At 41.4% G+C, this 118,045-nt stretch overlaps 1 protein-coding gene across 1 annotated transcript; it reads left to right on the forward strand.

The window, feature by feature from the left end:
- Positions 1 to 6,735: 6,735 nt before the first annotated feature.
- KCNC1 (potassium voltage-gated channel subfamily C member 1) lies at positions 6,736 to 115,391 on the forward strand (the record flags this gene model as incomplete). The annotated part of the gene is made up of 4 exons (XM_082284052.1): positions 6,736 to 7,570; positions 94,786 to 95,719; positions 112,340 to 112,528; positions 115,327 to 115,391. The coding sequence occupies exons 1-4, from the start codon at positions 7,001 to 7,003 to the stop codon at positions 115,389 to 115,391; spliced, it is 1,758 nt and encodes a 585-aa protein (XP_082140178.1). The 5' UTR covers positions 6,736 to 7,000.
- Between the last annotated feature and the right edge of the window lie 2,654 nt (positions 115,392 to 118,045).

The following is a 118,045-nucleotide window of genomic DNA, read 5'->3' on the forward strand; positions in this document are numbered from 1 at the left end:
AGATAAGAAATGTTCTAATTGTTTTGATGTATTAGAGAAATAGTCAGCTGATGGGCAAGCACATACATTTTATAAAATGGAGCATATTCCATTCTCCTTGGTCAGAAACAGACCCTATGGTTTTTTCATTTTTTTGATGGTTAAATGAAAAAGATACACTTGCAGCACTGAGAGCTGCATGCCTTTTTCAAGAAAAGACTAGCACCTCCTGTTCTGTATTCTGTATATAGTAGTTGTGAAATACATATGTCTGTATCTATGTGTTTGTGTCTGTTGCTATGTTCATGCACCTGCAAATCGGCTGAGATCTTAAAAACATAAAGACAGCATTAGTAGAGTTTTGTTTTCAGAAAAGGCTGACTAGGCCAGTCTGAGAAAATCAAGGACCTTTTAGGACTCCCTGAAACAAACCAACTAATAAAATAAAGCCAAGTCCCTGGCCCTTTCTGAGACTCTAGCTATAGTACATGGTAGGAGTTAAATAGTTCTGACCTATGTGTGCTCTTTTGGCAATGCAGATTGGGAGCCCTCAGGATGACTGAGCTCAGCTGATAGTAACAGAAGTTTAGATAAGGGTGTTTTTGTTATGTGCTGACAGGAAACTTCCAATTGTGTAAGCTCAATTTTCCTCGTCACCAGCTGTTTTTTTGCTGGATCACACCTAGATCAGCAGGAAGAAGACAGGACATCTATATCCTTCCATAGCTCCGCATTGTAACAAAGTGGCGCATTAGCTGGATGCCTAATTTCAGATGCACAAAGTAGATTTTGCTGTGATTTAGCGCCATGATTTCTTGAGGAACAATTATTTCTGTTTTGCTGGAATGTCTCATCAAAGACAAATCCTGAGACTTTTACTACAGCCTTGAGTCGAGGATGTTCTCCAAAAGCACAGTGTCTCACCCAATCCAGCTACATGGTGGATTTAGGAAGCTGGGGGTGAGGCAGACAACTCAGCAGTTGTTTGCAGTGCTTATTGCCCTTTTTGCCAGGAAGGAGAAGGAAAGACAGTTTTCCTAGAGGAAAGACAGTTTGGAAATCTCCCTAGTCCTTCAGCAAGCAGCATAACACCACTTCCACCACCTCGCCATACTTGTGTGCACCATCTCCATCATTGTATCTGCTCAGTTCCATCTCCCATAAACTTTCAGCAAAACCAAATGGATTCAGGTGGGAGTTTCTCTTAGTTAATGGAGTGAATAAAGACCAAAGATTATCTCTAACATGTCACAATATTACTTCCATTTTTTTCCAGAGCAGATTCCATTTATCTCACAGTTTGATGTGCACTTTCTGAAGGATCCCAAAGGAATTTGCAAATCAAAAAGAACCTTCACTCACAAATGTCAGCCCAGTAGAAATGGATGAAGAACAAGTGCAACTCATCAGGCAGAGCACAGCAAATGCTTCTCAGCTGAAAGCAAAGCCATGCAACGGTTGAAAAACATGGATGGAAATGAAGTACATATTCAAGGAAAATTGAAGTAATTAAGAATAAAAAATCCAGCTATAAAAGTGCAGAAACTAGCATTTAGCCCTAAGTTCTGCTTCTCTGCTCACTCTCATTAAAAGCATCATGACAGCTTTGGGCTACACAGCTCTTCAGATATGCAGCATCTCCATGACTGCCTCAGTCAACATCAAGCACCAACCTACAATTTTTTTCTCCATTCTCATTCTTTCTATGAAAGGCTTTAATCCAATTAATGACAATTCAGAGGGGTAAATCTAGCCTTTCAGAAAAGTAATAACATCTATGCAATTGCAGCTGCTTTATTTTTAAATTATTTTCTAGGACAAAATGAGTACATTGCATGCTGAGGTGCATCACAGCTTTCCATTTGAAGACCTCAAACCAAATGATTTACAAGGATCAATGCTAACAGATAGAGCAATTCACAGCATGATGTAATCTAAAACTGATAAAGAACTGCACTGAAATACTGTTGAGTTGTCATGAATTTAATACAAGAGAGCATAGGCTGAATTATAGCATTCAAGCATTGCAAAACTGGCCTTCCAAACCTGGCTGCCTTTTCTTTTGAGATTATAACTCTTACAAATAATTCTCTCAGCCTCCTCCAGCTTTCAAACATTTTGAATGTACTCTCCAGTTATATTCATAGTTGTGCACAAAGTCACAGGTTCTCTCAACATCTCCTTTTCCTCTTCATATTGTTACAATGGGTCAATCTTTTTCTTTGAAGATAAACTGACTGATGAACTCAGAGCTGGGCTTACATTTCAGGAGTGGGAGCTTCTTCAGCTGTCACCATTGTTGGTCTCCTCACTAGAAACCCTGGTGAAGGAAGAGGCTACAGAGGTGTGCAGAATCAGGTACTCTTGATACACTAGTGAAGCTCCAAAGAATACAGCAAAGCTTCTGAATGTGCATTTCTTATTTCTGTGCCTGTACAGCACTGGGATTTGGATCTGTCAATCCAGCATCTTTGGTAAGTGGCAAAATATCTTCATACCATAATGAAAAATAAAATAAAATAAAATAAAATAAAATAAAATAAAATAAAATAAAATAAAATAAAATAAAATTTCCACTTCAAATTAATGAGTTACTAAGTTTAGGAGTATTAGGGAATATATGCTCAGTCATCTCCCACATTGGGAATAAAGCTCCTTTAGAATTAGACAGAAATCACTGCAGTTCTCAGCTAAAGAAGTAAATAGGGAGCAGGGGGATTAACAAAAGAGGAGAATGTGAACCCATAAGGGTTTTTTTTAGTTTGTAGACAGAATTTAGACTTCTGTCTGAAAGACAACCTACCTTTCACTGTATGTGATTGCCCTGGGGGAGCTGTAGGGCAACAAGGTGATCCCAGTACACCAGCCACAGAGGGGAAAGAAGGACTTACTCTTCCTGTGTCATCAGAACAGTGAGGTGACCTAACACCAGTGATAAAATTAGTAAGGGGACTCACTCTCTAACTCAGCTACACAGCAGTTTAGAAACTAAAATGTATCTACAGCTTAAAGTTGTTCTTTCACTATCACCATTAAAAATTTTGAATTGGAAGAACAGCTAAAATTATAGGTAGACCAACAGGATTGCTCAAAGTGCACATATACTTTCCTGAGTAGTAGGTGTGCCACAAGAGAGGCCTTCAGAGAGACCTTTCTAAACTCTACAGCTTTTTTTCCGCACTTATGCCAGATTTTGGTCAGCCCCAGCTCAACATAGATGATCATCAAAATCTCTCACCAGTTATTAGAATCAGTTAGGAAACAAAATGTATTTCCAAGGTGAATAGCTTTTAATGCATTTAAAAATTTTCTGATAACAACACCTGCTGCTGCTATTCCATAATCCTTTTCCAAACACACTGTGAACTATTTGGATAACCTCCCAACTCCATGCTTCCTACACAGGTCTCCCAGCATTATTAAAGCTGGTTTAGTTCTTTTTAGCATGTAAAACTTAGTAAGATTAATTAATAATTTAACTTAAAATGACAAGCAGTATCACAGAAAAACTAGATAACTCCTGGACTTACACATCCACCTTCACATTAAATCTTCCTTAAAGATATCAAATATAAACCAGATGTTTAAAGACTTAAAGATGTCAAACAAACCAGAATAAAGCCCAGTTATAATATTGTTATTTTTCATGGGACTAGGAGGACAGAAGTACCACTGTCAAGTTTGGGATTAGTCAAAATTCCATAGGAAGTTTTTGCCTGCAAATTAGAACTTGAAAAATTAGTTGATTTGTTTTGTCTATCATAATCCAAACATTTCTAATTATGGAAAATTATGTCTTAAAATTAAACTAGAATTTTATATTGCTATATGGCAAGCTTAAACAAAACTTTCCTCAGACACAGCAGCTGCTAGACTGTATTAAAACTTTCATTCCATGAAAACCAACAATCTATCCAGTGTTATCAACTATGGCTAATTGAACAAATGCAAATCATGCTATAATCTACCATGCAAAGCAAACTCTTTGTGCCTTAATATGCAGTTATTTTGTGCCATGATCCTTGTTAAAGAAAGATATTAGTTTTGAACACTTTCCCTCTCAAGCTTCAATATAAACTTCAAACACTTTGTTATCTTTCATTTTCTACATGAAAATAATATCTAAACTTAGGTTCCAATTTATATGTCTAAAAGACCTTCTATTTCAGCAGCTATCTTGCTCCAGATCTCACAAACTCCCACTTGCCTACCAGTCTCTGATTTGGGGCCCTCTTGCATGTCTTTTGAAATATCCAACTTTTCTGTTTCTACCAATTCTTCATTACAGCTTTAGTATCTTCAAAGAAACCTTGCAGGTCACTTAAGCGTGGCCTCCCCACCTGAGTCCATGAAAACCGTCTTTAAACAAGCTTTCTAGCTTTTAACATGTACTCCCAGATGACTTCTAAGGTCCTGCACCACCCTCCCTCAGTTCCCCAAACAAGAAGGGAAATCCAAGTGAGAGAAGCTGCACAATATCCTTTTCATCCCCACAGTCACCTTAGATCCCAACATGGAAATTCCTATAGAGGAATCACTCACTGCAGGTAAGGTAACATGGAAGGCAGGAGCTAATGAGCTGGGAAAGAGTCTTTGCAGTTGTGGATGTGACCAGAAGACCCACAAGCCTAGGATTCAGAGGCCCTTAACATATTACCTGGGTCACCTGCCCTCCTCAGCATTCATTAACTCTCAGAACCTACCCTACAGTTCTTTCCCATTGATCCCCAGATCTATTATTAGCAAAACTAGGCACTTACTATGATTAAAAAGAATTTTCACATATATTATTTCTGTCAGTGAATCAACATTCTCTTTTCCTTTCTTAATGCCAGGCTTAGGTTCACAGCCCTCTTTTCCCTCTGTGTCCTCTGGCTGGCAGTTCTCAAGGATTTTAGATAGTGTTTCTGTACTCGTGATTCTCAGATTCTCCCTCTGTCATCAACCTTTCTGCCTCTGTTCAGTCCCAGTGCTCAAGTTGCTGTCTGGCATCTCTTCCTGGAGATTTTTTCATCAGTTTATGCTAGCTGAAGTGCAGAGTTGCCTTGATTTAGCCTCACTTTCCATTTCTCATTCATAGCTGATATGAGTAACATAGTCCCATTCCTAGTGTCTTCCCTCCCTTTTCCCAAGAGTCGCACACAAGTAGCACCAGGTCCCAGGCCTTCCTTCTACATCACCAGCTTCAAGACCAGTCTGTTACCATTTTCACAGACAAATCTGCTGGTTAGACCTCTTTGGAATATCTTACCACAGCTATTACAAAGTTTTCTTTTCTGCATCCCAACCATACAACGCTCTTTGCAAGGAAGCTGCGGGTGACCAAGCACTTCCTCTCACAAACCTGAGCACACTGAGTGCTCCTTGACAGCCGTCCACGTGTTCTTCACCTGCTGTTCCCGCACATCTGAATTTCTGTCATACTTTGAAGTTCAACCTGACTGCATTCCCCTGGTCTGCCCTCTTCTATAGAGCATCATGTTGTCCCTACTACTTGTACACTCCATCAGCATTCCCTAACCATGTACCCTTCAGTTGTATGTCTCACCACCCTAATCCATTCATCATGACATGACATCCCATGGTCAATCCACAAAGGCTCAGCTCTCCAGACTCTCCCATAAGCCTATTCCTCCTGAGACACTGGTAGCAAATAAAATACAGAACACGTCTACATACCTCTCTTACTTTCCTTCCACACAACCATCTTCCTGCTGTTCTTCACGCTCCTCACAAGACAGGAACCGGGGGTTTTTGAAATGTCCCTTGTCATTATTTGTGAATTAATGAGAATAAAACAGAACAAAAACACAAACCAAAATTGCAACTTTCTACCAACACAGGTGTTAGGAAAAAAACCAAATGAACACTAGGAAAAGCAGAGAAAAGATGGAGAAGTGGTGTAGGTGGGACCAAGTAAAAGCACGACATGATAGGAAGTGACAACCCTGGGTACCCCTGCTCGTGAGACAAGAAATTTACGCCTGGGGAGAGCTTGAATTTTGCCCTTCAGCGAGTCCGGTTCACGCAGGACGAGCACAGCCGTGACTCACGTCAGGGATGCTCGAGAGGGTTGCTGAGAGCCGAGCGAGGGGCAGCACCGGGACACCCACCGCTCCCGAAGGGGACCCCTGCTGTGACCACCGCGCGGCCGCGGGAAGGTGAGCGGGGCGGCAGGGCGCTCTCCCGCAGCCCCGGAGCGGGCACCCCTGTCCCGGCAGCTGCGGGGGAGCGGCGGACGCGGCGGCGGGAGCCGGGGGCGCGGCCCGCGCTAGGACCCGGGCGGCAGCGGCGCCTGCGCGGCGGTGCCGGCGGCGGGCGGGCTGCACCGAGAGGCTCGGCAGCGGCGGCGGCAGCGGGAGGAGCAGCGGGAGGAGCAGCGGCAGCGCCGCGGGTCCCGCCGCCCGCACCGGCAGCGCTCGACCCGGGCCGGCCGGGCGCAGGCAGGGGCGGAGGCGGCGGGAGCGCGGCGCTGTCCCTTCAGCACCGGCGGCGCCCCCCGCCCCGCACCGCCGGGAGGGGCGCGGGCACAGCCCCGCGTTCCCCGCGGGGGCTGCAACCAGCACCGGCGCCCCGCAGCTCCGCGCACCTGTGGGCAGCGCCGGTGCCGTGATTTTTCTTCCACCCCCCCCCCCCCTTTTTTTTTTTTTTTCCCCTTTTTTTTTTCCTTGTGCTTTTGGCCACGTCCAACCAGGGAAAGGCCCTCCCCCTCCGGCACCGCAGCGCCCGCGCTCGCGGAGCATGGCCCCCCCTGCCCCTGCCCCTCCGCCGCGGCTGCAGCTGCCGCGGACCCCGAGCGTCTGACTCCAGACGGAGGCGGCGCAGCGCCGGGAGCCACCGCCACCGGCATCGCCTCGGAGCGGCCCCGGGGGAGCGGGGCTGGCCGGGGCCCCTCGCCCCCGCGGGCCCGGAGCGGGGCTCGGCTTAGGCACCGACTGCCGCCGAGCAGCCGTCCCCTGACGGGCTTGCTGCCTGCCGTGCTTGCTTGGATGAGTCTGCGACATGCCTAATAAGAGACGAGATGGGCCAGGGCGACGAGAGCGACCGCATTGTGATCAACGTGGGAGGGACTAGGCACCAGACTTACCGCAGCACCCTGCGCACCCTGCCCGGCACGCGGCTGGCCTGGATCGCTGAGCCCGATGCCCACAGCCACTTTGACTATGACCCCCGCACGGATGAGTTTTTCTTTGACCGGCACCCGGGCGTCTTTGCCCACATCCTGAATTACTACCGCACTGGCAAGCTGCACTGCCCCGCGGACGTGTGCGGGCCCCTGTATGAGGAGGAGCTGGCCTTCTGGGGCATCGATGAGACCGATGTGGAGCCCTGCTGTTGGATGACCTACCGGCAGCACCGCGACGCTGAAGAGGCTCTGGACAGCTTTGGTGGGGCGCCCCTGGATAGCAGTGCTGAGGACGGAGACATAGATGGCACCGGAGACTCTGGTGATGGTGAAGATGAGCTGGAGATGACAAAACGCCTAGCACTTAGTGACTCCCCAGATGGCAGGTCTGGGGGCTTCTGGAGACGGTGGCAGCCCCGCATCTGGGCACTCTTTGAGGATCCCTACTCCTCCAGATATGCAAGGGTAAGCTATGCAATCAGCACCCTCATCAAAACACTCAAACCTTCCTGCAGTCCCACTTCCACCCAGCATCACCAGGGTTCTCTCCACTGTCAGAGCAGAGCAGCCATCCATGTGTGTGGCTATACAAGAATCATGCAGGGTCTGTGGCAATGTAACCCAACTCAAGAAGGCCCTGTGCATTGGGAACAAGTAGACACCAAGACCTGATGCCCTCATATGTGGGCCTCCAGAGACCCTTCTTTTCTAACAGGCTCCTAAAACTCCTAAAACAGCCTGGGGCAGGGTCCCATTCATGGGCCAGAGAGGCCTCCATTACACCAGGTAGTTTCCCTCTATGCACAGATCTTTACAGTCAGACATCCCCCAGTGAAGAGAGACACCTTGTCCAGCCCTCTTACAAGCTAATGGCTCTCTCCCCTTTACAAGATGGAGAAAGGATTATGGGAGCAGGCAGTCCCAGGGGTACCAGGGGATTTGGAGAGTTTCAGCCTGGACTGGAGTCAGTGCCTTTCTCTTTTCTCATACATACCAAGTTAAATATTTATGAACATGCTTCTCTGAAAATGGGTAATTCAGCTGCTCACTCTGTGTCTTCTTCCCTTGTGGGAAATGCAAAGTATTAATCATAGGAAAAGGTTTCATTCATGTAAAGGGACACTGTGTTTGACAGGTTTCTTGCCTGCTACTGAAGGACAACTCCTCCCCTCCTGGTGCCTGCGGTTGTTTTGGAAAGGGAATGCACACTGGTGCAGTTCACAGCATAGGTGTGGATAAAAATGGTCTGTAACAGTCATCCGACTCCTTTAAGTAGGCATCTCCTCATGCAATGAGGGTAATTACATTAATTAGGGCCCAGTTCTGCTCCTGAAATCAAAAGTACTGAAAAGATTTACTTCAGGAACAGCAGCAGGATTAACTCCCAAGGCAGTCAATTTGATAACTAGGGAAACAGATGGAGCATAGTGCCTTCATAAAGAAATTGGTTGGCATAGGCTTTACTCTTAAATGTAGCTTTGTTACAGCTTAATTGCTGCCAGCCCTCAGTAGGGATGAGCGGCGCTTTGCTGGGGGAGGGTGGTCAGTGTTCCTGAGAAGGATCAAAGGAGTGAGATCAGATTAGGGAGAAAATTGGATGGATGGAGGAAAGAGAAGTGGAAATGCAGGGAGCATGGAGAGGGGAGCTGGCCATGTATGAATGGGTGGTGGAATAGCAGCTGCCAGAGACTTTGGGTCTGAGCGGAGACCTCCAGCAGGGAGACACCAGGTCTGCAAACAATGAATGGGGAAAGCTGGAGCAGAGCCTGGAGTTATAGCTTTCTGCATTTCTAAAGCTTCTTGTTTGAATACTGTTTGGAGACTTCCTCCCTGAACAAAGGAGTTCATATTTTAAATGATTTCCTTTAAACAGCATGGGGGATAAAGAAATAATAAAATATTTACCACAAGATGAGAAGATGATGCTGTTGTATTGTTGCTTTCAAATCCCTGATTTCTTCCAAGGGAACGTGGAAAGGGAAAGGCAAGGCTGGAGGGTATCCTGCAAAATGCTTGGTTTCCATTAATCAAGCTCAGTGTTAGCCGGCGATCTGAATAGCAGATCTCTCTGGTACCCAGGAATCTGTTGGTAAAACACATTTCAAGTGAAAGTAATGTGCTTGTTCAAGATTTTGGGAAATGGTTCAAAAGCCAAATGGATAATGTTGTCTCAGTGAAAAGGATACAGAGGTTAAAACACCCTTTTGCTTGAAGGCATTATGATATTTTAGGTGAAGGACAAAAATTTATAACCAGTATTAAGAGTCTTTGTGATGCACAGGCAGGAATTCTGTGAGAATGTAAATTCTCTAAGGGTATTTTCATTTAGGAATAGGTGTTTTATAAAGTGATTTGGGTTTGTTGGTGGGTTTTTTTTTTTTTTTGGAGTGGATGATGTACCATTTATTCACAATCACTTGTGCATACCTGTTAGAATTCAACTCCTGATTTACCTCTAACTTGTTCTTTCCTTAAAAGATTGTTAAAACTAGATAAATATGAGTACACTGAATATTTTGTGGGTTAAATATGATTCTTTAACTTGTATCTATGGAGACATAGGCCACATGCATTAATATTTTGCATGAAGGAAGATGGCTTTCCTCATCAGCACATGCACACACTGTCCATTAAAAAGACATTATAAGACACTTAACATTTCCTAATAAAAGCCATATGTTATGGTTATGGATGTAAAAAGAAATGGGAGTTCGGTTTATTCTCTTGTAACCTAACACAGACATTGCAAAAAGACCTCAAGCTCACAATAGCCAATTTATAGTAAAATAACTGATAACATGATGAAGCAGTGAATGGTATATTAAGGCAATCATTGGTAGAGTAAGGCAATAAATCCACTGTTACCCCACTTGTAATTACGTATGCTACTTTCAGTTACAAACTGCAATTCAGTTGTGCAAAAATCTAAATTCACATTGCCATTTTGTCAAAAAAATCACAAAATTTTCTCTTTCTAAATGGAGCTGGGACCCGTACTAAGGGCGGTTATTATACATGTTTGATGTTTACATATGGCACTAAAATGCATGTCAAAATAACATGTCAATGTAAGCATCAGTTTACATAACCATCATAGTGTTACACTTGGGCAAGTAAACGGAATACAGTCTCTGAATATTAAGATTAAATGAAAATCTGCATATCTGTATAAAGCGAGATTCTCTGGACTGTGTCTGGTACGCTAGATCAGTGAATGTTTAGGAACTGTCTATGAAAAGCTCAGCATTTACTCAAATCCAGCCATTCTTGGAGGATTTTGATGGACACTGCTTGCAAATACAAGTACATTTGACTGTTTTGCTTCACCTGCACCTGACTCATACTAAATTACTTCTGATCTCACTGTAGACAGCCAGGGAAGACTGGAAGTGCACTTGTGTATGTCAGGCAAAATCAGCTAACTCTGCAAATTTTGTTTATTTCTTAACTTACTTGGATTAAGCAAAGCTCCCAGTCACTAATCATTTGTCTTTAGGTGCAACATAGTCAACAGTTGCTTGTTAAAACAATAGTGGCTGATTTTAATTAATTTCTACTTTTCTGCGCTCTAATTTCTTAAATAATGTAGCTAAAAAGAGGAAACACTTCAAAAGTTGCATCATCTTCTATATTTGTAATAAGAAAAGATAGCTTGTTTCAAATGACTGATTGCCATAGACACCTCTCCTAGTAAGATAAACAGGTTATTACACTTCTCCTTAACTTAAAAAATCCACATTTGCATATAGAGGCAAAGTCTGGTAACTGGAGGTCTGAACAGAGTAACAGACAAGGTGGTGGAAAAGATCCAGGGATTCAGGAGGATTGTCAAAAGCATCTGTCCAGACAGCTAAATGTCACTGCACACACCTGAACTGGTGAGGTGTTTCTTTGAAGCTCATTGGAACTGTCTTTTCTGCATCATCAGACAACTTTGTAGATTTATTTTTCGTAAGTAGGCACAAAGGGGGAAATAGAGTCACCCAGAAAGCTACAGAGGTACACTAAAGCAGAAGAGAGTTACACTGTAGTAGAGATCCTGCCCTCTGTACTTCCTAGACTTCATAGGGCCCTCAGTACACAAACGTGTGAAAAATATTTTCTTGGCATCCTTTCTCCTTTATATTTATGTCTGGTCATGCTGTTCTTCCACTAGTAAAGCTCCCACTGACTTCCTGAGGAGTTTGGCCTGCAGGTATCTAGCATATTTATTCCCCTTCCTCCTCCTCCTCCTCCACAGCAGGATAAGGTTGTGTTTGTGTTAATTCACATTCCTTGGGTTACTCAGTGTTTGGGGACGAGGAGCTTTCAGCTGAGATTCTGCGCTACTGCTCACATTCAAATTGGACAGTTAAGCTTTATTAATGAACCCTCAGGACCCTTTTGTAGTCCTTCCAAATAAACATTCTTAGTGTTTTTAAATAAAAGCCTGGTTGGGGTCCTATGGAAAGTCCTCAACAGCTTGACTTGTAATCCTGGAATATGCTGTACCACTTTGATCTTTAAGAGGAAAAGCAAAACTCTCACTCACCCTTCCCTCATGTTTTCCCTTCACATCCTGCAGAAGAATCTGGTTTCCTCAGTGGGTGACTTTTGAAGGACGAGTTTCTGACACTAAGAACGAGACAGGGAAAAGGATAGTGGTAAAGATAAGAAAAAGGTATTCCCCCAGGGATTTCTTCCATCTTTCTTTTATATGTTCAAGAGCATTTCAGCCTTGCTGTGTTCATTTAAACTGATTTTTCCCTATATAAAGTACAACTCACAAGTATAAAAAGGCTTACGGGATCCTAGTTCCTGAATAACCATACTGTCTTGAGGATTAGAGGCTGGGGCGATTCTGCTCGTTCCTTACCCCTGACCAGCATGGCTTAGCTCAGGAATTGAGGCAGGTATCAGGGAGTGGGAACAGATGCTCCTCATCCTTAACAAGGGGAGCTTATTCCACAGATGTGTGATGCAGGACACGCTTGGCACAGGAGCACTTCACGGAGAGTGGTCTGGGGACTGCCACCAAGCATGAGCAGACAGGGAGAGAGGGGACAAGACCTGCCCCACTCACTTTCTTCCACCCTCCTCAGGGATAGCTTCAAAGCACCCTGGTGGAGCTGCTCTCCCACCTTGAGCCTTTCTGGAAGGTCTCTCCTGCAGAGGCATATCTAATCCTGCACTGAAGCTGGCTGCAGGAATTCTCACCATATACTTTGACAATTAACGAGACAGCCTAATTTTAACTGTACGCTGCATTATAGCTCTGGAAAAATGAGAATCTTTCCACATCAAATGAGGTTTCCCTTGCACTTGTAGTATAATGGAATTACAGACATCTATTAACTACCATTCTATCATCCATTATTAATACAGTTCCTAAAATTCCATTTTATTCCTATTTTCTCCCATCAAGGAACATGTTACTGCAAATCCTTATATAACCCATTAGTGAACATGGTAGTCTTCTCTGCATCCTGACCAAAGAAACCTTGGCAATGCCAGTTAGAAAGTGCTCACTGCTCACACCAAGTCCCACATGCAGTCCCTATCAGATTGGTTAGGGTGGGAGCAGGTACGCAAGTAACTCCTGGGAATTGTCTGTCCAACTTCAGAAGTAATACGTTTTTAAACTACTACACACACACACAAAAAAAGAATTAAAAATATCAGAACAGCCGTGCAGAATCATGACTTCACCAGTTTGAGCTGTTCAGAAACACACAGGAAGATATGATGCTGCCCAGAAAATCTTACAATCTCTTTGAAGTCACGATCTCACAGGGAGATGAGAGAGATGATGTTACCCACCTGACAAATCCATGGCTGCCTAGTACAGACTTAACAGTTTTGATTCAAGGACATTTTTTTTAAATCTATTTGCCTATTTCCAATTTTATTTCTATTATTCCAAAACCTTAAAAAAAGAACAGCATCTGTTGCCATTTTAATTTAATTTTTTTTAAATCTCACTTAATTTTAATGTTTCTAGGTTACAAAATTTACTTGATTTAGCCAAGGCTGTGATTGTATGGATCATACCATCATATGCATACACATATATATGCCTTCCTATTGCTGCCACCTCCTACGATGCTGAGTGGGATTTCCATATGAGGAAGGACTTCAAAATTAAACCACCCCAAAATATTTCTGCAAAAGTAACCGTGGTGCCACTGAAATCAATGTGAATTTAGTGGCTGGGTTCAGAAAAAATATTTGGTCCCTTCTCTCTTTAATCCATCCCTATGTGCCTTCAGTTATTTTCTTTGCCCTTCTCTTGACATTTGCTATTTTGGTTTTGGTTAGGGCAAAAAAAAGGCAACAAAATCCTGGTATTATCTGTTGGTCTATCAAGAGACAAAGGATAAAAAGATCTGTGGATCAATTATAATGTTTCTATTTTAGAACTGCTCACAAAAGTGGGATATATTAGACTATACCTAGGAAAACCATTTTTCCATCTTCTTCTTCCCTTCTGCTGTGCGGTCTAGTGTTTGACGGTATTTGTCTTTCTTATTTGTAAAAATACGTGACTGATCTGTGTATATTTATGGTAGTACTTTAGTAAAGTCTATACATACTGCCTTTCTCTTAACATAAGGAGAGATGTTAACAAATCAGCAACAGAGGGCCCAGCCTTACTGTTATGGAAGCTCAGTGCCAAAATTACCACCAACTTCAAGGATAGAAATGAATTTTCCTGCAGTATGGTTCAGGATAACAAATTAATTGCTGTGTACTGCTTTTTTTAATAGACACGGTGCATATTTCCATTCCCAAGCACTGAAGTGCAATAGATCTTAGCAATTTATTAGGAGCATACATACTCAAATACATGTTTTCATAATCCTTTAAAGACATGAGCATCTCCAGCACACTGCATCAAAACATAGAGCTCTAATACTGACAAAGCTCATCATGATCTTATTGGCATTTTTTACTGCAAAGGACTGTAGAATACATCCCCCTTTAAACCACATGACTTCAATTAATGTTCAACTAAATCATATCCAAGTGCTGTGTTTCGTAATAAAAAGGGCAAGCAGAGGTATTCAGATTGGAAAATTGGGCCCTAATTGATAATCAAGTGAGTGATTCTTTCTCATGCAAATATAGATGGCAAAACTGAGTTTTCATTTTGTATAAGCTTGATTTTATGAAATTTCAGTGCATTCTTGGAGTATAAGACTAATAGAAAAGCCATTTTGAGTTCTTTGCAATTGTCTTACAATTAGCTTCTCAGTTACTATATGCTGAATTTGATCTGAGGAAAGAACAATTTAGAAGGCTGGCTTGGCTTTCTCTGCTGAATATTGAATTACATAAATATGTGATTCACTCCAAATGGTACACAGAAGCGGTAGGATCGGATGAAATCAGAGAAATATATGAATCCATGGAGAGCCACCTCCTCCCCCTGGAATATAAACCAAATGCTGTCATTTCTAGAATAATTTTTACATCTCTCTCCTGTGCTCACTAAGTAACCAGATTTTGCTATCTTCACTCCTACTCCTGTAGTGATAGCTTACTCCAGGAATATCCCTTCTTCCCTCAGGCTGAGAACAAGGTACCACCCAACACGGGTAAGGGTGAAAGGACCAGGCCCTAACTGATTTTAATTTCTTTCTGATAAGATTTATAAAATGTAACAGAAGTGCTAATAAATCATGCAGTAAAAATTATGAATAAATCGCGGGCCAAGGCTTTTTGCAGTGATTGCTTATGATGTAAGACCCTTTAATGACAGTAAGTTAAAATTGCATTGTAATGGCCTTTTGTAAATGCAATAAATCTCAGGTTTCAGTGCACTCAGACAGCCAGTGATGTGTGTGCTGCACATGAGCTACCAACACAGGCACACACTGCTGGCACACACTTACGTAATTATGTTGATACTTCAGGAGCAGCAGTAAATCTCAGCACTGCTAGATTTACTTCGAAAAATCTTGGGTCAGGACCACTGAGGTGTTGTGACTACAAGAAATAGGTTAAAATATCATACTGGCTTTTTACTTGAAAACCTGGAAGAGAATGTCCCTTTTAAGAAGCAATAAAATGGATTATTTGGCTTTAAATAGCAAAGGCAAAACCTATTGCTACCAAGTCTTACAATTTTTAGGGGCAAATCCAAGTTAAAACATACATTTTCATCTGCACAACCAAACCAAATTGATAATCTTTTCTGAATTTCCTTGATCGTCTACCCATTCACAGAAAAATTAAATGTACACAGAGATACATCAACAGTTACTTAACAACTACTTGTTTCAACTGCAGCAGAGTTCCTATTGCTGCCCAGTTTGCCCTCAAAAAAACATATTCTTAAACACAGAAAGATCTGGTCAGCTCGGGTTGCTTATCATTTAACATACGTAAGAAATTTAGCTGCAGATTTCCCTTGAAAATTCATTCCAATACCTCTGTTCTGTTTTTCAGTTTGGGCTTCTTGCAGTCTTCATTACACCGGATCAATTGACACGTACAGATGGGGGGGACCAGTTTTGTGATTTATCCAGTTATTAATTAAATTAAAACTTTCGGGCAGAATGCTTCAGGCTTGATAACAGGCTTCAAAACACAACGAACAGGAAGAAATCTCTAAAATGCTGAGCACCTACAACCTCAAGCAGAAGGGAGGTCACGTCCTGGAGCAAAAAAGGACACAGGCAAGAAGCTAACAGACCTTCATTAAAATCCCACCCCACCTTGTAGAGCCACAATCCCAACTATTGCTGATTTTAGTGGGATCCAACCAGAGACCCATGCAGACCTATTTCAGGTAAAATTTTTCAGGACAAGGACAATTGTGTAATTGCCACAACACGCAATGCAAAAGGGCTTGCCTTCACAGCAGCCTTTGATCTCTACTCTAAAAACACCACAACATGATCTCAGCCACATTGTGCTATTCCCATTTCCCTTTTTAGCATGGATCTCCCCTTCGCTTTTAGTGTGGAGTTCTGCAAGAAATCTAGTGACAGTACGTCTTAGCACTTCTCGGGAATGTGTCCCGCATAATGCAGAGCTGATTTTAACTCAGGGTTTTTCAGTAAAGCACTTGTAAGGACAAACCAGGAACAACCTGACTGTGCTGTGATAGCTCAACCAGTACCTGGACTGAGGCAATTCCTGTGGGGTGGTGTTTAGTTTTCTGGTTTTGGGGCAGTAGCAGATCAGTTTAGGTCAGAATTTTGCTTAAGCGATATTGAAATTTAGTGTTCTGTTGTTTAGTATTCAGTTGATGGGAGTTCACTGTCTATCTTACCAAGAAGTCCCTGAGGTGCTAGTGATTTTATTAAAACACCTAATGTAAATTTCAAAACTGTATAGATTACTTAAAATGTTAGTTATGTCTAAACAGCAGGAAATCAATAGTGCAAAAGTGCATTCACTGTTCTAAAGAAAGCATCTTTTGGAGAACCTGCTCTGCTAAGCAAAGCTCAGTTTTCACTGTGTCAGTGGCATGGACTACAGGCAAATAAAAAGTGTGAACTTCAGTAAAAATTCTATAGCATCTTCAACTCCAAATCACGAATTTATCTTCATGCACATAGTACCAGCAGCTGTAGGAACTCCTAAAACTGTGCATTTACTGTTTTCGAAGGATATCTTGGTTAAGACAGCAGGGTAAGCCTTGGTTCTTACTAGGTGTTTTTGAACATTCATTCAGAAAATTCCCACGTCCTCAGATGTGTACACAGACCTACATGGTGGAAATTGACTAGAAAGCAAAAAAAAAAAAAAAACAAAACACCCTAAAAAAGCCCTCAAACCTGAGATTTGGACAAATGATTGCAAGCAACTGAATTAATGCAGTTTATGGAGTGAGCATTTGTTAGAAGATTTGACCTAACTCCTACTCGCTTCCCTATGTTAGCTTTGAAGATTCTTCTCAGGAGGAGCATCTGCAGCATGCCAATAGTGCAAAGGCAGGTCACACACCTATAGCTCAGCAAATGATCATTTGCAGTGTCACAAGCACACAAACACCATGTTTTATTAGCTCAGTACAACACATCATTTGGGTATGCTTCAGCCCCTTTCATTTTCTATGAATTTTGCTGTGTGTGAAATCATACAAGATGTTTAATCTTAGTATGTCATCTTCAAAATAGAAAAACAAAATTTCTCAGGTTACTTGTTTTGCATTTTCTCCTCTCTCCCTTACTATATGTTTATTACAGTAGCTAGCACAATAGAGTTATCATTTCTGTGACACCTCTAAATGCTTGTACTATAAAAACAGCAAGTTGACAGCATCTAAGGGCAGGCTTTACGCTATACTCAGATGTAGTGTTTTCCAAACCAACCTGGACTGCAGCAGAAGGTCACCCAAGGCTGTGATCCTTCCAAAGGTGCAGTAAGTGCTTGAGCTGTGGTGGCCAGGGCAAGGACAGCAGGGCTTCTCCATCACCACCTTCTCCATCACTCCTGCCTCAAGGAAATCTAGCAGTCACTTCCTACATCTTCACTTCTGAGGGCAGACGCATGAAAGGGTGTCACCATGTGAGCTCAAATTTAGAATTCCCAAAACACTAACCCTGCAGTTGTAATTTTTTAAAATGCATATTAAAATTTCCCAGTGCCTACAGTGTTGTTTCTGCCTGTACCCAAAACTGCCTTAGTACTGTTGGCAACTACCTTATATCAAAGCCTTCTTGATGCCCATAATTTTCTAACAGGAAAAGTCCTTTAAATGTTCTTGCCAAATACATACTGAATATAAGCTGTTTTCAGAAACATTCTCGGATAAAACCAGGAAATATTTGTAGTGTCAAAACAGTTCCCTGGATGCAATAATCTAGTGGTTACTGGTTTTTGCTTAGAATGTGAAATTTCAAACTTAATATTCTCCTCCAATTGCACAATTTCAAATTTTCATCTGTCTCTGGTCAGGAGCCCTCCCCACTTCACAAAGCTGCATAATCCAGGCAGTTAGTGAAGTTGATCCAATTTACACTGCATGAAGAGTTCACAAACCAATATCCTGGGATGATGGCAAAGCAGCATTTCCCAATAATGTGGAAGTAAGAGGCTGTTCCTCTGTGGTAATTCTGGGCTACTGAATTCAGCAAGACCAATAGCAGAAAACAGATATATGTAGTGGCATTATCAGAGGTGGTCTAACATTGGCATATGACAAGACTGGTCTTTTATTTTCAGTCACCTGTTGGAAGCCAGTTCCTGTTAGGAAATAACCATATGCTGTCCTCATGCGTTGGACTCCAGGGTGAGCCATGCACAATAATTTAGGGATCTCTATGCAGCCCCTGTGGAGAAGAAACGGGCAAAATGCACAGAAAAGTAGGAGATGACATGCAGAGTAGATGATATGCAGAATTAGAGAGGACTTTTTCACCCCAGAGTCTGAGCAGTTCTGCCATGCTGCAAAGAGAGCTCCAAAGTCAGTGTGAAGACACATCACATAATTTGTTTTGAAAAGACCTACATTTCCCAGGGCTATCAATCTGTCACCTTTCAGTCGTGCCATGGAAATACAAGCATTCTTAAAATCTCTGAAGGCTGCCTTTTCATCAATATTTTAACATAAACATTATTTTATTTTAAATGGAGATTGATCACTTACACTTTATTACTTTTTAATAAAACACGTTATCACCATTAAAGGAAAGTGATCTCAATTAAACTATTGCCAGGATAAATTTAACTTGGAAAAGCACTTGAACAGGTCTTTGCTAGATCAGAGCCTTTTACAGCACATATGCTTTAGTTCTGGTTTTAATAACCAACACGAAGCGATCAATGGACATTCTGGCTACTACATTCACTGCCTTCATGATACACTTAAAACTAGTCTAAAATCTTACTGGAAACTGTGAAGGGTATATTGTTAAATATCTCTCTCTGCTGTAACTTACCTTATATAGGAAGACTTGCCAGGGGCGCTAATGAAGCGGAGACAGTTTTGCAGTTTTACCATCTGTTATCAAATCTACTCCTGCTGTAACAGAAACACAATTGCATTAGAACTTAGAAGTGACAAACATTGAAAAAAAATATTTTCTTTAATTGTTTAAATAGCTTTGCTGCATAGTCAAAAGAACAAAATGTTTGGACAATTAATAAAACATCTCAGGACTGCTTTAATTAAAATACAGGAGACAGCAAAAGAATAGTGATAGAGTTGAACATAACCACAACACAACAGAGAGGTGTAAATAAGAAATCACGTTATTCAACAGCCTTCAGGTTTAGACTTTAATTCAGGATAACACACCTTATTTTTATATCCTACAGAAAAAAAAAAAAGTCAACAAAAAAGCCCATTTGAAATGTGAATGTCATTGAAAAATTTTAAAATGCTCCATCTACACTAGCTAATATGTGCTTAAGAGCTGCATCCTCCTAACCCTTTTTCCATCCTAAGTAAGGACCTTCGGGGTAAAAACTCCAAAGAACTCTACAGTTTAGCTTCACTTATGTGCACTGGACTAAAAATGAAAACTTAATATTTATGTGAATCGTTGTCAGTGTCAAGTGAGATGAAGCTTATAAAAATAGATCCAAATCAGGGGATGAGTTTTAAGACTCAGTGGGTAAATGCCTCTTTACGTACGGTATTATTTATAGATATTTTTTAATCTGTTCTGTCATCTTGTCTCTTAAATTATTAGAAAGTAAGAAAGAAGGAACTACGGCAAATGTAGATGAAAGAGAAATCTTACTGGGAACTGTGGCAGGAATATGAGCAAAACCCAGGAAGTTTAAAGCTGTGCTCCTAGGCCCCTTGCTTTCTATAGGTTCTGAATGAAAACAATTCCAGCCTATTTTGCAATTAAATACATACTTTTTTTAACTTACTATGCTGTTCAAATAGGAGGAATGATGTTTTCAAGACTCCCTGTTTGGCATCCAAAAGACTTGCTATCACATCTGAAAACAAGCTAATCACAAGCCGATTTCAGGCATTGGGCTGAGTCTTGTGTCCGTGGTCTCGCGAAGCCTTTGGCATCCTACGTTAATCAAAGTCCCCTCTAGATATAAATGTCGAGCTCACCATGGCCACAGCAGAAATTTCAGCATTGGATCCCAGTTTTCATAGCTTCTCAGAAGTCAGTGACAACTGCAGATGGTCCCTAAGTTGATCCCTAAAGGTTCTAAGCATTAAAAACTAAAAATGTCGTTGTGGTAGCTTTATGCATCTATTTATCATCATCTGATAAGGAGACTGCCAGTACTAATATTGCCCTGCATCAACAAGGTTCTGTGAGTCTCAACCATTTATGAAGATGCTTCTACATACATAAAATGCTTCTACAAAAAGGACAAACTATAAGGAAAATATGATTAGAATTTGAAGCAAGTATTCAATATTGAAGGGCAAAATCCCCAAGACAATTAGGATGAAGGTCACCTTGTACGAAAATGCAAAGGAAGGGGGCACATCCACAAGGCTTCTGCTGAGTTCTTGCAAACAGGGGAATGTTATGTTTCACATGTAGGAATCTGGGGAGGTCATACTTACCTTCATTCTGCTAGCAGGTGGAGAACTCTCCTTTGAAGCAATTGGAGCTATTTCTTCCTTTATACAGACACATTACACAACCTCTATCAGACAGGAAATAAAACTGGGTAAAGCAGGGAGCTACTCTCTCCCCTGGCTCTGCATGGTTATTGAATACTGCACAGGGGGAATATGTATCCATAGGCTTTTGCTTTGACCATTCAGGTCTCATTTTTTTTTAAGCAGCAAGGTGAAGAGGTTTTTGTACTCTCTTCATCCAGGTAGAGTTTCAACATAGCTGTTTGTCTGCTGAGAACAACACACAGAGCTGCTCTTTGATTTGAAGGCATTTCTTGCAAATATCAGCTTTTCCTGCTCTTGACTTCAATAGCGAGATCTAATTCAGACCAGTGAGAAATTACATCTAATATTTTTGTTCTAATTGTCCTAAATCTATTTTAGAAGTGAGATGTACGTGTTTACAGGCACAAGAATTGCAGTAAATTTAAGCAGAGGTCATAGATGTGAATGTTATGAATAATTGCCTTTTTTTAATTGCCACAAGGATATCTGAGGATATTGTTCATCCTAGTAGTCAACCAGGTTTTATTTAGCAATATCAGTCTAACAGATGCAATTTCCACTTATGATAACTGTGGGCACTTCATTAATTTTAGTAACTGCAAAACTTATAGTAGAAATACTTTTCTGTGACATCCCTTGTTCCTCACTTTGACAACTGCAGAAAATAAAAAATAAAAAATAAAAGAAAAGAGAGATTTCTGATATGAGCTTGTATGTCTGTCCAGATACAGCAGTAGTTTAGTCTAAAGAGCTGCAATGTACACAGATGGCAAAAGGCTCACAAATACATCCAGAAATTATGTGTGAAAACTACATTCACAAGTCTTGCAGTGTGTTTATTGAGAGACCAGAAACTGTATTTCGACAGGAATATCAATAATGACTTGGATTCAAATGAAAAAAAATATTTTCCATTTACTACCTACACTGCATAGGGTACTAACTGTAATCAAGAAAAATTTCAGGATGGCATGAAGCTCTCAAGCTGCATAATTCCCAATAACACTCGGTGGAGTCCTGTTCTTAAAATGCCCACAAGCCACAAAAGTGCTTTTAAGCCAACTCAGTAGCCCAAATTACAAATTCTAGTTAACAAAATTGACCACAGGCTTGCAGCTTAGGGTAAAATACATTCTTTTTTTTTAAATACATCTGCCTTCATCAAAATGCTTAGGGGTCACTCATGGTTTTCAATCCCCCATTGTGCTGTAGCAATGACTTTCTTTTTTTCCAAACACGCAGAAAGACATGAGCCACAGGTCACCGTGCTTGTCACCAGCCCCTCTAACATTCATTGCACGAGGTTTTTTGTGTTTCCAGTTCAGCTATTCGTGAGTTGCAAGGATGGGAAAACATCCATGACTTGATCTTTTTGGAGGTTTGCATTTTTGGAAGTTTTGCAGATGCCATTTAGGAAACCCTCTCACAATACACAGACTTTTTGGCTAAGAAAGAATATTGTATGTATTCCAGTTTCAGATCTAGGGCTGGACAAATAAATGTACATACACTTTGGCAACGAAGTATTTTTCCTCCCATTTCTCCCTCTCCTCTCAAATAACATTTATTCAAAGCTTTTCCCTTTTCTTCATGAAAAAAATCCCAAAGTTTCCCCTCTCTCCTCAGTATGAGTTTCTTTTTCTCCCCTCACACTGACTTAATAAAAAAGTAAAAATGAAAAAAAGAACAAAGCAGCAAAATTTAAGAGGGAATGACCAGGAGATAAAAAGGAAATAACTTTCTGCACAATATTTTGCTAAAGTCTTTAGGTAAGAAAAAAGCCTTGATTGTTTGAAGGACAAATAACAAACCTTGTTGAATGTTTTCAAGGAAAAAAAGGATCTCCTTTTCTTTCCAAATTGTTTTTATAATTTCTGTTGAGTTATTTACAAGTACACATCCATCTTCTTGCAGTCCTTTAGCTCGATTGAGGTGAGGAGTTTTTGTTTGGGTAGTTTTAAATTAGTTGGGAATATAAACAGCTTTCCATGTAGGTCAGACAAAAATATCTTCAAATAATTCTCAACCTGGCACTGTGTTTTTTTAGCCTTTTCTGGACATAAAAAATACTCTCCCTTTTAGAAGCATCAACATCTTCTTGTCCTTATGATAGTTCCTCTTTCACCCAGAGGCTGTGGCACCAGTTCTGGATTTTAAACAGCATTTTAATTGTTGCTGAATAGCTGCTCTCCTGCTCACAGAGCATGGATGCCATGCAGTGGAGGAACTGCAGTCACCATCAGACGTGAGAAGGACACTTCTGAAGTGGAACTGCAGAAAACAGTGGTTGCAATGTAAGCAGTGAGAAGGAAAATGCCTGAAGGAGGATATATCTCCTAGAAATAGGAGATGGAAGGAGTCTTCAGAACTAGAAAAACAAATCACTGTAGGGAGAGGGAAGTCTCACCCCTCAATGCTCACTGGACACTGAGGGACAAATAGAGTTAGGATCCTGAAAAGGGAACACAAGATGACAAGGCAGCAGCTTGCTAGTAGAGAAAGACAGTCAAGAGTTTGAAATCTCAGACTGTGGCTGCTTACAGCAAATCCTTTTTCAGCAAGGTGAGAACACCCTAGTCAGAATAATTAAAATGAGTTAGCAATATGCAGTACCTTCTGCACGTGCTGCAAGCAAGAAAGCAGCCCTCACAAGAGCCCAGGAGGAAGGAGGTTTGCAGTGAGAGATTTTGTGGTCAAAAGAGCAGATTTTGCTATTGCAAGTTTGCCAAAGAATAAAAAAAAGGATTAGGCTCCACGTGAAAAGCTTCATGTATTGTCACCAGTGCTAATTCTGGAGAAGCCTTTGCTGTAAGGACACGTGAGGATTTTGGACAGCGTGTTCTGATGCACTCATTTTCTTCTGTGAAGGTCGGACACCTTGATGGCTGGCACAAGAGCTGGGCAGGACAAAAAAAAGAGAGAGAAAGAGGCCAACTTCATCTCCTTAAGAGCTCTAGAGTGGATATTTCAGCATTCCAATCTAGTCAAACTAACTTCTCCAATCAGGTGTCCTGCACAAGAATTATGTCCTTCACCACACACACAGACTCTTTTCAGCTGTGATCCAAGACTAAATGGGGTTTCAGGAGAAAACAACTAGCTTAAATATATAGGGCACTTGTGGAAGTGAGAGCACACCACAGGCACTTGCTCTGTCAGACTAAAAGATGCTGTGCTGGTTTCAGCAGTGGTCCTCATATAGGAATTATTCTGGGGGTAATCCTCATTCACTTCTTTGCCCTTGTTTGATCACATTAATTTAAAAGGAAAAAGGTCTAGAACAAATGAACAATCTTTAATTGAGAGTATTTGCTGTCTAATGAAATGCTGTGGCTTGTTAATGTATTCTGTTTACTGAGGACTCCAGTATGAAAATATGTGTAAGATTCAGTGACAGATACAGTGATGGAGCTGAGGCAACAAGGAGATAAGGTAGCAAACAAAAGTGTTACAATCTTATGTGGGAAGCCCAGAAATGCACCAGCTCTTGATACAACTTCAAATGAGGCTTCTGGCAAGCCACAACTTCTAGGTAATGATTTACATCTATAATCAGGATAATAGAACATTATTTATCTACCTCTTCTGGGTATTGTGGAGACTAACAGTTGCACTGTAATTTGGAGATAAATTGGAGACACTAGATGAATTTTCACTGTTATGTTTGCTCTAGGCAGGTGAAGTGAGGACACCTTGACACAGAAGGAACTAAAGTTTTCTCAAAATAAATCAGAGAGATCAGAAGGCAATTTTATCTTTGCTTCATTCTGATTATTCAACATTTCTCAATAAGATTGACAGGAAATGAGAAAACAAAGCTTTCATGGACCAGGGAGGTGTAATCTAGTAACATTTAACACTGCATCTATAAAACAACAGTTTAAAATCCACAAAATCATTTCTGCTGTTTCAGATGAAAAGTTAAAGCAAGATGCACCCAGCAGATTGTACCTAACAGACTATTGACAGATCTAATAATAACTTTTAATTATATAATGACAAAATTTAAACGTATATCTCCTCATATAGGCATTTTAAAACAAAACCATATAAAGTTAAACACTAACATGCTTAACCAGACCCCACATTTTAACTGGCCCTGGTTTGTAGCAATCCTATAAAGCCAGAAAATAGTTTAAGTGAATTAACCCCTTGTCTCCATAAACTGTGTATTCTGACTAGGGGTTTTGAATGGAAGGAGCAAGTTATACATCAGCCCTGAAGGGCAACAGAATGAACCTTTGATTTTTATCTTGGCTGTTGTCAGAAAACACATCGCCTTCCCAGAGCAGGCAGACTAAGTATGAGCTGAGAGCTGTGTCTAGCAAAGTGGGTCTCTTCCAAGAGACCAACACCCTTCGGAATAAGATGCCAGAGCAGATGCTGTGTGTGCTGAAGCCTGACATACGCTGTGGCTCCCTGAGCAATCCCAGCAAGGCTCAAAGCAGAGCGGGAGCACTCACCTTTTTCTCAGCTGGGCTGCCTCTGTCTCCAGGATCATTGTTACATTACAAGACCTCTGACACAAAGGCATCAGGCAGATATTGAAGATGGGCTAATCACTTCCCAGGGATTCCCATTCAGCCAGAAGTGGCAGAGGTACTGTTACAGATCAGGGGAGAGGCAGAGAAGTCAGGAGAGACTGACACGGCAGAATGACACTGAGACCTCTTCTGGCAGTATGCTGGGACAAGAAGTAGCCCAGTTATTCCTCTGGAGGCTCAGGGAGCAAGGCAGATGATAAACAGTTGCACATCTGCTTTGCAGATACCAATGTCTCTGAAAATGCCCTTTGATTGGAATGCAGACCAGAGAGTGTATTGCAGATATGTGAGCAGCACAAGCCTCTCCACTCTAATAATCTGGTAATTCTTGCTGTAGGTGAGCAGAAAATGGCTGGATGCCTTGGGCATTGCTCAGGGGCCATTGTCTTCCTCAAAAATATGTATGCCTTTTGAAGGATTAATTCTACCTCATATTTACCATGGATTTATTCCTTATGGCACACAGAGACGGCCTGAAATCGCTGATGTCGCTACCTGATTCAAGGAATCAAAAGTGTCAAATTTGACCTCCCTGTTCATTTTTTTCTTGAGTAATTCCTGAAGGAACCAGGAATTACTCCTTTTCCAAATGGAATAACAATAGAAAGCTGCTGAAATTTCAACCAAAAAAAAAAACCCAAAAAAACCCACTAAAACAAAAACCACAAACCAACAAAACCATCTCTTTCTTCCTCAGTGTTCACTGATTATAATTAACATGAAGTTAATGAAAACTCAAAGCAAAACCAAAATAAAAAGGTCAAAAAGCAATTATATTAGAAATATGCTTCCCAGTCAATTGCTTGCTTTTCAGGCTTTAGCTGTGTGGCGATTTCAGTACTTATGCAACCACCAGAGAATTTTCTAGGTCTGAGTTTTACTTGAGAATCAGAAACTTCTCACCAACCAACCCCTTCGGGTCCAAGCCCAAGAACTTTTTTGTCGTGCGGGTGGGGTTGGGGGAAAAGGAATGAGCTTCCTTCACACCCTCAGCCCCCTCAGATGCCACCACTGCATCACAGAAGAAACTATCACGCACCTTCCTGCTTACTGCAGATCGAGTCGAGGACACTTGGAGTCATCCAGGAGACACTGCCTCACAGCACACAGCCCTTGCAGGGAGAAATCCTCTGGGGAAATCAGTTTATGGCAGATTTCATATCGTGCCAGGTTAACAGCATATGTATCCCTGTCCTTTTAGCACAGGTTGGAAGGAACAGTATTTGCTAAGGCTACACAGCCAAAAAGCATACTTTAAAAATACACGCTGTAGTCAGATGTCTGCTTGTAACATTTATGACTTGGCAGATTGACTCGCACATCAGGCATACATTTGATGGTTAATTCAGAGCCCTAATGCAGCAGAGCAGTCTTCTACCTGGCTGGTGTCTATCCTTTTCAAAAGGCAAAGGAGTGCATAAATTATGTTTAAAAAGAGGTAGGCATTTTCTACCCACAGAGTGGAGTCACTGTAGGTGGATTATTATCCAGGAATACCGAAGAGGCAAGAAGTCTGTGATTTAACCCATTCTTTGTAGTCTCCTTGCCTGCTACTGTTGGTACTGCCAACAGTCTGAAATTATCCACATGATACAATTTTTCAGGAGGTTCTGCAGCACAGCAGCTGCATTTCACACAGTCAGCAGGAGTTAAAGCCCTAAAGAAAGGATTGTTTTATTCTGAAATAATACCTGCTAAGACCTGCAGTAGCATCCAGTTGTCTCTGCTGATGTTGGCAACTGTGAGGTTGTTCCAGTTTACTCCCTCACCAGGCCCTGCACTAGAAATGTAATGTCTTAGCAGAGCAGGATGAACTCTAAACCACCTTACAGATGGCCAGCAAGATTTCGAAACCTATTTCTTCTGTGGTATCTTTACTACTGGGAAAACAAAAAGCAATCGTTTTCACAGTGCAAACTGAGACATTTCTACGTCAGGATACAGGCATGACCTTTATCTAGCACAAATAAGGCATGGAGATGTTCAGCTGAACACAGCCACCTGCACTTACTCCAGCTGAGAACCTGGTCTTCAACACTCAGCTTAAAGAAAGAATTGTGAATTGTGATGAAGAAAAATAATCAGCATTGGGGCTGAGCAGCCCTAAATTCCAGTGATTTGCCTACAAACTGCTGACAGTGAGCATCTTCAGAAATAGGACCTATAAGAATAGCCAAAAAAGAGGAGGATTTTTAAATGTATGAGATGAGTTTTAGATTATCATAGGTATCCCTGCTCTATTTCAACATTTCATATTTATGCAAAGAGAATAATATTCTCCTTGTCCATAACAATTTTCAGAAATTCAAAATACTGTACAAAAATGACTTAATCCTTTCAGTATACCTAGTGAGATATGCAAGTATTCTTTCAATTTTCTCGCAAGATGTGTGATCTGTGGCACACAAAGATCCCGTTTATTTATTCAATTAATCAGAAGAAATAATTAACAAAAATGAGAAAGAAGTCTTGCCTCCCCCTGCTTAAACATTTTTTTCACCAGACTCATCATTGTCAATAGGTCTAAACAGGTCAAAAGCAATAATACTAAATCCAGGAGTATCTCTGCTGTATGTAGTTCCAGTGGATGCTGCTCTAAATCCTGTGATTCTCCCTGAGGTGGGTAGCAAAGGCTCAGTATTTTCTGGGCAGATGGGCATCTGTTACATCACCTCCCTCTTTCCCATGCATACCCATCTTTGTTCTCTAGCAAACGTGCAAATATCTCAGACTCACCAAGTGCCACTAAGGTGCAGGCAGGGACGTGGACTTGTCCCCATCCCCTCCTGACCACACACAGGGAGGAGGCCTAGAGCTGCTGGCATGTGCAACCTCCAAGAGAAAGACACCAGGCAAGGTGAGCCAGGGCCACATCTTGAGAGAAGACAGGGGAGATATTTGCAATGAAAAGAAAAGCTGTGCCATGTTAGTCAACAGAGCTGTTTGTGCCTGAGAGCGCAAATGAGAGAGGAATCCTGCAAGAGGGAAGGGGAGTGTGGAAACACTTCTCTCCTCAACAGCAACATCACACCTGCCCTTCCCACCTTCCTCCTCACCATCCCCTGCAGATGCTCCCCTCAGTGGCTTGACCATACTTGCAAGGTGCTCAGTTTAAAACTATTGCCAGTAGACTGAAATTCATATTTCTGTTCTGCACCACAGGGGCACTGGACAGAATTTCCATCATTGTCAGACATCTTGTACCCTGTAACAAAGAATACTAAAACGTACCAGAACACCTTCTTTCAGCAGCCTGTGCATGGGATTGCCCAATGGTCCAGTTTCAAATCCCAAACATGCAGGATCCCTTCACACTCCTGTGTTTGCTTATAGCAATACTTCAGTTAATTAGTCGAGCTCAGCCATCATACTGGGAGCATTGAAGTTCAGGCTCCTTGCTAAACAGAAATCTGGGCAAGGAGCCTGAACTTTCTGACTACCTTAAACTCCTAAAGCAGGTCTCTTAGATAAAGCATTGCTCAGCTCTTCTCTTGGAATTCTTGAGTAGTAGTTGTATTTTGTTTGATAGTTGACCCTGGTACTTGCTGGTACATAGCTGAGCTGGAATTCTTACCTGTGATCTTGTCAGGGCTGAAACTTTCAGTTTGCAACTATAGTCACTTTCCACCACAAAAAAAAAAAAAAAAAAAAAAAAAAAAAAAGTGTCAATAAAGAAAAAAATAATTTTGTTTTCCCAATCTTTTGTAACACAAATTGCAGGGAATGATTTTAAGGTAACACATAAATTAAGAACACCATTGGCATAAAACTAAATGCTGTTTTAAGACTGCCAAATGGTGCAGCTCAGGAATAGATACAGAGATTTCCAAAAATAACATTTCTACCATGAAAAATTCACACAAAATTCCCACAAAAATCCCTAAAATTATTTTGAAAGCCTACTACTGCCTTTATTAATTTATTGTCATGAGTTTTACTTATTGTTTTCTTGGAGGAACAGTCAGGGGCCCCATTACAGAACAAAGCCATGCTGTGACAGCTCATTTAAGTAGGGAGACTGAGATAGTTTTCAATGATAATTAGTATGAGCAAAATAAGCTAAATTTATATAGGCACATACATCCACATACATATTTAAACTCTGAGAACTATTTCCTTCTTTACTACAAATGTGGAGCCTAGCTGGAGACTAGGGAAAAAAAAATCTTTTTAGATTAGAAAATAGAGGAGCTCTTCCTCAGTATTAATCTCTGGGACCCTAAGTCATTACATTTTTTAATTTAGAAAAGTCACTGTGATTGTTTAATGAGTTCTCATATCTTCTTAATCCCTCAAAATAGGAACTGATAACAGCCTACTTGTTTCTACAGGTGTGACTTATGAATAATTAAATAATCCCTACACACTTGTGAATATTTCCAAAGGATTCATAAAATAGTTTCTAACATACTCCAGAGGCATCAGCAACAAGGCCTTTGACCTCCTGTATCAGAGCCCAGCAGTCAATCCAGCTGTCCCTTTGCATATTCCTAAGGTTGTGCCCCTCCATGAGAAAAGGATAACACCAGCGGAAGCAGGAATTTAAATGCTGTCTCTCAATATCTTTAGCTTTTTCTCAGCAGAATATTTTCCTATCATAAGAAGACAGAAACTAAGGCATTATGTTAACACCCATGCATCCAATTTTAAATCCCATGCTACTCCAACATATTAAAATCAGTTTTCCCAGGGAGAAGGATAGTTTCCCCAAGGATGGCTGTCATCTTGGGCCTCACCAGTTTCCAGATCTCTTAGCTGACCTTTTTGTTTTTTACCAATAGTGTAATTATTAATTTTTAAAGTCATCTTTGGTCAAAGTCCAGCCCATGAAAAAACAGATTGAGAAGCTACAGATTTAAGAAGCTGAACCAGACAGAGTTAGAGCTTGCTAAGGCATCTGATGAATTGAGGCACGTGCTGCAATGTAGCAGACTATTTGTACAGGAGAATTAGATGCCACGTTGCTCATGTAGTGCTCAGAGATACTGGAACTTCCTCAGGCGACTGACTTTACACAACCCTCATTCATGCATCCTCTGTTAAGGGAAGTGAGCGAGGAAGCACAGCACAGTAAGGTTTTATCTGACTGGAGCAGGACACATTGGCAACCGCAATAGTGGGAGATCCAGCACAGCACCCTGGATGTTATCCATCTAATTTCAGTATCTAATCTCTCTAGACACTTATAATCTGACACTCAGTGGTGTGCTCCATCTTAGCTGATAGTGAAATCATTTAATACAAGTGGGTAGTGAGGTAGGTGACAAGCTGATTGACGGCAGTATCTTCATTTAAAGCTATATAACATCACCAGACAGAGGTCTAGAGCAGCTCAGGAGTTCTGCCTAAATTTGTTGGTATCCATGCAAGTTTATCATGCCAGACTGTGGCTTATACAATCTACTAAATCATTTTCCTAAAAAGAATGTGAGCTACCTCAAGCCCATTAAAGCAGAGTGTCAGCATCTCACAGGATACTCAACAGTGAGATTACAGTGAGCTTCATCATTTCTCCCTCCTGGCAGTAAGAATCTTTTCTCTGCCTTACAGTAGCCAGAAGGGATGCTGGCTCCTTGAAGCTACCTGTATTTCAACTGTGACCTCAAAAGCCCCAGCAGCAGAGCTGGTGCTCTCTGATAAGCACCAACATGGCCCATGCTTGGGGTCACAACTCTGTCCTGCATAACCTGCAGTGGGAATCCAACCCTTGGAGGCAAATTTGGTGTCCACCATTTACTACACATGGATGAGGGGTCCAGCAAGCACCAGGAGCACAGATGAAAATATAGTGATGCTCCTGCACATAGAGAGTGATTCCTGCATATTAAGACACATAATTAAAGCATGGAAAAGCCTTTGCCTATTTCTTCATAGAAATCCTGCTTGGAGAGCCCAGAGGGCAGACTGGATCCCACAGGGAGTCCCTAAAAAGTCCACTCTTGATGAGTCTGCAGTCAAAGCCTAAAGGCAGGCTTATGTAAAGGAAAAAGGGTCTGTAGTGAGTCTAGGGAGAAGAAATGTCTGTTCCTTTAATTTCTTAAGAGCCTTAAGCACATTGGGTTGATAATCCATGCCTACTTGTCTCCATCCCTTAAGCACAGCTGCTTCTAGGGAGAGCAATGGCAGAAGAGTCCCTGTCCACCCTTGTATTGCCATGGAGACACAACCTGACTACAACTTCTGCAGCCACAAATTCCCTCAAATCCAATGGGTTTTTAAGTCTGTAGCCAACCTGTTGTTCTGCCTTAAGGAAAAAGATGTGGGAAAATTAGGGTTTTCTCACTTCCATCAGCACTCTCATGGAAACTGAGTCCAGACAGTCTCAAACTCACTGTTCAGACCTGCACAAGAACTTTAAATGCATTTTAATCTAAATCCTGTGGAAAAAATCAAAACAGCTTCCCCTTAATTCACTAAACAATACTAGAGGTAGTGGCTAATTCTGTCCAAATTCTTTCATGCTTCATTCAAGGTCTACATGGGGGCTGTTTCTAATCCAATAGCAGCACAAAGATGAGCTTTCAGTAGAACCTTCATTGCCCTAGGTGTTCCAGTGGCCATGACCAACAGCATTTCCTTACAAAAGGCTGAATTTACACTGTTTGCGATGAGACTGTGAAACACCAGCATTGAGCACCCTTTCAACAATGGGGATAAGATGAAGAGAATTTTATGGCTAGTGATTGCCTTCCCTAATGAAGGAGCTTTGTCTCTCCCGGTGCCGTGTGTTGTTGCAGTTTCTGTGGTAACAACTGATTGCACAGAGAAAGAAGTCAGTGTAAATTGCTGGCATGTAAACAACAGCTACCTTTGAGTCTGGTTTACATATATACCTTTTCTGACTCGGTTTATGATCCATTTCTACAAGGCAATGCCTACAGTATTTATTATTTTAATTTGGAAGCCGTTGAGCAAATGTTCTATGTGACATACATTACATGCCACACTTTGCCAATATGTAAATGCAACTTCTGATTTAGGATAAAACCCATCTGATTTTTTTCCACATAGAAAAATTAATTCTTTAGAAAATCAGATGTGAACTCTCCCAATAGAAACAACAAAACAGAAAACATAAAATTACAGAGCATACAATATATACACACATATACTAGCAAATGGAAGATGACATAATGTGAAAGATAAGAGCAGGTAAAGCTTTTTCCCATCCTGTTTTCATGGAAGAAATTGTGTGCGAATCTCAGGGAGCAAAGTATTTAAAGCTACTGCAATGAAGCAACAAAGAAGTCCAGGCTTAATAGTTTTCATTTTATAAAACAGTTCATATTCAGAGTTAAGGTTTCAGTAACCATACGCAAAACCTTTAAAATAACTCAGGAAATGCCTGCAGAAATCAAGACTGGAATGACTGGTGCCATTTCTTTCACTACCCACATCTACTCACACCCTACTTCTCTAGAAACACATTCTCAAAATGGAAGCAGCTTCTCAAGCATGAAGTTGTGTTTCTGGTTTACTGAATTCCCACAGAGTACTGAAGTTTCATTGAGTAGAAACTAAGGCATCCGGACAAATTTGTTTAGTCATGAAAGGAGCAGAAGACTGGAAGACAAACAAGTTGCAAGAATGGAAACTCCTGAACTAGTTTTCTACCAGCTTCTCGCAATCCACATATGCTTTATGAAATGTGTTTGTGTTGACTAAGATACAGGACTAGCTCCTTAAAAAAAAATGGGGCACAGTCATTCATTTCTCTCAGTCCAGCTCTGAAGAACGCTCCTTAACACAAAGGTTTTGGGCAGCCATAACTGCAGCATTCTCAACTAAATTACTTTCTTACCTGAAGGGTAAAAGCCATACCAAGTATTCCATAGAAATATGTTGACATACACCAATCACTTGGCAGCCCAAATCCCACTGCAGTCAACAACAGATTTATACTGTCAGAAGCAAGATGGAGCTATTTCTGGAAGCTGCTTGATGTACTGGTGACATGGATGGAAATAAACAGCCCCAGAACCATATACTGGGCTGGAAAACCCCAGCTGTTTTACAGTTAGGTCTGACTATGGCAAAGCTGGCTTCACTTGGCTGTGGCACCCAGGAGCCAGGGTAATGGAGGTTTCCAGCTTGTCCTGGAGCACTCAGACTCAGCAGTGCTACAGCTGCATTTCCAGCTGTAACAGCACATTCTTTAATAATACATTACTTCAGTTTCCGAGTGGAGATGGACCTTGAGTTGCTTGTCACAGGGGAGTTCTCCTGGGCAGTGCTGCTCTTTGGCTTTTAGCATTTCCTTTCACAACAGGCAAGAGCTATTCCCATCACCTCCTGGCTGTTTGTCGTTGCTCTCCAACATCGTATCAGGCTGTCACACCAGGACAGCTACAGAGCTGCAAGCACTTTGAGTCAGCACGGCTTCACAGCGAGGGGGATGGCCCTGGAAAGGCAGGAGCAGCCTCCCCTCAGCTCAACAGCTGCTCTGACAGGGACAACCTCAGGTCACCCAGAGCTGCTCTCACACCAGAGGCTCCAAAGGCTGCCCGGCACAATCACATAGGCAAGGAGAAAAAAAGCAGAATCCCAAAGGCCACACTAAAGATGTCCCCCATGGATTAGCTTTGTTCTAATCAATCAAAATGACACATCTGCCACATGTCAACAGCTTTCATTTCTCCTTGCTGTAGCCTCTCCTTCATGTCTCAGTAGTTCAGATGGTCAAATCTGGACCCAACCCAGTTTCGTTTTGGGCCTGTTCCTACTCAGGATTTCTGGATAACCCTGTGTTTGAAGACAACTAGGATCCAATCCATGTCCTTGAAAAAGGACGGTCAGCAGATCCAGAGGCCTGATTCTGAATGAAGAATTCCACGCTCAATTCAGGCACCCATTTCCATGAAATGTTATCTGGCAGATGCTAAAAGGCAATACTCAAGGCACCTGATGGATACTGAAGGAGAGTTTTAAACCATGCTAAAAGTACTCTGTGCTTATGTTTCCCAAATTTAAGTAAAATTGTTTCAAGAGGAATTGGTGCCTGAGTTAACAAATCCCATTACAAATTTGTCCTTTTGAGAAAGGATCCTCTAGTTAATTTTTTAACTGTGCAACAACTTCAGTTGATATTTTCGAAACAAAGATAGGAATATCCATTCTTTTACAAATGGCCCTCTCTGATTCTACTGAAATTAACAGCTTCTTGAAAAATGAAATGGTTGTAATTTGCAGGTCAACTATAAATTTGTTAATTATTTAGCCAGAATTTCAGTATATCAAGAGAAACACCACTCCCTGTTTTTATCCGGTTATAAGGAAAATATATCCCATTGCTTGAGTACATAACCTACCATCATCACCTACCATTTGCTTTAGGAGAGAAATATTTTTAAATTATGATTGGCTAATATGAAACCTAGAATTAAAACAGTGATAATACCTATTCTGTTCCTTAGTCTTAAATAATAAGACCACTAGCCCAATGCAAGCAAAAGGGAGGAGCAAGGTATGTGCAAAACAATCAGACATTTCTAGATACTAATTAATATTTCAAGATGCCATGGCTTTAAACATTTCCCCATATATTAATTACACCTCCCTTGGAGATCAGCAAGCATTTCATCATTGACTGCAATGGGAAGAGAACCTCACCTGTATTCTATCCTCCATACTTAACCAAACAATTTGTCTGGTATTGACAGATGTCTGAGGCAGCAGGACTTTTATGCTGCACCGATGCTAAATACACCAATTGGCAGCATTGTCTCTGGACAAGTGAATTTAGGTCATCCGAGACAGTGTTTCTGTAACTACTCCTGACAGGAAGAATTAATTGTTTTGTCATTTTTCCCAGGATTTAAATACCTCTATCAATAATTTGCTTGCTTGTAAACTGAAAGGTAATTTGGTGCCAGTATTTAATTATGGTTTTGTCAGAATCCCGTAGCAGTCTCACTTTTCCTTAAAATGTAGATGTTCTTCACAGTTTTTTGTGAATTATGGAGATGACAACATGTCCTCTTCATAACATCCCCAAAGCCTTTCCACTGCTCTCCCTTCTTTCATAAGATCAGAGTTGTGTAAGGAAGAAAGGTCCTCAGACCAGAGCTGGTGAGGAACAGGCTTCTTCCCCAGGTTCCATAATCTGTTCAGCTGACCATCCCTTCCTCATGTGCTCAGAAAGTCACCACTGGAAAAGGAGGCTGCTTCAGGCTGCTGATCACACGCCCTCAGGGAGCAATGCCAGGGCACACAGGGACACCGATGCTCCTGTGGGCAGGTCAGTAACAAACACTCAGGTGTACTAAAGAGCTGTGATCTGCCTTCTTTCCTGTGGGAATGGACACTGATCACAACACAGTCTTACCCTGTGCTTCTGGCTTAGGCAACTATTTCTTTCTGAGAGCAAAGACATTCAGTAGAACAGTGCATTAATGGCCAAGGTTTCATGTTTCTGTTTATCTGGGAGGGTTCTGGCTAGAAACAAGCCTTGGATGCCAAGAGATCTATATAAAGAACATGGCCTTAGTGATTAGGTCCTAGGATGTGGCATACAAAACACAAACAAACAAGAGCAAGAAACAAAGATGTAGATTTATGATCCAAACCAAGAAGCCAAGAGTACTTGTGGAGATTCCCATAGCAAAGGAAGAAAAATGAGTGAGAACACAAAGTACTACAAAAACTGTCAGTTATTTAAGGCAGAACTGGTAAAAATAAATTGGAAAGTTTCCAAAGAATGTCTTTTTGCTTTATTATTTATAATGGCAACTGCTTTGTATAAACTACCTTACACAATTGTTTTTGCCTTCACCCTGATTTATCTTACTTTCCTTGACAGATTCTGCCAGAACTGTTTGAATTATAATTTGATGTGCTACATGCAGATTTTCCTGTCTACCCTCCACCCTCACACGCACACAACCCAGCGGTCTCACTGCAAATCGCATAGGGATCCACCATGCAGTTTCTCCACATAAAAGATGTTGCTTTGCTTTCAGACAGAAGAAGTTTGACTTCTTCGAATGCCATCCAGAGACACAAGAAATTAAGGGGGAAAAAGAAATACATTACCGCTGTGATGCTTAAAGCCTTCTTAGGGATACTTTGCACTTCCCATTTGCATTCTCTGCTTCATCTGCATGCAGAGCTCTCAGAGACACCAGAAGAAGAGCCAGACAGGGGGAACAAAACTGAGAAGCAGAAAACTGTTAACAAAGAGTTTTTTGCCTTTTGAGCGCATTGCTCAATTAAGAAAATTTTAAAAAAATATTTTGCATGCACTCAATGTCTTCTAAAATGCTCTGCAGTGTTTGAAAAATAATATTAAAAACCAAGGAGATCGGGAAGGAACACAAAGAGATATAAATTCAATTGAAATATTAGTTCAAATTCAATCCAAAATCAAAAACCAGGAAAGTATGTACATAGAGGAAGATACAAGTGAGAGGAGCTGCAGGACCTGATAGCAATGAATGGTGTGGATCAGCTGAGACTTAAGTCCATTTTAGGGCAGCCAGAACAGGCATGGACATAAACTTTGCTGGACAAGTTGGAGTAAGACATGAGATAGCCTGCGACCTGCCAGATATTAGAAAAGAACATAACTAAATCTGGTTGTAATTTTGCTGCAGTTGACAGTAAAAGGAAACCAGAAGCTTGTTCTTTTAAACAAGGCGATCATAGGAGGACCTGTCCAAATGTTACATGAATTTTTTTCAGTTGTGTGTTCAAGTCCCACACGTGTGCTTCCCCCAATTAACTGAACTAAATTAGTTGGTTGGGATCTTAATTTGCCCTTAGAATAACATCCAGACTAGGCATGTGATTTTTGCATTATTTTTTGGGGGTTGAGTTTGGGTTTTTTTCAACTACACTGTATCTAGGATGGAAGGAAATAAAAGAGATGCCAGATCTCGATGTGGCACTAATTAGAGTAGGACAACAATGGTGCTTTTGTATACACCACCTGTTAACTAAAGTCAATTCGCACTTATGGGTAAGAGCTAGCAACTTGACTGTTAACTTGTGTGGTGCTTTACCACAAAAATCTTTCTTCCCTGTGTCACCTCTGTGAAGCCATGACTTGCAGATACCTGCAAAATCCCTTCAACTAAGAGCTTTAAGTATACTTGAGACCACAGCACACTTGAAAGGTCATTATTTATCACCATTCATCAAATAGGAAGCAATTAACTTTTAATGGAAAAATCAAGTCAATACATCAAGAGGGGGGTTTTTTTGACATGCCACAGCTTTATGAACTGCTGGGAGAAAATGAGGCAGCCTGTAGGGAAGCAGGAAACCTTTTATTTACTAGTGAGGAGAATCCTAACAGGTCTCTCTTGTGTTGTGGTATGTAAGGTAAAACACAGCCAGATAGTATAGCAACATTTAAAATCACATAGCTCAAATATTTCCCTCTCTCACACAGCCTGGTTTCCTTCTTTCCAAATATTTGCAGTGAGAGTTCATTTTCCTTCCTGCTTGCCCTATTGCTGAACAAAAATAATGCTAGCAAAAGTACACTGCACACAACTGAAATGGAAAAACAGCTAACAAATATGAAGTAGTTGGAATGAACCAGGGTGGTTTAATCTCATTCTGATTTGACAAGGTTGTTTTGTTTAACTATTATTCTATATCCTTTGGAAAAAAACAAAAAGCAGAGAGAGACAGTGCAAGCATGCTGCTTCCAAGAAGCAATTCATTTACGCAAATCTCCTTTGAATAACGTAAGAGGAAGAGTCTTGTAGTCTTCTCCCTCTTAGGATATTCCTTCCTACACAAAGTGCTTTCAGAGGGATGCTAACCTGGAACATAGCCACAAAGTCTTCCTGCCTTGGGCCCAGCTCTCAGGCCTCAAAGTCACCAATGCCTCCAGAGGCAAAGGCTCTCCAGGAAGATCATGTTTGTATCAGCTTCACTTCAGACAGCCCCTACAACTCACTGTGGGGAGGGGCAGAGGAGGAGAGAGGGGAATCCTTCTGCGTGTTGGGATATCACAGCTGCTGTTGCAGATGTAAAGAGACCCTGGAAACTCAGGGACTGCCTGATGTGGATGGAGGCACTGAGCATTCAGCACGTGCCAAACGAAGGGGACAGACACGCAGATGTTCCACAAATGCTGTGTCAGAGAGAACTGGAGATACTCCAAATTCTGCTGATACTCCCCCAAGACACCGAGTGAAAAGCACATTCCTGCAAAAGGGAAATCACACTCCTGACTCCTCCTGGCTGGGGAAGGAGGGAAATACTGCACATAGAGTAAGGAAGCTTTTGCTCTCCTAAAACATTACTAAAATATCAGAAACTAAAGTATAAAAAAAGCCATCAAGTCTCCTCTTACTGGTCAGTGAGGGGCTGTGGATCCTGGGTCTGGGAGCCATCCAGAAGGGCAGATGGATATAACACAAAGGATGAGTCTAGCAGCCACCTGGGACCGCAGAACAGAAAGGTGCAAAAGCCAGAACCATGGCCCAGCAGTGGACAATCATGCTCCTGAAGCAGGCACAAGGTGGCCTCTGCTAGGGGGCACAGCTATTACTTGCTGTAACAGAAGAAGGAAAGTCTTCACTTCTGCATCCCCCAAATCCAGCTTTCTTACCATCTCTGACACTTTAACATGTCTGTCTCCCCAGAACAACAATATTGTTGGGACAGGATGGAAATAACATGATGCTTTATTTTCTAGCCTCAAGGATGAAAAGGATGCAGACCTCAGATTAATTCTCACCAGGATCATGTAACAAAATATAGCAGCAACAAAACATTTCTTAGTCCCTCTGCATGTATTACAGAGAACATTTAAATTGGGGGCTTTGCTAGCTTGGTTCAGGGTTGACCATTTTGCCACAGAGATCGTAGAACAATTTTTTTCCAAAACTTGCTTTGTGAAGGAACAAGGTCCTGAAACTAGTTCAGGGATAATTTTTTGACACAAAAGGAGAAGAAATTAATTAGGAGCGAGATTTCTCTTCCTTTGAATCTTACAGGAAGTGATGTTTTGGGAATAAGAACCTCTGCAGTATTGCAAGGATCCTCTGAATTCTTAGAGCAGCTGGAAAGACAAGTAGGCAGACAAGTATGGAGGCGTACTAATGGTGTTGGCTGGACCAGCTGGGTATGAACTGTTGCAGCGGGGATTACTGCAACAAGTATATTTCAAACCAGGAGTCCCGTGGAAACCGAAGTAGATATGGACAGATTCGTGGTAGATGTTTCAGAGATGTTTATTTCTCCAGCCGCATGGCCGGGGCTCGGCTCAGGAACTCGCCGGTCACGGGACCCGAGGGTCCTTGGCCACCCCGGGGAACCCAAACCAACCAATGGGAAATGGGACTGACCAGGGGCAGGGAAACCCCGTGCCTCCCCCCCAGGGCCCCTCTCCCAGGGCTCCATGGCAGGGGAGGGACCCCAACATCTCACCCGTTTTATTTTAATAAAAGGAGAATGAAAACAACTGGATAAACATAACAAGAACAGTTTCAAGACAAAACAAGCCACCCTCCTGAGTCTTTAAATGTCCAAACAGATTCTCTGGAACATCTTAGGGCTGACAGAAGGGAGACAGAACTCTCTGGGCATGCTTTGTGGGGAAACTGAGGCAGGAGAGGGTTTAATTTCTTGCCTCCCCCTTTTCATCCCCCCCTCGGTAGCGGAGAGGAATTGTAGGGAAATGGAATTGTATAGGGAAGCCATGGGGTGAAAAACGGATTAGGAATAAACTGGGGATAGGGCAAACTTAGGAAGGGGTTCATATTGGGTATAGGGTAAAAGGGGGAAGTAGGCTGTGGGTAGGGAAATTGCTGGGATGGATATTGTTTATAATTCTGTGCATAACGGCTGCCTTTGACTGGAATACCTCCAGGCCCAGTAACATTTGCTGCTTGTAAACCCTTCTTTCCTTGCACTATATCAAACTGTACAACTTCTCCATCTCCTACACTTTGCAGGTAATTTTTAGGGTTATTCCTTTTAATGGCAGTTCTGTGGATGAATAAATCTTCGCCTGTATCATCTCGTGTTATAAATCCATAGTTGTTTTTGACATTGTACCATTTCACAGTTCCTGTGACTTTCGTGGCTATAACTCCTCCTATCACATGCTTGCGTGTTCGTCGTGGCTGCTGGTCCCGCGTGGCCGCCGCCTCGCCGGCTCCGACGTCTCGGCCGGGCCCCCATGCTGTGGCTGCTCTGGCGCGTGTCTGGGCTCTGCACGGCCCCGCGTTGCCATCGCCGCTGGCTCCGTGCCCTGTGAGCGGTTCTGCTCGGCCAACTCCACGCTGCTTTGGGTGCGGCCCCGTTCCGGCTCGGCGCTGCGCTGCGCGGCTTCTCGTGTCGCTGTGGAAAGCGCCGCTTCTCCCTCCGCAGGGCTCTCCGAGCCGTGTGCTCAGAGCTGCCTGCCACGCCGATGCCCGGTTCCTGGCTGCTCGTGGCCCACGGCACCCGCGGCGCCTGCGGCATCGCTCCCTCACTCGCGGCCGCGTGGCCGGGGACCCCGAGGCAGGGATGGGGTCCGTGATAAGGAGCGCGCTCCCGAGGGGGCCGGGCGCATCCAGCACAGGCATCTCCACCGGCACGGCTGCAGTCATGTGCTCCCGGGATGGCGGCCGCGCGGCCTCGGCCACGGGATAAGTAGGATCCTCTGCTTTAGGGGTAATGGGACCGTTCAAATGCTCCTCAAGAGCTTCCCTGATTATAAGGTATGCACGGCAAGCTTCTCTTTGATCCCATACTTTATCCCAGATCTCATCCCAGAAACACCCCTCACAAGATACAGGAGGTTCGATATTAAAAAGTAAGTCTCGAGAAATACAGGGGAACCTTTTGAAAAGCCAGATGAAAAAGTGTTCTAGATCTCCCAGTTGCATTACTTTTTTGTTTTGTTGTTCAAGGATTCCTTTTACTTCTAGATACATTTTTCTCTGTGGCTCAGAGAGCCCCATTTCCCACGATTCTTCCATAGTCCAGAGAGAATATCCAAACCAAGATGAGAAGAGAGAGGTCTAGAGTGGTTATTTTACTCACGAATCTTCCTCAGGGATCGGTATCCTGCCCGCATTCGTCCACCAGTTTGTTGCAGCGGGGATTACTGCAACAAGTATATTTCAAACCAGGAGTCCCGTGGAAACCGAAGTAGATATGGACAGATTCGTGGTAGATGTTTCAGAGATGTTTATTTCTCCAGCCGCATGGCCGGGGCTCGGCTCAGGAACTCGCCGGTCACGGGACCCGAGGGTCCTTGGCCACCCCGGGGAACCCAAACCAACCAATGGGAAATGGGACTGACCAGGGGCAGGGAAACCCCGTGCCTCCCCCCCAGGGCCCCTCTCCCAGGGCTCCATGGCAGGGGAGGGACCCCAACAATGAACCACAACTGAAAATGCATTTCACAGTGTTTTGAGCAAACACTATGGTCCCAGCCCTTCTGTAGTGACTGGAATTAGGAGTTAATGGATCTGAGTGTATTCTCACACCACTATTACCATGACCACTGCATTAATTTTAGATTATTGCCTTACTGATTTACAGTGAGTCCCAAGAGATCAAAACCAAACCACTGATCTCCTAATCCTTCCCTTATATCTTACTGCCAGAGAATCTGTAAGAGCTAGGCAGATTTAGGTCTCCCGTAATTCTACTAAGTTCTATCTGAAAGTTCTAGTGTAACATGAAATTTGGTCTTGTTTACTATGTTTAAAATTCTAAAGAGATTATTCTAAGCTTAGTATAAATCACTGTGGAAAAAGGTCTGAATGCAAGAGTAGGGATTTACAGGCCACTTAATTACTTATCTGTGCTTTCTGTTTCATTCTAATGGAATAACAGAAGCTCTCTGTGAAATGTCTTCAGTACCAAAGAAGCATTATTAAAGATACAAACTCTGATGTTACAAAAAACCCAACCCCAACCCTTATTTTGCATTTCTGAAACTAACTTCAGTTCAATGTAGTCCATAAACTTCACAAAGTATTGAAAGTCCACCAATGTCCATAGGAAGATTAGTGCTAATTGGTAGTGATCTTCAAAAAGAAATCAGTTCAGAAATGTGAAAACTATAAAGTGGCAACTTACCACTGAGTCCTGGGAAATATCTTTGCTAAGCAGTTGCACTAATTAGAGAGAGGGGAACAAAAAAATATGACCCCAATCTAGCTAAGGGCTCAAATAACTTAAACCCATTTGAACTGGGCATCAAAGTTGTTCGCTCTTCAGAATTAAACGTGTAGTTCTTGCTTAGCTGGACTAAAGCCCAGAAATAGCAGACAACATATCTCTCCTTTTCATCTTGAAAAGTGCTTTAATTATATGTTGGGGATCCAAGTAAGGCTTAATCCGTGGCTCTTTGGAAACAGCCTTCATTTCTTGCAGTTCCCAGTCCCGCTTTTTAGCCCCATAGCAAAAGACATTGTGCCTGGTACTTGCTGGCATAGCTGGCCCACGTGCCAAGCATAGCTTTTCAGACTCTTGGCATCTTGTCTTCTCCCTCCCAAGAACTGAGACTGCTGCAAGCCATCAGTCTGTCCCTCACAGGTAGTCAAACAAAACTTTCAAGTCTTCTAAGCCACCTCTGGCAGGGGGGACCTCACCTAGCGAGGGGCATCTGTGCTCCCACCTGCAGCCAGGGTCTGCCCAGCCATGCCCATCTGCCTTGCTAGTCTCACAGAATCTGACCCCTTTCCTGTAATTCTTACAACTAACATTTTCTAAAGCTTCTGAAAGATATGGCTGTTCTTGGGTACCATTACAATCAGTTAAAGGGCAAAGGTCTGGGATGGGTCCCTTCTCCCCATTAAAGAGACAGTGATAGCATTTAAGAAGGTTTTTTAATCCCAGTAAGTAGGGAAGTTATTCAACAGTTTTGAAAAGCTGGCCCATTTTTAGCCAGATACCAGCTAACATCCCTAAGAGCCCTAAAATCCAAATAAAGGAAACATTCCCTGATGTGGCATCCTATTCTGCACTCATGACTTTAAAGGAAGGTATTCAAGATCCTGTAGCTTACTGTATCCCTTTCTCATTTGGCCATCGAGGGAGGATTTTTCGCACTGTGTTCATTTTATGGACTATTTTGCGCCCTTCAGAAGGCCTGCAGTGAAAGGCAGGTTTCACTGCAGTCAGTGACAGCACTCAATGATTTGAGACCGGGTTAGCATTTCCAATCACCTCTTCTTGGGGCTAATTTCTAAATTAGTGTAAGGAATGTGTAAGGACTGCATGATGGTGTGGCTCCTCTCCAGGAATGCAAAAATTCAAGGCTAGTGATAGGCTTGAAACTCTGGTTGTACCATGGTAAATACTTCACACAAAATGCATACTTTGTTCCCATCTCTAGCACAGAAATATGGCCAATGCCATTTATCTGCTTGTCCTTAAGCACAGGAATATTGGTGTTCTTGGGTGTTCTTATGAGAAGATTTCAATATATTACAACACTGTAAAAATCACTGAAATGCAATACCATTGTTGCACATTTACTGCTTCTAACCAACTCTATAAAATGAAACCTTTGCTTCCCTCCAAGGGTTTTGGGAGAAAGCCGATCCTCACTCCACAAAGTGTTATTTGCAAAATGCTCCTACCTTGCCAAACCATTAGATGTAAACCTTTTAAAATAGTATACAGGATATCATTAACCCTAGATAGGCTTTGAATGATTCCACATGTCCATTCCTTCCCTTTGGAGTCATACAAGTGCTATTTAAACGTGATACATGTTTTAATACACTATCATTACTTTATCTCTTTAGTCAATTACTTCCCAAGCACAACCAAAGTAATCATTTTCACTTAGCATTAAGGACTTGGAGACAAGGCTGTTACAAAGGAAGAGGGTCTGCCTTAAGAATAGCCCAAGATTTTCTAGACAGCCCCAGAGGAAGGATGAGGTGAGCAGTGGGGTCTACAAGTCAATTAAACCACTTGGAATCCACAGCATTACATTAATTCTGATGTTAAATTACTGTGCATTAACTGGATTGGCCCACACAATCATTTTGTCCTTATGAGGTATTTTTACTTCATCACTTTAATGACAAAAAGAAAGAAGAGGAGGAGAACCTCAAGTCCAAATCACTTAACTTTTAAAGCTTGACATTTAGCAATATAATTTTGCTTCCAGGTTCCACATTTAGAGCTGCAAGGAAGCACACCTACTTTTATCAAGGAATCCAAGAGATTTATGCTTATTTATGCAGAGCCCTAACACACAAAACACAGCTGGCAGGATTTTAATTTCTATCAAATTCAAGTCACAAAGAGTCCTTCCAGCCTGATTTAGCAACAGTACCAAGACATACTTTGAACCCAATCAGGACTACAAAAATCAACAACAGCATCTGGTAGGAAACTTGAAAACCCTGCCGTTCAAAAGGTAAGAAAAACCTCAGTCAATTTCAAAAAAGATTAGGAGAAGTATATTATCAGTAATGTTTTCTTGGCTTTCAACTAGAACACTCTTCCTGCCTGAAATCCATTCACTTGGCAGACCAGAATTGCCTAGATGCAGTTCCCTACTGCATGAACTTTACATTTTTAGTCTCTTAATTTACTTTGATTTAGACAAAACGAAGCCACTTAAGACCTGGCAGAAAATTACCCAATTAATATTTCCCTTCTCATCAAGTCAAAAGATTAATTATGCATTTTAATAAAGGCTTAAGGACTTGTTTCCAACAGCTGCTGACCATTTTCATCTTAAACCAAAAATGCCTTTAAACACATGCTTAACTTAATTGCCTAAAATGTCCTTCCAGAGTAAATGGTTCTATTGATAGTCCTAAGAAGTTAGGCAGAGGAGATGGCCAGAAGCTGAGTGCTTAGAACCTGGCAGAAGAAAAAGGAAAAAACAGAAAAAGGAGTTTAAAGTATCTAACTGGAAAACTTAATATTGAGTAGGCAATAATTCATGTTTCTCATATCTCAATACATTACAGTATACAACACGAAATCAGCAAATTAACATAGTTTGTGTTGCTACCAAAAGTAAAATAAATGAGCTGGTGGAAAATAGGATAACAACAGACTAACCAACACCAGTAAGTATTGCTAAAGACATGAGATTTGAAAAAGGCTTGGACAAATTAAAATGTAAAGTAATTTTATAGCCATCACTTGAATGAGACTGATGCTTTCTTTAGTCTTACTGGCAGCTACTTGTCAAACAAAGAGTATATACAGTCTTCCTTCTAATTTGAGCAGAATGAGCAGGACAAGCATATGATGTCCTGCTCAGCCAAGAATTCAGGGGTTGCTTTCCAAGTCCAAAGCTTAAGTACTCTTATATGCTTTTACAAAAGAATAACTGGCTAAAAATAAACAAATAAATAAACAAACAAACCACAACACAAACCCCACAACTTCTGGCAAATGTAGTTTTCATGAGCTGTTGACAGGTAGGTAGCAGCTGTAATCCTGACTGTGACTGCCTTCAGCTCTCGTCAGCAGATTGTTTAGAAGTGATCCAAATCAGAAGCATGGGACATTTTCATTTTGGTCCTTTGATTTCCATGCTACAAAAGGAGGATAACTAATGCTGTAACTTCCCCATTAATAGAGAAGCTAAGGCTTTTAAGCACTTTAAATGTTAGACAATTTCTATGCATTTAAGGAGTGAAAAGATCCATTGAAACAGGGCTGAAACTAACCTGAACCTTGGGATTTTACTTGTGCAGTTCTGAGGCACCCTTAGCCAAGTATGGGACTTACAAGCAGCACTGCCATAAAATGTGCTCTGCCTCCCCCTCCCCTGCCCCCCAAAAGACAGTGAAAACCCTGTGTGGTTTTAAGAAATAAAGGAAAGGAGAAGCAAAATTACCAAGTGCGTGATTTCACAGAGGTCTGCCATCAGGAATTGATATGAAGCTTACTGAAATCGAGGGAAGTCCTTAAACCAAGCATCGTGACAGCTCTGCCAAGCATGTGCATTCATGAAAGGTATTTTCTGGAAGACCTTTGCACCTTAGTTTGCTGAAGGTATCTGAAAACAATCTCTTGGAAGAAGAAAATATGACACAGCAAACGCTCAAATAACCCCAAACCCCAGAAAACAACAACAGCAACAACCAACCACCAAAAAATTCCCAGCTAAAGAAACATTCCCCAAAGAAAACCAAGCCATTAACCACCCCCTCCCCAGCTAGAATCTTCAACTTCTATTTTTCATGTCTCAAGGTGAGAAATAGTTGGCCATCACTCAGAGAGAAGGGTCTCAGCGGGAGCACAGGATTATGTAAAAACTGCTCACTACAAACTCCCGTACAGATAAGAATACCTTGATAAAGCCAGAGAAAAAGAAAGTGACTAAAATTTATTTCAGAACCCTGCCAATGTAATCAAACAAAAACTTTATTCAAGAATTGTTTTGTAGTGTCTTGGTCCAGCCTTATCCTTTCAGTGTTTGCAATACATTTCTTTTTAATTAGGAAGAAAGTAGCTTTCTCTCTTCACTCTCCTACACTGGATTAACTCACTGAGGTTCAACATGGTGTGGGCTAATCCAAGGCTCTTGGTTTATGCCCTGGTATTTCTATTTGCTGTCGGGTCATTACTTGGTTTTGCTGTGTGTTCAAATACTGCTCATGGGATGCAACCTAAATGGAAAACAGCAGGAGCCTGAGATATAATAGTGGAAGTTTGCACCAACACTTAAAGGGAAAAAAGCATTCTGCACTGCTTTTTCTTTAAGCATCCTAAGACTTATGGAAACCATGTTGGTTTATGCTAAGAAGAGCTGCAGTTTCTAACTGCTGAAATTCGGTAGTGTTCAAATATGAAGGCTTAACTTAGGACCCATACGAAAAGCAGGCATGGGTCACAATATCCAAATCTCCTTTCTTAAGGACATAAATGGAAAGAATGACAAATCAGAATTGGCATCTCCACACACATCTTTAACTGGAAAAGTTTTCACTTGAATAAAATTATTCTGTCACATGACTGGATGCAATCTAAACTACTTTCCTGGGTTACAGAAAATAGAATATGAGCAGGAAAGGAAAATCATCTGAATTCACTGCAATGACTACATCTGGGCTGAGTTCCAGTCTCATTAAAATCAGAAAACCATGGACCAATCCAGTATGTTGGCAGGGACATATGAGCAATAGAAAAGTTCCACCCTGCTTTCCTCATCTTGACATTCACATGCGAGGGCAAGGACAAGTGTTGGTGTTGCCCCACATATAAACATCGTAAGAAGGACAGGTCCAATAGGTTGGCATAAAGATTTGAAGCTGATGGTCAAAGAAAGCAGCAGGTAGCTTTTTTTGCAGGTATATGTAGTTAAAAGGTAGTTTGGCTTGATAGTTTGCTATTCCAGAGGCACACAGTCTTACTGAAGTACACAGCTTCAGCCTTTTGGGTATCTGGGAGTTTTGGGGTTGGGTTTTAGGGGTTTTTTGTTTTGTTTTTTATTTAGACAGCTAGGACACAGTGGGGGAACACAGGCAGAGTGTGACTTTAAGGAGAACATGAGCCTCTAAAGATGCTTGATTTCCTTCTCAGCTCTGCTTAGGAAAATGCAGCTGTACAGCCACTGAGTTATTTGCAAAGAATAGTATTCTCGCACAGAGAACATTTCTCCCCGCCTTGTATGGTAATAAATGAACTCCAAATTAATGTGATCAGGTGATCAATAGCTACCTTTCCTCCACAAATACCATTGATCTCAAAAGACAATTGCTTCCTCAGTGCCCTGCACTGAGAAAAGATACCAGCGTGAGAAAGTTGTGCGTGCTTTATGCTGCTCATCTCTGAGTGGAGATCGCTGTTGAATTAGAGGGAGTGATTTCTGAGAGATCAGTGCTGCTGCAACTTGTCTGGTTGTGAAGTTGCTATGGAATAGCATCACTTCAAAGAATCTAATACAATTACTATTACCATCACTATCCTAATTCACTTTCTTATGACGTGGATTTGTAATGCAGAAGAGCTTTTGATAATTGACCTTTAACTAATGTGAAGGAAAAACTGGTTGGCTTAGTTGTTCTCCTTTCATCCAACATTCAGAGTCATCCTCCAACTGGAGACAATACTTTTTAAAAAAATAAAATTAAGATGTCAAAGACAGTTTCTGATGCAAGTGAAAAGATCCTTTGAAAGACAATCCTTACAGATGTGCCTTGCGCAGAGCACTTGCCATTAATATCATCGTAAACTTGCAGCTGAAATTAGAAACAGTTTTTACATGCAAAAGGAATCCATAGATCAAACACTACAAAAGAGAAGAACATAATGTAGCTTTCAAATAGATGTAGGTGGAATTGACAGAGGAGAGGTTAACTTGGGTTAGAAACACAAACTGAGGGGAAGAAAGAGGAAGAAAGGCCACACAACTCATGGGGTTCTTTTTAGTAATTTCTTTATCTGGGCCATGTTTAGGTGATTCTTTTTGTGCTATTGCTGTAAAAAGAGAGGGAATTTGAAGTATTGCTTGTGTGAACAGTCTTTGATAAAACTCAAGTATATGTAAAATTATTCAGCTGAAAGTCCAAAATTGTTTTCAAACACTTAAATAAGTGATTTGAGCCTGTGAGACTAATAAGAGATATTGCACTAATTTTGTTAAAGGAAATACGCAATTTGGTTGAAATTCAATGGCAGAGTTGAGATTAGAGGAATAACCTCTTTTTGGAACAGGGGAGCTGGTAAAAATCACTGGTTTGTCAACAACATTTGGCTTTGATCTTCCTTAGGGATAGGAGAAATGTCCAAGAGCTGTTCTCATTCTGCTCTCCAGATCAGATATTTTCTAAGTCATGCTGCAATTTTTACCTTTAAGGTCTGGGGAAAAATATCCCCAATTCTCATTTTCTCCAGTAATGACAGATCTCTCATAGGAATTACAAATAGTTGGCCTAAAATTTCAAAAGCATTCTTTTCATTCTGGAGTGGAACTTTTACCATGTTTGCAACATCTTGATACCACCACCCCCCAAACAGTCTACATGCTGCCAAGATTTGCCTTTGACTAATCCTGTGGTTACAATCAGCAGAAGCAGCTTTGGCAGTCACAGGGTGGGGGCCCATCTTGATCCACACCAATTACAAAATTTCTCCATGCAGAAAAGCAAGGACGGGGCAAAAGCAACAAGGTGAAAAAGAACAGTAAGGTGAGCAGTAGTTATAAACTTAACCAAGGGAAAAACCCAGGCACTTATAGGGGAGATAGATACATTCTCTATTCCTGTAAAATGGCTTAAGTCCTGAATTTACAGCAAAACTTTTGCGGCTCAGCTGCTGTGTTGTTAGCTCCATAAGAGTGCTGAAACTGCTAGACTTGGGTGACATTAATGGAACTTCTAACCCAATAAAACACAGCTATTTCTGAGGATTTTAGGAGGCACCTTTACTGGGAAGCTCTGGAATATATTGCATGCTGTTAAGTTTAACACTGGGTTTTAACTGAATTTCATTGATGCCAGCCGAGTGAGTCAAATTCATTCTCAATGCCTTGTGCAATCCTCACTTTGAGGCTCAAGCTGGGAACATAAACAGCCAAACACAGCAAAGAGAAAAGCAGGGAAACAGTGTAAAAATAATGGATAACCGCAAATAGAAAGCAACATTAAAATACTACAGAAATAATTGTACAGGTCTTTTTAATAAAACTTGGTCACTGATTACTCACTTCTCTAAAGTTTTCAATGGTATCTTTTCTTCAGAACAGCTGTGCAGAATCTCCACCTCTTTGAGGCTGGTTGTTGGCTGTGGCATGAGGCATGGCAGCAAACCCGCTCACCACGTGCCAGCAGCTGTGGGTTGTGTGCTGCCATGGCCGGTCCATCTGCCACCAGCACCCGTGCCAGCACAAAGGGCATCATTATACTGTGCTGAACAAAAAGCCAGAGGAAGGAAATACCTCTGGCAGCAAAACATTCCTGCTTTCAGTGCTCCTCTTTGCTTCCTCCTTTTCATCAGTGCTCAGTTGTCCATCTGCTCTCCAGGGGTGCTATGGCAAATGTTGGGGAAAATGAGTACAGTGCAACATAAGGGAAACAACCACCAAAAAGGCATTCTTGGGTCATTTCCACTCTTGCCCTGAGAGAGGAAGGTGAGTAGATACGTATTCATTAGTCTGATGCTTCAGGTCTAAATGAAGGTACACCCCAAGAAATGTGGAGAGGGCTTGAGGCATGTCCTGTTCTCTCAGAATCCACAGAAGAGCAGCTTTCCCAAAGCTGGAACACAGCAATTTTTCTCTGCCCCAAATTGACAGAGAGGGCACTAATATGGGTTATATGAACTCGTGGAACAGCTTTATTAAAGAGAGGCTGCTGTGTAGTGCAGCAAAAAGTCCAAGTCGACTGCAAAAGCAAGAGTCAAAGGAAGCACCAGTAGAATTCCCATCAAGAACTGAACTACCATATAAAGCCTAATTAATTTTCAACAGATCAGAAGTGCTAGACTTCAACTGTTGTTTCTTTGAGAGAAGATTAAAGTATTTCAACAGAATTGAAATTTTCAGGGGTAATACAAGGGGGAATAAAAATCAGATTTTCCAGAATATGCAGATTTAATTAACTGAAATCTATTTCAATGGAAAATTCCTGAGTGTTGCCACCTAACCTGGAACAATAGAACAAACCTGGAACAAACCCTCCACTGCTGCCACTATCGAGCTCCTGCCAGCTACATTTTATGCACAGGGATGCAGGAAGCAAGGGTCCCTGTCTAATTCTGCCTTCCACTTCCCAGGGCTGCCTCCAGGACTCCGAGGTAGGCAGCCAAACCTTTCTTCCCCTTTCCTGTATCACACCTCAGGATAGGACTGTGGAGCAGGAAGTGAAAAGAACCAGCTAACTCTCAGCTGACAGTCCTAAGTGACAACAAATACCTACTCCTAAAACTGCTAATCCATATTCTCCCTACCAAAAATACTATTTTTACTCCTCCATTAGTGGGACTAGCATGAGTCAACAGACAAATGCATTCTCTTTTAAGAAAGGCATGACAAATGTAATTTCACCTTTATGTTGCAGATTGCCCCATTTCAGAAAAAACAGCTTTGTTTTTAAGCTAACTAAGATGAAACATCAACATTTCCCTTGGAAACCAAGCCTTTCTTGCCACTGCTGGAGTGAAGCAAACAGGGATTGAGATACAAGCTTGAAAATTCACAAATCACTTCAGCACCAGACAGTTAAGGTATCTAGAGCTGAGGTCAATAGAGCACAGTCAGATGAAAATTGAAAAACTAGAAAGCTATTGCAATTTATAATGATTAAGGATCTGACTCATTTATTCCAGTTCTTCTTTTCTTCTCACTAATGGAAAGGCAGAAGTTGTCTTACGAAAACAAAGATAGGCATGCGAGCATAATTGAAGAAATGGACCCCTCATTTCTGGTAAATAACAATCCCTCCTTCTCTGTATGCATTGGCTGAAGTACTTCAAGTTGGCAGTCAGGAAATGAATTCTTTTTGCAGTTACAGCTGGATAAATTCAATGCTTGGGATAAATTGGCCTCGAGCAAACTTATAAAAAAAAAAAAAGAGTACTTCCTTGCTAAGTGATCCCAAGAGACATATGTCTCTATAAAACAGTTAAGGGGAAGCTGCTGACTTGCACTTCGTGGGTTCAACAACTTGAAAATGATTAATTTTGTTTTAAATCTTACAGAACCACTTACATAACAGACAGCAAGGAGAGATTTTTTTTTTTTTTTTTTTTTTTTTTAGGCTCTTCCTATTTGGAAGATTAAGAGATGGAATCAGTGGTACATCACAATGAAATTTTAATTATCAGAAGTTTGGCACCATGATAAATTTCACTGCATTGCTTTGACAGTGCTCTCTGTCTCACAGAGACTAAACTTCACACCCAGCCTTTAGCTCCAGATCGTGCAGTTTGGAGCTTGCCTCTCTACAAGGTACTCTGTTTTGGAACTGCTGAGAGAGGGAGCAGTCATTTCCCATTGATTCCCATTTCCAAAGACCTCCTGGTAGCTTTCCCAGTGAAGCTGGGTCAGCCCTCTTGAAGCCACAGGGGAGAGTGCCTGGTGTGCCTCTGACTTTGAGGGCTGGTGGCTCTGGGGAGAAGCTCGTGCAGGATGAAGTCAGATGTGCAGCATGCTCTCTTATCCTGACAGAGGGTTAGCATCCCATGCACTCTCCCTCTCCTCTACATGGAAAAGCAGTGGGACAGCAAGAGCAGGAAACAGCTCCAATAGCTCTGTGCCAGCACATGGCTCATTTTTGCAAATTGAATTCCCAGATGGCCATTAGCACCCAGCTATTTGACTTGAATACTTTCAAGGGCCTCAGGGAGCAGAGTCTGCATTCCTTCCAGATCCCTGTGGGGTAACTGCAGCCATACCATGTTCACTTCAGCTCTTCCAGCAGGTTTGTTCACAAGTGGAGCAAACTTAGCAATTTCCAGTCCTTTTTTACAGTGGCTAACCATTTGCCACATTCATTCCACTTGATTCCAGAGGTGAGAAAATTCACTCATGCACGTATTTTATACATGCACATGTTGTATATGGGTTTTATATTTATTAGAGTAGGATTCTCAGTTGAGATCAACCAGAGAAAGTTTAGAGGTGCTCTGATTTATGGCAAAAGAATTCTTGGAGAAAGAGGGTCTAGGATAAAACATGGCATAGAAGAGACAGGCACTCCTATTAATCTCTGGTTTAGCCCTCACATGCAAAAGAAAGGGTTATGGAAGCAATTCAGGAGAAAACACTGTTTTAATAGTAGGGGCTAGAGATTAAGTATACTATTAACTACAAACTCTCTATGTGTTCTTTCAGCACCTACTGTGCTATTCACAGTCACTTTGTCCATTTAGAACAAAGCTCTCCCTGGCGACTTCACCCAAGAGTAACCAGAGTTGCTTAGGGCATCCCACAAAGAATAAACCTGAAGAAAGGACATGGATAAGGTTTGACCTGGAAGGAAGGTACAACTTTCTGCACGTAAACAGAGCTTAAGAAATTCATGAACTCTTTCTGGATTGCTGGGAGTGAAATAAAATAGCCTGTTATATTAATAAGGAAAGGCAGGTAACCAGAGAGACTTAGAAAATCACACCCACTCACCTGCAAGGAAGGACAATTTCATGCTAAAGCAGGAAATACAACTGTTTTGACCTCCATAAGAGCTGGAAATAGAATAAGTCAAGTGAATCTGATTGTAGCTTCACAATCTATATAAAGAGAAGCCAGTTTTTCTTTGACTAACATGCTTATATTTAGGATCCTAAATCTGTATTTGGAAACCTAAGGAACTGACCTGATTTTCTGAAGTGTTCAGCACCCAGTGAATGAGTGCAAACATTTTTAAGTGGCTTCTGCAGGAACTGCTGGATTCAAGAGCTTTGGGTGGAGAGGAAATCAAAGTTTCATTCTACTTCTTAACTTTGTGCTTACAAAGCTAAGACTTGCATTCTCAGAATTCATCATTCCGCAGCAGTGTCTGGTTTTGCTTTAACTAGTGTACTGCTAGAACTACTAAGTGTGTGGATTTTAAAAAGCTTTCAGACTCTTTCACTATGACTTAAATAAGGATATTTAACACAGAGTAAACACAGACCCACTTTGCTGCCATGCTTGAAATCTGAATAAAATAATCCCTACAGCAAAAGCAAAGCTATATAAACAAAACCATGGCAAAGCCATATGAAAGTCAGGAGTAAACTACATTTGGGAATGCTCACAATATGTAAAAGGAAAATTCCTGATATCTCAGTTGAGGAAAAAAGAAGAGTTCTAACAATTTAGTAAACTCTGGAGGCCTGAATTTCCTTGAAAATGGCATTTCCTCAGCAGATACTAAAGTTTTGAGGTCACTTTGCTCAGTGTCTTTAAAGAGCACTGGTATCAGTCTCCCTTCCATTTAGAAATTTTCTTATATCCTTTGAAGACCACAAGACTATATAAACCTATTTGGAAAAGAGATTGTATAAACCTCTGGCCTAGACAATCCTTCTCAAAACACAAGAATAAATCCTGAATTACTGCTGTATTATTTCCTCTAATGGCACTATAGCATGAAAATCCCAGAGTTCATGCTACACAGTATTTGCAAGCGCAAACATTTTCTAGTGTAACTGCCTTTCTTAAGAACTTCTGGAAATTGGGAAAAGAAAAACTTATATTCTCACTGAATTCATATTTTTATTTCACCATGAGCATTTCAAAGTTTTAGTGTAATTCATAAGTAGGGATTTTGATTGAATCCCACAAAAAATTTAAATACAGTCCTCTCTGCCTGCCCTTCACAGTAGCACTGGGGTCTACAAATCTCATAGATCTGCCTGATAAATGAGTTGTACATTAAAGCCACTTCTTAAAAGCACACACTAAATGAGGCACCTTTCTGCAGAGATAAGATTTACAGGTTAGTGTACTCTTCATAATACAAAACACTCATACACACAGGGTGTCATTATCAGCAGTCATGAAGCAAAGCTCATTAAATAAAAAGAAAATTGGAGTCCTTTTCTCAATGCAGAAATGTAACTACCCAGAACCAGAAACATATCAAGACTATTATTTCCAGCATGGAAATGTCTACGGGCCCCAAAAGCAGCATTGAGAACCCTTTATGGCAGGCTCTGCACGATACCAGCTAGAGGTGGTCATTACCAGCAGTCATTGCATTTGTCAATGGACAGACAGAAGGCAAAAAGCACAGCAGAACAGAGACCCATCAGATGAGATGAGTGAGGAATTAAACAGACCTCCAGGCCACCCCTCCTGCAACACCAGCAACTTCTAACAGGTCCAATTTAGCATCCAAATATGCTTGTGGCCTTTCTGTGTTTTTAGAGAGAGTGTGTGTGTGTGAAGTGCTTTCCACAACTGTAACACAAGTGAAGAAGCACAACTGATTTTTCTGCCACAAACTCCACTTTTGAAGTCTTATCACCTGTTTCCAAATTCCCTATTGACCACGGATTGCCACTGAGCCCAGGCAAACAACTTTCCAGACTGTTCTATAGTTCAGGCTCTCTACTACCTAAAAGCTTTTCTGTCACTCTGGGGCTAAATTTCCAGCAAGATTTTCAAAGTGCTGCAAGGAATGTAATCACTTTGCGTTATTTTCCATGGGAGGCACATGAATCAAAGCCTGCCACTCCTCAAAGAGCTCAGGCCAGGCTTTCCTTCTAATTGTGGCCGGTGTTTACTTGTACAGAGTCTTTGAGTAAACTTGTCAAGCCCAAATCTGTACTGGATATACTGTTCATAAAAATGTGCAAAAAACCAGATGACCTGTCAAAAATTAAGAGGTTTTTTTTTTTTTTTTTAACTTGGCCAACAGAGTTTTCCCTTAAAACAGCACTAGAAGAAATTCATTATCATTATCTCCGCAGATCAGTTTATTTATAAGACCAGTTGTTCAGTGATCCTGGAGAGCTACAACAAAAACCACACATTCTAGGGCAGGTGATGTACCAAAACACATGCACTGGCTAGACAGCACAATTACCTTGCAATTACAATGCTGCTCAGGATGTGATACTTCCAGTACTAGAGCCTTCAGGCAGTGTAAAGCAGTGATTTAATAGAAAAGCTGGCTATTAACAAACTTAATAGTCTTAAGACGGATGCCAAGGTTCACCATTAGAATTAAAGTCCCAGCTGGGACTGCAAGTTTCTTCCCTGGGAACCATTCAACTCATAATTCAGCAGTGACTGCAGTTTCTGCAGGCAGGTAGTAAATAGCTCCCCACTACTGCCTCCTGTTCCTCAGAGCAGAAGAGAGCTCTCCTGCAACCACAGACAGTGAATGCCTTGTCCCCCCCTAAAACTGGTGCAGAAGTGAGCACTCCTTAGCAGACCACAGCAGGGGCCGATGCACCTCCAGAGATCACTGAAGGAGAGGCTTGAAAAGGAAAGGAATAAGAAGGAAGCTTTAACTCCTTGATTTAAAGGCATTTCCTAATGCCATCCCACTAAAGTACAGTACAGCCCAAACCATTTCTGTCCCCAGGATAAGCAGGATGTACTGCAGAAAAGAAGGGGTCTTGGGGATGTCTAAGTCACACACACAAAGCCCAGAGGAAATGCATCATACACAGACTGATGTTTACAGAGCTTATGCAGCACTGATCTGTCCTCTGAAATGTAGAAAAATATTCTATTAAATTTTTGACTGATCTAGAAAGGAAACTACTAGAAAGGAAGCAGATTTTGGTGTTCAAAGGTGCAAATGGTGTTAAAAGACAACACTGCTTAACTGGAGAAGCAAATGGATTAGAGTCCACACAGCAATGCCCAGAGCTGACCATCTTTCATTCCTTCTCTCACATGAAATACCTAGTGAAAGGTACAGAAATAATCACTTTATAATCAGAAACCCAGAGAAACCATAATGATCTACATTTCAAGTATCAGCTGCCTGTAATTGTCTTTTGTATTGGATGTCAGCTATTTCCAAATGGACTTCTGAACCGAAGCCCACAAATCCCAGCACTGAAAGGGGACCAGTGTGATCTTCAGAGACAAAGCTCCCTGTGGTTGGTAACAAGCCGCAGAGCTTAGCCTTCTCTGCACTGCAAAGGGTACTTAAACTGGTTCAGTAAGTCACAAGGTTTCAGACTGAACTTTTAAGTCAAAGGGAACTTCTGTCAGGCAAAACTGCTACAAGACTAAGGTCTGCCTGACTGAAGCAACAGCCTCCTTCTCTCTTGATGGCACAGAATTCCAGTGTAAAAACAAGTGGAGACAGAGAGCAATTTCCTCCTGAAGACACTTCAATACCAGGAAAGAGAAGTTGCAAAATAGGCAGCCAAGTTCTGTTTTCTGCTGGGGTATGTCTGCTCAGCCAGTTCTTTAGGGCACAAATAGGATTGGCAAAGTCTACAGAGGAACAGCTGACAACAAGGCATTACTCAGGGGAATGCACAGATGTTACAAACACCTACGCTTCATTCCCAAATTAACTTTTTTATTAGCAAACATTTGACGGTCTCAGGTCTGTCTGCCTTAGAACAACAGTCTGTTCTTGAATGCTCATCAGGAAAACGCTACCTATTTGTTCAGGCAATTTGATCTTGGAAGATGCACATACAATATTAACTGGAACCAATGGATAGAGGGGAAAACAAAGTGCTATATACCATGTACTCAACACCACTAATTACTTCTTCCCTTGCTTACTACGACTGAGCAGAGTTATTTATCCCACGCCGGGCTGTGTCCTGGATGGTTCAGGTATGTGATTGTGGGGATAAAGCCATTCCTGATGAAATCCTGAAGGCAGCTTTCCTGCCACAGTTAGTATTTCCTTACGATCCCAAGGCTTAGGCTTTCCTATGCTGATCTTATATATGCTTTGCACTGTCTTCTGGGACATTTGGTCAGACTGTCGGCTGATGTAAGTGAACCTGGCAGCACTGCAGGGAAGAGAATGATTTCCTCTTCCACCGGCTGAGTGTCTGGCACATACTTTCTCCTGATTAGTATTCATCCTTAGGCCTGTTGAATTTATGGGGGGGAGTTAGCTGCCTATGGAAGTCCTAATTGTTTAGAAGCTCAATTTCCCTTGTAGCCTGCAACTGTCACTGAGATCACCTTAATTATTAAGAAAGCCTATCTATTATATTAATTTGTCCTCAGAAAGCTGACACTATACAAACTAATATTTTACTAACTTAAAGAGTTCTGTAAAGATTTAGAATGCTTTCTATAAGCACTAAAACAGCAAAAGAATCAAAGTCCAATTATTAAAAAGTGACAGACCCCTAATTCCACAGATGTTCTCTCCACAGAGAAATATAGCCTAGTCTTCTTTAAATTGCTCTTGGATTTCTGAGTCGTTTGGGCTCATTTAACATTTTTAAACAAGATAAACACATACAAAATACTGTAGACTTCCAAAATCACAGGGAAAAACTATTAACGAATGAAGAAGAATTATGGAAACACTCAGGAGTTATGTCTGCTCTCTCCCACCTCCTGCCAGCATTATCACGTGGTATCTGATCTACAAAAGTCTTCTACATTTTCATTCTTTAGTGTATATGCCATTTATATTTTGTCCCAACTTCCATTTCTTTTAGGTTATCATTTTCTCTGCTTTTTCTTCTCACTTTCCTTTATTTTTCTCTTTTTTTTTCCCCTTTAGCTCCACCCATAAAAAGAAAAATAATTTCAAGGGCTGAGGAAAAAGTCAGGCCATGTAAACCTTGGGTGACTTGCACAGCTGCACAAATGCCAACTCCACTAACTGGTCCAAATGGACAGCACAGCTGGAACTGCTACCAGCTTCTTGAAGCTTGGTACTTGATTTTAGACACTCAGCTGTGACTTTTCTCTTTCTTCTCCCTGTCCCAACATTGCACCTACTGTGAAATTTGAGTGAGATCTTTATTTCCAGCTACCCTTCCAGAGGAAGCCACTGAGGCAACATACAGGACGCAAATTTTAGAAGAAAGTGCCACCAAGTTAAATGCCAACACAATTTCCAGCACAAAGGCACACCTACATATAGTGCAAGAATCTTTATTTTTTACAAGTGGAATTTGGAAGGCAACCAGCCTTTCAGAATGACAGATCTGCAGCTCAGTCTGAATGAATGTATTGGATACCACTGCAAAATAACACTGGCTTTCAAACTCTCTGAAAAAGATTCATTTGCTTGTAGTCAAAGAACTCAAGAGAATATGCACACAAATCCCAGTCCCATGCCAAACCTCATATGCTTCTTTAATCTTGGATACAATCATATAAAGCCATAAAACAACAACCAAAAAAAAAAAAGGAGAGAAGCTGTTAAAAAAAATGCACAATCACTGTTAGAAAACACTAAGTCTGTGAAAAAAAAGTTAGAAGGCAGTAGCTTCCATCAAGGATTACCTTCATAAAAATCAAGTTCTTGGTTCACACAGGAAAATTGGAGTGATTTGTGTGAGATTTTCTTCTGTGAATGACAACTAAGCTCTAACGTATTTTTTTTTTCTGTGAGAAATAACTGCTGTACCTTATAGGTAGAACTGATTTAAGGATTTTGTTTCTGGATATCTCCAAATAGAGTGCTATATATTTTTACACTAAAAATTATGTAAGTGTAGTGTTTATATACTGGTACAGGATGTTGATCTGGTCTAACACCCCTGCTCAAGAAGGATCACCTGGAGCCAGATCCCTGGGAGCATATCCAGGCAGATTTTGAACATCTTCAAGGTAGGACACTCCACAACCTCTATCAGCAACCTGATCCAGTGCTCAGGCAAAGTGTTTCCTGATGTTTAAAAGGAAGCCCTCCTGTGTTTCCACGTGTGCCTGTTGCCTCTTGTCCTGTCACTGTGCACCACTGACAAGAGCCTGGCTCCCTCCTCCTTGTATGCTCCCTTCGGGTATCCATATTCATTAACAACTTCCCCCCCAAGTCCTCTCTTCCCCAGAATAAACAGTCCCAGTTCTCTCAGCCTATACTCACATGAGAGATTAGCTATTTCCCTACTCACTTTTCAGATGAGACATTCCGCAACACAACTTTTCTTTTTGCTTTTTTTTTCCCCCTGGTAAAACTACTAAAAAGTCTCACATGAACTACCTAAGCATAGCCTTTAATTCAAAATCACAGTGGATTATTTCCTCTGAATGATACATAGCCACACTACTTCAAGGATGAGCAAGGAAGAACATAAGTTCTCCAGAAAAGGCTACTTCAAAACAAATAACCACATTTTGCATGTTTGATTCCCCACCCCCTCTCCCCTCCTCACATTTAAGAGAGAACTTTTAAGCAGAGGGCATATACAATTCATTAAATCTATGGTTTGGATACTTGCAATTAAACTGTGAGGATACATTTTTTTCATCAGAGCAAAATTATTTTAATAGCCATAATCAACACAATCAAATATAATCAGTGTGACAAGATAATAACATTTTAGAATCATTGACAATAATTTTCTACCTTGCCAGCTCACATCTATATGAAGATGATTACCCCCGGAAAGGATGTGCGACTTCAAAGATTTCTACCTCTTTTTCAATACAGTTTTAAGTTATGTATCTTTATTCTTCTGTATCCTCACCTTCCCCTCTCTCACTCTTTTAAACTTTTTTGAGAGATGTATTCTTGGTCTTTTCCTTCACTCTCTACATTCTCCTCCTCTTTATGCATATCTATACCTTTATGCAAGTGATTAGGATAATACACAGACATTTTCCAACGATCTTAAATATCATAAACCTCATGAAAAGTGAGGGAAACACTTTTGCTTCCTAAAGTATTATTTTGGATTTTCCCCCAAATCTGCGCACCAGCATTCCCTATTTATCTTCAGCCGTGCCCAAGACATGTGTTGGCTAACTTTTCTGTTTGCATTCTATTTCAAACACCCCTCCAGTGCTTTACTTGGAATCTGTCACAATATGAATATCGTCCCCTACCCTTCACCTCCTCAGTCTCCCATGAGTTCTGCTCCTCTGTCTTGTGGTCATTTTCACTGCACTCTTCCAATCAGTCCCCTTACTTCTACCCTGCTATTTAAGTTGCCTTTGTTTTCCACTGGGAAGTAGCATCACTGAATTCAAGCTTGCTTTTCTTTCTCAAGTGTCTTATTTTGAGTCTGCTCACACTCTGCAGAGGCTTCCCTGCCTGTAGCTCAGACCTTCACCTGTGTTCAGTTTCTCTTCTAAGCTCCTCATCTTTGCTCCTGACGTCCCATAAGTCTTTAGTTCTACCTCTGCCTTACGCCTCTCTTTTTTAACTAGAACAGCTTGTCTTTCCTTGGTCAAGAGCCACTCCCCTTTTTCACCTTCAATTCTTTAAAATCCCCTCAGGAACCCTTCCTTAGCTTTTCAACATAAAGCTGGAGTGTCTTGAATTTAGCAATGCCACAATCTCTTTGGAATGAGCTACTTCCCAATGAAATCCGAGCCCAGACATCTCCAAAAGATGCTTCACACTCCAGTAGGGAGAATCCTCTGCATCTAAATACTGGATAGACCTTAAGTCCATCTGCAGTAGGTCATCTTAACAAAAGATGCAATATATATTATTACTATTATAATAAAACATTAATACTCCAATTGCAGATTTGATGTTGAGTGCTTTCGGAAGCAAAATATTCCAAGAAAGCACAATTTATTACCATCTCCCATCCACGGGGCATTTCCCAAACTGAGATGAGTTTCCATGAACAGACAGTTTTTCTGAGCAAAACACCTGAACTCTAAACTTTGTAAAAAAAACCTGAACTCTAAACTTTGTTTCACAGTGTGCTGGGACCCTTCTACATCAGGACAGACTCCAGGTTGCTACTGTTCCAAAAATCTGTGTTTACATACTTTCTTTAGTGAAATTGATAATTTATGATGTCAACAGTTTCTTAGAATAGCTTATAAAATCTTAATTTAATTTGGAGCAAAAAATTATCTTTTTATAGTCATGGCTGAAAAAAGAAAGACCAAGACATTACAATATGCAAGATACACTCCTGTCCTGAAGACAAGGCTCTATATTTGGTTTTTGAAGTTAACCTAATGGTTCTAAGGAGGTGGAAATGTATCTGGGTACTCAGTAGCTTTCATAACAGAAAGTTAAGGAGAAAAAGCCACTTGCTCTTGTTTAAATAATCATGATTGCTGAAGGAAGTGGAACTAGGTTGATTTACAACCTGCAGGAAGCTGGTCTTCTGTCTTCTCTGCATTCTGCGGATATTTAACAAAACATGTAGCTGTTTGCCTTGCCTTTTGAAGAAAACAATTCTGTTCAAAACCATAGGATACAGAGCCATGGCTGGGCATGGTTTCATGGTGAGATCACAAGCACTGTAAAGGGAAAGGACAGGAAGGGGGCAGGAGTGTTCAAAGCCTGTGCTGAAGACCAGCATAGTTGCTCTTCAAGGGAACACCACCATGTTTGTGATTTATCTGTTGGAGCTACTTCTCATGGACATATAATTTCATTAAAATGTAAGACTTATGGAAAAGTCACAGGTCACTATTAGACCCATATTGTCCTATCTTTTTTTTTTTCTTTTTGAAACACAGAGCTACTAGAAGCAGTGCAAGAAACATGGGAAGTTTTATAGGGTTGTTTGTTATTCTTTATTATCATAACCTTCTTTTCTAGTCATTCAATATGCAGAAAAACCCAAAAAAACCAACAAAAAACCCAACAAAACAACAAACCTGCAAATGCTTGCAAACACTAACATATATTGATTATTATTGATTCTCCCCTCTGGTGAATGGGAATAAAGAGTATGATAGAAACTGTCTGGATATAAAAACTGGTGACTGCAGTTATAGTTTCTGTTGTTCTCTTTTTGCTAGAAAGAGTGTTTTTTTCTGAAATCCTGTTGCCAAGAACAGACCTAAGGTTTCCCTTCAACTGGTTTTAATTTGCAAGAACATCTATACACTAAAAGCTCAAAACACTAAAAGCTAGAAAGGTCTGGACTGTGATTTTGAGGGCTGTTGATAATGCATCATGAAAGTGTAACAGAAAACTTCAGATGTAAAACACTTCTCAGTATGTAAATCACTTCCATGTACAGGTAGCAGATCCTTTCCCAAGCTCCTTCTCTGCTTCTTCCTCCTTTGCCATCAGCCCTGCTTGTGACATGAACCTGTGCCTGTGCCAACATGAATGAGATGTTTTATTGCAATTAGCTGCTGCATTTATTACTGACAGCGTCTTCCCCAGACAGATGATCAATGCAGTTATAAGCATAGCAAGACATAGTGAGATATGAACTATATCTAGAGTCTAAAGTCTGCACAGGCCTGTCAAAAGGTAAGAAAAACAGAAGTAGCATGAATCACATTTTACCAGTAAGTATAGAAAATAGACCAAGACACTGCCAGAAGGAAGTTTGTTGCAGAGCTATGAAAAAGCATTTCCATCATCTGAATCTTGGCCCAGCACTTTGAGTGACTGTGTACTTACTTCATTAGAGGCTTCTGTGGGTGGGAGGATCTTGAAGTGAGGAGGAGGGTAGCATGGAAAAGGACATTATGCATTGCTTCTTGGGCTGTGAGCTAAGGTAATTTATAACAGCATTACCTAATCAGTTTTTCAGGATTTTTTTTTTTTAGTTTGTTTGGGGTTTATTTTAAGTGACACAAAAAGTAGCAAGAAGATATTACAGTACTCAAAGAGACTCAAAGGTACATAGCAGGCAGTCACAGCCCGAAGAGTTCCTTTGAACAGGAGAGCACAGTAACAGACTGGGTTGTATTCTTTGTAAAATACTTATTTCATGTATAGGAAGGGATGGAGATACAGATTTTTTTTTAAAGGCCACAGAGATGTGGATCTGTCAGACATTTTACAGACTCAGGCCAATCTCAATGCAGTAGCACAGACTGACATTCGAGATATGGTTGCATTCTTTCCAAGATATATAGAAGCAGATGTACATCTCTACCTACTTTAAGGAAGCAAGATTTTGTCATTAAATTACAAGGCCAAGAATCAAAAAACCTGTCTTTAGTTCCACTTAATTAATTTCTGTTTATTTACTTACAGCTGTCTTTAGGCAGCTTCTGGAAAAGGTACTTTTCTTTTGCCTCAGTTTCTTCCTTGAGCCAAGTCGTTCATGGGAAGGAGGCAAGGCATGACTTCAAGTTTGTTTCCTTGTTTAAAGAACTCATTTCCATCATTCTGGAGAGGTCCGTGACCAAGCTCATTGCAGTCATTGTGGAGACAAAACAAGTAACTTATGTCCTCAGCCTGCCCAAATGGCTTGACATAGATAACTTGTTAAAACACAGTCTACCTGTAAGTATATTAGCATATCCATGCAAGGAGTTAAAAATACGTTCTGAGCCATAAGGACTAAACCTGCCAGCTAAGATGAAAGTTATCAATCCTAACTTGAATTCTTAATATTCCTCTAGAACACAAGACATCGTCTAGAATTTGAAAACTACATGTTTGCTTTCAAACTCATTCTCTGTTGTCACCTCGACTGCCCGATGTGGCACCTGGCTCCTGATTAGAAAGGCATTTCAGCATGGCCAGCACCAGTCCTTGCATTGCATGCTCTGAAACGTTTAGCAGAGTGTTAACTAGGTGTTGAAAGCCAGGTGAATTCACAGCAGTACTGAAGCTCTTATTAAGCAGCAGCAGCACTTTCTCAAAGCAGGTGGAAGGCAGGGAAGTCTGACTGAGAGCAGAGAGGGAAGGCAACGCTATGATTAGCGGAGCCAGGGGACTGCCACAAAACACCAGAGGGAGCCCAAGAAAGTGTAGGGAAGGAAAGAGGATAACAAATACAGGGCGAGATATGCTGACCACTGTATCTTTATCAAAACGCCAACATTCTAGAATAAAAAGAGGCAGCAGTGGCAGAACAACCATTTCTACCCTACTCACTGGAGACTGCAAAAATAGGAGGGCTCAACCAAAGCTGAGATTTGACCAGAAGTTTTCGTTGTGCCGAGTCAGATTGTCAGCCAGTGTAAGTCAACACAATGGAGCTTCACTCACACACACAAAACCCTGAAACCACCACAAATTATTCTCTCCCTTCACACCCTGCCCCTAGCATAGATTATGACCTCCTCAAATCCATTCCAAAATCTTTGCTCTCCACACAATCTCATTATGAAGGTGCACTGGTGTCACTTAGATATGCCCCATGCACTCTGTCAATATTAAAACTGCCATTCAATACAGCTTAAAAATTAGGAAAATATAGTAAGAAGAATGGTTTTGGTCAGGAAAAAACCCCTACACGAGTAAATGCTTTCATGTATTTGGTTTCATAAAAATAAAAAATCTAATTTTCTCTGTAAGTTACGTGCCTTTCAGTAAAACCTTCAATGTATGTTTCAAGTCTTAAAAACCTTTAAAAATATACATTTTCTGAAGTTAAAAAAGAGCTTTAATATTTCAAAAAGGTGTCTGCTTTTTTAAGAAAACCAACCTATTCTTGGTTTAATACTCTAGAATATATCTGTACATTTGTTAGTATCATGAAGGTAGACACCCCATTACCAGGGAGGATGGCTTCACAATATGAATCGTGAATTTAAACTGTCACTAAAGTGTAATTATATCTAAAATTGCTTGCACTGGTCTCTAATCTGCATACAGAAATTAAGTACAATGTTTCTGCTTTATTAACAGCAGAAATATTTTGGTCAAAAGCTGCAACATTCCATTTTAGTTGTGTCTGCCCAGCATGACAATACAAAACAAGGTGAACCTGAAATTTTTGCAAGTGCTGTACATATTCCTCCTGTCAGTTGGGTGCCTCATCTTACTGTATGTAAAATCAGGTACACAGGTCTTGGTCTTGTACCACAGCAGTTTTATAAATGAGTTTCTACTTAATAATCATTTTGTTGACAGTGGAAAGTGCTGTGTACAACACCACTCTTCAATTTCCAATGAAACCTGTATGGTTGCCAACAATGTCTTTTATACAGAAAAAAATAAGTTTGGGTCCTTAGCCTTAGTGTGTCTTTATGGTTTTAATACACCAGACTCATTTTTCCATGTAAAAAATAGTATCTGTGCTTGTTTGGGAGCTGAGAATGCAAAAGGATTGCTGAACATTTAAGTCCTTGCACTGCCTGAGCAGACATCAGTTTTGGGAAAGCAGCTGAATGTTCGTGTTACCCTGCAAGAGTTTTAGGCAACTGAATATGAAAATCTGCTCCTAAAATGAAACAGATCTGCTAATTTTGTGAAAAGAGTTACTATAAATATTGGAAAGAAGAAAAAGAGTGGAAGTCCAAAATGTGTTCAGTAGATAAGCAATTGCTCAGTTCTTCTGCCCTTTATCAATCTAAGCAAGCATTTAATACTGAGATGAAATATCAGAGGAGATTAGCTCGAACAGAGATAAACTTGGAGCTAATTAGAAATCATGCTTCACGTTATTCTGCTAGTAACAGCTGTTTTGAAATATTGCTATAGGGATGATCCCACTGCAATGCTGCCTTTTGAAAGCCTTCCAAATCCTGTAAAATGTATTAATCTGTGACATTCATATGAATAGTACAGACAAACGAAAGCAATTACTTTCTCCTCTTTGTTCTGATTTGTTATCTTGGTTTGATGTGGAGAGCCTATGCCAAATATCTATCCCTGATACTTCTATGATTTGATTTCAGATTTATTTCCTTTAAATTATGTGTTCTATTTTGGGGCTTCAGCTAATGGAAAAACAAAGACAACTAAACAGCTTCACTATGTAGGAAAAAAATAGAACTTTCTTCCTTCAATTATCCCTCAGGAACCCTGGATTTGGAGGTCTTTTTTAAGCTAGTTGTTGAAAAAAAAATAGGGATGGGAATGAATTAAAAGGGAGGAAAGATGTTTTTCTGAAGTACTGCAAAATCTGCTACCATAGGCAATCTGTACAAAAGTCAGAGGGGAAGGGGGAAATGCTGCATATCATAATTGAGATAGATTTGTAGAAAGAGGCAAGAGAACTGCAGCAGAGAGTCTGGCTGCAGAATTCCTGAGCCAATACAGCGGATATCCTGCCTACTTTGGTTTTTCTTTCATTGATTAAATGTAATTAAGAAGAAAGAGGGTCTTCTTTCTGTCCTGAAGATCCAACACAAACAGTAGCAGGGCTTGGGTGTGGGGGCATGAGGGGGAATGGCACCACAGACAGCTCCTGCTCCTTTACAGCAGGAGGATGCTCTCAGAGACATTTTAAAACCACAGCCAACCTCAGGCTGACCTGCAGCTCTGCTAAAGCATGTGGGGGATGCTTGGAATCCCCAGGAGCCCTGCTAATGTAAACCCTATTCCCCAAGGATATTGGTGAGCTCTGCCTGGCCATCCCAGCAGGGCTGGGGAGGAGAGAGAAATTAAGTGTGCCCAGTCCCACTTCAGGGTGACGAGGACATGCAGGCTGCCCCAGGTACTGCTAGCAGGGGAACTGGGTTTGGCTTCCCATACCACAGCAAAAGACCTCTCTTCTTTGGGAGGCACCTAGAAAAGCCTGAGAAAGTTCACCAGCCATATTTTGAAATAATAGAAACAAGAATCATTTCCTAATAAGTAAAAGTGTAAGGAGTTGAGAGGAGAGGACTGTGATAAAGAATCACCTGGAAGAAGTCACAGGAAAAGCAAGGTTAGAGTTAGGTCTTGAAAGTCTCAGAGCCCAGAGCTCCTCACTCTTGCTCCTTATTTTCTTCATCCTTTTAAAGCAGACACATTGATCTGGCTGTAATTTGGATGCTAATTTTTTTTTCTCAACACACAGTTTGTTAAGAAAGAAGAAAAGGGAGAAAATGTTTTGTTTAAAAAGCCTTCTGCTTGCATTATCCTTGAGAAAGCCAACAGACCTGAGAGATTAGTGCCATCACTGCTACGTGGACCAGTACTTCATAAATACAAATAAATCAGCGACCTAAAGCCACACTTGCTCAGCACAGTCCCAAGCCTTGCTGCCAGTTTTTAAAACAGAAAAAGGTTTGATCCAAAAGGCCAAATGGCTTTGGATCATACCCTAAGCCTGCAGCATATCTTCTGTCCCTGGCACTTTGAAAAAACATGTGAGGGGCAAGGCTTCCAACTGCCCTGGATCAAAACTCAAACAAATGGCAGAAAGGGAAGGGGCAGTCCAGGACAGGAGAATCTGACAGATGCAAGCCTGTTGGGAATGCTGTTCTCCATGGACACAGCCAAGAAGACAGGAAAGGAGGAGGCATGAGCAGGGAGGAAGTGGGGAGAGCGCACCGGCATTAAAAATAAATAGTTGTGTCACATATTGTGTACAAGGCTTAAAGACAAGTGTTTGCTGCTGACAGGGGTTTTAGGGAAGCTTTTTGTCACAGCTATTTTTTCCCCCTTTTAATGCATACATCACATTACCCCAGAGTGACAATTCCAGTCATCCGTGCTGCCAGAGTGGCAACCCTGCAGATCCCCTTCTGTGTATTCTGCTTGCCTGGGCACCCTGACACTTCCTTCGTGACAGCTCTGGGGACCTCAGGACACGATCTTTCCCTAATGCACACACAAGCTCCCAGTAATGCTGATCATCAGCTACCCAGGCAAATCAAGCAATCAAGCCTCCCCCACACCCTTTTTTTTTTTTTTTTTTTTGAGTCCACAGCAGGTATCCTTTCATGAGAAATTGGAATCCCATGTTGCTAAGTCATTCAGTCTTTCACTACATGCTGGAGAGGATGTCTGATGTTTCTGTCTGCTGGTGCTATTCCTGGCCCAGTTTTCACACAGAACCTTTAGAAAATGACATCCAAGAAGTAGCTGTTCATAGTCTGCCATGGAAGGCAAGAGCAGATATAGAGGAATAAAATTCATGACTGGATTCTCACATTAGATTCCTGTTTCCCATTATTTCACAACACCTGAATACATCTATTTGCATTTTGCATAATTAGGCAGAGTCAGATTTTGCAAGGAATCTTCAGAAATCACATGCCCCATCCCACTTACCTGTGAAGAGTGCTGGGCTCCTAATCCACTTAGGTTCACTTACAAAAATCTCAGCTAACACCCTCAAGTCTTTTAATCTATTTCTAGGGCTTATCATCACCTGCAAATTTGGACAAACCCAGAATTTTCTGAATGACTCATCCCTATCAACAGGGAACAGCAAAAAACTCAGCTCCTATTGCAGGAGAAAAGCTAAGAGTACCCCCTAGTGTTCTGGGTGCAACCTGAAAGTCTGGCCAGAGTGAAACCAGAGACAAGCTCATTTTAGAACATGGCCTTTAGTCGCTTGGCATCCATTGTTTCCCTCTGGAAAAGGACACCTGAACATGTCTCCATTGTGTTACCGCAGCTTCGTGTGGCACCACTTGCAAGTAGAGGAATAAATAACTACCTTTATGATTTAAATATACCCAAGTGGATTTACACCAATGAACCCTTCTTTGCACTGGCAATGGTTTGAGGGTGCTCCCAGTCACCTAGAGCTGCTCAGATGACATGTAAAAGTCATTAGGGATTGGGTAACTCAACAGCTTTTGATGCTTTATGGATCTCCTATGAGAGTTGTGCGTCTTAATTAATCTGTCAAGTGCTTCAATATCCACAGAGAGAAGGTGCAGTACAATGCAAGACAAGGTTATTTATAACTCTCCCTCCTTCCTGCGCACAAAGCCACATTACCTCACATTAAATCCCTTTTTAATGACAGCAAAGTTAAAAAAATAGTGCAACTTCTGTTAACTGAATCCATTCCAGACACCTGTTTCTTGCCCTGCCAGGTCAGCAGACCAGCAGGTTCTGCCATTAACCTCCTGCTGCGAGAGCTCAGCAAATCTTCTCATTTTCCTGGGCTTCTCTTCCAAGTCATCTCTCTAGAGATGTTCTTCCTGTCAGGGTGTATTACCGTGTGCATTTACTAAGCAGTAGTAATTATTTTGTCAATAACAAAGGAAATTTGCTGTTAATCATAATAGCAGTCTTAATATACTTTGTGTTCCTGGCTTTTTCTGGAATAACAACAACTGGAAGGCAAGTTTAATTTAAATCCAGGGAGACATATGTGGAGTGCAGCACCCAGCAATATGCATGCAGATGATAACATGCTTGAGCAGCCTGGCCAGTACAGTACTCGCAGTAGCCCGTCCATCAAAGCTTAAATTATAGCAGATGATGCAAGTGTAATGATTAAATATAAAAGCTTAAAATTCCAGCTAGTAGCAGCAGCTTATGGGCGGGTAGGGGAGGGTAGTCATGAAAGCCTGTCACCTAAACTTCATCTTACACTGGAAAAGTATCTTCCTGGAGCAAGGCAAGCATATTAATAATGCAGCAGTGCCAGCTGAGGGAAACAGCTGGTTTGTAAAAGCAATTCTGACTGTAAGGGTCCAGGAAATGGAATCTCAACAGGATAAGCCACATTTACAAGCTCCTGCTAAGATGGCCTTTAGCAAGCCAGAAAATAACTTACAAACAGATCACAGTTTGCACTTTGGCAGCACACTTAATACATGTTCAAAGTGCCCAGTCTGGAGGGAAATACACTGTAATTATAGAGACAGTGCAACTTGTGCAGGCCAGGCCACCAAACGCCCCTTGTGGGTCCTTCAGAGCTTCTAGTTCTGCAGGGCATGACTTTAACACAAAGCTCAGAGTGGCTTTTACTGCAGACCCTGTAAGATGCAACTTCAGCACTTCCTGGGATTTTTTCTGATTACTGATTTCTGGGATGTTTACTTTTTCCAAGAGACTGTTTTGCAATTTTTCTGTGATTTTAGTTGGTCCAAAAAGCTTTGCTACTAAGTTATGTCACTGCCTGTACTTAGACTCTAAGTGCAGCTCTGTGGTGTTTAAAACCAGGAACTGAAAAGAAACACTATCTGAAGCAATAGATGATGAGCTGGAATCTTCTGGTTTTCCCTTAATCCAGGGTTCAGTGTTGCCCCTCACCTATTTCCTTTTCCTGGTCTGTCACGTGAGGTAACAGCTGTTATCCAGCAATCTCAGAAGTAAATTGTAAGGATCAGCTTGTCAACACTCACTTAAATCCACGTAAATTGCTTTGAGCATAGGGAGCAATAAAATGCTGAACAGCTTCACTGCTGTGGTACCCAAATGGACCCTTATAATGTCTTGCCAATCTATAAAGATGCAGACAAGATGGAAGCTCCGTTGTTTTGTTTGGAATTTTTTTATGGGCTGCATAAGGATTGTTCTCACCTAACAGAACACACAAAATCTCTTGGAAAAAAAAGTCTCTATCCCTAAACATCTTGAAATACAACTAACCACTCCACAGTGCATTAATGGTCTGCTGTGGGTGCTCCCCATCATAATCAAACATAGGAAAGTGAGGAGGAAGGGAAAACCAGTATATACAGAGACCACTTCTCTCCAGAGTTACCAGGTGGCAACGTGATAATCGTAGATTTCTCTGGAAAGCTGGATTATCTTTTATTACACCACTATTTGGTGAGCTTACTTCACTTTTTAATTGGCTTGTTCCCTGCTTTACTACACGTGGCAAGGGTTGGTGTTGTTGTATTGCTGCACACACTCGAGCTCAGCAACGCTGAGCAGCTTTCCAAAGAATAATGGGAGCGTGCTCCATGGGCCTCCAGGTGTACACAGCACAGTGCCTGAACGCGTGTGTCACCGCTCAGGATTGCACGGCCCCGAGCAAAACACAGCCCAGCCACGGTTTGTTCTCCTGTCAGCTGAACCCAGAACAAACATGAGGCTCACATAAAAAGATAATGCACCTTTTCTAGCCATACTAAACACAAATAAGCAAATGGAATGTGTTCCACCACTTACTTACACTCCAGTTCCCTTGTGTATGTGCACTGCTCCAGAGTACATTGACAGATAGCCCACCCTTCTCTGCTCTCCTCCACCACACAATGCACAGAAATCACCACTTCAACTCCACACTGAACCTTTCTGGCTCTTAGTGACCCTCATGCCAAACTCCACACTGCTGGAAACTGTGCTGTGGCTTCAAGGAACATTAAGGAAAGAACATTTTTGTTAAATGGAGTCACACAACAATTTATCGAATGCAGAATTTCTCACATCATTGCGTGACATCAATTTGCTGTGACAATATCTGCAAATATGCAGGAATGCTGGGAAGTGGTGGATGGTGTCAGGCAGAAGGCATTTGAAATGAGAACTTGTGGATAGCTGGTTGAACCTCTGTGCTGAAGGATGGGGTTCAGGAAGTCTGAGGAGTTCTGAGAGGTTGCTGCATCCACTGTCAAATATTAACTTTCGTGTGTACAATTTCAGCAGTTTTGGCCCTGTTTCAATGACCCCTCCTCCTCTCCACACTATCACCAATTCCAATTTAACAGGGATTACCGAGGGTACAGCACGCTGGGAAAACACAGGACGTCTCCAGGTAACAGCTAGGAGGGATGCCTTACCTCAAACTCAGAGGAAGATCAGTGCAGATGGTTCTGGTGCTTCATTAGAGAAAAGGGATACGTGAGATCATGAACAGCTATTAAGCTTACATATTTCTCCCAGTTTATCAAGATGATCAGTACACAGGCAAAGCATTAGCTGTGAGGTTTCTGCCTTCTGGTACCTGCTGTCAAATGCCCTAGTTTGGCTGGTGTAAAATTAATGCCAGCTGTACCCTAATAAAGAAAAAGGCCTTGGAATTTACATACGTAACCAAAACCAAAACGACACTATAAACCTGCTGGTGTGGCATTTGTTCTCTCAAGGGTATTACAGTTCAGCATTAGCTGGAGGACAACAGAGGAAGATACAGATGTCTTTGTTGCACAGACCTAAAAAACACATGAAAGCCAGTATTTTGAAGATTAAGTCAATAATGCCAACTTGCTATATGAATTGTGAAGTGGGAATTGGCTAGCAAGAACTGTAGATGTATCTTTGTTTTAACTGTGCCTCTCTTTTCCCTTGCAAAAAAAATAAACAACTGCCAACTCCATACCTCCCTCCCACCAGGAACTGGCTCCTTTTCTCTGTCACTGGCATTATCCAGTCCTGACTGTGTCCAGGAATTTCACTGTCTGTCTCACTGATGGTATTTCTCAGCAGTCCCTCATACATATGGGACATCATGTTCTGCCCTCATGAAACCCACAGCATGATAGTCAGGAATCTCTTTTAAAAGGTCAGGTATTCCCTGACCATGAAGGAGCAGTATTTCTGGCTATGTGTATTCCCTGGCAAAATAGTACAGTGGAAAGGGGATGAAACCAGGACTTATTTGATATTCTAGTCCTCAGGCTGGTAAAACATTTGTTAAAATATTTGTTTAAATATTTGACAATTACTCTTCAGAAGCAAGTGAATTAACCAAGCTGCTAAGTCTGGGTAGTGGTTCAGATGGGTACCTCTGTAACTTTCTGCTATCCTACCCCAAATTGTGACAAATGGCTTTCACTAGTTCTGTTCTCATAGGATATCAAATTTCCATTTCAACAGAAAGATGTGTGGTCTTCAGAGGTCCCTGCTGCACTTGCAGATGCAAGAGCTTTGTCTTTATTCCCGAGCACAGGTTTACCCCAGATGAGTTTCCTGGTGTTTTCAGCCATCACCAACATGCCCCCATGCCACAGAGATCTCTCTCCATCTCTGCAGCAACTCACATTTTTGGTATCACTTCAACAGCAGCTTCAAAATGTAGTTAATTTTTTTACAGGTAGAAAGTTCACACACTGTGAACTCCATATCAAACACATAACAAGAAACTGAGAAAGGAAAAAGCTACAGACTGAGTTTTTATGAGTCAGTCTGGCTCAATAATGACAGGTTCACAACTGTTCTAATGACTGAAGACAGCTTTGGACAGAACACACAATTCACTGCTCCATGGACATCAGAAGTTGAGTTTTCTAACCACTGAAACAAGCCACAAATTATCTACCAATTTCAAAAACAGCATGACAGTGTCCTACATGGATGTTTTCGCTGAAAGGAGGAAAATATGACAAGAAAAATAGTCTTGCAGCTAAAGCACTGAACTCCAAGGACCTGCATGTAGCTCCTGACTCTTCAAGGACCTTCTTATTTCACTCAGGCAAATCACTTCAGAGTAAATTCATCTCCCCCAGAATGATGTGACTGAATATATATATATATATATATATATATATATATAAATTGCAAAAGTCATTATATACATGGGTTTCTTATTATTCCATGTGAATAGGAGTAAATCAACCAGAAAAGAAAGTCCTTCAATTGCATTTGAATGCTTCTAAACACAGAGTCCTGTGCAATAAGCAGCCAAACTCCATACTGGTTTTTGTTCAGCCACTTTAGAAGGAGCACCTTACTTTTGTCCCCAGGTTAAAAGATTAAAAATTGTGCACACTGCTTTGTAAATATAACCCTCTATGACAAAGAAGTCTATTACAAATATCTTGATGCCCAAGTTTAAAGGACAGCCTGACAAGAAAATTGTGATCATCCAGTTTGCAAAGTCTCTAGCTATTTCCAAAAGTTCTGTCCTGCACACCAGCAAAACTTGATTTTTTTCCAGAATAGAGTCAGTGAGCAGATTTCTACTCTACAGCACATGCACGTAGAGTTCATCCTTGCTCTCCCACCAGTCTTGCCACTCATTATTAGCTACTTGGGAATTGATTTCTTCGGGGGCTAAATTATCTTCTGTTGTGATATTCCTGTTATCTTGCCAAACTCCTTTTTCACCATAATTTGGTCTGATGTAGACATACTTTTTTAGAACATTTTAAGGCCACAGTTGAGAGCTGTGCCCTGAATGCAGCCTTAAACACAAAGTTCTTTCCTGAAATCTCCTAGTTTTAGAGTCCTAATGAGAATAAAAACCAAAGCTATCTTGACCCACTTCATTGGTCCTTTTAAATAAGTCACAAGTCTACACATGAAATTGTGACGTGAAGCCTGTATCTTTTACCAATCTCACCAGTTCTTTAAATAATGAGTCAGGGAAAGATAAGGCAGCAGGCCCTATTGTTTTTCAGAGTCACAACACCCTTGGAGGTGCAGAAGAGAGCTCTTGTTCCAATTTTAAACCAGCAGGAAATGGACGACAGGACTTTGTTTTCTGAATGACCCTGGACTCATGACATGTCTAACAGGCTAAAGCTACTAAAGAGTGATATTTGCCTTTTCTTTCACAGTTCCATTAAGCTGTACCATTAATGCAGCAAATGAATAGAGGCATCATAAGCCACAGTGCTCCGATATTTAGAAGTTGGCTGGCTCCTGCCCCATTTCTAGTTCTATTTGAACAGAATTTTCGAGGACACAGACTTAATGAATCATGTTTAGTCATGCCTGAATGCTCACTGACATTGTAGCTTAAAAGCAATACCTGCTCTCAAGGGACATTTTTACCATATCTACGTTCCACACTACATTCTGGATTGTGTTTATTTATTTCTTAGAAGCACATATACTTCACCAGCGAGCAAATACAATTTCATCTTTGCAGCTCAGTCGTCCCCAACCACAAATGGGGAATTAACGCTAGCCTATCTCTTTTGTTAATCATTTTGAGATATACTCATGGGTAAAGCTGTTTAATACAACACGACTAATCTTTGCCACTGATTTCTAGGGAAAAGTGAACAGAACACCATCTTTTTCTCCTCCCCTCTCCAACCACCTACCACTTCCCCCATTAAATTAGGTCATAAACCTACAAGCAATTAAGCAAAAAAGTTACTAGTTGAAACTGAAAGGCCAGTTCTGCAGTTTGACTCAACGCTGTAGAAATAGATTCCACTGGACTGGGGTTTGTGTGAGCAGAGCAGAACCTCCCTACCAGTGTGTGAGACAAGAGACAAGGTAATAGGCTTTTTATCATTTATAGGACTCAATACTCAGCCCTGTGGAACTTTCAGACACAGTGTCTCCAGTTGGGCTTTCATTCAGGAATTCCACTGCCTCATTGCACCCTGCTCCAGGCACAGAACCCAACAGCCAGAGTGTGACCTTCAGTGCCATCAGGATAAGGGTCTGGAAGGATCAAACCCAGCAGAGCTGCTCCTGCTACATCTGCTGCCAAAGTGACCTTACAACTGAAACACTGATTTCTAAAGAACAGCACTGAGTACTAAAACCTAACACTGGTCCACAAATCTTTCAGGAATGCTTTGCTTTCCTCACTGGTGCATTGGTTTCCAACCCCTAAGAGTTCTTTAATTTCATTGTAGTTTGGTTGCATTTAATGTTCTTTTCATACAAACATACCCTTGGCCTGACCTTTTTCTTCTTTAAACCAATGAAGCCAATCATAATGGATGAAAAAAACCACTAGTTTCTGACATCTGGTAGGCAGCCTCACACATCTGAGATTCTACAAAGCATTAATATCAAAGCCTGCCAGAAGCATGCCTTGTGCAGCAGGGATCAGACCGAAAATTAATGTGTCACTTACAAATGGTAAAGGCATAAAATTTACTAATCTAATTCCATGGTGCCAGGAACAACTGGATCAGCTGAGGGCAGGTGTGAAAGGAGAGCCAGACACCCTCCACTGGGGCATCACATGGGAGGTGGGCAGAGGATCAGCTCCAGGCATTCCAGGGAGCCTGGCAGATGCCATTGGGCACAAACCTGGCTGCAGGGAGCCTCTGTAATCCTCTGTAAGTCTCAGTGGCATGTTCGAGATGATTGCATGAAATGGTGATGAAGATTTTATTTTAAAATGCTTTCTACTTTGACAATCTCTCATTGTAAGCAAGTTATATCTAAAATAATTTTATTACTTTCCCATTCTTTTCCAAGTGCCACAGAGCTCCTGGTCACTTCTGGTCTGACCTTGCTGATTTCAAGGAGAAAAAATACAACATATTTTCCTCTTTTAGACTTATCTGAAAGCTCTACAAAGAGCTCTCTCTGAGCAAGGTACATAAAAACATAGATTTGCCCAATTAGTCTTACTGGAAAAATGAAAATAAACCAAGCAAACAAATACAGTTGGGTACCCAAAAGTAAGCAAAATTATCATACTAATGAAATAATATGTATCTAGAAACCTCCATCAGTTTGGAAAGGAAAACCACATCTCATTCCACCTTCACTTTGTGTTCAATGCACAAGACTTGGTATACCATGAGCATACACCATTTGGAAGTTACATGTTCCCAAAGAAAACATGCCAAGACAGGGAAAAATCTCACTCAGATCTATCTTATTCTTCCATTTATAAGTTGAAGAAAGAGTCAGGAGCAGAGGATTTAAAAACAAAACAAACCAAAAAAATTTGTCAAATCCTAAATTCAGCTACCTGCTTTTCCTTTCAGTCTTACTCCTGTTGCTCCCAAGTAGTATTTAGTTGTTGCCAAGCAGCAGAAAGCTAATTAATGCAATGTCATGTTTCCTTGATTTTATCTCTTGCTCCTTCCCACTTACATGCACACTGCTCCCCAACATTCCCAAAATAAAGGTAAATTGGCTGCAAGAAACAAGAGAATTGAAAGCACAGTTTTGCATTCAGCCTATGGAAACACTTCCTCCCCCAGAGCACTTGCTCTTATTAGTGCAAATCGCCCCTAAGCTTTGGTCACAGAACGCATTAACATCTCCAGCCAAGCATCTGGCTGGGCTGTGCTGCTCACCTACACCCAAACCAGCCAGCTGAAATACAGGTATTCCCACAGGAGATAAAATCACTGCAGTTTTGGTAAAGCTTCTGTTGAGGGCAATTTAGAGAATTTAGTATTTGTGCTGCAGTGCACATAGCAAAAAAAAAAAGGCTGTCAGAAAAACATAACAACAGCTTATGTCAATTCTTTGGCTAGGATGAAAGAGATGCCTTATTCTACAGCTACTAGAAACCATTTAGGCACACCACCTTCTGCCCATTTTGTATTTCTTTGCTTCCAAACAATAGTAATCTTTTTCAGAGTGGTAGAGAGCAAAAAGATTTTGTCTTCCAAGCTACAGACTAGCTTTGCATCAGCACTCTTTTTTTAACCAAGCAATGCATACCCCTAGTAGCATAAGAAGAATTTATTCCCTTTTCAGAAGACTCCGGTCTATTTCTGTATTTGAAATAGCAGAAGGTCCTAAAAACAGCTACTGCAACCCTTTCACACACGGGCACAGATGAGAAAGGGATCCCAGAATGAAAAACTGGCTGCACATAGAAATCTAATAAAGGTAAGGGGGTAAGAGGGTCAAAATAAGGCAAGACAAGGCAATGCCAAGGAGAGAGTGACTGCACTGGAGGCTGAGATCATCTACTTACAGCACATGAAGGAGGGGAGTTTTCCAGCTCTCACAGCCACCATTCTTCACCTTTAGCTATGACACTTGAATTCTCCACCTTGTTTTCCACCCCCGGCACTCTTGCCAAGGCCTAGATGGTTGTGATAAACCAGAGGCTCTACCTGAATTTCTGCTTGCAAGACCATGGCCTAAAGTCAGCTCAACGGCCATTTATAACTTAGAAAATTCAACAGTTATGAAATGCATTGTGTCTGGCATGAAAGCAAACTCCAGTGTTGCCTTTCTGCAGGAGATCAGGAGCTAGTCTCTCTTTTTCAAAACTGCTGACATATCACCTTCCACTACATGGGGTATTTTTGAAAAATACAAATGCAGGTGTTACAAAATGACACCTCTCTCCTTCCCAATTACCTTCTATTTTAGCTCTAGCATTAATGACCATGGCATATCCAGGGTCCCTGGCCCATGAGATTAATGAAACCAGGCCTCTTTCCAAATGTCTCCCGAGGAAAGTTCAGCCACATGGCTACCATGAAACCTAAGTGAGAGCTGGAAAGAGAAATGCTCCAGTCAATGTTGAAAATATTTAATCCCAGAGAGCCAGTCAGAGATCCAAGTCCACTTAGAAGAGCACGACACTGTAATAAATGCGTTGCATTGTGTTTCTTGCATCCACAAGCCACAGAGTCGCTCTAGACATTCTTTATGCTCAGGCAGCTCGAGTACCTCGATACAGTTCCCTGTCTGGCAGGGAGGGGAGAGCTGGGTAAGTGCAGTGAATCTGTCACTTGCAGCAGACAAGAACATCTTGTACTTGAGCTGCTTGTTGAGTAGGTTAGAAAGGCAGACAAACTGGCAGACTTATTAGATTTTTTTTTTTTTTTTAACTGGGGTATTGAGAAGTAAAACCCATATAACAGGCTATTAATTTAAACAGGTCTGTGCAAGATATCTAAACCCCATCAATAAGAACAATAACATTTAAGGGTTAGTATTGAAAATAAAAACATTCCAGTCTAAACTGAGCTTTGAAGAGATCCCAGCATTCCCCATCCTTATGTTTTTTAGGCAATCATCACTAAAATCAAAAGACACCTCTGCAGGCTGGAATAGCTGAAACTAAGGAGACAGATTCAACCAATTCAATATTCCCATCTCTGCTAAGCAGCAGACTAGAGAAGTAAAAAGGCAGTTTGCAACTATCTGAAAGGCACTTTGCCAAGGAGGAAAAAGTTACGTGAAACAAAGCAGCATGTAAATAGGAATCATGGAATGAAAGCATGATGAGGCTAAAAAAAATTGAATTTAATTATTTCACTCTGGAATTCTCACTTAAAGGAAGATAAACTATTCCCTTTTAATACCCTGAATAACCCTGGAAGGTCCTCACAGTTGCAGCAAGATGTACAAATCCACATTTGGCATTTCTCACTTCCAGGTTTTGTAAGAATGATGTCACATCTGATATGCCAAAAACCTAGGGGTAAAGCACCACCTAGTAATTCTGATTTGCTCATCTTTAATACTAATGTGAGTTGTGTATGCATGTGGAGAATTAATAGGATTTTCTGAGCAAGGAGAACGACTGCTAATGGTCATTACACTAGAACAAAGGACTGTAACATCATGCTCTTGAGCAAGCATATGTTGTTCAGGGAGAATAAGCACCTTTAAAATCCAGTGGCTGTGTTAAATCCCATGACATCTGCCTAAGTATCTGTGGAGTTTTAAAGGCAGCTTCTTAACCTCATCAGTCTTACAGCATTGCTGACACCACTACTTAAAATTAGCAGATCTGAGAGAACTTTCTGCAACTCAGCTTTTCAGACTTTTTACTTGGTTTCAGACTGTAAGCTTTGCATAACTATTGAAAAATCATGGCTAGAGACACAAGAAATGAATGCAGGAGGCACTGCATATTTCTGGAGAGCTACATCTCGCTCCCCTCCCAGTGATTTGCCTGCCGCATGTCTCTGAATGAGTCATCGGTGCAGGGGAAATACCTCCGAATTAGCAGATTAGGAGCGGCAGATCCTGCAGATTTGGGCAGAGTGTCACAGCTATGCCCCTTCCAGATCCAAGCCCTCTGTGCACATGCAGCTCTGATGACCTTGGACCGCACCTGGACATCCTCCTTCCAAGTATCAAGTATCAGAATGTCAGCACTATGCCCCACCTGGACAAGAAGCATTCTCATACAAGGGTCTACTCTTCCTTGGGCACACAGACCAGTGGCAAAATGGGGAATTCAGATGGGGAAGAGGAAAAAAAAGGCACACGGTGCTGGTGAGCCCACCCAACCCAGCAATGCCACCAGAGGCAGGTCCTGGCCCTCAGGCACATCCATACCAGGACACAGGAGTGCAAACCTATTGCATAACTTACACTGAATTATGCAATCCTTAAATCCTCATTAGCAAGCAGAGGCTACCACAAGTTACTAGTGAAAACAATCTGAGAAATCCTGAATAAATATGACCTGCTTTAATAATAGCCAAACCATGCTTTTGGGCCAAGAAATTGTGCATATTACCCCAGGAATAAAAGTTACTGAGCCTTAAAAAGTAACAGGTTCACCATTAGTATTACAAAAAGACAAAACCAGGAATATTCTTGTTTGCATAAGTTGCAGTTGATCTTATTTGGTAAGACTGTAAGTGTCCTAATTTGGTTTTAAAAATAAAATCAATTGTAAATTTATTTAGACCAATTTACCTGCCTGCCTGTTGTACATCACTGGGCCTGTATTGATTGTTTGAGATGGAACTCATTCCAAATTGTATTGATTTAATTCATTAGCAAATTTTTAGCAAAGCATATTTTGTTGTTTCAGAGCAGAAGTACATAAAGCTCCATTTAGAGACTGCAGGACTGAGCAGGGGAGGTATGGGAAGGGGCTAGAATTTCTCAAATTAATAAGACTTACAAGCAGCAATATGAATCATCTGTTTCTGATAAAAGAACCATTTTTTAAACAAAAAATAAGAAAAACTAGCACTGGAAAAAGCCTAGATACGTTGATGCGGGGGGGGGGGGGAGAGAAAACCCAGTTGGTAAAATAAGAATGGGGTGAATAATTCATAAATAGTACAGTTTATTGGTCGTTTCAACAGACATTTTGATTTATGGATTTAAGTGCCTAAAATAGCTCAGCAATTTATAAATCATCTTAAAATCAACAGATCATGAGTAGATTTGTCTGGCTTTACAGCAAAGCAGTTGAGCTGCATTTGTTACCTTGGCAACTGAAGGTACCTCAGTTACCATGGCTACAGCTCCTTTAAAATACGGTTGGCAATTCCTCCCTCCCCAACTTTTGTGACTATTTTGAAACAGAATTTAAAAAATAAAAAAAAAAAAAAGAAATCCTAATACTGTGTCAACACTTGCACTGAGACAAAAGGTCTGCAAAAATGTAAATTTTGTCAAGCCACAAGGCCAGGGTAAAGGTAAGCTAATTTTTCTGCTGCAAACCTTTAGATCAGCAAGACACTGTGTTATGAAGAGCTTGGATCCGGGAATCCACAATCTTGGATTATGAAGAGCTTGATCATCACAGCTCAACATTTCACATCAAAACCCAGCTCTGCTGCTCACTGGAAGAGGTGGTGCAGAAAGGGACTCCTACCACATTCTCCGAGTATCAAAGCTCCCCACAAACAGGCAGCTGCCTGGATTGCTTAATGAGATATGGGAAAAAGGGTCAGAAATCCTGGACTCCTGTTTCTGAGGCAGATGAGGTGACAACAGGGAGTGCATTCACCTCCCCAGACTCCAGTCAGTACCCGAGATGTGCTTCCCATGTCTGGAAAGGATGGCTTTATGGAGGAAACCGTTTATGGCACTCAAGTCAATGTCCTCTGAATTATCCTGAGGTTAGAGTGGCACTTATGTTGCTAAACTGCAGGTAATCTGTTTAGGGAAGTTGCTTGCGCCTAATGCATCAGGACGGGAAAAGGCTTTTCCGTCTTTCCAGAAAATTGTGCACCTTAACGTGAGATACAGGGATTCCTTCCATTCAAGGAAGAGGTCACAATGCCTCTTTCACCTCATTGTGGTTATACCATGAGTTAAATATAAAAACACTTCAAGCTCTGATTGAGGAATAAATAATTTTTAAAAAATAATCACAAATTGATTTGGGCATCTTCTGATTCCCAACTAGATCTATGTTTTTAAATCACCTTTAACTTTCCCTCCTTAGGAAATAGGTTTTTGTGCTCTCCCACAACATTCAATTGCACATGGTTTTATAAGCAGGCTTATGGCAGTACACAATTCCCAAAAATCACTCAAGAATTAGAAATGGAGCGAGCGAAAATAATCCCTCCAGGGTAAATGCTATTTTTCATCCTTGTTTGCTAACAGAATATATGGCTTGAACACAAGTCGTGCCTTTCTCCTCTCTTCTCCAACTTCATTCCCAGTCCCCTCTCAGTTTCCCTTTGTGCCTATTATATGGATACTTAGGAAGATTTCCAGAAGTGATTAGTGATTTCTGGCGGTTCACAGTTATTGAGTCTCCAAACCAAAGTCTCCTTAAGGGCTAAATTTTAATAAGCCATCAGTCTGATCATGATAAAATATCTGATAAGATTTCTTAGTGTTGAGGACTTCAAAGTCTCATGACAAAGTACTGAAGACACTAGAAAGAGCAGTGGAAACCTTTTCACCCTTTTCTTAACCCAGAGCGGTTTCCAGAGTCTGGGGTGGCACAAAGAACAAAACTCTAAGAGCTTACACAGATCAGAGCACTGCCCCCCCATTCTTTACACCCCACACACATTTGCTGTGTGTTGGACTCGCTGCACTGCAAGGTTAAAAGGAAGAACACAGCTTAAGGACCGAGGTGGAATTTCACAACCAGAAAGCTTTGAACTCTGCAAACACAAGTTCTGGGGGACCACGTCTTGGCCAACAGAGACAGCACCCTAACAACAGCCCAGCACTCCAAATTTCACAGACTATCCACTCCTGGGGAAGTTTAGATATTAAGATACAAGTTTTGAACAATATCCCCTATTTTTTGCTCCAGTCCAAGATCTCAATACTGGTACTTGTATAGTCAAAGTTAAAACAACACACTTGAGAAACATAGGCTCTAAACACTATCACCTTGTGTATGGGACAGGAGCAGTACCTACTTGTTTTGCCTTACAAAACAGAGATTGATACCTACATTAACATTTCAACAGCACTTCCAAGGTGTACAGTTCCACGCTGTTAAATGCTATGCAGAATTTTGGACTCTTTGTAGTGCAGGTAGATGCATAATATTCAAACAGAGCTATTTCAAATGAAAAACATGTCCTTTGTGTCTGAGGTTAGAACTCAGAAACTGAGTTGGTTCTTCAGCCACACTAAGCATCATACCTGCATGTGCACTTGAATAAATCTAAAAAATGAAAATACACCACAGATGATACAGCCAGAAGACAGTAAACAATGATAGATGAGAGGATCCTATTATCCAACTGCAGAACACAAGCTAAACACAGTTGCATAATATTGCTAGCAAACCTTTTAGAATATTGTTCATTCCTTTCACCTTATGCAGAAAGCAAATTTTCTTTAGGTTTAGGCTATGACTTACTTTGTGATCCTTTCTGAATATTTCTATCTTTCTTTTGACCTTGACTCCACAAGAGGTTAGTTTTAGAAGTGTTTGCTTGTTGCTTATGCAATACATCTCACAAGAGGAGTTCAAAGGGCTCCTCCTGAGCCTTTTGTGGCCTCAGCTAAACGGGGTTAACAGAAAGATGTACTTAGTGCAGCACCAGATGAGAGGTGGCTCTCACCTGCAAAGGGCTGTTGGGAGCCCTTCTGACAATGCCAAGCAATCAGCTCTGCAGCAATACCCCTGGAAATCCTCCCTCTGCAAGGCCTCCACAGTTGCTAACACTGAACTGGCTTTTGGGAGGGGTGGTCTACACATGTAGCTGATAGCAGGGTTGGTGTCACAGGTGCTCCATGTGGCTCACCAATTTAGCCTTAAAAACATAACAGCAAGGGCAAGGCTTTTTCATTGCTCTCCTCCATGTAAGCACAGAGTTTTTCCATATCTGTAGGTATGCACTACTGTGGCTAGATTGGCTACAGTAGGAGAAGATATTGTACCAGGGAAAGAAAGGATGATACAACTTTCTCCTTGAAATCAGGATGGTGGTGTCAGCAGGGCGGGTGGCAATGTGCTCTAAGTGCCCTGTGTCGCATACCATGGTGGGAGCTCATGCCATGGCAGACGCCCTCATGGGTTTGGGTTGTATGCTATGCTTTCTGTAAATATCACACATATACTTGTCCACAAAACAGTGGAATCTCACCACAAAGAAAATGGGCTGTTTTCCATGAGATGTAAGAAAAAGAAAAAAAAAATTACTGGGGAAGCAGAGTGTGTGATTGCCTGAACAGGAGACTGGCACCACATGGCCACCTTATGGCTCCAGTTGCTTAGTGCTGACACATTGAAAAGCGGAGCCACAGAAACACAGGAATAAATATTTTCTTCTTCAGAGAGACAGGAGAACTGATGTTGAAAAAAATACCCTCAGTCTTGCTGGTCTGCATTAAGACAGAATATACAGAATCCTTTAGGCTGGAAGTGACTTTTAAAGGTGATCTGGTCCAACACTCTGCAATGAGCAGGGGCATCTTCAACTACATCAGATTGCTCAGGGCCCTGTCTAACCTGACCTTGAATCTTTCCAGGGATGGGACATCTACAACCTCTCTGGGCAATGTGTTCTGGTGGTTCACCATGCTCATAATGAAAAAACTTCTTCCTTTTATCTAAGCCTGAATCCCTCTTTCAGTTTAAAACCATTAACTCTCATGTAATTGCAACAGGCCCTGCTGAAACGTCTGTCCCCATCTTTCTTATATGACAAAGGCTATTTTGGAAGTTGCCTAAAAGAGCTACCAATACAGTTTTGTAAGTTATGTTGTCACTAATTTGGATATCTAAAATGGCTCACAGCCAGTCAAAACCTAGTACTGACAAAGATTGCTGTCATTGGAAATTTTGTATGCTCCCATCCTGTGCATTATCCTTGCACAAATTAAGCTGTGCAAGGGCCTCTGCCTAACTAGGGAATGAAAACATCCTTTGCTTTCCAAAATTTTTTAAATAGTTTTTGGATTTTCTTTTTGGGTTTTAATAGTTGTAATTATAAATAATATAAATTATAAATAATGTGGGTATACTTTTATATAATTATATAATAATGCTGATATTTGATATTTAGGTTTTGTAGAGCAAAGGCACAAAAAGGTCTCAATATTTAGTAACATATTTAGGCCATCTAGGAACTTAAAAGGACTTTTGTGCTACACACTGCCCAAAGGTAGGAAAGAACTTTGGCCATAATGCTTTAAAAGCACAACCGGTAGCTATGGATTAAGCTAAGCAAACAATGAGAGGAGAAGTGCCTACAACACACTGCTAGTCATAATCTGGACAACAACAACAACCAAAAAAAAAAAAAAAAAAAAAAAAAAAAAAAAAAATTCTCTGAATTATGTGAAATGATCCAAAATGCAGCAGTCATTGAAATGCCTGAGGTTTAACATCCTTATTTTTAGCCACCTTGTTAAGAACTCTGGCTTTTCAGGGAATACATCATCTGTGACATCCATCCACATAAACTGCAGTGAAAACAGGAAATCCTGAGCTCAACATTTACTGGCACTATCGTGATCCCAGGGCTTCCAGTTTTCCAGGGTGAGGAGTTATTTTGAGTGCCTCCATTCTGAGGCGCTAAACTCAACTGTCAGAGGGTAAACATTCAGCTGCTCCCAGAATTTAAATTTCTTTGGAACATATCCCACAGAGTCAGAAACTGAGGTTTCAAAATCCATGGTCAAATATGAAGTAAGTTGGTCTGTAGAGGAATCCTATCATAATTATTTTTGCTACAGTATTCCTTTGGGAGAGAAACTGGACTAAGGACCTCACCGCAGCGGGCACTGCAGACCCAAACTGCTCACCTTTGGGGCTTGATACATTCTGGACTTTCTGCTTCATCCTATATAGGAGCTGCCAGCATCATCCTAGAGTGGGCCACACCCCAGCAGCTCTGGGTGAGTGTGTGTGGAAGGTGTGCAGACAGACCTCACACCCTGCCCAAGGCTGGTTTGGTAGGCAGCCCGCCCGCATGGGAAACTACTAGAGGTTGGACAGGCACTCATTTCAATTTGTCTTGAAGCAGAAGCATTATTGTCTGCACACAGACGTGGTCTGAACCACACACCAAATACCTTGGTTTAAAACCCACAGGGAGAAAAGCTGACCTTGCATGTTCAGTTCAAGAGTCCTACATTCAGGGCAAAGCCTCCCTGTGTTTCAGGTGTTTCCTTATGGACTTTTGGCACAATACTCCCACACATTGGAGGGATTCCTCAAAATAAAGGTAAGTAAGCAGGGCATGCTCTTTCTAAAGGAGCTGGAGAGTACTGAGCACCCTCTGCCTCCTTCATACCTGTAACAATTTCATTCCTTCAGGGCTGGTATGAAGCTGAGGTTGATGAATCAAACCTCACTGAGGGTGGACTCTGAAAGGCTGCAGAAATAATGTCTCCAGCTCTGTGAAAGGCTTCTAGCACCACTCCAAAAGTAGGTTTGAAAGAGGCTGCACACCATATAAGCATAAGCATATGAATTAAGCCACCTTTGGGCAAGTCACGGTGCAGAAGCTGTAACAAAAAGGGAAAAAAATAGACCAGCAGCAAGTTAGAGAGGAAGGAAGTGTGATTTTCTCAGGAGATAAATCCAGAACAAAGGTGGTGAGGTGAGATCCTGAAAATCCTAACGCATGACACTACCACCATTCATTGCTATAAAACTCTCCTTTTCAGTTTAGACCAGAAACTGCAGAGTCCAAAAAATGTTACCTACTGCCTAACAGAAAAAGATTGAAACTCCTACTATTAATGGGCAATTAAAGTTCCCTGGTTTCGTTTGCCATGTGTTAGTTTATGTTCCATGTATGAGATATTACATGACATTCTCAGTTTCTTTAATCCTAAGGCTTTTGACAGAACTGACAGCATAAAAGTGTGTGACATCATCTGAAAATGAGATTAATAATTATATTGAATTTATGCAGCAAAAGCATGAGCATATGAAAACAGATGTCTAGGATTCATGGGATGTTTGAATGTTTAGTGGTTGTTAGCTCCCAAAAGAAGAAAAACACATGAGAATTTCTAAATGCTTAGTTGTCTGTGATGGATAAGACAAAATGAACAAACTTAAGATGAAGAAAAGATTATCTAGGTTAGGCATTAGGAAGAAAACATAGAGATAAAAAATGGTGAAGTACTGGATAAATTTCCTGCAGAATTTCTGTGATATTCACCAGTAGAGATCCTGAACAAAAGTCAGCATAGCTGCCTGTCAGGAATGATCGAAGACTGTGCTTTGGGACAGGGAAATGACATTTTTGAAGGTCCCTATCAAGCATACGTTTCTGCCGTCCCTCAGAGATGGAAGGCTTACTTTCACACTCACAGCTCCTTCTGCTGTGCCTCATATACTCAGCTGCAGGAGTCTTGGGGCCCTTTTGGATCAGGAATCTATATGTGTTAAGAATTTCCCACTGTGCCATTGCTGAGCAATATGAAACATTCCTTGGTCCCACCACACTGTTCCCATTTAGTTCTCACTACCAGAGTAGAGAGTAGCAAGGAAGCTTTGCAAAATAAATTCACTTCTTCTCTGTGTCAATGTTCCTATTAAATCACAAGACTTAATCTGTCCTAGATGAAACTGAAAGGCTTGCCTGTGACCTAAAAAGAACCATTCCAGCCCTTGCTCAGTGACCACCTGGCTGGCCATGTGGTGCCAGAAGAGCACTGTACATACCCCATTTCCAGTTCTCATACAGCCTGGCTTATCCCAGTAACTACCTTGTCAAAGCACATGGCTGCCTGCTAGGACTAACATTTGAGAGATCAGCTTCTAATTTATTTATTGCAATGTCAACACCGAATAACTTAAGCATATTTTCCACAGATGACTGCACTTTTTTTTTTAACACGCTGTTTCATGTCTACGTGCCACAAAGCATTCCAAGATTTTTTTGCAAGCTGTCATATATTTTTTGGCATTACATAATCATTTGATCCATGAGCTCCTAGTGGACTTTTTATCTGACTCTAGAGCAAGCTCTATCTACAAGCCTCCTTCTTCCATTTGTCTCAGCTATAAAACATGAATTTGAATAATCTTGTGAGTGAATCAGCATGTTTGCTGATGTGAGCTTCTCTATCAATTGTCTTATCATCTTACTGAAAGACAGAGTGCTGAGAGGGTCATCTCTCCCTTCACAGAGAACAGCTTGGTGCTAATATCTGATTGTGCCCTCATATACCTACACCACACTCATAAAAAAAGAGCTGTATTATTTTCCCATGCAAATAATTTCCTTTTCATGATCATTGCTCACAGGATCTTGAAACACCTTCCATTAGGATTCTTAATGAAATATTGCAGAGGTTGCTTTTTGACGGAGTCCCAGCTTTTGCTCGCTTCTCCAGCGTTATCTGGTTGCTAGTATCATGTGCCTACATTTAGTCATCTGATCAGTCATACAGATTCAGTATTACTTTCAAAAATTCAGAAGAATTACTGGCATGTTAAAAATGAGTCATTTGTTTGAATCAGGGTCCATAGCTCTAAGAAAGCCCAGAAAATTGGTCTTCACATAATAAAGTGTTTATAAAGCTAAGTATTTTAAAGCAGCTTTCACTTAACCCGTACTTTGGCTGAGCTGCAGCAAAATTATCTCCTTAAATATTTTGGTGACACATGGGCTAAACTAAATTAATTTTAAATTAAGAGTGGTTAAAGTACCGTTTACAGATTAAAACAAAAACTAGCCAAAGCTTTGAGATTCAAGTCACTGATGGGCAAATGTTGGCATTTTCGTGGAAGTGCAGTAGTTTTGAGAGATAAAATCTCTCATCATCTCTTCAGATGAACTACTGTAAAAGGAAGCCAGTAAAATACTTGAAGAGATACCTTGTAAACAGAAACCCTGGGTCTTTATGCAGGTCTAGCACAGGTGTCTGGGTATATTTGAATTACTGATGTTTTGTAGAAAAAACAGCTCCTATGTTGCCAGCAGAGATTTTAAACTCTTCAGAGCCTAACCTTTTCCTGCAAGTATTTACCAGTGGTTGACAAAGTGAAAAATGACTAGACTTAGGATGTTTATATTATTCTGCCCATCCACACCCCTCAGCCCTCTCCCATCCCCAAAAACAAACAACAAAACCCCAAAACAAACTAACCCAAACACAGTGGATCTCACTAGAGTGAGGAGATTCTGGAAGCTCCATAGCACTGAGAGTACCATTGTTCCTCCTTCAGAGACAAAGTTCTGTGGTGAGTTGTATGTTCTCACCTCCCCTTTCAGTCTTTAGCTTCTTGAGAAGCTGCTCAGAAGGCCCTGCTCATACAGACTGAGATGACAACTGCTTAGTTCCTATTCTTTGCTGGTTCAACAGAACCAGGAGTGTTTTCAAGTAGTGATTTAAAAATTTTTGTCATCAAAACCAAAGCTCGTTGGAATAGATCAGTAGAAAGAGATGGTGCCACTTACATAGAGAATTTTCTGATGCTTCAACAGATGTAGTTCTATCAAAATGCCACCTTCCTCTGCTTTTCATCCAGAGGTTCTGGGAAGGGTAGGATTTCCTGAATTTCCCTATTAAAGGATAGGGATTAAGAATCACTTTTAAAAATATTTCTGAGAGCAGATGGAAAGGAAAAGGCTGGCAAATCTTCTCTGAGTGTGCTGTGTTTCTTTTCTCCCATCTAGCTTGAGTAGGATTGTTAAATGATTCTGAGCAGTATCAAAGGAGAAGAGCACGTGTCTGTGGCATGCAGCTGCTACTAACTCACTCTGAACGTGTGATCTGGAATGAATTATGAATAGCGTGTCGTGTACGCCGCTATTTCCTAGAAAACAAACCCTGGAGTTACTGAAACCTGACTTGCAAAAGCCCTGCTGCTTCCACTGCCACCACACACTTTCCTTGTTGTTTCTGATCCAAGAGTGCTGCCAAGACTCGGCCAACGCCTCCCTTTCCAGGTCCCCACTCCAGACTTATATTGGTCTGGACAGGGAGCAGACATAAGTTGGCAGACAGTTCCAAGCCCCAAAGAGTGTATTATCTCAATTAAATTTTTAAAAATAGACAAAGGATGGTACAAAAGATGCAGGCCCACATGCTTGAAGACTGTGTCAATGGTGGAGGTTGCAAAAGACCCTCACTCATCTGATTTCTGTCCCGGTACTTTCATCACCAGCCTTCACTACCCATCCACACTGAAGTCTGGAAATTCCAGACACCGTATCAATGAATTCTACCAGGTTACCCAGCGTATTTGTGCAGAACCAAGGATAAAAAAGGTTTCTTATCTCCAAGACCAGGTCTATCTAAGACGTGCAAGGTAAAGTGCTGTTTTAGAAAACTACTCCCAGAAGTAAACTGCAAAACCTGTGTATTTAATGCTGTCTGGTCCAATCCTCAGATCTTTTCTCTAAGCCTAGCCTCTAAATCCCCATGTATTAGAAGGTTTATTTGGGTTTTTAAGGCTGTTGGACTTTTGTTTTCTTTCCATGCTGAGTGGAAAGATGCTGGCTAATTATTCATGAGTGGCTACATCTGATTCCATTACCTTGCTCCTTTTACAGCCATGCAAAGTCGATGTGAAACACTACTGGTATGAATTAATTGGTACTTCATATTCCCACTGCACTGGCAAAAATGGCTCAGTTAGACATAAGGCAGGGAGAAGAGATAGATAGGTAGATAGGTAGATAGGTAGATGCATAGATAAATAGATAAATAGATAGACAGATAGATTTAATCAGAGGCAATATAAATTCAATTATTAAATTCTCCAACTTTGGGGCATGACTCTTTCAAAATAAACTTATTAAAATATAGCCAGTATTAACAGAAATTATGCAGGAGTGTAATTTCTTCTCTCTCCAGAATGAAAACATTTTAATGTAACTTATATTTTAATCCAAATCTCCCCCTTTAAATCTCCTCTCTGCCTTCACTTATGGTTTTTGCGGTTTTGGACAATCTGAGATTTTCCTTTGTTGGTATTAGAGCCAGAAAAAAAGTGATAGCAGCAGCATTTCTAGTGAAATAGAAATCATTCATATGTCAAAGAAAATAAAAGAGTTTTGATCACTTCAAACACTTCACCTAGGTATTTTCTGTAATTATAGAAAATTTTAGATGCCATTATGTAACTCAACAGCATGTGACATCACTTCTTAAAATCCTCACTCTTTTCCCTCAGCCCATTCAGGTGCTAGGACGAAACTGCTGTAAAATAGAAGGAGAAAGAAGACTAAGAACCACTAAATTATTCAAGAGCAATCCATTGGTTTGATTAGTTTTCAGACCATTAGTGAAATAAAAAGAGACAGACTTATTTTCAAAGACCATAGAACACCTGTGAGTCCCATAGTCTTCATCAGATTTTTTCAGAATTGCCTGTCTCTGGGTTTGACAAGTTATCATGTTAGGCACGATGGGTGAGCTCTTTTGGCCTCTGATGGTGGGCTAGAGAGAACTTTTTTTGACACCTTTGGCAAGAATGAATGCAGGTCTCCCTAGAAAAGCCTACTCGCTGTGTTTTGTGCAATTAGATTATGCTTACAGTTTGCTAAATCGCAGATAATTAACAAAGAAAAATACTCAGAAGAAAAAAGGGGTGAGAGCAATATGAACTGGGGCTCACAAGTGTACATCTATGCCATTGACACTTGTGGGAAGCTGCTAAATTCCTGTGTTCCAAGAAGCTGCAGGTGATAAATCTATCAGAGAGGGATGCCAGTGAACAAATTGTCAGGCCTGCCTTTCAGGCATTTCTGCACTTAAATTGGAGAAAAGTTAAATTGGAGAAAAAATACTGGGATTCTTCCTGTCAATACCATTACTCAGACATAGTTTTATGCAATCTTGAAAGCAGACTCTGTCAAAGCCACAAAGTGTACAAAAACATGTCCATCCCTGGGAAAGGATGCTGTTAAATACAGATAGGTGGAAGCAGACACTTCACACTCATTTAGGAGGTGCTTCCTGCTCTGCTGAAGTGGGGACTAAAAGCTCTCAATTACCTTCTGAAGCTAAGGTGTGCGCACGCACGGGCTGACAACGAGAGACATCATGGGCGTGATGCTCTCTACCGATAACGCTGCCAGCCTGCTGCCTGCAGAGAACTTAAATGCCCGGTCAGAATTGGTTATTTGTTCCCTTTAATACAGCAAGACATCAGTTTCAAGATACTTGCTGTGCAAGGTCAGCCTGAAGGTTGTCCTAAGCAGGTAAAACTCACTCAGGAGATATATTCGTATACACCAAGAGCAGGGTTGCATTTGGAGTCAGGATAAAGAAAGGGGCCATCTTCACAGACCCCCTAATAAGCAAAATAGTTTTAGTCCCCTCTCTCCTTCTTATCTCTGAGTGCTACCTGTCTTAAGGAAGTGTCAGCACTTCTTTCTGCAGCCTGAATTCTCAGAGCTCTGTGACTCCAAACAACCTGCCCCAGGCTGGAATAAAGCAGACATGCTTAGGCTGCTAGGAACATCTTCCTCGCTTCTTGGTGCAAGATGCTTTTTATTTCTCATTGTACTCATATACAGACATTTAATCTCTGAGTTTTATTGGTATCTTACACAAAATTGCTTTGACCACTTTAAAGAGTCCTCAACTTCTTTTTTAGGAAGACTGTTTATATACTAAAGCCAGTAACATTTAGATAAAAGCATATAGAACCTGCATACATTTATATAGGATCACAAAGCACATGACCAACACCACCTATTTTACAGGTGGAGAAATGGTGCATGGAGAAATTTCCCTGTTTAACAGGAGAATCTGGTAAAAAAGATACCCATAATCCTGCTTCTCAGTTTCCCTAATCTGCATATTGTTTATCTCCCAGATATATTAGGCATTGATTTTAGCACATATCAGCACATATAGTAGCTCCTCACATAACAGTGCTGTGAGAACCTGAAGTGTTTAGGGAAAAATATTGTTTTATTTTTTAAACCTGTGGCAATGGTTCTGATCTCTTTGGCAACAAAACTGGATTTGAAAAGCAGAAGAGCCTGTATTCTGTATTCTTCCAAGCCTATTTGCTCTTACTGGCCAAACACTGGCACAAGCTTCCCAGAGAGGCTGTGAAGATACTCAGACCTGGACTAGGCAGGACCAACCTAGTCCAGCTTTGAAGTTGTACCAAACAGCCTCCAGAGGGGCCTTCCAACCTAAATGGTTTTGTGATTTCATTCTCTTCCATTTTCTTTGTATTCACTTAAATGGTTCATCTCAAACTCTGGCACATCCATGTTTTTGACTTTGTGTGCTAATATGGATGGTCAAGTGTAATTCTGCACTAGGTTTACCCAGGAAAGCAGACAGGAGGAACTTCTTGATTGCAGGAGAGTTTTGATAGTTTGAAGCATAGGTTATTTTCAATGGGTCTATTCCTTTGGCAGCAGTTTTGTTCGGTTTGTTGCACTTCACTGGCTGGCAACACACAGTTAGAAGAAACTAATTCTTTTTAATCCCTGTGTTGGCTACACTGTTGAAAAAAGGGACACTAGGAGTAACAGGAAACTAAAAGAGTATTTGAATAATATTTTAGCTATCAGAGTTGCTCATGCTCATGAAGACAGGGAAATACCTTATATGATATCTCTTGTCAAGGTGACACACAAGACAAACGAGAAGATAAAGGATGTAGAGAGTGGAATGGCAAGAGGTATTACCATGACCCCATGACCGTACTACTCCAACACACAAAGAGACTTAAATATATGCAAATTACTTAATTGATTAAAGGAGGATTAAGCAGAGCAACTGTGGTAACAAGACTTGTGAATTTTGGCCTGACTGCACTGACTGTACCCCTCAATTATCATGGAATGCAACCAAGAGATCACCTTTAGGCTGAGGAAAGACTGATAAAAGCTGAGAAAGCTGATCAGCTTGGAGAAGAGACAGCCTCAGGGAGACCTTCTTGCTGTCAACGAGGTCTCCCTGTCAATACTTAAAGGGAGCTTATAAGAAAGATGCAGACTGACTTTTTAGTAGGTGCTATTGTGATAGGACCCAGGGTAATGGCTTTAAACTAAATGAGGGAAGATTCATACTATAAGAGATTTTTTTTACAATGAAGGTGGTGAAACAGGCACAGATTTTCCAGAGAGGTGATGGATGGTCCATCCCTGGAAAGATTCAAGGCCAGATTGTAATTGTAATCCAACATCCTTTTTTTTAAAGATTCATCTAATTCTGGTAAAATTCTTACACTGTAATGAGAATCTCTTCAAGAAAACTGTGTCTGGTGAAAGCCAATAGATCTGTGTCCTTTGGGATCAGATGACAGGCTTACCTGAAAGCTCTTCCTTACCCTCCTATCCTCCACTCCCGAAAGATCTGGAGAAGGGAACTGAGAACAGAGGCATTTGAGAGGTCAGTTTGATATGTGACTCCTCTCAACCTGTGTCTGTGGTTTGGCAAGAAAGTCTGATGATGCCAAGGACTTTGCTACTTGCTGTAGAGCCCACCTGAGAATGCCACTAGCATTTACTAGCACCTTTCTGAGATCTGAAATATCACAGCTCTCACTAATCTGGGAGCAGCCACGATACTGCTAACACAATGCTGAGAAAAGTACTGCCTGGCAGTTGTCCTGGAAGGTGTGCTCTCTCTTTAAGGCAAGAGCAAGTTCAGGAAGGTACAATTTCAATATGTCCTCAACCTTAAATCCCACAGAAAGGCCTGAGATCTAAGTGCTTGCTCAAATTTACACTCACAGTAAGGTGCTGTCTGTATAGGAATGGATTTTAGCATGTACTTATATACTGCTTTCCCTCCCAGGCTGAATGTTAGGCTGTTTTTGCAGGTGAGACCTGGCATCTTAAGCCCACAGGAAGAAGGCTTGGTATTATCTTTACATTTAATACGGCTCTTGTGTCTCCCTGATGTTTCAGAATGAAATCCCTTGTACTTAACCTACTGTTTAACATTTCTCTCATGTCTTTCTTTCCACAGTATGTGGCATTTGCCTCCCTGTTCTTCATTCTGGTCTCCATTACCACCTTCTGCCTCGAGACCCACGAGAGATTTAACCCCATTGTGAACAAGACAGAAACTGAATTCATTGGGAATGACACCCAGGTGCGGCACTACAGGGAAGCAGAGACTGAAGCCTTCCTCACCTACATCGAAGGTGTCTGTGTGGTCTGGTTTACATTTGAGTTCTTGATGAGAGTCACTTTCTGCCCAAACAAGGTGGAATTTATCAAAAACTCTTTGAACATCATTGACTTTGTGGCCATACTGCCTTTCTATCTAGAGGTTGGACTCAGTGGCCTGTCTTCCAAAGCTGCTAAGGATGTCCTGGGCTTCCTCCGCGTAGTCCGTTTCGTGCGAATCCTGCGAATTTTCAAGCTGACCCGCCACTTCGTCGGGTTGCGGGTCTTGGGACACACCCTCCGTGCCAGCACAAACGAATTCTTGCTGCTCATCATATTTTTGGCATTGGGCGTCTTAATCTTTGCCACGATGATCTATTATGCCGAGAGAATAGGTGCTAAACCAAATGACCCTAGTGCCAGTGAACACACACACTTTAAAAATATCCCCATCGGCTTTTGGTGGGCTGTTGTCACCATGACGACCCTGGGCTACGGAGACATGTATCCTCAGACTTGGTCAGGCATGCTGGTGGGGGCCCTCTGCGCTCTCGCTGGTGTGCTGACCATTGCCATGCCTGTCCCTGTCATTGTGAACAATTTCGGAATGTATTACTCCTTAGCTATGGCTAAGCAGAAGCTACCAAAGAAAAAAAAGAAGCATATCCCGAGGCCACCCCAGCTGGGATCCCCCAATTATTGTAAATCTGTCGTAAACTCTCCACACCACAGTACTCAGAGCGACACTTGCCCACTGGCCCAAGAAGAAATTTTAGAAATTAACAGAGCAGGTAGGAAACCTCTTAGAGGAATGTCCATCTGACCGTTAACCTCCATCCCGCATAGTGATTTAAGATTCAGCCAGACTGCTTTCTTAGAGCAATGGGTAGCACATTTATCCATTCTAGTCCCACCATCACACAGTGAATAATATGTGTGAAGTCTAGGTTGCAGGGACAAATGGTACAGTGGAGGCTGATCAGCAAAACTAAGGATGAGAGCATGCTCTAGGAGCCCAAACTTTGGTCCTGGTTAAGGGCATACAAGTCTCAAGATATTTTGGAAAGCTGAAACATCTAGTGGAAGAATTTTGAGAGTTCTACAGCTGTGTTGCTGGACTGTGTAATGCATCTCAGAGGCTCCTGAGAGCTGAATGCTTCATAGAGCAGAGTAGGAGCCAAGTACTCAGCAATTACAGAGCTTTCTGACAAAACAGGGCTGGAATTCGAAACAGCCAGATGCTTTCTCATTTGTTCCCATTTGGGACCTTTCAGCTGTTTTAAATGGCAGATATTGTACATCTCATTACAGAAACTAGGTGCCTAGTAAGTTGAAGGGACAACTATACCATCATGCATATTCATGAGACAATCCCGTCTCTTTCTGATGATTAACTGCAAAGTAGAACAACAGCTCAAATTCTTGACACTAATGCAAAATGACTCACTCTGAGACAAGACTAGATGTAAGGATGTTTATTCCATGGCATGCAAATCAATCTATTCTATAATATTCCACTAGAATTTAGCATTTAGAACTATGAAGAGTTTTGAACCACATTTTCTAAAACATGCTCCTTTTGCAAGTATGGGTTGGTGAGTTACAGCTCTTTCAACCTTCTAGCAGCAATGGCCAACTGGAAAAGGTCTGACTGGTCATTACTGGCTGGTTTGGCCTAAACAGTGATTGCCTCATTCTTATTTTTAATTGTACTGATTCGTGTTAGCAATAGGTGAAACTAGAGCAAAATTAACCATACTAATTCTACTGGGAGGGGAGAGGGAAATATAAAGAATACTAGTCACCATGGAATATATTATAATATCCCATGGCTAGTGGTTAATTATGGGAATATCTCAGTTCTATGAGACTCCTATAGCACACAAAATTACGGGGCTCCAATTTGATTTTTTAAACCCCATAATCTACCTCTACCCATGGAATATCACTATTTATTCTATGGAGTAATTTGAAAGTAGATAACCCTGTTGAAAACAATGCCAACTTCATTTTTGGCAGATGTTCCAGCCAAGTTGCATAGTAGACATTCTTTAGCCTTTTCCAAATATCCCCCTGTGTTGTATTAGAAACGACAGATCGCCAGCCAAGTGTTCTCAACAGACATAGAGTTCAAAAGAGGTGTTTTGGAAGAGCTAGCATATACCTATGATGGTCTTGTGTTATCATTTTTTTGCTTTGAAGAAAATTCTGATTTGTTACTCATTGTGAGTGAGATATTTTCTCGTCATCTCATAGCCATGCATGTTGATGTCATTGTGAGAAGCACAAAGAAAGTGAAACTTTCCTTTGTGTGTGACTTCACCAATGCCAATGCTAATTTTGGAGGGGAAGAGCTGGTGGGAATCTTTCTCTTCTTTCCTATTCTCTTTTCTCTTCCTTTCTTATTTCTTTTCCCTCCTGTGCAAGTATGTAAAATCCATTCAGAAGGTAAATAGCTTTCATTTTGTTTTTGTTAAAGGCTATTTCCATTGCAACAGGCCAATCACAATTCACGTGACTGATAGACTGTACCAATTGTATCCTTGGCGCACACAAGCGATGATTTTATCATCCATTCCCCTCAGGTTGCAAATGCTTATCATAGCTCATGTTCAAGCAGCAAACTTCCTCATAAGTAGATGCCTTTGTGGCATCACAGATCAAGAGGGAAAGAGGGCACAGCAATATTGTGTGTCTCCTACCATGAGCAATGTGCCAACTGCCCCATGACAGGGTGCAAGAGATGCCAGACTCTGGGGTACTTTAACAGTCAGCTACAGAGTGAAATCAGCTCAGAAATCCCTGGCTTTATAGAGTTCCTTCCATTACCTACCCTGGTCCTCTCTGGGAACTAGAGGACCAGGAACTCTACGAGTTCAGTACAATTCCGCACTGGTATCCTGAGAATACGTGTCATTTTGGTTCAATGTGGAACTGTTTCACCACCATCAGTGCTCGAAAATCAGCTGTTACTGCAATATCCATGAAGTATTGATAGTAGCAGCAACTTAATCTACTTCTGCAATAATTAAGAGAGACTATTTTTATATACATATACAAGCATATATATTTTAAGAAGTAACAAAGCACACTTACACTTCAGCTAACAAAATTGCTACACTGTAGCTGGAGTTCTGTTTCTGATGATTATTATGCACCACTAGCAGCAAAAAAATATTGCCTGCATCTTTTAGCTTCCAATTAGGGAACCATCTATATGAGTGCAGGAGAAAAGCAAAAATACTAAGATCAGAACCAAACTGTTAAGACAAGATCTGCATTGCCTTGGGTGTTAATTTTCATTTCTGTAATATGAAGCATTCACAGGCACTGACTTGTTTTTGAAACTATCACCTGCACATTATATGAAAACAGGGGTTTGCAAGCAGTGAATGTTTCCTGTACTGTAAAATCTTCAGATTGGTTAACACCGCCTAACTGTAAACAACTAGTTCATATTGCACTAGGAACACAGACTGGGTGCCTAACTTTTCTAAAATAGTGCCCTAGTTGTCCAGCATATTTCTTGTAATTTTTAACTGTAAAGCTTCAGTGTGACAGTGTCTAGGTCACATAAGATCATGTGATTTGTATCCAGGTGTTATTAAAAAACAAAAAGCCTGCTTAGCTGCTCAGGTGTAAAAGACATCACATGAAGTTATTAATTCCATGTATTATTTGTGGTGGAATGATTTAAACACATCACCAAACAGGGCTGAGCATGAAGTAGTTCCACACATGACTCCCTCTCCCATGCACCGAGTCAGCACTTCACATCTGTTCCTGGTCCATGCCCTCAGGGCCAAGGGGGCTCTACAGAGAGCTCAGCACAGCTCTGCCCAGTGCCTCCTCCCAGGATAAGGAGCACTTTCCTGGCACAGGCACTCACACAGCAGACCTCTGCCCACAGGCTGCACAGCTGCTGCCAGCAATGCTGTGGTCATTTGCAGACAAAGTAAAGATGCCTTGAATTTAGAGTCTGGCAGGTTGGAATTAATTTTTTTTTTTTTTGTCCCCAACACTCTCAGCAGCTCTGTCCTGGGCTAATCTACACCTGGCAGGAGGGTATCTTTAATTAAGAGCACTTGATTTTAATTCAATATAAAGGTGTCAGAATTTCATTCTACCATACCTCCCCTTCCTGCAGCAGCCCTTCCTGTTTTCCATCCCATCTGATCCCACCAGTGGGTGGCTGGGAAAGCAGCAGAAGGGAGGAAAGGCATTTCAGAGTAGAGGACGGCAGAGCTACTGCTGTTGGCAGACATTCACCAGCAGCATTAAGAAAGAAGGGATTTCCTCTATGCAAAGCACTGTCTTCAAGGCAGTTTCTGCTGCCTATAAATTCTCAAGATACTGCTCTAAGTGCCTGGTGGAACTGGGCCTGATACAAAGCAGCAGATTTCACCTGACCAATTTGACCAAAACTGCTTGACCTGGGGATGTGTCACACTACAGAGGACCACATGTCCCCTCACTTAACATACACCCACCAAGTTCTAGCATCTCCATGTCAAAGGATTAACGTTGTTTTGTTGCAGTGTTCTGTACAGGCCCTGTTCAAGATCAGGGCTTCATTTTGGCATCATTTTATACAGGACAACCACTATACTGCAATCAAATACCCAACAGGCTAAGTGGACAGTAAAGAGAAAATTGAAGTAACCCCCAATATTTTCAGTTGACACAGGGTTTAATTTAATTGAGCAAAATTACTTGAAAATCTGTGGCAAAGTCACTAGTTGAATATAACTAAATAAGAATCAGTCAACCACAGTCTGCTGTGCTGCAGTGTCTTTTATCTCATCTTGAGTATTCTAAACAGTTAGTATCATAACAGAAGTTTAAAAAAAAATAAACAAAAAAACCCCAACAAACAAAACCAAAAAACACAGAAAAAGATTGTTTCGACCACTTAAACTTGATTTTTGTCCCAAACCTCACACTGTCCTACAAGTGTAAGTAATTTAATTCAGTACATAGTGAAATATTTTAAGGTGCAAGTTTGTAAGAAAACCTCAAAACAGGAAAAACAAATATTAAAAGCTCTCAGTTTTGTTTTGAAAACGTTGCTCAGCTCCTCAGTCCCTCTCTTCCATGAGCTGTGTGCTTACCTGCAGGACAGGTTGACTGCATGGTAACATCTCAGAGTTGTCACTGGATGAAGCAATGAATGTAACTTCCCTGCACTGTAAAAGAAATCTAGAACTTGAATGGAATTTATAACTTCATTTGATGCCTACAGTACTGTCTGGTGCCACACAGCAATGGTCTAAAGAATGCATTCATAATACATAAGCCAAGGAGATGGGTTATTTGGGGTTTATTCAGAGATCTACCCCACCCTTGTATTCTTTTCATATATATATTTACAATACCAGCACACGCAGTGTTTATATTCCCTTTAACATGGCCAGTTTAAGAGTTTCTCACTTCTCTGATCTCCTCTGCATGCAGCTTCACTTAAGCTATACTCCAAGGATATCCTATCTGCATACAAATGTATCGTGCAGGCTCTTTCACAGTGTACTGATGGCAAAATTCTCTATTAATTCCATATCTGTAAAATACAGAAAAAAATTACTAGAATTGAGGCACCTAAGAGGAGAGGGAAAATGTCTGTCATTACTAACACAGACTTCAGCTTCAGAAAAACATTCTGTGGTTCTTCTATTTCTCTGCCCCAAAGACAATTTTCAATAACCCAGTCCTAGACTATCCTGATGTCTGAATAGTTAAAGTAATCCAAGTCTATCACTGACAGAGCTACAAAGTTGCAGTGACTCCAGTGTACTCCATGGTCAGATGAACTGGAACAAACTGTGATGTTAGGAGCCCATTATTTCAATGCAATTTCCCGAGAGAGAGCTGATCTCCTTTTAAAGAAATCGTGTGGAATTACCCATTCCAGCTTTATCACTCATACTTTCTGAAGGAGCTGCTCTTTTCTCAGGGCTTCATTTTGCATCCCTTCTGTCATCATAACCTAAATAACCTGTATTCCTTGTGCAACACACTGGCTCTAACGTCAGAAGTGTGCTGAGCACTGTAATTCTAGTGCCAGTGCTCAGTGGGAGCTGGGAACTCTTGGCAGCTCTTGTCAGAGGCCCATTATGCTGCCTAACATTTCACTGTAGCTTGTGAACCTCAGTGGCTTTTATGGAGAGCAAAGCATTGTTAAAGCCATAGGTATGTAGTCACTGTGGTGGTCCTTCAAGCCACAGGGAAGCAAATCCTCTGATCAAATGTCTCTGAACATTATAAAAAAAAAAAATCTCGTCTAATTTTATTGTCATAAAACCTTTGCCCCTCTCTGTAAGATGGACTGTAGATGGCAAAGCAACTGCTAAGGGTTTAGGTCTGTTTCAGCTCAAAAAGCTCGGGTGTTTTAAAGTGTTGGACATAAAAAATACTAAAACGGCAGTGGAAAAGGTAATAGGGAGGTGTTTTTTCTTTCCTCACCATACTTAGCCTTCCTAGCCTTTAAAAACTCCTCACTCTGAAATAGTAAATGAGGTAATGATCACATCTTGATATCACTGACAATGGAGAAATTGCTGACAGCTCAAAACAAAAGGAATAACACTCGTTTCTTCTCATCTAACTTAAGTTTCATTTGCCGGATGTCCCCCTTACATTGGAAGAAGAATCAGGCAGCCTCAGACAGTAATCCACTCATTGATGAGCTGAGCTGTCCTCTGAGGGTGCCCTTCTCCATAAGAGATTGCAGGTGACTGCAGCTCCAACTCAATATTCTCAGTTCAGTGCCTACAGTTCTGTGGAAGCACTTTGGATCTATTCCTTGCCCCCTGCCCCATGTGGCATTCCTGCAATCTCACAGCTGGGGGGTCACATGTAAAACAGAATTTATAGCTAATATAATATAATACCTTGTTGTACAATTATTCATCTGTCACTTCCTGTAGAGATAAAACTGGTGGGTGTTACTTGTACTATGGTGTTTGTTGACTCTAGAATGTGAGCAAAAAAAATAACATCTTCTATGCCAAGTAATTTGAAAACAAAGAGGAGGAGCTATGTATTCAATCACAGTGCTTTATGTTTCCTACTTTTCTCTGGCACTAGGTGAGACATGAAAAAAATTTCTAAAATTAGAAAATCTCCCCACACAAACCCTGTGGGCCAGAGCCAGGGCTGAGTGTGTTTAGGGAGAGGACTGCACTAAGCTAAAAAACAATTGCAGAACTAAACAATAAATTTTAGGACTTTTCATGCCTTAATAACCGAATGAGCACAAGGCACTTTTAGTCATGGGAAAACACGAATACAAGCACTCCAGCCAAATAAGGCCAGCCTCTGCCAATCCTCCAGCACAAAGCAGATGCAAATATGGTAAATCCTCTTTCTCAAGCACATGCCTGCCACTGCAGATCCCATGCCATCCCGTGCAGAAGGCATTCCTGGAATATGAGAGAGATAGTCTTGGGATCTCTTCCTTCTGCTGGATGGAGTATGGTTGGTGTTTGCAGGACAGATACAAGAAAAGGCACCTCTGTGCAACAAGTGCATCTCTGCTGCAGTACAATTAAACACTAGATCACTTACCTGTTACTACGAAAGGCCAGGGGCAAAAAGGTGTAGGGTATGAGGTTCCAGTTCTGTGCCCAGTCCACTTGCTTGTATCCCTCTTGGACTATACTTGCTGGATATTTTCTCCAAGCCTTTTGTTTACTTGCTTGTCTGTTTATAAGCACAAAGCCAAAATAACAAGCACTCTACCATTCCTGCTGTCATTGTTCTTCGTATTCATTCATCCACATTCCATGTCTCAGACACCTTCCATACTGTATAGATCATCATACTGTATTCCTCAGTCAGAGCAGTAATATAAGATTGTAACATGACTCACCTGACTGCATTTTTCTGCAACCTCTACCTGACCTGTCAACAACCCCTCTGGTGTTAGTGAAACTCTCAGATGTTCAGGATAGGTGTAAGTAAACCCCCAGAAGGATCAGGATGAAACTAGGAAGGATCTTCCAGAGCTCTTTGCAATGCAGGATTTCCAGGAGCAACAGTTCTCAGCACTGCATTAAGCACATATCCAATAATGCCTGTAAATAGCAAGATGCACTGGATTGACTTTCCTAGAGCTCCTGTACTTCTCTGGCAGTACCAGTAGGTAGGCAGCCAGCATACTGTCACCTCACTTCAAGAAGTAGTACCTCTCAAGGGTGATATTCTCTGGGAGTGATGTTACTATGTTGGCCCAGTTAGTACTGGGAGAGACGGTCACCACCGTCACTGGAGTGCCTTTCCTGGGGGACACGGCTTCCTGGAGGGACCCAGGTCGACATGGTGGTGAGTAAATGTTGAAGAGGTAGGTTGGGTTGGAAGGATTCTGCATAATTCATGTAGCATACTAAATTCTGCTCTCGTGCCAGTGTGAAGTCCTTCAGTATGATCTACTCAGAAGAGCTTCATAACAACTTTCAAAATATGCAGTAATATAAAAATCAGGAAACTAATAAAGATACCTAGATAAAGATATTGATTTTAATGGCCTTAGCATATTGAGGTAACAAAAATGAAGTTGTGATATAGGAATCTTAATTCTTTTACATGTTCTTCACATTTCTCTCTTTTTTCTCTTTCTCTCTTTCACTCTGTTTGTTAACATTTACTTGTTATTGCTGTACGTTGCTTGCGACTTGTGTATGTTACAGACTGTCACATTTTATTCTGTGAAGTTTTCCTCCAATTCCCATCAACCTGAGCTCCATGTTGGGCAGCCGAGGAGATTACAATACAGTTCTTTATTGCAAAAGAACCAGGAATGTCACAGACTATAGGTAACTTCACTGAGGTTGTGACACAAAACCTGATGCAAGGTATTAATGCAAAGAGTAAGTACTTGGTATGAAAATAGAGCTATTTAGTCAAATTACTTTCTTTTTTTTCAGATAGTCTGCATGGGAAAAATTAATTTTCATTACGCTCCAGAAGAAAACACTCCCAAACCTACCAATCTAGGATTCTTGTCACTCTCATTTGAAAACCAGTGGTGCCTATGTCAACATATCATTGCTCATTTTCAAAGGCCTAAACCCGTATTTTCTATGCTGTTCTTCTCTATGCTATACTTCCTTCCATACTCTCCAAGTCATCATTTCATCATTTTGTCATCCTTTTTCTGTGGTTTAATATATCTTCTCCATAATTCTTTTTCTAATTTAATATAGTTATATCCCTTTCACTCTAAGGACCTGATTAAACGACAACAAAAATGAGTCCCTACCCATGGGATTAATGTTTCTTAATCCTGTGTGAGGCTCTGTAACCTATAAAATTGATTTCTGTAGCCAAAGATGGTCTGGCACAGAAGCATAATTGTTACTTTGCTGAATGATGTCCTGAGCACAGCATTTCGCTTTACAATCTTCCCCAATTACTCCCATAAACTATTTTTAAAGAATGGTAAAAAGTAGCTGATAGACATTCTGATCATTTTCTAGAGGGACAGCATGAACTTTATTGGTTATTCTTAATTGTCAGGAACTCAGAAATCACTATAGCCATGTACCAACTCAAGAAAAGCGTATTTGTCTCAGTGCGAAGTTCCTTTACTACCTGATTTGCTATTATGCTCTGACCCTCTCTTAATATGTGAAGAAGCACAGCAGAGTTTCCATGAAGACCAGCATAAAAGAACAGAGTGATTTATACTGATGCAATTGATGAGTGGACAATGAATATTAATGCAGAGTAAACACTATCCAGGCAACTAAAACAAACAACTTGCTAACAGGAGTGGAATTTGGCTTAAAGGAACTCAAGAGAGTTGGGAATTTAACTGTAAGTATTTCCTTTCCATGCAACATCTCAGAGAAATCATTGAATAATACAATCCTTCAGGCTGGAAAAGATCTTTAAGATCATCAAGTCCAACCTCTAACCCAACACTGCAAGTCCACCACTAAACCATGTTCCCAAAGTGCCACATCTACACAACTTTTAAATACCCCTGGAGATGGTTACTCAACCACTTCCCTGGACAGCCTGTTCCAATGCTGGACAACCCTTTTGGTGAAGAAAAGTTCCCTAATATCGAATCTAAACCCCCCCTGGTACAACTTGAGGCTATTTCCATCTGTCCTGTTGCTTGTCACATGAGAGACCAGCCCCCACCTGGCTGCAGCCTCCTTTCAGGCAGCTGTAGAGAGTGATAAGGTCTCCCCTGAGCCTCCTCTTCTCCAGGCCAAACACCCCCAGCTCCCTCAGCTGTTCCTCACAGGACTTGTGCTCCAGGCCCTTCCCCAGCTTCATTTCCCTTCTCTGGATTTGCTCCAGCCCCTCAAGGTCTCTCTTGTTGTGAGGGGTCCAGAACTGGACACAGCATTCGAGGTGTGGCCTCACCAGTGCCGAGTACATGTGGATAACCCCTGCCCTGGTGCTGCTGGCCACCCGATTGCTGATCCAGGCCAGGATGCCCTTGGCCCTCTTGGCCACCTGGGCACTGCTGGCTCATGTTCAGCTGCTGTCACCAGCACCCCCAGCTCCTTTTGCCCTGGGCAGCTTCCCAGCCCCTCTGCCCCAGCCCGTAGCACTGTCTGGGGTGGTTGTGACCCACGGACAGAACCACTCACTTGGCCTTGTTGGACCTCACACCATCGGCCTCAGCCCATGGATCTGGCCTGTCCAGATCCCTCTGCAGAGCCTTCCTGCCCTCCAGCAGATCAACACTCCCACCCAGGCTGGTGTCACCTGCAAACTGACTGAGGGTGCCCTCCATCCCCTCATCCAGATCATTGATAAAGATTTGGAACAGGACTGGGCCCAACACTGAGCCCTGCAGGACACCACTGGTACCGGCTGCCGGCTGGATGGAATCCACTCGCCCCCAGTCTCTGGCCTCAGCCATCCAGCCACTTCTTTACCCAGTGAACAGTGCACTTTTCCAAGCTATGAGCATACAACTTCTCCAGGAGAATGCTGTGGAAAACCTTTCCCTCATCCACTAAGTGGGTCACCTTGTTATAGAAGATCAGGTTGGCCAAGCAGGATCTATGTTTCCTAGACACATGCTGGCTGGGCCTGATCCCCTGGTTGTCCTGCATGTGCCGTATGATGGCACTCAGGATGATCTGTTCCGTGACCTTCCCAGGTGCCAAGGTCAGGCTGACAGGCCTGTAGTTGCCCAGATCCTCCTTCTGGCCACTCTTGTTACTCGGCATCACATTTGCCAACCTCCCCAGTGCGCTGGGACTGCTGATAAATGATGGAAAGTGGCTCAGTGAGCATTTCCATGAGCTCCCTCAGTACCCTTGGGCAGATCTCACCCAGCCCCATAGACTTGTGTGTGTCTAAGGGGTGTAGCAGGTCACTGACCATTTCCCCTTAGATTATGGGGGCTTCATTCTGCTCCCCATCCCTGTCTTTCAGCTCAGGGGCCAGAGAAAAACTGGCATTACTATTAAAGACTGTGGCAGAGAAGGCATTACTCAGCTCAGCCTTTTCCGCATCCTCTGCCACCATGTTTTCCCCCACATCCAATAAAGGATGGAGATTCTCTTAGCCCTCCTTTTGTTGCCAATGTATTTATAGAAAGAATTTTCTGTTGTCTTTTATGGCAGTAGACAGATTGAGTTCTAGATGGCCTTTGGCCCTTCAGATTTTCTCCCTGCATGACATTCCCACAGTCCTCCTGAGCTGCCTGCCCCTTCTTCCAAAGGTCATAAACTCACCTTTTTTCCCCCCCTCTGAGCTCCAGACAAAGCTCCCTGTTAAGCCAGGCTGGTCTTCTTTCACTGGCTCGGTCTTCAGCACAAAGGGACAGCCTGTCCCTGTGCCTTTAGGATTTCCTTGTTGAAGGATGTCCAGCCTTCCTGACTTCCTTGCCCTTCTAGATTGCTTCCCAAGGCACTCTGTCAACCAGGCTCCTAATGTCTGCCTCCAAAAGTTCGTGGAAGCAGTTCTGCTGATCCGCCTTCCTTACTCTCTGAGAATCAAAACCCTTATCATTTCATGAACCCTGTGCCCAAGACAGCCTCCAACCATCACATCACCCACAAGTCCTTCTCTGTTTACAAGCAACAGGTCCAGTGAGGTATCTTCCCTAGCTGGCTGACTAGGGAAGTGAAATCTAGGGATATAAAGTCAATGGATATTTTCAGACAACAAGCAGCTCTTAACTCCTCCACAAATCAAAGTAAATATCTTTGAATACTTGAATTCCTACTCTCAACTTCATCATAATCATTTGCCTAGCACAAGAAGTGTCAGGCAAAAGTGATGCTGCAAAACCAGGATGCAAAAAGGAATGTAAAATCTTTGCGCTTTTTTTTTTTTAAGATAAAGACAGCTGGGAAAATCTGTCCTCCAGCAGCCTCACGGCTGCCCTACTTCCCACTTCCAGATAATAGGCTTGTAGCTAAGAAAAGCTAGAGCACAGCAATTCTCCACCCTCACCTCAGCCGTGCCACCCCTGTTCTTGTAGCTTTCTGTCACGAGCCCAAGAGCCAGGGAAACCCATCATCCCAAGAAGAGTTTCCCGTTGCCAGCAGAGTATGACACAGCTAATGTTTGCCACAGTAACAACCCTTTTACATCACCAGGAGAGTGTGACAGCACTGAAATACAGAAGAGTAATTAACTTATGGAACACATACCAATACCTTCTTCAGTGAGCCAGCTGGATTAAAGGCCTCTGCTGTTAGGGAACCTCATGGAGATCCTTCTTCATTAAACACTTCAGGCAGCTACTGTGCGTGTTAGGGTTAGGGGCACGTTTAAAATGAAAATGACCCTCATGTTCTGAGAAAGAACCAAAGGACACTCAATTGATCAGGAGTGGGACTATCCACCAACAGTAATAATGGCAGTCCCAGGTTTGGGATCAGGACTATAAGAGCACAGTTGAGATCTAGAGAAGTGGTAGGTTAATTTTTAGGTGTACTTGGGTTGGGGGTGTGAAATGTAACTTTACTCAGACAAGATTTCCCCAGCAGCAAGACCTTCATCTTTCAAACAACTTACTTTACTATATTTGGCCCTGTTTTCAGCTGCTCCTGCCTGCTTCATTCCTGTCAAACCCTTCCCTTTTAACAGGATGCAAAGCTCTGAAGTCACCCAATGGCCACTTATGAAAGCTGTAGGTACTCAAGCTGTGTCCTTGTCTCTTTCGATCTTTAAACAAGGGTAGGAGGAAGACAGTCTCTGTTCTTCTGGAGGAGATTGTCAGTGACCTCATGTGACCAAAAAAACCAGCACTATGTCTCTTAATTGCTGTGTTTCTGATCTAGAGCTGAGAAACCCCCACATTCTTCAGCACAGTGTGGAAGAATCTGTCACAGTCCATGTATTCAGATATTGACTCATGGGTAACTATGCTTGGATACCATGCTACAAATTGTGGGGTTTCTTTCACTCCTATTTCAGTCAAAGTGACCTGTAAACACTGAAAACGATCCCCTCTGAGAGTACCTTTCAACTCATCCAGTCTTTGGAATAAGTGACCACTGCACAGGTCTGTAGACACATGGGAGAGAAAGAGGTGGGGGTTGGGGGGCACAGCTATAATCCTGAGAGGAAGCAGTGGGAATTGCCACCATCCATCACCCACACATGACTTCTGACAATACATACAGTGAGAAGGGTAGACCAGGAACTTGTTTCTTGTTTGGAGAATGGCAGTATTTGCTCTGGGAAGAGAACTGGCATGACTTTCCCCATGCAGGAACCATTTCAGTTCAAGTGCCACATTTCCAAGCACAGACTGAGGTCAATAAATGTATCATACAATTATGTCCACTGATACTTTGAACATAAGATGCAGTTCAAATAGTTGGAGAGTCAGTGTCAGAATCTTGCTTATAATCAAAACCAGCAGCACTGGTAAAGCCACTATGACAATTTGCAACCATTTGCTGTGGCAAAAGAGAGAGCCACGGAGCAGCAGGTACATGGGCAGATCTACTGTGCTTCTCCACAATAAGCAGAGTACATTAATGCAAAATCCAGCAGTTCTCCTAAGCTGGGATATTTTTCAGAATCCCTTCCCCCCATTTTGAAATCCAGCATTTGCTTGGAAACACACAAGGAATTTTAATATACTTTTCTGCAAATGAAGAGGGATGAGATAGGGGGGGAAAAAAAAAGCAAGTGGAAATCACACAAATGAGGTAGTTGTGAAACAAACTACTCACCTGGGAAATATGCTGAATACTTTCTTTAGCCTCTCAGCCAAATCTCTGCAGGAGAATGTTTTGAGCTGGTGCAGTTAGCTAGGTATTCACAGATAGGACAATTAGGGAGATAAGGTGCCAAGCTGAGAGTCTGAAGATTTTGTTGTAAATAACCTCTTACATAGCAGCAGGCAAGTTACCTCACTGCATGGTAGTTTTACCCATCTGTAAAGCAGAGATGATAATATTGACTTCTCTTCATGGAACAGAACCTAAAAAACAAAAAATGCTGTACAAGCCTAATTCAGATTCTGCTAGCAGGGATGGAAAGACTCATGTGAATTTGGCAGGTCAGAATCAACCCTTGGAAGTGTTAAGCACCTAGAAATAGTTGTCATTAGTATAACTAGACTCAGAGCCGACAGAGAGTAATGCTTGCATAGTTTTTCTTTATCTGGAGTTCTCTCAAACACAAGGTCAATCTTGGAAAAAACAAACATGCAAATGGCAACTTGAGAAATCAATGTAAAATAATGTAGTTTCATTCCATCTTTAGACCTTATTCCTAAAATTGTTCAGTATGTGAATCTGCTAGTTAAAACAATGGGAACTTCTAACTGTGGTCTGATGGCATCAGTGATATTTTCTTTATTCCCATAACAGACTAATCACATACCTCCAGACAATTAGGTGCTGTAGCCAGTGGTTTGGATCACAACTATTCAACTTAGCGCTTACTTATATACATCAGCAATAGGTGCAGTCTTCTGTGCTGGCAATTTCTCTGCTTCCTAAATATTCACCCAAATTGTCATTGTGGATTAGCATTGCTATCCAGAATATGATCCCTAAGGCATGGCCCATGACTCTAATGTTCAAGGGACAGTTCAGTAATTTGCCCATATCTCCAGCTACTCTGTTCTCTTCCTCTTGAATGGAAATAAAATAACAAGGTTGTGGGTTTTTAACAAACATAGAGGAAAAATCATCACTGCTAAGGGACCCTGAAGGGGCTGTAAGAGCAAGTTCCAGCTCTAGATACTAGAGATTTATAATGCAATTTAAGAAATTAATTCGAAGAAGGTCAATTTTGTTGCCATTCAAGCACAACAGAGCCTGCAGGCTGCTTCCAAAAGAATCAGTGGCTGTTACCAGTGAGCAGCCTGACCCACAACCACTCTGCTCAGAGACATTTTGAGCTCCTGAAATGGACCAGTTCGCCCTCCATCACCAGCAATTTCATTTGCAAACCTGGGCTCAGGAGAAGCAGTGGGTGTCTCAGAGATTTCAATGCAGAGATCTGCTGACTCAGCTGCCTCCCTCATTTCAGGATTAGAGCCATCAGCTTGTAGCAGTAGGGGCTTACGAAGCAGCCCAGTTCTTTGCTCATCCCCAGGAGGACTGCAGCTCTCCCCAAACACAGTTAAGTGATTTTTAAATACACGGCTCAGTACCTGCAGTGTCACGGTTTCTATGGCAGCCGTGCCAGGTTTTTTGTGCAAAGTGTATTAAATAGCAGTGATTATTATGAACAGAGAGGAATTGCAACTCAGTGGAACCTTAAAACTTTAGAATCCTATTGAAATTAGTGTCCACAAGTATTGAAATGCCCCTATAGCTTTTGCGACGTGTTTAAATGTGTTGAGAGACACCTAATTATTTCATTGCTCATGGAACAAAACAAAACATTACTACCTCTCAGGGGAAATAATTGGCTGATTCTGCACAGAGAAAAAATGAAGGCAGAGGTGAGATGTGCAGCAAAGACTGTTTATGTTGTGACAAACCAGTGACATCTAAATAGAAGAAAAATAAAGGCCTAGAATGCAATTACTGGTGCATGATAGATGCATAGTGTGTGTCATATACATCTCTGTGTGTGTGTGTGTGTGTGTGTGTAAAGTAACAAATATAACTTGAAAACACTTTTGCCTTCTACTCATCTGTTGTCCATCAGAGAATCAAAATCATACCTCCAAACCCTACCTAACTGTATTTTTTTTTTCTTTGGGGCTTGTTTTATTAGTTGGCTTCAAAATAATTGCAAAATAAATAACAATATTAGAGCACTTAGAACCAGCTAGTACATGAATGTAGAAGAGGCACTGAAATTAAGTCTATCCATTGAGTTTCTTTCCTTAAAGACTTGCAGGATCACCCATTGCCTTACAGTGTCTAGGTAATAAGCATTGTGCAACCGAGGTGTAGGATGCTGCCAGTACCACTCAGTTAACGTATCTCGGCATTTGTGGAGCTTCAGAAAGCACATTTTGACTGTTTTTCCTTCCCTGCAACCAAAATACTCATATTGAGCTGTGCCATATTTCGAGTATATTCTCAATACACTAATTTGCACTTTAAAACCCTAAAACAAATCCTACACTAAATAGCACTTCAAATTGTTTTATAAATGTAAAACCAGTCACACAGAGAAAATATATGATTCTCAGTCTATCCTCATGGGAATGTGTGGAGCAAAATGAGTAAATCTGACAACCTATTTTCATTATTTACAGCCAAGAGTAAATTTTACTCTATCTAGTTTCCAAATTCATGGCCTGCTGTAGTGTTTTGTGTATGTAGTGTCCTGTGCTGGCATTGCAAATACTGTATGTGTTTCAGAGGAGAACATCAGAAAATGGATTGGTTTTTTTTTAAATCCACGTTCTGCTGTCGTATTTCCATACGTAACGTACTCTGTGTGTCTAAAACGTGTACAGCCATTCTGCATGACTGATACCAGAAATGCTATAAAACCATCTGGGTAAATTTTGGGGAGGGGAAGAGCAGGAATTTCCCCCTCAGTAATATCGCACACAGGTGTAAACCAGCACAAACAGAATATACTCAAATGCTAGAACACAACTCTCAGTCCACTGCCTCTCCAGAGCTCTGAGTGACAGTAGGCTCCATGACAAACAGGTCATCCATGCACCATCCGATGTCATGCGAAAACATACTGTGATTTCTAACCGCAGTCTTCTGCTCGCAGGACTAGGAACCACTGCACACCCCTTTCTGAAAGGCCCCTCAGTGCGGACGTACAGGTGGCTGCTGTCACACCTAACGGGATCACCTTTTGTTTCTCCTCCCACTTAACAGACTTGATTTTATTTTGGTGCAGTGCACATGAACGCAGTGTCTAGGACAGATGTGCTACCTTTTAGAGTGTCGCTATAGAAGTCTTTAGCTGTGAACCCTTAATTTGCAGCTGGAACTCTAATAAACAGTGCATAGTGTTTCAATAGCCTTCTGCTTATATGTTTGAAGATTCGAAACTGAATGGTGAGGTGGCCAAGGCGGCGCTGGCAAACGAAGACTGTCCCCACATAGACCAGGCTATTACGCCTGATGAGGGCCTGCCCTTTACCCGCTCTGGCACTCGGGAGAGATATGGACCCTGCTTCCTCTTATCAACCGGGGAATATCCCTGCCCGCCTGATGGAGGAATAAGAAAGGGTATGTAGCTGGGGCCCTGTAACCACATAGTTAGCAACCGGTTTAAATAACTGAGAGAAAGTCAGCTCAGCTGTAGCACGCGATAGTGCGCTTGCTGTAGAGATGCACGTTTGGGCTGGAAACCACCACCTGATGTCTGCATTTGGAGTTTCTAACCTATTTCTTTCAGAAAGAAAAGCCTGAGGAGCTGTAACTACCCCATGCAGCTATGCTAGGCAGTCGAGTCTTCCACCCCAGACGGTGCAGGAAGCTTTAGTGGGGAATGCTCTACTATGTCCTTAAATTAGCCCATCCTGTAAGGAGAGACCAATTAATGTATCATAGTAATGAAGGTTTGCCACTTGGAAAGCTCACAGAGCTTACCAGACTCTGAGGAGCACAGACTTGGAGGTGGCAGACAGAATAGATAAAACATAAAACCAAAACATCCTCAAGAAATATGAAATGACTATTCAGTGACCTTAACAGAGCACTAAAACAAAGTATTTGGATATTCATAGCTGGTTAGTTCAACAGAGAAAGAAAAGCATGAACATCTGTTGGCACAGGTGTCTTAAAATTGGAAAACAATCCATCTAAAATCCTTTCATAAATAAATCATTATTAGTTAGTTTCTCAGACTTCTGACTTCTCTCAGAAGTTACTGCATTTTTGTTTGCTAATGGTCAGAATAATCTATTTAGCAACAGAAGTAAAATCACATTTAAAAAGCCTTCCCTTCTTAAAACAGACTGTTTAAATAATTTAATGTGAGGAAACCACACAAACCCAAAATTAGAGTTACATCTATATGCATCAAAGTTGATAAGGAATGGGAAAATTGGAAAACAACTCAACTCTCTTCAAATCAGTGTTTACCACTGGTGTACTGTATATAGTATAAGATAGAGTCAATATTTTAAAGCTGCAAAGATTGTATGACGTAACCATACACTGAGTATGGAGAATAGAATTCCCATGTGCCATTGTATGATGGGCAATAGTTATAGTAAATGCCAGTTATAGATAGTGTACGTATTTATAAGTCTAAAGCTTATCATCAAGAAAGATATAGTAGGACCACAAGACTTTCATATGAAAGTATATCCTCTAAAATTTACCTTTGTAGCAAAGCGTTTTACTTGATTCTGTATTGGATAAGCATTGGCCGTGTTCATTCAGCCTGGGCGAGTTCAGGTGGTTCCAGTGGATCAGGGGAACACTCCAAATGGCACATCCTTTGGGATGGGGAATGTATGGTTTTCACGATGCACTGCAACCGCCTCTCGTTCCTGAATGAAACAGAGGCTGGTTGGCTAAAGAGTAATATACGTCAGCATATTGTTGGCCTGTTTGAAACACGTTGAGAGCATCTTAATTGTTGTTCCAACAGAATTTCATCCATAGTTTGTGCAACTCTCTGTACACTTGCTGAGCTGTTTACATGCATGCCTAAAAAAGAAGGGGGAGGGGGGGAGGGGGGGAAACTGAACGCATGCAATTTTGTTTTCTTTCTTTTTCTTTTTTTTTTTTTTTAATGCTGAGAACAAAGGAGTAGTATCTCTATAGCAACACATTAAATTCTATGGATTTTGCTGCCTTTTCCCCCTCCTGCCCCACAAAGACACCACAAACCTTAATTTTGCCTGAGGTCACAATGCATGAAGTGGAAGGGAGAGGTATGTGTGAGTGTATGACGGAGACATAGAAAATCCCTCCCACTGACTCTTTTTTTTTTTAGGGTACAACCATGTTGCTGCCTGTAGGATCAATTACATAGCCTGACCATCTTGAGAAATGATGATTTTTTTTTTTTTAATGTATATATTTTAAACTTTTTCTGTATTTCAACGGCCTTCTGAGTCATGTTGCAAGCGATACTACTCTCGGCATGTCCATGCATGCAGATGCTATTGAACTGGCTACAATGTTGACCTCATTCTTAGTCCATTCTGTCATTGATCCAATGCTGTACTTTGCATTTTTCTTTTAAATGAAGGTTACGAAATGTCACGGAGCCTTAACAGCATAGCTGGCATAAGTGGAAAAGCGATAGGATTATCCTCAGTGTCTGCGCCCTACAGCTCTCCTAGCCCAGTGAGACGTTCTTGGTCTCCCATCCCATCTATTTTGTAGCATGGATCAGTAGCAGAGAATGGTCTAAAAAGCTTTACTTTCAATTAGCCTATGCGATGTTGCATATAGTCCAGGTGACTAAGTCTGAAGATGCAATGTCTCACAGTAGCACCCGCTGGAAACGGTGTTACTTCTGATGCTTAGGTGACAGCACTCCTAAACAGCACTCAGATGACAATAGGCAGGCATTGGCGTAGTACTGGTGGGCCATACGTGCTGCATGGTATCAGTACATAGGATGAAGGGTAGATGCACCAGATGGCTTCCTTCCTGGTGCATCCTGCTAGTATATGCTTATTGTGGCTAATGGTGGATCTACTGGCTCTGTATGGAATGGGTTAGGCGTTTAGTCGATGCTGAAACATGCCAACGATGGAAGATTTTGCTTTTCTCAGGATATTTTTGAGCCATAGGAACCCTGCAGGAGTTTGAGCAAACAAGCACAGTAGGATGAAACTTTGCATGGGCACCTACATTAAGCTGAAAGCAATACTCAGACACACTGTAGAGAGGTCTCAGTCTGGCTGACTGCATGGGAAAAAAAATCCTGTTGAAGAAGAATATGGCTGCCTCTGCATGTAGCTATCTCACCTTTTCCTCCTTCCTTTAACACTAAGATGCCGAGCTTGATGTGAAAAGCGCAGGAAAGAAGCTCAAGTACTGATTGTATTCTTTACATGCAGATCTTTGCAAAGAAAGTCCAGTCATTGCTAAATATATGCCAACAGAGGCAGTCAGAGTGACCTGACAAGGCAAGATGGAGATGAACATTGATGGCTAATAAACATCTCTGTGGAACTGTGCAGGCATAGAAGACCTTCTCATTTGGACAAAGTTAACTCGCTCCATGCAGGTTTTATGGATGATTCTTCGTGGTTCTGGAGTTGTACTAGAGATGCAGGCTTTTTCTACGGCCAAAATGTAACAAAACTGTAGAAGATCTTTTTTTTTTTTTTAATCTATTTTTTTGTTCCATAGCATGACTTGCATGAAGACAAAAATGAAAATGAAAAAAAAAAAAAACCAAAAAACAAAAAACCAACAAAACAACACACACACAAGAAACACTGCAAATGTATGATTAAGGAGAAAAAAGAAAAAAAAGCAAAGTTATATATTTTCTTTCAAAGCTCTTTACTTTTACATACATTGTTGTAGCCAAAATGTAAAACATTATAAAACTGTACATTTCTTTGCTATGGATCGCTTCTTTTTGTATACAAGATACAGAGTAACGGTTTTAAAAAGTGCAATCAGGCAGTCATCGGTCATATTGACCACGCCTTCACAGTTCATCACACCGACGTGGAAATCAAGAACTTTTAATCCAACTAGAAGTGTATAAAAATAAGAAAAACTTTTTCCTGTCTGTTTTTGTTGGCATGCTTGTGACACATAGGACCTTCCTTCGGACCTGACAGTAACAGCTGGTTAATTTTCCAGCTCTGGTTATGTTGTATTTTATTGATGTATAGATCCAACGTAAAGACCCTTCATAAATTGTTCATATTAAGTAATCAGTATGAATTTTAAACAAAAGAGGTGTTATTTTAAAACTGGGACTTATAGTACAAAATCAGGAAAATACTCAAGTATAAATGGTCTCAAAGTTTAAGAAACAAGACAACAGCATTGTATGCAATTTAGTACTGAGTAAAATGCATGCACAATGTTATGCAAAACAATTCTAGCATGAAAATAAATTTTGTATCATGGTTTCAGTGCCTGCTGTATAGTGTAAAGGGGAATCCTTTTCTGAAGCAATCAGGGGTTTCCAGAGACTTGCTTCTAAAATCTTGAATAAATACAGTGTTCTCAACAGAAATGTAGGAGAAAAGCTTGGTATTGCTTTGGTTCTACAATGCTAATATTGGTTAGTAGATAATAAATGAAGCCTCCAACACTTGATACAACCAATGTCTAAAGAATTCACACCATTAGTAATTTTACAAGGGAAGATTGAAAACCCCTATAATGATCTAGGTATCTTCCTTTTCCCTCCCCAACAATAATAAATGTTTGTCTTTTTAGCTGATTAAATGAATTCAGTTTTTCTTACTTCTTTGGGCCCCGTCCTTCACTTGTTCTTCACCGAACCACACCAGTCCACCTGATACGAAACTGAAAGAAATCCAGGTGTTCGAGTCGCACTTGATTTGCCACACAAAACATGCACCAGTAAGAACTGAGAAACACAATGGGATTAAGTTTCATTTTAGATGCTACAAATGACAGCTATGGACTATGTGCCAACAGCACTCTAGTTGCCTGAGCATTTTTGGTAAAGTACTTCTATAAAGGAAGGATATACACCTTTATCCTCATGTGAGGAACTTCAAAAGAGCTGGCAATCTCCTAGGCAAGCTGCAGCATCTGCAACTGCTGATGGAAATGGAAATGTAAAGGAACAGTATCCCTACAGTCTGGAGGAAATAGAGATTAAACCCAAAAAAACCCAGAAGATACACTCATGGTTCTGGTAAGTGCTAAATTATAAACAAAAACCACAACTACAGCTGGACCTTGTCATCACAAAACTCTACTCCAAAAGAAAAGCAAGGAAGACCTCAAGTTGTGTTTTAGGAATAGAAGAAAGGCTGATAATCTGACTGTACAAAATTAGAAAACTCCTTCGTAGTCCTTGATACTGCATTATGTACTTGATTTCTGCCTTAGTTTCTCCCAAGAACTATTTTCCTCACACTGTTTCTATGTCGTCATTCTCAGAAGATAAATTTCTTACCTTCAGAGGTAAAATCCAGATTCATCCAGGATTTGCTTAATGAACAACTTTTCCTCTTATAATGTATTAAGAATCCAGAAATAGATTTATCTGTCCCAATTTTTATTTAACACTGACCCAAGGGCCCAGTGTTAATTCTCCATTACCATAAGGAATACCAACAATTTAGCCCTGTAAATCCCATGTAGGTCTTCACCTTTCACTGCACTTTGCATATATCTGAGCCTTAGAGAACAGGCTGGGTACAACTGTCATTCTGTGCTACGTTTTAGCTCCCCCACTCCCATTTTCATTTAGACTCTCCTCTCTGCTCATTCTGATTTGAGGTGACCATGTCTTCTGGGTGACTTCTATAAACCCTTCAGAAACAGAATCATACTTCCCATCCACTGCCCTTCAGGAAACGCTCTAAAGCCTAAGATCTGTTTGACCCCAGAGCTCTCCTTGCACAATAGTGACAGCTCTGACAACACAGGGAGAGAGGGAAACAAGAGAAGTGGAAGATCTAAGAAGCTGTTGCATTGAATCCTAAGAGAAATTTACCACATCATCCCAGCTGCCTTGCAGTTAAGGAGCTTTTGCTTGGGTATTATGATTAAAGTATTAATTCCTTCAAGCCTGCCCTCTCTCCCTACAGGAGGTACATATCTTTATTAAAG

This window comes from Coloeus monedula (assembly GCF_965178545.1).
Source record: "Coloeus monedula genome assembly, chromosome: 6".
Taxonomy (NCBI): domain Eukaryota; kingdom Metazoa; phylum Chordata; class Aves; order Passeriformes; family Corvidae; genus Coloeus; species Coloeus monedula.